Source organism: Hirundo rustica, chromosome 1 (genome assembly GCF_015227805.2).
Source record: "Hirundo rustica isolate bHirRus1 chromosome 1, bHirRus1.pri.v3, whole genome shotgun sequence".
NCBI lineage: Eukaryota > Metazoa > Chordata > Aves > Passeriformes > Hirundinidae > Hirundo > Hirundo rustica.
The window spans coordinates 126,654,559-126,768,136 of NC_053450.1; the positions used below are offsets into that span (position 1 = coordinate 126,654,559).

Sequence of the window (113,578 nt, forward strand, 5' to 3'; positions counted from 1 at the left end):
CTGTAAAGCACAGTCAGTGTTCTCACCCTGCTTTATTAGTGTGGCTTAGCTGTGGTACAGTTAGCTTCTGTGCTCCTTTGGTGAGGTAAGAACTTTTCAGAAACAGGCAATTTGGTCAAGAGCACAACCTTGAAATCATTAACAATAAATGGCTCAAAATTCAGAAGTTAAATTTAAAGAACCTAATTTCTTTCCTAATATCAGATCTTAAACCGGTGTCATAACTAATTTAGACACCTGACATACATTTAGAAGCAGTTGGTTCAGTGATAATGCTCTATGCCTCTAGCCGGTCATCTTTCTTTAAAATATCTCCTTTAGAATAGCCTAGCTTCTTTTCTTGCAAACAGAAGACCTATAGCTGTGAGTTGCCAGTAATGTGAATTCAGCACTTCTGAGTGTGTGTGAGGAGCGTATAGAAAAAGCCATGGCTCTTTAGTTAGGAGAACAACCTGCTGCTGCCAGCCAGTTCTGCTGCATCACCATCATCCGTGCGCAAGCTGCGGACAAGCTGGGAAGCAATTTCATCATCTGGTCTTTTCCCTTGATGGCACTAAAAGCCTACCAGGTCCTCACATAAATATTTAAAGCAACAAGAGTGCTCAGGAGTATGTGCATCTATAAGAACGGCTCTTTATTTTCCAGTAGTTTTCTTGCAAGCAGATGATACTAACAGCAGAATGGGTATCTAGTAACATGGAAATAGAAGAGACAAACCTTGTTTGTTACTTTAGGTGTCAGATGGTAACCCAGAGTGCAACAGTGAAATGCTGAAGTCTCGTGCTTATTCTGAATTTGCTGCTTTGCTCTTGAGCTATATAAATCCAGCTTCAGTACCGTGGCAGACATATCACTATGAAAATCAGCCCATTTGTATTGGTGTAGAGTGCATTTCTGGCTTTATGTAAGCTAAGCAGTACATAGGCTTACACATTTAAACTTAGCTTCCTATTTTATCCTACAAGTTAGCTACTTATGGAGTCTACTGCCAGTGCTTTTTGCTATCAGTGCCCAAACATCTGCATTAGGGACATTACACAAGCTGACAGTCAGATACTGGTATCTGCAATAAGTAATTAATCCCTTAAGCGCACAGGATTTTTCTGTCAGTTGAATTGCCTTGGTACAGTTTCTCTAAAAGAAAGATAAAGCTGAAAGGTCATGGCTTATCTTTCACCAAAGTTTCTTCTCGGCGTCACAAGATTTGTCTCTTTTTACCATCTGGCTTCCCAGCCTGCAATCCCAGTTCAGGGTTTGCCTTTTTGAAACTGTGGGTTTCTGTTGGTGCTGATCAAGACAGTCATCAATTGAAAATGGTTTTATATTAATTGGCCAGGTATTTACTTTGGTTTGTTCTTTTTTTTATATGCAGTTGTTTTTTGCTATACAGTTCACACAGACAAAGAGAAGTGTTCTGCTCATGTGCTAATAGAGTTTCCATTTAATTGTGTACTTCATATAGGTCAAGAACCCTTCTGCGAGAGGGTAAGAGAAGCAAACAGGAATAGAGGAAGAATAAAGTGTGTTTTATACTGTTCTGTTGTTTGTTTGTTTTTAAGAAAGTAAGGGAAGGAACATAAAACTGAGTATTTGCAGTTACTGTGCTTTACAGAATGTACACTGAAATCTAAGCAAATCCAAAGGTAAATCTAAACTTAATTCTGCAATTTTAAATGGTGGTGGATTTTCATGTTTAACATAACTAGTTTACTTCCTAGTATCAGCTGGAAGGTGTTTGTGACACCATCTTGTGGGGTTTTTTCCCACCTTCTATGTATGAGTGAGAGATGGCAGCTTGGGAGGCTGCCAGCCTGTTGCCACGGGAGTGGCTTTTCTCCTAGAGGTGTATTGAAACTTTTTGGCACAGTTTCTCTAGAGCAGCCCAAGTCATGGCAGCTGACAGTATGCTCAGTGCTGCTTCCTTGTTGATGCCACCGAGACAGACACAGCAGCTGACAAAGCAAGAATTGGGATGCTGATGGAAAACAAGTCTGCTTCAGCTGTAGGAAGCCATTTTAAATATGAACCTTAAATTAATATGTACTCTGAATAAAGAGCTCTTGAAGGCTGCTTTTCCCCAGGAAATATTTCTTCCCATGATTTAGGGAGAGCAAGCAGTCCGTCATGTTAGCAGTGGAGAGATGTGGAGCACTGACACCTCTGGGTGAACTGTGGTGCTGCCTTGCACCCGTTCAGTTGGATAGCTGGCATGAAGGATAAAAGATGGCTATCAGGTATTACAAGTGATGATAGAAGCAGGCTGACAAAAGTGGAACAGACTTTATGGCACTCTTCTCAGCAGGAGCGGGCCAGCGTTTGTTTCTAGTCTCAAATCTGGCTATGGGTGCAAAGAAGCTTTTCTTTGAGAAAGAAAGGAATGGACCTCAGGTCTCTTGCCTGCTTCTCATTGCTATACCTATGTTGGGGCTGAGACAGCGCCACTTCACCCTGCTAAGTCTCTGCTGTCAGAACTCATCCAGCATTTACAGGCATTTTAATGTCTTCCTTAAGTGTCATCTCCATTTCTGAGTCAAAGGACAGTAAGGTCACAGGTCTGACAGAAGATCTCTTAAAGGATTTACTCCAAATGCTGGGTAAATCCTTAACTGCTAAGACAGTCCTTCATTTCATTATTTTATTTGATGCTCTTGTATCAAAGGCATGTGCTCTTCACTAACTAAATGCTGCACTAACCAAGGCACCTTTGCATTTGGGGAGTAGAGACATTTGGTGTTTTTATTCAGCAGTCAGGTTTTTTTCACAGTGCTTTATCACTTTATCTGTTTACTATTATTTTCCTGAGCTGGATGATTTCTTGGGTTTTTTTGCCTCTGAAGAATATATTTCCGTCCATTACAGACTAGCACAGCAGTAAAAAGTGGTTGGTGAGAGGTGGCTCGGTAATATAATGACACCTTCTCCAAACACCTTCACCAAACAGGAAGGTATCTCTAGCTGTGATGAGAAAACCTTGTTTATCTTGGGGTGTTATCTGGATTCTTCCATTTTATGGGCTGGACTAAAACCCCTTGGGAGTTCAAAATATCTCTGGGTTCCTGATATTTTAAGTGACTTCTGGTGAGAAAAGTTAACATGAATTTCAGTATGGAAACAAAATTCCAGCTCAAATGTCATCTACAGCATGATTCAGACCTCCCGTTTTGAGGACTGGCAGGTTGTTACTCAGCTGTGTGTTATGTTTGTAGAAGGCCATGCTTTTGTACTTTTCCTCTAGTTTACATTTATGTTCCTATCTATACTATTAAAATTGTCCCTAGTGGATTCTTCCTTTGATATGGGAAGATGCTGTCCTTTTGCTTCCTCTCTGAGGATTAGCGTTCCCCAGAAGAACTACACTTTTCCTCTGTGTTTTTTTCATTTTAAAACTCCGGGGCTGCTTTGCAGCATCAGCACCACCGTATGTCTCTCTTCAGTCAGTTGCCCATAGAGCTTTCAGACCTCTCCCACACCCTGCTGAAGCCATTTGGAGTTTAGGGTCATGAGAACCAGTTGCTTTAGGACTTCTTTAGTAAATATATCCATGTCTCTGATTTATCCATGCTGATTCTTCTTGCCTACATCTGATTCTTGCATTTCATCAATCCTACTCAAGTTCAGTAATGCATAAATGTGAAGTTGCACACAGGCAGAGCATAAATAAGTTTTGTTTTTTAGTACTTGAAAGGAGGATAGTTTTATTCAGGTTCAATAAATCATCCAGGGGTGTGCCTTATCATCTGAGCTGCATTTTGCCTGAAGAATCCTTCCGTTTAAAGGATTACCATGAGCTGCTGTTTCAATAAAATTTCTTAAAAGATAAATCAGTTGCTGTAACAGCCACTAAATTATAGCATAAATATGACACAAATGCTACAAAATTCACTAAATTATAGCCAGTTATTGTAAAAATACTAAAATTCACTGCCACAAAACAAAAACAAGGGTAAAGAGAACTGTGGATGTGATTATGCACAAAATACTGTTAAAAGCTGAAATAGAAAAAAAATTAGAAATAAAGCTGTCTCTGCTCATCAGTAACAGGGATCTGATGTGACTGTAAGAGGGGCAACACATGGGAGGGGTGCATAAGTGCTGTTTGGTGCAAGAAGGGATGACCTGTGACCTTGAATGATGCAGGTGTTCTGAATTCTCTTTCTGTCCTGTTTTTTGTGTCCTATACTTCTCTTGGGACTGCTACTTCTCTCTCTGTCTTTGGAGTGTTTGCTGGCATTTCCCCTGAAAAGCTACTGGCCTATTTGGGATCTCCAGGGACTGCATCCCTACAAAACTGGCTGCTGTGATTATTTTAGTACTCGTCACACATTTCCCTGAGGAGCAGCGGAACAGTGCCAGATGTGGTTCATGCACTTCGCTTCCCCTGGGCCCGGCAGAGAGGCTGTGTGCCAGCTGGAGGGACACCAAGAGGGGGCTGGAGCAATGGCATTGGTGCCTGCCTCAGCCCCTGGGAAAGTGGGGAGCCCCTTTCCTTCCTCCAGGTGAGGGGCTGCAGGATGTGTCTCTGCCTAGGCTCTTCAGTAGCGTGGGAGAGCAGACAGCTCTGATTGCAGGTCCAGAAGTCTAGCTGAGAATGACAAAATGCTTTCCCAATCTCTTTGGAAACCTGGGCCAACCTGTGAGGTTGAGGAAGGTGAGAAACCACAGTAAGTGAGAGGTGATCTGTCTGGGAGCAGAAGACATTTCTGTGTTGGATTTATTGAATTATGTGTGGTTTGTGATGGAGAGAGAAATCAGGATTTTCTCAGATGGGTACAGGATGAGATACCCTTTGGTTAGAAATCAGCATTAATGGGTTCTTCTGGAACAGCTTTACAGGTTCAGTTTTCTGGATTCAGTAATTTCTTAAAGCAAAATGCAGAAGATACAAAGAAGATGGAAGAAAAAAAAAAAAAAAAAAAAGCTTGTTTCTATTAATCCTAGAGTACCATTTTCTTGATAAAATCACAGAAAACTGGGGTTTATTTTCAAAAAGGGTGAAAAGTATCATCTTCCAGGCCTTTCACTGCTTCCATTTCTTGACACTAGAAAAATTTCTGGTAATGGAAGTAGAGTGTCATCTCCAGCCTCTTTCCAAAGATGTCTTTGCTTGCTGTTATCCCAAGGGCCTGGATTGTAGGGACTGAAAAGAACAGAGTGATGTAGGGATGGGCAGCAAGTCTCATGATAAATTCACCTTCTCTATCTCTGTCATCAATAAAAGAGAGATTATTTGACAATTTTTTTTTTTTTCTTTCACTGACTGTCCTACTTATTCCACAAACTGTAAATTATCTGCCTTCTATTTTCCCTTTAGACTCTCCTTCAGTATCACAGATACCATCTATTTTCTCTCGGGTAGTCTTATTGGTACAAATCTAACTAAATTTTGGATCAGTTTTGCTCAGCTGGTTTTTATTTTTTCAAGGCTGCTGCTTCTATTTTGGACCTGGGGAAGAAAACGTAGTTGAAAGCTTATTGATTTTTTTCCCAGCTAGACTAGTGGGTTTAATAATTGTGGGTCTGGCCAAAAATCTTACTTTGATCATATCCTGGGATACATCAATAACACTGTTTTGTTATTTCTTCTAGCATAATTTATGGCTGACGGTGCTATGCAAATATCCCAGCAATAAGTAGTAATGATATGGAGAGTGTTATGTTAGCCCACTTCATCAGGAAAAAAAAATTAACAGAAAAATCTCAGGCAACTGATGCACTTTGAGAGACACCAACACAAATGTATCCTCTTGTTATGAAGCTGCCATGATACACTCTTTTGTTGTTATTGTTCACTGTGGATTGAATAATTTTTTTTTTTTTTTAATTTTTTATTTTTATTTTTTTATTCCTGTGTGTTTCTGAATCAGTGAAATTTGGTTCAGGGTGTGTTCCTCCCTGCTGGTGGCATTCCGGAGCAGTTTGCAGTTTCCCTGCAGGCCTGTGGGGTGCAGGGTGCTGAACAGCATGGAAGCAGACACTCGAATCTTCTAACAGCATCAGTAGGAGAGCTGTGGTGAGCGTAGGACACAGTAAGCGGCTGTTAACATTGAGCTATAGGAGACGCTTGGGCTGAGGCAATGGAGTTTCTGGCAGCCATGGGAGGGACAGATCCAAGTACCAAAATGTCGCCTGTCGGTCTGCAGCTGTGTCGTATTAGCAGCTCCAGCACTGGTCTCTTCCCTCGTGCTTGGCACGGTCCAGCAGTGCCTCTCCCGGGGGCGGGGGACACGTCCTGTATGTCTGCAAAACAGAGCCATGCGCGGGGTGCTGCTTGCTGACCGCTGAGACTGACAAGTGCATTTCTCTCCTGCATCCGTGTGGGAGGGGCGGTGGGAAAGCCAGCACGTACCCTTCACTCTCCTAATCCCATCTCCTCAGATGAGCACTAAGGACACTGCTCTCCCAGCACGGCCTCTGGGGCCTCAGGGCAGCAGGGAGCCGCGGTGAGGTGAGATTCCAGCCTGCACAGCTCCTATGGAACCTCCTGAGGTTCTGTAAGCTCAGCTCTTCTTTCTCATCAGGGAGTAATGTCGGTAAACTGGGAAGGAGCACCTGAACCCCCTGCTAGTGTGTGGCGTGATGTGAGCTACCAGGGCTCCATGGGAGGAAACTGAGGCTGTCACCGTGGTGTTAATCAGATTCCTGCCAGGAAAAAATAGCAAGTGAGCTATTTTAGTCAGCCAGGACACTGGTGCAGTGGCTCTGTAATAGAGGTTACATGCACGGCCCAGGAGTGCTCGCCTGCCTGAATCGTCCTCTGCAGGTGTTGGCATAATTTCCCCTCCTGGGATTTGTTTTCATTTACATGAAGCTATAAAGGCCCATGTGGCTGGTAAGGAGCAAGAATTAACTTTTGCTTAAAATACCATCGCAAAAACAAAACCAAAAGCTTGGTGGAAAAGTAGAAGTCGACCCTTGCTTTTTTTTTCCCCTTCAGAATCAAAAGATGTGGCTTTCTTTGGAAAATATAGGCTTATGTAATTTGTCCTAATTTTGTTCTTAATAACCAGCACAGCTCCGTGAGAGCTGAATGGTTGCTGCAATTAACTCGTGTAATGTTATTTGTGGCTCTTTTTGAGAAAGGACTGGTTTGTCTCAGCCCACAAGACTTATTTTAGATAATCACCATTTTTAAGTGCAAATGTGACTTTAAAGGTAGTTATTCTTGTCCAAGAATTTGACAGGAGCTTAAAAGCCTTTGAGAGGCCAGAAGGGACCTGTTAGAACCACCATGCAGTTTACCAGTGCCTCCGTTAAGGGCAGGCTTGGCAGCAACAGGTTTTATTCTCCAAATGCTGTTTAGAATAACCTGGCATGACTGATTCTCCATATGCCCCCCATCTGCAACCACTCTAGGCTGAACCCACTGGTTCTGGTAGGTCACATTTTGAGGAAGGGGTTCAAAGCAGAAATCGGAGTTGAGTAACCCTACACCCTTGCATTAGTGAACATAAGGACTGGGCCACCTTTTCTTGCCCCCTGCTTGCCTTGAAGTGCTGGCCTGTCATTGCTGAAGTGCACAAGCTGCCCTGAAATAAAGCTGTGCTGCTGAAATACAGACACGAAGGAGCTTGTTTCCAGCTCTAATGAAATACCAAAGCTGCTTGTCAGCGCCCTGAGCCGGGCAGCACGGCTGGAGGAGCTGTGCTGGGAGCAGGAGCCGCAGAGAGCTGCACCTGACACCTCAGCCCGAGTGGTACCCGGAGTTGGGGGGGAAGGGCCTCCGACACTCCCCGGTCCATCAGTCCCTCCGTGCTGCTCCCTCAGCGCTCAGGGTGTTTGCTCTGATCAGAGCTCTGCCTCTTAAACTGTGCATTATGGCAGCATTGAAGGAAAACACGACTCCCGAACCCACCCATTTATGAGGCATTGTTTTAACACTGCCTGGTCACTAAATGGAATGGGGAGGGGGAAGGCTTTCAAAGACGTGAGAAAATGGCTCTATATTGCTTGAAGAGCCACTTTTGTGGAAAAATCTTAATTGTGCACACACACAAGACCACCTACATCTCCCTCAGTCTCCCACGTGTGGTCATGAAGTGGACCCTGGGATCTTGCAGGGGATTTCACCTGGTAGATGTTGGTTTCTCTAGATGTTAAATGCCTTCCTTGCTCAGCCAGCCTGCAGCTGCCATAGGGATGAGGCTGAGTTTTCCATCGCTCCTTTTGGCACGGGTCTGGCTGCTGTGCTGGGGATGTGCTGACCAAGCAGAAAAGGGGGACGCTGGCACAGCAGGTCATCACCTTTCTGGGGGTAAATCTCTATCAGCCAAAGCACAGTAATGGTGAAGCAGGACTGCTGTTGAAAACAATGCAGGGAGCATCAGCTCGGTGATGGTTTGTGATCTGTGGGATTACTGACGGCAGTGGGCTGGAAGCCCCCTTTGCACAGGGCTTGACATAGTTAAACAAGCCTGCAAAACAATTAGGTAGTCGGAACAGCAATAGGAACTGTGTCAGCCCCTTTCAGATTCATAAGCAGCACTTTAACCAACCTCACCATAAAACCCCACTGTTGCATCTCAAGGATGATGTGGTCTCTCTCCTGGAGAGCACTCATATACCAGAGGAATGTTTTAAAGCAATACAATTGGCTTTCTTAGTTAAAACCTCAGCACAACTTCAGAAGGGAGAGGCCAGAACAGAAGAATCACCTTCAAATTCAGCAATCACCATTTTGAAGTGCACCCTATTGCAATTTATTGTAAAATAAAAGATGTACAGTTCTGACATTAAGGTTGCAGTTTCAAAATTGAACGCAATATATGTGAAGCACATTTTCTAAGCAGTATCTTTTTATTTTTACAAGGTAACTGATTCCATATTTAAACCATGTATTTGGTGCTGACTCTAGCTTTGATTTCTCTAGCAGAAGAACATTAATTTGAGCTGTGTTGAAGAAATGCCTTGGGTTGGGAACATTTTTAACTGAAATGCAGACTCTGAAGGCTTCAAGGGAAGGGCACTTTGCCTGAAGGGAGTCACATCAAAAGCTCAGCCCAGCTTCTAATCCACAGATTTCCTGATTTCCTTACCATTACACCTTATATCATTACTTTTGTAGTGACATACAGTCTGCTGCAAACCAGATCTATTTGTATTTGTGCCCCTACCTAGTTCAGTTACCAGCATATATGTGAAATCCTAGATGAAAAAAATACACATGTAAGTTCCCATCTAAACTGATCTCAGATTAAGTGGGAAAAAATCCTGAAAACTAGATTCAGAAACTGTTAGTGCCTAATAATTTTCCTAGGGGAGGGCAAACTGAGAGGGGCTCCCAGACATTAGGCATGATATGAACACAGAAGATGTAGGGCTGTGGGCATTGTGTGACTGAAAAGTGAACAACTCCTGTCAGCCCAGAGTGCAACTCCTCACCCTGCTCCAAATCACAAGTCTCAACTTGGCCAGCAGCCCTGTGCTAAAAACACCCATTTCTCTCCAACACAATGTCTATAAATGGAGCTAGGACAACTGTGTCAGCAATCACAGAATATCACAACTTGGCAGGGATGTGAAACGATCATTGGGTGCAACTCAGGTGCCTGGCTTGGAGGCACCTGAACTTCAGTGCAGTGGATCCACTCAGCTTTGCTTGTACCTGCAGTGTGCTGGGGGCACAGTTGCAGCAGGAACCCCAGGTTTGCTGCCTTTGTCCTCACAGTGCCTCTTGCAGCCGATGATTTCTGTCTCCAGCAGATGGCCCAGCCAGCCCACAGCAAGCCGTGCCTGGCTCTCCCTGGCAGTCTCACTGCAGGGAAATGGAATTATGATCTCTGCACGTTATTTGAGATTAGCACCTTCGAAATCAGCCTAAGTTTAAGATTATACAGAAAAGTGGGCTTGTGTACACTAAACTAAATAGCCATTAGTACCTCACAAAAGAGCAATTTTGAATTTAAGATGTTTTTAGCAATAGTGGCTGCATATCGATGACTCAATACTATCACGTAACAGGTGCAGAGGTTTGTGCATGTGTTCGCATGCCCAGCAAATTTATTTTATGTAATAAAAAGGACAAAAATGGAAAGTATGCAGCTAATGCATCAGTTCTGCTTTTTAATATGACTGGCTCTTGTCTTCTCAAACCTGCTGGAAACATCACCATAACATGTTTCCCCTTCCAAAGATCTATACCTGTTAGGAAAATAAATGCTGTACTAGATGGAAAGCTGGCACTCAACAGCACTTGACTTCCACTTGCTAACTTGCTGTCTACAGTAAAGCTAGATACATACTGAGACACGACACTTGCACTCATATGATCTGTGGTTTATATGAAGTGTTGATTTTCCCTTACAATTATCTGTACTATCTCTTAGCTTATTGGTTTCTAATTAAAAAATACACCACTTCATTAATTGATTATGCCCTGACATGCTTTTCCCCTGTAAGAATACGAACCTGGCTTTTCTAAATCTGATGTGAATAAATTTCAGATTGCTACATGTAATGACTTCTAGTCATGCATGTTTTGAAGCTAATTCTTCTAAAATGGGACAATTTCTCTTTCAAAATTCAGCAATCACCAATAACTGAGTGTAGTTTGAACTGAGCAGAGCGTATTATTCTATATACCATTTGCATAAACTGTACCTGCAAAATTGGGACTCCATAGATTTGTTCCTGTACATTTTCTTTGAATTAAGGAACAGAATGAATCAATATTTGCTATGAAATATGGTTAATCTGTCCAAAGTTGTATGTAAGGATAGGAATAAAGATTTGGCAGTGATCCCTACACCAGTTACCTACAGCTGCTGATTTTTGGGGGAAGAAGTATGAAAATGGTCTATTGGCATTTTTACTTGAAGAATCATAAAAACTTTGGCAAGCCAGAACTTTAAATGCACACTAATATCACAAAACTAAGATATAAAAGCCATTTATTCAAAAAAATGTGGTGGTGTCAAATCACATACACGAGCCAATATTGAGCTACAAACACAGACCAAACAGTTCTATAAACAGAAATTGGAGTGTTCATATACCATAGTACCTGAAAAAGACCGTTAATAAAAAGGAGTCCATAAGTATTTCACTTCACTTTTTCTATATGGCTCCTTGCTGAATGTCTTTGCCTAAGTTAGTGTACACTGAGCCAGAGGTAGAGTCCCAAGTAAAGCATCTAATGCCTCAGGGCTCCATTAAAAACCTTTATTCTTCTAAACAAAAGGAAAGTCTAGTCTATAGTTTTCTGTATGACACTGAAGTAAAGACTCTTTGCTTGAACAGTACGGCATTCCCAAGCGCATTTGGCAGTAACCTAGATTGAGACTGTGCTTTGTGGAACCACCTCAGTTCTCCTCCCCTTCAGACTCCGACTCTAGAAGAGAAGAGAGTAAAACACTTCATGTAGGTTGCACAAGGACACTGACGTGGGTAATTCTGTAAAAATAACAAGATATCCCTCCAAAATGAAAATGTTCACCACACCTAGTAGTTCCTAGGAAAGGGTGGCAGATCAAACAGAGCAAACAAGAGAGAAACACACAGCTTCAGGAGGAGAAGGTTTAATCTGCTGCCCTCCATGGTGGAGCTCTTCATTTACAGATCTGTCAGTAAAATTTTCACCATGTTGCTGTGAATGATTCTGGTCTTCATCTACAGAGCCACAAAATGTGTACCTGAGCTGTGTTTAATAAATGATCATTATTTACTCACTCTTCTAATCTCTATGAGTAGGCTGTACTGCTCTCATCCAGGAAGCATCCTTAAAACTATTTGCTTTGCAAGTATCAATCAGCATCACCTATCTAGAAAGGCTAAGTGGTGTTACCTTTACCCAAAGGAGGTATGAAACGTGTACAAACCAAATTTTTAAATGATTTTTATAGCATAAGATAAAGTTAATTTAGTAATAGAAGCAGAAGTAACCTAGAAGCAGAAGTACACATGCTGGTTTTGTAACCTAAAGCTACTTTGCATCACACTGTATTTCTATGTTCACCTGACAGGAAAGGGCTCACTGCCAACAAATATTACACCACAGATCAGATTTCTGAGAGCAAACATGGTCTGCGTGTTCTTACAGAAACATTTTGTCTCCGTTTGTACTGGACTTTGTAATTAAGGACATCTGGCGAAGGGGACATGCAGGAAAGGATAAAAATAAAGAGCAGCCGAGGCATACAAGCAGAAAATTAAAAAATTAGACCAAGCTTGCCCATCCAAAATCTCAAGTGTGAAAGCAGCTGCCATTTTTATACTGCTACCTGAACATGTGAATTGCTGCTAAGTTTTATCTGTTCCTTGTGACTAGTACATATTCACTCCAAGTTTATGAAATTAATTATATTAAACGGATGCAAATGAATGCTAATAATTCCTTCCCTATCTATTACACATGGATTTATCTTCCCAACTGATCGGGAATTCTTTTTCCATGCAAAAAAAAGAAGATAACTTACTCATTCAGTAGAAGTATTTTCCTATCAAGAACACGAGGAAAACCAAGTTAGGGACTAAAGAAACCAGTTCCCTTCTAAATAACCATTTTAAAGCAGCAAATACAGACCACAGAAAGTTAACCTGACTGTTCAGCTAAAGCCAGTTCAAAGGGCCAGGGCACAGGCAAGCTCATGCTATGTGCCATTAAACATGACAACAGCAAAAAAGGCACTGAGACAGAAAACTGTGTGGCTGCAGGTGTTAGCACCAAGGTACTTCATGCTGTCATCAGTGCAGAATTCCTCCCTGCAGAAGCTAGAAGAGTTTATCTATAGACAAGTGGTACTTAATGAATAAAGGACTTTACAGAAACACCATATTCATGAACAAAGCAGTAAGTGTTGTTAGGCTTGGGCATGCCTGGAAGCTATTGAGATGGTCATGCCTGCTGTTTTGTATTTTGAGTCCTGAACGTCATATCCTGGTACAATTAAAATGTGTAAAAAAAAAAAAATTGTTTTCCAAAGAGACTACCATAGTTCTTCAAATGAACCCATACCTTCTTCAGCGTTTTGCAGCCACTCCACAAATTTCTTCATCTGGTCAAGGAAAACACTTTTGCCTTTAGCAACATGTGCTTCTTTATACCACTTGAGGATAGCTTCTTCACTCAGAACATCAGCTGAAATACAGATCAGTGTTTGTAAAAAAAAAAAAAAAAAAAAAAAAAAAAAAAAAAAAAAAAAAAAGTATTTTTTAGAGATTAGCAGATTTCAAACACGAAAGGAGAAAGATTTTCTAAAGGCAGTATAAAGCTAATATGATTGCAATGGAACAAGCTTTGCATGATCTATATTAGGCTACAAATACAGAATATTTGATGCATATAATGGGCTCCAGATGCAATAAAATGTGTAATATATTAGGCCTAAAATAAAGTATCAAACATTATGCTTCTGTCAAGAAGAGTTCTTTATTCATCTGTTTTAAATATACCACATAAGATTGCTGGATAAAAGAAATAGAATAATCAACCTGCACATCTTGGGAGTTACCACAATAAGAAGTACTATTCTTTTTCTTGTTGTTGTATCACAGAATTGTGCATGGTTCGAGAAGACTGAAGTGACAGATACCTCCTGACTGAACACTTAAGAGACAGCCAGTAAGGATTTTTTGCAATCATTTTCCCCTAAAGGTTTTATATTGTTTTTAGCTACTAAGTTTTAAGGTCACTATTCAGACCACCCATTTAATTGGCTTGGATGGACAGCACAGCTGACATTTTTATGTCAAGCATCAGAAATAAAATAGCTGTCAGTTAGGACATGTGAGGCTGAATGCAATTCAGAATAGAGAAATACTAATAAATAAGCAAGAACAATTATTGTTACCAACATATGCAAATTTAGGTCTAGCAACAGACCTCTAGCTCCAGGACAAAGCTCCTGTGATCCAGCCAAGCCAAGTAGCTCAGTAATTGACGGCTGTGGAGGCAAAATCTGGGATCCACAATGGCATTTTGGCAGTTATGTAATACAAGAGGCAAGAACAAACAACAACATCAACAACAACAAAAAAACCCCAAACTGTATTTGTTCTATAAAAAGACTAAAGACATCTTTCTACACCTCATTAAAATTTCCATTCTTTTTGTCTTTGAACAAACTACCCTCCCTGCTCAAAATCAACACATTTATGTACTTCACTGCTTCCCTGAACTTCTTGGTGCTGTCCCACCCACTGAGTATTTGCTTGCCAAGGCACCGACCCTGAACATCACCTTCTGCTTCAGCTTAAAGTTAGAGCAGATGTGGCAGGGAAGAAGACATACTGAGATAAATGACACTAAAACCCCAAAGCATCTCATCAAATGAGACAGAGGAGACACATTTCACATATGCTGTTGAATAATAAACAGATGGAAGCAACCAGGGATACGTTTGAACTTAATCAAAATTATTCCAAGACATTCAACAGTAACTGAGTATGAAATCTCCCTGAAAATTAGGAATTTAGTAATTGCATGTGACTGGAAATTATCCTGTCTCTCAGGCACTTTTCCAAAATAAAACCTCTTCTGCAGTATACTGCAGCTGACAGTAATGCTGAGAAAATGCAGGGAAAACAGGAGTGAGCTGGCTCTAGGCTTTTTTTCCATAGATATAAATTGTGCTTAGTGAACCTACAAGAGGCACAAAAATCCACCATCTTCCTGAAATCACAACCTGTCACAATGAGCGTTTTCCCCACTGTTACAGAAACGCTGGAGACAAGAAAGAGCTTTTGAACATGTTGCATTAAATGCTTGCTCCTTAGCAGCAGCTCAAAGGTATTACAGTATTTAATGAATCTGGGTTTTAATTTAGCATACCCCAAAATATTTCACATGGACTCATGAACCTGCAGTTTAATGTAAAAGTGCATGTGAAAAGATTACATTTACCTCAGAGTCCTGAAGTTCACTCACCTGCAAAATTACTGAGGGGATGACACATAACAACAGGCAAAAAAAATCATGACAGATTTCAGGGCAGAAAAAAAACCCCCAAAAACCAAAAAAACCAAAAAAACACAACCACCAAAAAAACCCAGGTAGAGCAATCCTGTCCCCAGCTCAAGCTCTGAGGCCCTGTGGACATTCACAAGTATGAAGCTGCTGTATAGAGGCGCTGAAGCCCGTTGCTGCATGACAGGTCACATTACGATACTGTACAAGGAAGCACCTCCAGGTAGGCATATAGCTCAGTTCAAAAGTAATAGGACTTAAGTCTGTTCTTTTGATTTGAAGCCTGTAAGCTCAATGGTTTTGTTGCCAAAGGGGAAAGCGCAATTTCTCCCTCCCTTCCCAAAACCTCAGTCTAATAAAAGCAGCATGTAATCTCACTGTGTGCCTCAAAGATTAAAACATTTGCTAGTCTGGAAGATGAAAAATTTGCCTGTATTTAACTCCATGGCAATAAACCTCCTACCCTAACAGAGAAGAACAAAATGCCCTGAACTACAAAAAGGACAACTGCAATGCTCTTTTAATTTCTAGGAAATATTATGTGCAATACATTCATGCCTCCAGTGCTCATAAGGGATGGCATTCTCCTGCCAGCACAAAGATGCTCATTTCAACAATCATGCAGGACGGGGTGTAGTTAATCATACCTCTAAGTTGCTTTGAAGCAGTGGGAAGGGAAAATGGAAGGAGGATGAAGGGAATGACTCATTTTGTATATATATATATAGTCATTCCTCATTAAAGTTGATTATAGATATATTTTAATGGCTGAAGCTGAGCACTGCGGTTTGTGGGCGTGTGCACATCATTTTCACTGCAGTCCCAGGTGATGTCAGCCCCAGAGAGCTGCTTTTCCTGCAGGTGCAGCCAACTGCCAACTCCAACCACCCACGGCCAGAGCCTCCAGGGACGTCCCTCATGAAGGGGAGAAGCTGCAGAGCAGAGAGACTGAACAGCCCAGTCTCTTTTCTTCAGGGTTAACTGGAAAGTTACTTGAAGTTCAGGTCTCAGCTTTGCACTCAGTCACCTGGTTCAAATGAATTTCTGCTTTTAACTCAAACCACATAGCCAAGGGCAGTAAAGGGAAAAGCACAGCCTGGCAGCTGCCAACACAGTCAATCAATCTGCAAAATTCAACTCTATTGCAGCTAACTCAGCTGGGAGAACAGAGCCTTCTTGAAAGGGTTCTTTCAATGCAAGGAATGTCCCCCACAGTACAGTTAAGACCTTTCTGGTTTGTTTTGGGTTTTTCCCAGGAAAATTTTGCATGAGTACCACAAAAAGTACTTGAATAATGAAGATATTTAAAGATAATTGTGATTCATCAAAAAACAAAACCCCTGTATGAAGTGGAACTTGAAGATTCCATTCTTCTAAGTGTTTCCTGTCAGTCTACATCATTTGGTTGCTGTATCTCTGTACTGCAAAAGAATATCTCTGAGGCCAATTATGCCTCAAGCCAGAGCCCTACTTCATGTGTACTTACAATCAGCTATTTCTTCTTGTATTTTGTAAATGTTGTCTTGAATTATAATGAAAAAAGTACACAGAGGCTTTGTGTTTGCAGTTCAAAGGGTGAAATTCTCATTAAAGGAATGATCATTAATTTCAAGTGTCAAGACTTCATACTTGACATTTCAAGGACAAACACAAACTGAAAGAAAGGGGATCAACAGGTGAATATGATATATAGCATGTATTCCAATAACAGCAGAGCTTATTTTACCAACAGTTAAGGGACACACTGCAACACAGAAAGAAGTAATAAACAACATATATCTTACAATGCTAGCAAGGAAACCAGCAAACTTTCTGGGTGCCACTCAGAATTCAGTAATTCTTATTCTGCAACTGGCTTTTAGATCTTGGTCAAAATGCAGCTGTCAGATTAACAATTGTACTAGCTTTAAGTGAAAACCAGAGAAGCAACATCACAGCCAGGGATCAGTATAGAACTGGACAGCTTATTTTTCACTATACTGTCTCAGGAACACAAGGGTAGAGTAGTCATAGTAATAATAATAATAATGATGATGATGATGTCAACAAGCTTTAACCAACTAGAGAACTGCATTTGCAAATTATACCTACAAGCCAGAAAGTAGCTGCTGCTACTTAAGGGAAAATAGGGCTTGTGTTTACATTGAGGAAAAAATGGATGCTCCTTCTTGTTTAGAGACAGAATAATAAATTAAAAAAAAGCAGCACCACAGACTTTCAAGATCTTTTAGGTGCTAATGAGCCCCAGCTATTATCATGTTTAGGTATTTCCAGGTAATTCACAGGAAAGTAATCCAAGGGCTATTTTACGATGGAAATATGGAAAGCATTGAGATGCAAGATGTTGGACATGCTGATGAGAGTAGTCATAGAACTAAATCAGTTAAAGCGTGACTGGCATTAGGTGCCTATCATCACTGCTGACTATTTTTATGCCCAGGAAGCACTCCCTCATAATGATTAACAAGCAACAAACTGTCCACATTCATGCTGGTACAAAGCTGCATTTTTATCAGCTCATTCACACATATTCAGATACCTTTGTCACTAGATGAAGTTCATTAGGGACCCTGAAACCGCTCCAGATCTTGTGCATATTACACTTAAAAACAACAGAAAGGGGAACAAGGGTGTCTGCTGCTCCCTCACCACTGACACAGCCAGTAACAGCTTTAGGGGGCTTTTTTCCTTGGCTATTAGGAAACAGAAGATATGCTGTCATTGGGAAGCTATCTAAATGAAGTGTATGTCACTAGAAAGACTTGATGGCTTGTTTTTAGTGGATATATATGAACTGGGGAGAAGGAGAGGGTGAAATCTACCAGCACAGAAACAAAGAAAAGGCAGGCAGCATGGCATTGCACAAGCCACACCATAAGCCATTAAAGCTCAATACAGTCATGCAGAAGAAGAAGGAATTGAAGGACTACTCCTCCCAGAATCTTCCCTGATTGACAAAGTAGCACATCCTGACCTAATGAACACTGTTTAACTCCAAAGCTGCCAAACCCAGATGGAGCTGACGCTCCCTGCATGCAGCATCCAGAAGGGCCATATGGCAGTGGCTGTAAGGTCAGGCAAGCAGTTGGCAGCAGGCAGCAGGTCTGTCAAACAGGGCAGATCCTGCTTCAGCCTAAACGGGGCCAGGAAGGGCTGGCAGCTGTGCTGCCGCATGACTGCATCAGATGGCAGAGGCAGGTGCTGCAGCACGCCCACCCCAGATATTCCGAGCAGGAATGCAGGCGCAGCACATACTGGATAAACCAGAGGGAGCTCCAAACACTCCACTAGACATCGTGTGAATCCTAAACAGTATTGTGGCACTGTAGTGCTGAGGCTGAAGTCTTCTCAGCCCTCCAAACAAGCTTTCCCAAGTCATCTCCAGAGTCAGAACAAGAGCATGTGGGGTGAGCAGAGTAGATGGGAACTAGGTTCTTCAAGCATGTTAAATTTAATGTACAATTCGGTGATTTATTTTAATTTTTAAATGCTTTGGAATCTCAGGGTAGCTCTTGCAGGCCGACACAGTAATGAATCTACAAAAATTCAGAAGGCAATCCTACACAAGACTATTTCTGGATTGACCATCAGTTATGCTCTGAATGCACAGCAATTACACCATGTCGGAAGCAAAAGTTCTTTTCCAAAGAAAACTGAATCAAGGGATTGCTGCAGTTTGCAGCTTCAAGCTGTACTACAGTCATTAATAGTATTTACAAATTGTAGAATTTGAGGGCAGAAGGACAAGGTGCATTGCTTTTTCATTTATCATTGAGGCCATGCTATATTGAAAGGATAGAAATAAATCCCCATGACTCACTTCCTTCTGCAACCATGAAATTATTTTAACAGTTGGAACTCATTTGCCTTGAACATGTACCTGGACTCAACAGGGTGAACAAAGATCAACATTAGGTTTCTACCCCTGCTGATTTTTCTCCTCCAACTATTTATAGCAAGAACGTCAGAACAAACTGTTTGGCACCCACCCATCACACACGGTGCAAGACCATTAGTCTCTATGACAACCTGATCAGAATAAACTTGTGAAGAAGTCAATTTCACAATAAAAATGAAATCCATCAAAACTATAGCACCTGCAAAAATTTGGCAGGAAAAGAACTCCCTGGTAGGGAGTGAGTCAGAAAAAACCTCCAACTCCAAACCCCTGAAAAATCTTCCTGCTAAGAGGGTTTGCACTTTCAAGGTTTCTTAAAACCAAGCTCTGATCTACTTTGGAAATCTGACAGAAATTTATAGAAATGCCTTCCTAGAAGTGGTTTTTTACAAGGACTAAACTGCACTTGAAGTGACTGGACAGTGCTTAATCCTGCTCATGCTTCTTGAATATGAGGTGAAAGCAACAGAGGGAGAGAGGAGCTTGTTTTGGCTTTTCTTGCTGCCACACGCTCCTTTGAACTATCAAAGCACAAAGTATTTCAGAGTTCAACACCAACATAGCCTTCTCATATGCACTACCTGGTGAAACATCATAGGAGAGTGGTTGACACTGAGAATCCAAGCAGAGAATACAACAGTGGATTATACACTTTTACCTTTATAAAAGAGTACCACAATCTTCTGAAAGGCTTTCATGAAGTGGATGTTGTCATAACAGTACTCCTGCACCTTCTGGAGTAGGATCAACTCTGACTGGCCTTGAGTGCTGAACACAGCAAGCAGGGGGGCATATTGCTGAAAGGGAGACAGGGTAAAAATCAAAATGCATGTCAGTATGCGTAAAAATAAATTAATTTTTTTAGAATAAACATCATGAATTTCATCCTTGAAAATGTTTCACTGAAACCATAGATTTACTTGCACACTGCATTTTCTAAAACACATACAGTGCATATACACAAATATCCATGATTTTTTGTAGCATGTCCTACATGCTGTAAACTAAAATTCAGTACCACTTAGTTACTGAATTCTGTAAAATCAATTTATAAAGGCCACAGTCTGGCATTACTTCTGTCATACATTTCACAATGCAGCATTCTGTTCATTCAGGAGTGATGCTTTACAGATGTTCACAATGTAAGACATCCCAGGATGAAATACATGAAAAAAAGTCTTTAGTTTCACAGGGGTTTTAGAAGTCCCAGGAAACTGAAATAAAGAAAACGATTCCAAGTTAACTGTGATCAACTGTCCTTATTTTTTTTTTTCTCATTACCACAATCAAGAATATCATGACACCCTTTGGTAAATGGCAACATTTTCCAAACACAGTATTAACTGCTAATGTTACTCTGACAAGACAGTAGTGGCACATTTCATTGTCTTTTCCTGGAGTTTATTAATATAATAAAAAATAAAGCAAAAACTTATTTGTTATGCAATTTTCCAGTCTTATTTCAGATATTAAAACTAAAAATTACACTGAAGGACCATATCTTTCCTTAAAAGCTAGTGTTTATATCCATCTCTCTCTGATTTCCTGTCATCTTAGCCTGCGATGAGTCCAGCTAAGACTGCAATCTTGAATTTAAGGTAATATTAAGAATATTTTTCAGAGATGAAGTTAAATTACCTTTGATCTTCAGAGACCCTAGCCAAATATACATTGCATATTACTATTTCATCTGTTCTTGCACTAATCAGCTCAGCCTTTCTTCCAAGTCTTCAGCATTTTTCAGCTGGATTTGCAATGGCCTGATATCACAGAGTTCTGTTCTGAGTGACCAGGGCTGCTGCTGATCTTACTCAGGTGACAAACCATCAATCACCCACAGCACTGCTGGACATGTTTAAAAGTACACTTCAGAACCTCTCTGCAAGGGGCTGAATCCTGAGGGTATTACCCAATGTGGTCCATGGAAATAATTACTAAAACGCACAAACATCAACTGAAATCTGAAAGGTTGTTCCAAAGTGTGTTTTGCAATAATTATCAGCTATTTAAGAGAGCATGAAAATCACAATAGGAATGAGCCGTTCAATGGGCTGATGGTATTTAGTACTTTTGGAAGAAACTCCGTTAAAATGGCTAGATATAGCTAACACCAGAGGCCAAGTTTTTCCACTCCTGGCAGGTATAGCCATACCTTTAGAAACAACACTAGTGCTTTGGTAAGAGCACTGAAAATCTTGTGCAGGCTGTGACTAGATCTTTTTTCCTTTTGAGCTTTTGTAGGATCTAGCTGGTATCTAGGCAAATTGCAGGGAGGCAGGGCAATATACAGTGCAGTTGGTTTATTTAATACCCTCAGCAGAACTCACCCCCATCCACATTTGTGAAGTGCTGCCATCTATAAACATTAATAACATCTAATAAAAATCCTATGTTTTCAGTTTGGAAGTAAATTGCCTTAATTTTGCTACATCTGACTTTATCCCCTTCACATTCCTCCCTCACTTCTCAACTGCTACAGGCTCATAGTTATGAGTTTCACAAATGTCTAACTGACTTAGGAACCTTCTTCTCATTGCTGGCTGAGCAAGTGGCATTCTTCTCTATTTGCACCATGTTAGGGACCAGGGGGTCAGCATCCACAATGCTCTGAAGCTCACCAGAGCCTTGCCTCCAGTGAGAACAGTCTGGAAGATTCTCCTCACCCACGGAGAACATCTCTTCTCTGCACTGGAGGCGGCCTAGGCACTAAGCCCCAGTGTCACAGTGAGGTTACTGGGACAATGAGGAGCTTATTCTGTGAGAGGCAGGGTTGAACAGCTTGCCCTGTCTCCTCCTGAGGTCAGCTCCTGCTGGTCCTGCCATATGGATGGCACACATGACTGTTACTGCACTGCCTGAGTATGCTGGTTCATGGCTGCCCGCCTCAACCCTGCCCTTAGGTAGCCACCCACCCAGCAAGGATTTTTAAGATCTAAGCCTAGGTCAATACTCTGTGTTCTGACACATCTTTTCAGGGGTGACTTGTGTACAACTTACTGAAAGAATCTGGTAAGTTAGAGACTGGTACCCAGATGTCAAAGCTCTGGCAACATGCTTTGTGAAAGTTACCGACATGTCAACTAGAGCCATACAAGAATAAATCCCACCATCTGACACACATCACACATCAAGTATGTATTTATACACATCCCAATCACAGCACCAGGTCAAAGCATCTCCCTGACTGTTACCTGGGACATTGACACACAGTAGGGCACAGAACTGAGTTCTGTATCATCCTAACACTGTTAATCCACTTTCTGGAGTTGGCTCATACGTTGAGGTAGCTAAGAGCCCTAAGAGAAGGGCTCCCAAGATCTGTCTCCACCTGTCCTAAGAGGAAGGATGTGGAAAACAGTTTCATTTTTGAAGACCCAACTGTAAAGAAGCAGCTATCCAAGTCTAAATTGCTATTTCTATTGTTTCTATTAAAATCTTACCCCTGAGTGCAAATAGTAAGTACCCCACACAAATTTCCTCACTTTTTAGAAAGGGGATGTACCTAGAAAGATGCTTATCTTACACAGGCAAGATGCCTTACCTAATTCATTGGGAATACATACATAGCTGATGGATTGGGTCAGTGAGATGCACAGAACTAAACATCCAGTCAGCAGGATTTGCACAAAACCAGCTACGTTTCTCTTTTCCCAGAGTTCAAACATTCCAGAAAGTGTTTGTTAATTTGCCCTGCAGTACTAAACAATAAATCTCAGTGGATACTTTGTTACAACTCAAAGAGAGATAATCAAATTTTACATCAAAAGAACAAGAAAAACAATGTCTCTCCTCCTTCTGGAAACTATCTTGTCTTTCTCCTGCTATTTGAGCCACTTGAGAAAACTTGAAGGCATTCAGTCTTACCATCAAAGACTACACAATATCCCAAGTGACTGCATTTCCAGGATTACTGACTGGGAAACCAAATTCAGACAAAAGGACAGCAGCAGTAGGAGCTAAACCAACACGGGAACACCCAAGTATGAAGAGACATCCAGTACGAAGACAGATCTACTTTACCATAAAGAATAAAGCCCAGATTGCTTCTGTTCCAAGGCAAACCTTTGAAGCCCTGGCCATGAGGGAGTATCCTCCTGGTCATAGATTACCTGCCTAAAAGGACTAAGTCTGCTGAAAAGCCTCAGCTCTCAGATCCAGCGTCTTGCACTGCACTATTACTTCAGACTTAGATGAGGAACACCAATGACGGCAGTGATTAATGCCTCTGCACTGGTTTCATGCTTCTTTTCTATCCCAAGGTCTTCAGAGTTTTGTACCAACATGCAACGGTGGTACTGCAATATTGCAGCCTGTCTTTCTATGTATTCAGTTCCCTCATCCCCAAGAGCAGTAGCTGGATCAGAGTAACCACACTGTATGTACACATAGTCCCAAGCCAGCTCCTGGCTTATCACTTGACAAGTCACTGAGTATCCAGCTACCACAGCCAACAAAACAACCAATTCACAGGTTCTGGCCTCAGCATTCCTGCCTGGATCTATCCAGCCCTCTGCACAGGTGCTGCCTCACCATGTTCCCAAAATGTCTTTGCTTCTGACAAAGACATTGCAAAGGCAGTTCCTGCAGGCTTATTAGTCAGGTTTACTAGTCAGGTCTGAGCAGGCTGAGTCCCAGCAGTTGCTTAACCCTGCCCCAGTGCCAGGAGCCTCTCAGGAACCTGACACCCTGGGAAAGCAGAAGGAAGAGCTGCTCAGGCTGTGACCACCTTGGCTTGCCCAGGCACTGTGGGACTCAGGGCACTCAATGATCTGAACTACCTCAGTTTTGCATCCATTTGACTGAAGTCAGACTTTACACAATGCTTGGTATGCTCAGCATCAACCTTCAAAAATCTAAATCTCCTGGATTTAAACAGGTAAAAACTTAACAGCCAAAGAATGTATTCTGTGAATTCACAGCTTTCTTCTCATCTTCACCCATGCATGCACCTTCAGATGTTTGAGGGCCTGTTCTGCAACCAGCTCTTCTTTCTTGTTCCATTCCACAGCATTCATGACACAGGTCCAAAGGAGACCAATCACTGCTGGCTCTGGCAGCTCATTTCTTTTCATTTCCTCTTTTACATAAAGTACTACCTGGAGAAGGAAATAAGGCACATTTCCAATGAATCAGAAATTATGGTGACTTTCCAAATACTTGCAGTCATTTACAAAGCAATGATGTACAAGTATTAAGAAACAAAATTATAACAAGATTTTGTCCCTCCACTCTAACCTAATGGTTAATGCAGTTAGAGAAAATACATTTTCAAGGATAAACAGGGGAAAACACCCCCATCCCACAGACAAGTACACTTGGAAATCCAGGGGATATTTGGTTGCTTTACTCTTAAGCACAGAGTGAACTGATGAATAAATTAAAATAGTTTAAAGAAAAGCAGAGGAAATCTGTTCCTCTCCACCTAATGTTGATTTAAGTCTTTGATTACGATTAGATAAATAGAAAGTTGTAAAAAGCCACTTTTACCTCCTTAATTGGGCATTCCTGAGAGAGACGTTCTTGTAGTTCTTTTTGAAGTTCTTTACGAGTCCCCAGAGACTGCTGAACTCTAAGGAAATCTGAGAGTTCTTTTAGACCTGCTTCAGTAAAATACTTGGCAAAATGGTCCACATTCTGCCGGTTGGCTGGAAATAGTTCCTAAAAAGACAGGAATGGTCTCTATTAAATAACCAACTATGACACTTGACAGAATGGAAAGAACATTTTTTAAGAATGAACAGTGGGAATAACCTGTTACTTCATTTAAAACACTGCTTGTATCCACACTGGAAAAGTCAACACTTCATTCATATTGCAGTGTTTCACTGCAGTGGAGGGAAAAAATGATGTCCAGTTATGCAAACAAGCTAACACCCACTCCATGTGAAGTGCACATACTTATGAATAGCCATGAGCCAAGCACATTGCTAAAAACAGTCCTAAGAGGAACCACACTTTTTCCAGGTTCCAACAGTCTTGTAGGGAAAGTACAAAGGAATAGATGGCAAAGCCATTATAGGCAAAGCACACCTATCACACCCTCCCAGCGTACCCCCATATTTTAAGAAAAATACATTCAGCAATACATAAGTGGCCCAGGCACCCTGGCCTACCACTAATGCATCATTTAACAAAAATCACAAAATCCACTATGTACTGTTAACATTAACTCCTGTAGGCATTTCTAATTAAAAGACACTGTCAATTCATGAAAGTACAGCTACTTAGAAAAACTAAAATTATTTGTAAAAATCACTATAGCAAATGGCCCATCTTGGAAAGCATTCAATGGCATTTGCTTACCATCCATTCTGGGTGTCTTAACAATGATATGTGGGATGGATAGCACTTCTTTTTGACAAAGAAGCTAGAGATTGTCCATCTATTTACTTACTGACTAATGAAATTAAGAAGAAACTTTCATGAAGGCATCTATGCTAGGCAATATCATCTGATACTTTACAGTTGTTTAATAGAGCAGAGTAATGAGAGCCAACAGCTGAAAATTTAAGTCAGTCAAGCTTGAAATAGAAATAAGATGCAGTTTTCTTCCCTGCACCCACCACAATAAAGAGTATAGTTAGCCCATTTCCCAGCTTAAAGGCAAATTATTTATGACCTGGATACTTAAAATCAAGTACAAATTGAAGAGATGGAGGAACATGGGAGGCTCCTTACTTTTGGAAGATACTTGCTTAATTATATATTATTGAGGTAGAAACTGGAAATACTGCTGAGTCTCCAGGCAGTGCTACACAGGATGTGTATTTGACTGCATTATCACAGCAGCAATCTTTCTGAGGATTAAAAAACCCCAAATGATCTTCAGAAAGACACTAGGAGAAAAAGGCACATGAAATTGCTACGTATTCATATATTCCCTGAACACCTTGCTAGAAACCCAGGTTTTGAGTCCTAAGGCTGAAAGCATCCTGCACTGTACCAACTAGATCTGCTGTCACCACTGCAGGCCCGTTTATGCTACCTAGATGGCTGCTGCTGCAGAAAATTACCTTTACTATTCATTTACTATACTATTTAAACACTGCTGCTTCAGAAACTTACATTCAAACCATAATTCCTTAAACTTTATATACCATTTACAAAAGGAAAACATATTTAAAAGAAATAGAGCTTCTAATGCCCATTTGCTGGTATGTTTTGTTAGCAGTGGTTAGAAAGAAAAAGAAAAACGTTTATTTAATTTTCAAGCCCCACATATACAGTCTCTCAGAAGTCATCTGACTACAGGAAAAATAGAGACAGAATGTAAAAACATGTGATACTTAATATTCCTGAACCTGTATCAATGCTACAGCCATAACAATATTGCTGTGTTTCAAAACATTTTAGAAATGCTAACAGAGTCTGAGGGGGAGTTAACATGCTTACAGCAAACTACCATCTGCATTTCATTTCCTTCTTTTTCCCTGGGAGAGATAAAGATTATTGAAAATATATTGTACTTACTAGCAATCTCTTATCAAGGTTGGCTTTTCTTAAAGCAGAGGTAACAGAATTGGCATCTTTTTCTGCCATCCACGCTTTAAAAAGCTTTACAGCGAAAGAGGCTGCAATCCCTATCAGAGAAAAGCACAAAACGTGTTTCAGCAATTTTCAACATAAATTAGAGTTGACGATATGAAGTTCAAGGTTACATGAAAGTTACAAGACTGTGGAACAAAAATACATTTGTGACAACAGAAGCAAATACATGGAGCTGAAACGCCTATTTTTTTTTTCTTTAATGCAAAATTAGTTTTCTGAGTTGTGCTAGATTGTTTGAAAATCTTTTCATTTGGTATTGCCCATCTCCATTCAGTTGTTCAAAGATTTTCTTTGCAATTATTTTTCCTACATTCCCAATTCACAGACTGAGTACAATGTGAAAGGAAAAATTACGCATTAAATGGATAGGAAACAAAGGCACAAAACAATAAAGGATAATCAGGAACAAGAACTAAGTAAACATATCTTCAAATGCTTTTTTAGCAAATTCTGGAATGGGGTTAAATAAGTTCGCAACTTCAAGGTGACTGATTGTACTGTGTCCTCCTAGGAGGCATTTAGTAGCCAGTTGTACCAGGCACAAACACTACTTTAAGTGAAAAAATTCCCTCCTCGACGCACAACTTAGTATTTTGTGTATTAAATCAAACTACCTCCAGTAGCTGTGGATTTCCCAGGGGAGTTAATAAACCATTAAGCTCACACCTCTTACTTCCTAGAGCTGCACCACCACCACAACTGCTACAGATTCTCCACTGCAAGTGCAGGGAGCTGAAGGAAGCTGAAAGGTCTCGGAGATGGAGCTCATCGTTGAGGAAGGTCACCTGTAGGTCAGTTATGATTCTCCATACTACACTCATACCAACATTAGGGCTGCTGAAGGCAGGGATAATGGCCATGCATAATGAAAAGCACAATCCCAGGCTACAGCTGGCCACTGTAGTTTTCTGTCTCACCTCCAGGTAGTCCAGAAGCTCTTAGAGCTACATGGGACCTACTGCTGAGAAGGAGCTTCATCACTCTTAGCCACTTTATAGATAGATATCCATTATTTTTATTTCTAGGATACTTTAACTAAATGAGCCACCAAACAAGAACAGAACAGACTATTCCCAGACCGCTGTAAAATTCACTGACAGTCTTTGCACACCTTGACTGTTACGGCAGTTTTGGCAAGCTTGTTTCAGGAGCTCAGTCCTAAGACGTGATCCTTCGAGAAGCACTGTATGGAACCAGGGATGAGCAATGCCATGCCAAGAGAGGCCTGCAAATACTTCTTTGGGCTTGTTTTACATATTGGACATGATGCAGCAATCCGAAGTGCTGCAAGTGGACTAAGCAGGATTTACAAAGCCTGGTCAAACAGTACGTGACTTAGGCATAACTTCCACCTGCAAACACACTTCAGCCTCTGTTCCTATGTGTTCAATACCAAAATTGAATATAATGGTCTCAGTCACCGAGTGTTGTCCCAATACACATAACCTAGACTCTTTTTTAGTTTTAGCTTTAAACAAAGTAAGTTCTATGCCAGTATTAGTATTAGAGAGTGTGCTGTTTTCAGCTGGGGTAGAGTGAATTTTTTTCACAGTGGCTATATAGGGCTGTATTTTGGATTCATGCTGAACACAGGGTTGATAATACAGATATGTTTCTGTTATTGCTGAGCAGGGCTTGCACAGAGCCAAGGCCTTTTCTGCTTTTCCAACTGCCACGCTGGCAAGGAATTTGGGAGGAGACACAGCCAAGGCAGGTGACCCCATCTGACCACAGGGATATTCCAGACCATATGACATTGTGCTCAGTATATGAAGCAAGGAGAAGAAGCAAGAAGGGAGTAATATTTTAAGTGACAGCTTTTGTCTTCCTAAATACCCATTATGTGTGATGGGGCCCTGCTCTCCTGGAGGTGGCTGAACACCTGTCCATGGGAAGCAGTGAACTAATTCCTTGTTTTGCTTTCTCCATTAAACTGTCTTTATCTCAACCCATGAGTTCTCCAGCTTTTACTCTTCCCATCCTGCTGGTGTGGGAGTTAGCTGTGTGGGGCTTGACTGCAGGCTGGGATTACACCATGCAGAGGTGGGTTGTTCTAGGACTTCACTGCCCACATATTTTCAAACTTACTTCTCATTTACGGCCCAAATTTATCACTGGGCTGTTCCTATACTCTATGCACGTGCTGCCACTCTTTTCCTTTAAATAGCTCTTCTCTTTTTGTTTGCTTTGGTTTTTTTCCCCCCTTATTTGTAGAAAGTAATTCCAGTCATTTATTTTATTGACTAACCCCATTAGCTACTTTTTGCATTTCCATCACTTTGCCAGCACAGGAGACAAGAAGGATACACTTAACCCTGGCAAGATTCCACCACCACCTAGACCTTTCTCTGTCTCTACTACAAGTATGTCAGCAAGCCATGAAAGAATATTTTGTTTTCCATTTATATATAACAGTGAAAATAATGACAACCCTGAAATAAGGTAATCTAAAAAAAAAAATAAAAAGGTTTTTGCAACTCAAACTTCATAGATCTCCTGTCCACACAATCTTAGCTCACTTTCAGCCATTTCTTAGCCAGTGTTACAAGTCCCCTGCTGATCAACAACTCCCTCAGCTCACCTAAGTTTCCTCATGCATTTTAACTTCACCTTGAGACATAAGCTTTAGAGAATTAAGGATTTTAGAGGGATTAAGATATTAGATAAACTTTGTTGAAATTAACTAAAGTAAATAGGTAGGTTTTGCTGAAATTAAAAGTTTGTCATTAACTAAGAGAAACTGGGTTTGGGATCACTCTTCCATATTAGAATAACTGATTATTTGTCAACTTTATGTTTGGTTAGCTGTGTTTATAATGAAGAATACAGAAACTGATAAATAGCTTTTAGGAACATAAGACAATTGTAGGCCTCCCCTGCCCAGAAACCCATTGAACGGTTACGAAGACAGGAAATAGGAGTCCCACCAAGGGTTCATTTATCACATTTACATTGAAAAGGTAGAAAGGTCAGAATGAGGAAGACATCTTTACTTCCTCATGTTGGGGACCCCTCCCCATGAAAAGGACCACCGACCCATTTCAAAGAACAAACTGCGCATGCTTAATGGCTTTTTAGCTAATTACCATTCGGGGAATGGGATATACCAGGGTTATGAATATTCACTTGTGTTTTGGGTATTCAATGCTTTTGTAACTAAAAGGACTCTGTGATCACCTGTAAATTGCAGTGTGTATTTGGGAGCTATCCCTGCACGCCCAGTGTTGCAATAAACACACACTTTCTAACATTAAACTGTTTGAGAGTTCTTGTCCATCACAGTTGGGTATCGATACTAGATCAGTACCCATATTTCTTTAGTAAGTCAACCTGCCTGCAGCATTGGGATTTTTTTCTGTAAATCAAAGAAATTTTTGAGCTTATTCATGTATGATCTACTTCTTTTGCCTTGCTTTGTTCTCAATTTTTAAACTATTTTTGCATCTTCAATTATTCTTGCATAAAACATCTACCCCAGCATCCTGACTGAACAATCTTTCCTTGAATGCTGTCACAGATGCATTTTTAGTATATATAAATCAAGAACTAAAAGTACATGTAAGCTCTGACAAAAGTTTAGGGCTCCTAGAAATGTAAGTTCATAATGCAAATAAGAACAGTATTCTTAAAATGCTAATTTAAAATGTAACAATTCCAATGATTTTTAAAAATTTGGGTTCTTGTCCTCCCACAACTAGGAAGACTTTAATTTAAGCACATTGCTGACAATCACCCTAAAACATGGATTAGTGCTTTTGTTTGAGATTTTTCCTAGTTTAATTCTGATTCCAAAAGCCATGAGTGATGACAGAGCAAAGCTGCAGCTGTGCCCTTTCTTTCTGCAGCATTTAGAAAACAAATGGAATGGTTAGCATGCTGCAAATGAGAACATGAAGTTAGAATAATTTTTAAATAAAAATTAGAGTACATTTTAGCTAATATACAACTAACAAAATCAAAAAAAGGTCATGAAAACTGCTCAAAACTGCCAGTATATTTGCAATCATGCCAGGTACTCAGAACTGTCAAAGAATTTGTTGAGCAACCAGTTGCAAAATCAGAACTCCAAGGCAGATGGTTACAAATACATAGCAAAAATCCTTCTAAAAAAGTAATCTCAAATAGCACCTTAAGACAAAGAATTTGCCTACCCATCATATAATAAACACAAAATCATGAGAATGCTTATCAGTCACTGATCACTACCAGTATGAAGGCAAAATGAGGGATTGATTTTTCTCCTGCAATATCCCACTGGCCTGCATGAAATCCCTGTCCCACCTCTCACTCACAAGGCATTTGCAACACTTGAAGAAATGCCAGCAGATCTATCTCAGGAATAGATATACTTCACACCTTTATAGTACCACAGTAATAAATCAATTCTACATTTTTGCACACACAAGTATGACTTCCAAAAAACCATAAATCCTTTGGGGTTTGTTTTTGTTTTGTGTCTTTTTTCTCTCTGATTGGCCTCCTACAAGTTTTCACAAAGTATGTTGGGCACTGCTGTCTGTATAGGCTTCTGCTTTACAATACTGATTTCTGTTGTACAGTCACAAGTTTCCAACTTCCATTTTATTGTAACATATATCATAAGTTGCAATAAAATATACTTCCTTTAAAAAAGCTAAGATAAGGAAAAAAGATATGGAAAATTACCTTCTTTGACTATATTGTCAGTGAAAAGGCTTGTCAAAATTGTAGCAGGAAGAGTCCCATTGGCTAACAGGATGCCAGAAAGCATTGCCAGTTTTGTCTGCTCTGTCTCAGTGAAGGCTTTAAGAAACAACAGGAGCTGTTGGCCAAACAAGGGAAAAAAAAAGTATTTATTTGAGGCATAGGTAGACAATTAATATTACAGTTTTATTTCTTACTTCTTGAGAAGTCTCAATGCAAATTATAGCAATCACATCAAAAGCTATCCAGAAGCATGACAGTGTCATTTCACTGATGCCTTGTAGTTTCACTTACTCTAAGAACATAAGACAGTACCTGAAGGGAACCTACAAACAAGATGTAGAGAAATTATTTACAAGAACAGCTACTGACAGGAAAAGGGGGTTTGACTTCAAACTGAAAGAAAGCTTGTTTAGATTAGATACTACAAAGAAATCTTTACTGTGAGGGTGGCAAGGCTTTGGGACAGGTTGCCCAGAGAAGGTGTGGATATCCCACCTTTGGCAGCGTTCAAGACCAGGTTAGATGGAGCTCTGAGCAACCTGGTCTAGTAAAAGACCCCATGGCAGGGGAGTTGGAGTTAGATGGTCTTTAAGGTCCCTTCCAACCCAAACCATTCTATGATTCTCTGGGGATAAGGCCTTAGTCAGGTATAAAACACCTGTAGTCAGATATAAAACACCTGTCTTCTCCAAATCTACATATATACATTTATATATATATAAATATGCAAAGGTAAAAGTACTTGCCACAGGCTTGAGACACACAAATTATAGTATCACAGACAGGAGTCTGCCTATTCACATCTTCAGACTTCCAGCTAAGCCACACAGAATTGCAGTTTGTTTTCTAGCTTTTGAAAACTACTGCTCATGCAAACAATAAAAGGATGGGAAAATTTCCTGGTTTTCTTTTAGGGAAGGGAACACAGCACAGTTACAACAGATTTTTTTTACTGGCAAAAATAAGAAATATATTTCAAGTTCAGACATTCTTGATAAAGCTGACAAAGGATAGACAGGAACACAGGCTGATTTAAGACCTTGCCATTCCCAGTACTAATTACAAAAGAAAACAAACAGCTTGAGAAAAATACCACAAATTTCATCATCTTGGGAGGTCTGAACTACATATACACTTTTTACTTCTAAAACTGGCAATTAAGTCTATTTTTAAAATTTTAATTTCATATGTTAAAATTACTGACTTGAGAGCATATTGATGAAGTACATTATGCCCTTTTATCCTTTACATCAGAAAAAAAGGTCATGCAGAATCAGATTTTGTCAACGGCATTACTGTTAACAATAATGTTTTCTGAATGTGTTGTTAGTGATCACAATATGGGTGATGGGAAAAAAGAGGTGAGACAATCAAGGACAGCTTCATTCAATGCAAAAGCTGCTGATTCCATCAGATGCTATTTACAAATTTACCATCACCAGAGATGAAGGGAAAAAAAAAAAAGGCACAACTTTCTGTAGTTAAAAAGAATACTCATTTTTTTCTTCATAAGGAAGAACAAATGGCACCCCTCCAAAAGGATGTCCTGACCTTCTGCTGTCAGGACACCCTTTTTTCTTTTCAACATGAGCAACAAATGCAATTAAAGCAAAGGCATAAAAATAGAAAATTCTCACCAGTTTTCCACATTACGGGTACTTCTCAATTATCAGATTCTACCCATACAAAGGGACAGAATATTACATATGTCCCTGTCCTTGTTTGTTACCATGGACAGTGAGAGATCTTCTCCAAGGTATCTAAGAAGCTTGCCAACAACTGTAAAGCTCTCCAAATGCAGTGTTGTTCTAAAAATCCAGGTAACTAATTAAGTTATTAAATCTCATGCAGTGTTTTATGAATAGTTCTGCTCTGCATCAGTGAACAGAACTGAAAAAAACCTCATTCATACGGTAGCACTTACATAATAACAGCAGCTTTAAATTACCGCTTACACAGGACTGAATGACTCAGCCACAGACAAATCACTCAGAATTTTTTTCAGTGGGCTTCAGCCAAATGACTGCAACATACACTTTCAGCTTAAAAGAGCAATTATGAAACTACCAAATCTCAAGGTGCAATTTTATTTCAGCAAACTGTGACTCAACCACAAAATGCGTGAAAATTTGGGATGCAGAAGTATAGTTATTATTTCTAAATATATGAATGAGAAACAAATGGTGTGCTGTATTTCCAAATGCAGCAACTAATTGGTGTGTATAATGATGTAGGCCAAGGAACTCCAGGGCTACATTTAATGCAAAACAGAATATTTTTATGGAATTTCAATATAAGCCTATGTAAACTGGAAGCCTGTGGATTTAAAGCTTTCTTTATACAAGCTTTATCAATAATACTGTACTAAAAATAAGATCTGCACAAGAAAAAAAAATCAGATTTAGACCTCTTCACTGGAAGTACTGAGACTGTTAATAAAGAGGAAACAGCTTCAGATTTCTGTGTATCCCCCCTTAAATCTTTTTTTTTTGCTTTTATATAAGCAATAGATGAGAATTTTGATTAGAAAATGGTCACACTGACCACTTTAATGTTACAGGCTAGGTTTTTATATACTTCTGAGCTCTATCCCCCATCCTTTTATTAGTAACATTATCTCATGTCAAATTTGAGACAGGAAAGCAAGAACCCAGCTGCAAAGCCAAAGTTATAGCTGCAGTCAAAGATGAAGATTCCAAGATTCCATGAGAGGGTCACCCAAAAATTCATCAGCTCTAATTCTGAGAAATCTGTTACTTGTTCAAATGTTTTGGAAGGTCTGAAACCACATGTCTATGGAGTTTGCAGCCTCATCTTCCCCTTCCTCTAAAACACACTCCTTGCAAGTCTCTCAGCATTAATTTGGTTTCTGGTGTTCTTGAACTGCCTCCCACTGCAGTATGTTTTAAACAGTACCCTCATCTTCTACACATCCTTCGCTACTTCAAGTACTGTTGGCACTACTAGCCCAATTTTTGTTTTACTAGTATTTTTCAAAAGAAGCTCAAATGTAGACTTGTCCTTTTCTGCTGTTTAAGGATACTATTCTGTACTTTCCAGCAATTGTGAAACATAGTTTAGGGGGAGATGGAGTATTAGGAAAACACAAAACCTTTCATGAATCATTTTAAAAACCATAAAACAGAACCCAAATTTCAGTTCCAAGTTGTTACTTCAGATTTTTATTGCTGATTAATTTAAGCACTCTTCTTTTACCATCACAACTACAAACTTCAGTAGGGAAGTCACAAAATGTCCAAGACACTTCAGAATAGTTCCCAACCACCCCCAGAACATTCTCCAAGCTTCCCTGCTGCCAGCCAAGCACAGACTTTTCTGCTTTTGCTAGATACAAACTGCTTCCAGGCATAAAAAGGGCAGCTCTGGCTCACAATTTTGTATTTCTATGATATCTGTAAGAACTCCCAACTATTTAAGCAGAAATTCAGAATACCTAATGAGGACAAGACCAGACCTAATGTGATGTTCCATGCTGTTTTTGTCATTAAAGAAAAAGTCTTTTAAGTACAATTTCTGGGCATAGAAAATGCACACAAGTAAACACCTGCATGCAACATTAAAAAGCACCCAAGAGAAACAAGGCTAGTCACCTCTTGTGATCCAGAAATCTTAAATAGTGAAAATTAAAGACTTCTACCCACACAGGGACCGTGGTGTCTTCTCATATCTTCATTATCTGAACTGGTCTGTTGCTGACAGTTTGTCACATCTGCAAACAGCACTGAACTGTCAGCAATGGAGAAGGCAGCTAATATGGCAACAGATACCTGATGACTGAGTCTTGCCTTTCATTTAGCTGACTTAAAGCGTTTCTGCTTACTCCCTATTCAATCTCAGAATGTTATTCTCCTCTTATTTCCTAATTCCTAGCTTAATTTATGGATCTTTCATTAGGAAAATAGGAACACAAATAGCAGACATCACAGCATCTCCCAGCAATTCAGATGTCCTCTTATGACTCAGTAATATTTACCACTGTTAAGACAAAAAATAAGTTTATCTGTACTTTATCCCAATTTTGATACTAAAAAGTTTATATAGAAAACTACCTAAACATGTAAAAACACTAAACAGACATAATAACTGCATTCTTCATCCATGGAAATACATATGTAGAGAGAGACAAACACAAGTTTGGAACTTAGAATTTCACTGAAATTATTGCAAAATGTCAAGGGCCTATGTCAGTACATTGGGCCATGCTCATATGAACTTAAGCTGCCTACATCCAAACACAGCAACTGAGCAACATCTAAACATCTTTGTCTTCTGTTGAAATTGCTTGAACAAAATAATTTAGATGCAAAACTTTAGATATATGGTTTGCTTATGCCATTAGAAAAATGAGTAACTGGCAATTTTGAGGAGAGTTAAGAAATAAAACAACTGAAAGCTAGAAGCAGACAAAAAGGGGAAAGATGGTAGAAAATAATGTCCTAATGACAAAGTTGTGATTTAGAAGACATAACGCAAATACTTACGCAAATACTGCTATCTAAGATAATCTCTCTTGAAAGAAAAGTTCCACTGACACCATCTGCTTCTTTAGCGTGAAGCTGCTGGTATTGCCTTGGTTTTTTTGGCATGCCTTTTTCTGTGAGAAGACCTAATTTTCCTCCAAGTGCTCCATCTACCTAATAAGTCCGCCAGAAACATCACTTTCATTGCTGGGACAATGACCCACAAAAAAACATCAGTGAGTCACTCTCACATATCTAACCACTGACTAACTGCAGCAGTCTTTGGTCTAGCAGAAACACCTTCTGGAAATACAAATGTATCTGTTTTCTGGCCCTCAGTGGGCAGCTACTCCTGTACAAATTACAGCATGCAGGGATTAAAGGATTAAGTGGTAAAAAACCCTGCAGCCTCGTAAACGAGAAAACAGCCACTTTACGGGTTTACACAAGCAGGGCGAGGGAGAAGGTAAGCAAAAAGCACCTTCAAGTAATCCTCAAGGGTTTTAAAGGCAGTGGCAGTGGAGGTGCAATACACAGGCACAAAATCCCTCACAACCACCATCCTAGCTTCTAAGTCTCTAAAAACTGGGTTAACTGAGGAAGAGGATATACCCCGCATCCCTAGGAGCCGCACCAGGATTCACACCAGCACCGTGGGTGGTGATGGAAGGACAGATGGAAAGATTTCCCACAGCCTAGGACCACCGTGCAAAGCTCATCTCATGATTTGTCACACAAGATGTAGTCTGAAAACTATCCAAAAAGCCTGTACATAAAATTGAAGTTTGCAGTCTGCAAGATGAACCAGCCTGCTCTGCTCCCACACTAGCATGACTGGGATGTTTCCAACGGCTTTCAATGAGTAGCTTGGCCCTAGTCACACTGCACCTCAAATGACTGGTTTCTCTCAAGCTGGATGTGGCTAAACTTCACATCAGAGGCACTTGTTCCTTTACTAAGAGTTAAATGATTATGTATTAACCATAGCCTCATCTTGTCACTAAGAGTGCAAAGTGAATTTCTGGAATCTTAAGAGGATGCAAAGCCAAGCAAGTTACAGAAATGAGCAGAGGCGGCTTGAATTGACATGGCATTTGATTAATATGCTGAGCACTCTCTGAAACTTAAATGCTGTGAGTCAGCGCTTCTCATGTCAGTGATTACAGTAATTAACAGCAGGAACATTAGATTTGTGTGGGGATAGAGGTAAATTTAGGTCTTTAGAATGATGTACTGAGTAATCAGCATCAGTTGATAGGCATGCTGGCCACAAGTGTAAAAATAATTTCCTGTATGAGGAAGAATGTAAAAATCGGAGCCAAATTAATTCAGGCACAAGAAGTGTTGGTGAGGTATCAAGCTCTAAATGTGCCCTCATTTGACCCGTGCAGCAACCTTTCTAATGTTTAAATAATATGGAAGCACATTTTTACATTTAACAAACAAGATACTTTACTCATGGGACAGTTTTGTCACTACCAGCATGCCTGTTAACATGACAGTACAGTGTTTATTACTTATTTAGGCTGTTAGAAAACGGTATTTACATCTGTTACCAGGAACTCAGAATAGACAAAATCAATCTGTATTTTGTTTTTCAAATATTTTTACCCTGGCTTTTCCTGTCTCCTTAGAATTCAGTATCACAAAGCAAAACAGTGTCCACAAGTAGCCACTACAGTCTTAACAGGCAAATCCTGAGCACTCTGCCACTGGTGAGGACTTTCTCTAACACATGTCTGTGGCCTCAAATACAAAAAACTTGTGGTCAGGATTCATTCGACAGTGCAGGAGTGGTTTAATACTCATACATCAAGAGACATTCTTCATAGTAGATTTGCATTTCTTTTTTAGGAAGAAAAGATATGTTCTATTTGCAGGACAGTAATACCACTTCTCACTAAAAGGTATATCTCAAAGTGTATCAAACTTCTGCACAAAAAAGTCTGGAATAAGAAGAGGAGTTTGATCAGAGCAACCAAGGGAATCATTAATTCAGAAATACTCTACATCAAGCGTTTCCTGCAATATTCCCACAGAGCTGAATTTGCAGAGTAAAGCTGCCTCCTGTAGATTCCATCCTCTTCCAGTAGAGCTAAGTAAAACACCTAACAGCACTACATTTGTACATGTACACTTATATTAGAAATATAGTAAAAATATTAGCATTCCAGTGAAAAATAATGACATCAACATTACCTTTTTGATTTCATCTTCAAATGCTTTCTCCAGGTATTTGTATCTCCTGATAAGTTTATTGAAGACCTGAAGATAAACACAGATTAACTTAAAAACAATTACAGCCATCTTTCGTTCAAAAAAAAAAAAAAAAAAAAGGCAGAATGGTATTTCTCTAGTGTTGTCTGCCACATGGAGAGCACGAAACATCCTTCTTTCAATTTTGTGACTCTTGCTTCATAGAGCAATGCTTGAATCAGAGAATTTACTGCAGCTTGCATATTTTCGTATTTCTCAAATTTTTTTTCCTTCTCTATTTTCACCCTATCCATAGATAAAAGCAAGGGAGAGGAGGAGAAGAAGGTTAACTGCACCCTTCCCCCAGTAATGCAGCGCTGGGGAAGCTCTCAGCTGTAGGCTGATGCAGTGAAGAAGTCAGGATGCTGGGCATCTTCAATAGATGCAATTATTTTGGCAAATCAACCAACATAAATGTTTACAACAAAACATACTACTGTCAGAGAAAGAGGAAGAACTTCTACGACAATTACGTTATTGGAACCACTTGTTCTCCAGTTTTGACCATTTGTTTCCCATCATGCGACCACAGGTTATGAAACCAGAAGCAGCACAGGTGCAGAGTCCATTCAAGGTGAAGAAGGAAGAGATAAGAAATTAAATAAACAAATCATCGCTCGCACTGCTGTACAAAGGCACAAAGCACATGACTCACTGTCACAGGTAAAAAGGTTTATGCAGGGAACAAATGACATTACTGCCATACTGAATGGGGGAGGAAGGAGAATTAGGTTTAAAAAGCTTCAATTCAACTTTCCAGAATATAAAATACATCCAAACATCCTAAGTAGTAGTATGTTGGCTCAGAAAAAGTGGAAAATCAAGTGCAGCCATGCTGAGAAGTAGACACGCACAGAATCCTAATAAAATAAGATAAAAGATGAAAATTAAAATTCTTGTTAATATTTCCAAACTGAATTCTGCACATTTCTTTTAAGTCTCTGTAAATGACAGAAGCATGACTTCATATGCAAATAATCTTCTAAAATAAAAATACTAACTTCAGTCTTTTGATTTGAAGACTTTTAATTGTTTCCATAACTAAATCCCCCCAAAACGAGCCACACTACATATGGAAGACAGAGTAAGAAATAACCTTCTAGGTATCTTCTAGATAAAAAAGATTTAAATACTATTTTAGACCAACTCCACATTTTCATAATACAGTAAGAGCTCCATTTTTCATTATGCATGAAAAAATGGCAAACTCAATAAAAAGATACATCTCTCTCTTCAGGCATTAATTACAAAATGTTGATTTATTTTGGTGGCTTTTAATTTGAAGTGCAGAGAACCCACTAAAAAGCCCACTACTTCAAACCGTGAAATGAAGCCTCCCTTTCCATTTTTCAGTATGCAATCTTTTACTTTAAATTTCTCCTTGGAGGACTGACACTGCCAATTTTTCTTCAAAATATCATTAAAATATTAGAATTCAAGAAGACTGAATCAATGCCTTTACTGATAACAGACACTTTCCTGAAGCAGAATACCCTGTTTTTAAGAGACGATAAAGCTGATGTGCAAGAAATATTGACTCCCTTTCCAAAAATAAGACAGATTATTAAATACGTTTTTTAAAGGAGCTTTCTGCTATTAAGCAAACATTTTTTACCAATGCAGATTTTGTTCCCAGCACTCTTTAAATCAACTATGTACCTTTCCAAGGGAACTTAGCACCCTAGACACCTTAGCAAGGAAAGCAACTTTTATGCTTTTAGTCGCTGTCTCCAGCATTCCAATAATACCTAGCAATTAAAAAAGATAAATACATACTTAATTAACAAGAGAGCTTTGACATATGGGAGTTGCAAGGGTATTGCATTTTCACACAATCCTACGGGTATCCAGAATTGCATGGTGGCTTTGAACTTTCCATAGAATTCTTACTGTGCTTTCTCATATAATTATTAGCTTCCATTAAGGAGGCATGCAAAGTTAGCTTCTTTTCAAGAATGTTTTAGAATTCACTGGTTTTTTGGGGGATTTTTTGTATTAATTTCACATAGACCTATTTATGTAAGCCTTATTCCTGCAGGAAGAAATTATACATCCCATATGTAGGAGAGATGAAAGCTTTTGGAATATATATACCCAACTCCTAACTAGTTATGCAACTAAAGGTTGGAGGCATGAGCTTTATATTTTTTGTCATTCAGGTACTTCATAGAATCGTTTAGGTTGGAAAATACCTTTGAGACCACAGAGTCCAACTGCTAACCCAGCAGTGCCAAATGCCACCAAATCATGTCTACAGGCTACCAAGTCAACAGATCTCTTAAATGAGTTCTCTCTCTAGGACTGGTGACTCCACCATTTCCCTAGGCAGTCTACTACAATGTTTGACAACTCTTTCAGTGAATAAATTTTTCCTAATATCCATCTAAACTTCACCTGGCACAAGTTGAGGCCATGACCTCTCATCTTGTCACCTGTTACGTGGGAGAAGAGACCAACCCCCACCTGGCTACAGCCTCCTTTCAGGGAATTGCAGAGAGCGATGAGGTCTCCCCTGAGCCTCCTTTCCTCCAGGCTGAACACCCCCAGCTCCCTCAGCTGCTCCTCACAGGGTATGTCCTTCCAGACCTTCTCCAGTTCCACTGCCCTTCTCTGGACACTCTCCAGCACCTCAGTCTTTCTTGTAGTGAGGGTCTCAAAACTGAACACAGGATTTGAGGTGTGGCCTCACCAGTGCTGAGTACAGGGAAATGTACACTGCCCTGGTTCTGCTGGCCACACCATTCCTTATAAAAGCTGAATTTCTGATACAGTTCATGTGTTTCTCAAAATATGGTCACATAAATATTTCAGTCTGCACACAGAAGAAGTCAACAAAGTTAATAAGGGTGGTGTCTAAAAACAGACTCAACCAATGGTAGATGGTGATAAGCAAGACTGCTTTTTGTAAAGAAAGCATTGCCAGCTGAGATCAGATTATTTTAGACATCCTATTTTCTTACCTAAAATGTGTATGTTAGGGCAGATTAATGATTAACTGGATTTTCAATTGGTCTCTAGCTAGCCTAGTGCAGCCTAGACAGCCTGCAGATGTTCCACTATAATCTCTTTTGACAAATAAATGTAAAAGAATAATCAGCTATGCCTTTACTGACCTGAGCATAATTTCGGATGGCATCATGATCTTCATCTGCAAAAAATACACAGTGGTTGGTCATCTTGGTCTTGTCATTGTCATCTATGCGTGTGCCTCCAGGAGCTATAAGAAAGGAGAAAAAAAAAAAAAAGGCAAGGAATTATTTCATACTTTAAAGAATCTAAGATTTAATAAGTTTAGTAAGTCTTATGTTAATATCGCTGAGGCAAAAGGCCACAGTAACAATTAGCAAGGGAGAAGGGGAAGCAAAGACAGACCAAGCTTCGCTAAGATGTGATGACACCTCATAGAAGGGACACCTGGCTGATATGCTGCACCATAGATGACAGAGTCCTCACAGGACTGAGTGATTTGGTTCACCCTAAGGAATCTCAGCTTGAGTGTCTTGAGAGCACTGAGTGATCAAATAAGTATGGGTTGGAGCACAACTCTTACACATTATTTTAACTCTTACTTTAAACACCATAATAATGTAAATCCTTCCCAAAGAGAAAAGTATTAGCACTGTGTTAGTAATCTGAGTACTTGGAACATCCTGCTAACCCCTCTAATACTTAGCAGACTCATGTAAACATTCAAAGCACTGGCTTATTTTTTCCCTAGGTTGTTTCCACTAGCTTTTGTTTCCTGCATTACCTCAAGCCTTACAAAAACATCTTTTCTGCTTACATACCAAAGAGCAGGAAGCAGGAGTCAAAGCAACATGACCAGTAAAAGGAGATAACTTACTCAAAATAGAGAAAGTGAAAAGTATGATTTTGCCAGAAGCCACCATTGATACCTGGTAGAAATGTCCCATGAATATCCACAGAGCACACCTCATTATCCTTCACTCCCCTGAGCTACCTTTTGTTGCAACACCTACAGAGCAAGACTTGCAGCAGCTCTTAACCTGGAGTGTACATTTTTACACTAATAAATCCTTCTGTTTCCCCTAGTTAGCATCTCTCTCATTCTCTTTGCTGCTGCAATTATATGCTGGTTTAGCTCAGACTGAAGGCTTCTCAGAGCAGTACCCAGAAAATACCGAGGTGTCACTGCACGACAAACAACAAACAGTGCTATGGTAGGAGATGCAAGCAGTGAGATTGTAACACAGGCTGTAATTTCCACTGTAGAGGAAGATACCATCTTAAAAGAAGCAAGCAAGGCTGATCATCAGAATTCTCTGTCAGATACTCTGCAAGTTACCTAACATGCTGCCAGCTACCAAAATATCAAAGAGTGTGTCAGCATAGCGGCGATAATCAAGTCGTGAGCCTGCTGCATCCAGAAACTTGGCTATAGCCTCCAAGTCATTCCCAGCTTCGTTAAGGCCTTGGACAATCGTATCCCTGAAGACTGTGGGTTCAAATTTCTCTTTTTCATCTGAAACAGAGAGAAAGGAGAAGGAGAGAGAGGGTTGGTTTTTAAACTTGTTAAAATCCTCTATCAGTCAGTAATTGAAAGGACCATGGCAGCTAATATATTCTTATTCTGGTAAATACACCAAAAGTGTGTTTGGCTTGTATCATTTCTGGAAATTCCACAGTGTTTACCCTTGCTTCCCCTCTGCTCTTCATCTCCCAACACCAAAACACACACAAACATACGGGAACAAATAAACAGAGGAAAAGCAACTACTGAAACTGTTTTCAAACTTCATGCTCTACTCTTGCTGAGGATATTATCCCATGTGTGCATTGCTCAATCTGAGAGCAGAAGAAAGGGAATGCCAAGCTATGAGTACGTATTCTCACTGTATGAACTGTATTTCACTTTTCATCTCTTGCTATTTTTCTTTTAGTAACTGTGGTCACATAAGTAAAATGTTTTCAAAAAGACAGTCTTCAGGAAAAAAAGGAGACCGAGTTATTAATAAAACTAGGTTTTGAATAAACATTTAAGGCAACACAACGTAACCAAGAATTTACCTTCTTTATTCACAGACCTAAGCAGCATTAGGAACACAGCACTCACATTGCATTTTCCACAGCTGCCCCTTGTTGAACTAAACTAAGGCACAGCCTGACCCCCAGACAATGTCCCTGTGTCAAGATCATTAGTCACAACAGAAACAACTGCAACCTCCAGATAACTCTTACATAGATTTACCCATACCTCCTGATGCCTTTTTATGTATGCAATCAACAGCTTACCATGGCCACTTCAAGCTTCCTAAGAAAACTTGCCCTGGCTTTATATAAGCGTACAAACAAAATGCCTGTTACTGTTAAAATAACTCTGAACTTCAGAAACAAAATTGCAAGCCAGGGTTGTTTCCACCTGCTGACACAAGCACTGAAACAAATTCTTGAAAAACTGGGAAATATTACATCCAGAGGATAAATCCAGAGATTTTTACTTACTAAGATAAATAAGGATTGGTTAAATTTCTGTCTAAGCATGTACTAATGCAGTCTGAAACATGCCAGCTGCAACTCTTGCAGGCATTTTGTGACAGGAGGTTCTGGCCTTTATGTATCCTCTGGCTGCAGGCTTCTGTTCCCTGCTACTCATAGCGCAGCTTTTCATCCCAGGCCTTAAACAAGAGACCTTGCTTTTTAACAGCCTCTCTTTCCTCATCTCTTCCCTCCTGCCACAGTACTTTCATGGCAATTACAAGTTACAATTAAGTAACTATTTTACAGACAATTCCTACTTTTGATAGCTTTTGTGTTTCTCGTACAGAAAAGTTCTCTCTCTGCTGCATGTACCAGGAGCACGCTCATTCTGGCTCCTTCAGTACATCACTTGCACATTTTCCTCCACTTCCCATGCATCCCCTTCTTCCACAGCAATTGTACCTGGAAGGCATAAAGCAGTCCCTTCCACTCAGTGTCCCAGGCCTCTGGGAAGCTCAGGGGACTAGCCCATGGTCCTTCCAAGGCACCTGGCAGCACACAGCCAGCTGCAGTTCAAGGGCTGTCTCTCAAGTGCTAAGCACCGGAAAACTGTAGCACCCCCTTATTTTCCAGAAATCCCCTGTTAGGCCTAGCTTCTCATGACTTATTGAGTCTACTACTCATCTGCACATTGACTGCTTCCCCATCCCCCAAATCTGTTCTCCTCAGACCAAAACTGATACACTTCATGGACATCCATATATATGCTCACGCAACCAACCATCTGTTCCCAACTCTGGCTTATCCTGAAGTGATACACACAAACACAGGGCCAACCTAGATCCTCCACCACCACACTCTCACCACCCAATACACTACTCAACATGCCACTTCTCTGGACTGCAAATGACTTCTTATCAGGCTTTTACCTCACACCAGACCTTGGAGATGTTCAGGCTCTCAGTCATGTTACCTTGACTTTGGCTGTGATAGAAACCTGGAGTCTGTCTTCTGAGAAACCGCCTCTCCTAGCTGCAGGGCACGGCCATCACGGACAAACCAGAAGGTTGAGAGGGGAACTGAAGTATGTGCCTTTGCTCCAGGGAAATGCCCAGAGAGAAGCATACTACTGGAATCCCATCCGAGCCACCAGACCTGCTACCAAACACTAAGCTGCAGCTCTCCTCCAACTTGAAGTACAAAAACTAACGCAAAACAAAGAACAAACCATTCAACCAACCCACAAACAAAGCAGTTTTTACTGAAGTAAGTACTTCAGTATGTGTACTTCAGGCAGTTTTACTTGTGCACAAGAAACACAGTTCCACCCATGAACAAACATCTGAATACAATTATTCTCTTTGGATTGCCAAATGAGTATGTATTATTTGAAGAGTTAAAAAAAAAAAAAAAAAAAAAAAGTGCTTGATGACACATCAACCAGCAAGAAGAGAGACTTTTGTCTTAAGAGTTAAAAAAAAAAAAAATCCTGTTTTACTTCTTCAAATGTAGTTTGCCTAAAAATTTAAGATGTTCCCATCTAAACTGAAAGGTATTATATGCTTTGTATGATGAGTACACAGTGCTCAGTACAAACACAAATATCATGATTAATATTTCTTAGCTATTTAAAATAGATTCTTCCCCTAGTCCAGAAGTACTCCTCTCATCTGTAGTACCCTAATATTTTCTTGTCTATCACAATCTAAAAATTTACACAGGAACAGAAGGTGAATTCATTGCATAAAAAACGATTTATAATTTTATTGAAACATTTTCCTACCAAGCTAATGTAGTGAAGAGGATTATGCTGATGTAGTACAAGAGGGTGAGTGAGAAGCCATCACCAACAAGGGGTGACAATCTGTTGAGCTGTCAAGTGCACAATTACTGAACAAGCACAGCACCAATCATGGGCTAGCAGAGGCAGGTGTAGCTTGCAGATGTGATGCACACAATATCCACTGCAGCAGTGCTATACACAGCTTTTCATTTTCAGCATGTTCCCAAATCCTTACTTCCTATCATTTGCTTCCAAGAAAATCACAAAGCACATTCATAACCCTGTCCTTAATTAATTTTATCATTTCAACAGAAGGCCCACAGCTGTAATTCTGTGGAATAAAAAAGATAACATGAACTAAGAAGAGAGGCCAAACAAGGTAACATAATACTGGCTAGACACCAACTACTGCTGAACCTCACTGAAAAAGGAATATTCAACAGGCACAGAGATTATACCAAGATCTAACCAAACTATTTTATTTGCCTAGATCGATAGGAACTGTGAGATGTCTCCTCCCCTTGGAAGGCTCTTCCCTTAACTGCATCATTTTTCTTCCTTCAAACCTTTTTTAAGTGATTTGAATGTCTGCCACTACATATGCTGCATGCAAGGTGCATTTCTTTCATTTGGTTAATCAATATAACCAGAAAGAGTGAGATTTACAAGCTCTTCCTCCATGGTTCTCTCTAAAAGGTAGTTTATACACTAAGCATACTTTCAAACTTTAAAATGAAAAACGCTAATTTTTTTTTTGCTCTCTGAAAGCTCAAAAGTTGTTCACAACCTGAGATTAGTTGCAGCTAGCTGACAAGCAGTAAGAGTTCACATACGCAATTAATTTTATTAGATGCCTGACTGCAATGTCACACCTTGCTGAGATGGCAGCGCTCCAAGAATCTGCAGAAGCAAAAAAGGAGTATTATGGTACACAAACAGGTAAAAACAAGCAGCTCACTGTCCCCAGCATGTGCATGTTTCAGAACCCCTACCTGTTACACAGTACAGTACAATCTCCAAAAACTGCAATGTCATGGTCAAACCACAGCTACTGAACTCTGTCCTACCTGGGTGGCATTTCAGGACTCCCCAATATACCAAAACTCAGCATTAAAAAAAACCCAAATAGTATAATTTAATCTCAAGTCAAAGACGTAACAACCCATGACACTGCTGTGATACAAAAGTATACAAAAGAAACCTAAGGGAATAAACATACTTGGAAGCCATTTCTCTTCCTCAGACACTGCCCCTAGAAAGGGCAAACTATCTACAAATTTTTAAGCAGGAAAATGAAATATTAAGGCAACCAGGATGGCACCACTTTTGAAGGAGAGATTTTATGCTTTGAGTACAAAAAGTGTTTGCATGTTAAAATTTCTATATTAAAGCACTTAATATCCACAATCCCATTTAAGTAACCTTTCTCAAAAGAAAAACCCTAACTAATCTTTCAGACCACCCCCAAGTCTTTCCTTTCTTCCATGTAATCAGGGAGTCACCTAGGGCCACTTCCAATCACTGTAAACAGAAATCCAAGGAATAGGCACAGAATTGCAAATCAATTGTCTTTATTTATTCTAATTATTGCTTGCGTTAAATAGGAGTAAAAGACCAAATCTGTATTAGGATAGATTATGCCAAACTCAGTGCAAAATTTAAGGTGAAAGTCTCTATGAGAGAGAGAGAGAGAGAATATTTTCTAAGTTTATCAAATAACATCTTTACCACAACTGACTGACCTCGACTGAAAAATGCATGGGGATCAATCCAGCAGTGTGCATATCTGAGTACTTTTACTGGCTGATTTCTTTAGGGATTGTTAATTCCACTTCTCTGGCTGCATCGATGTGGTTGTGAGTTAATGCAGTATATAGCTCCCACTGCATAATGCTCTCCACCATGAGAGCATTACTGGAGTGCCAGGATATTTAATTACAAACAATACTGGTTCCTTTTTTAATTAGTTATCCTTACAAACATTTGTATGTGCACCATAGGAAAGACATATTGCATTTAAGAGACTGTACTAGTGAAACAAATTGAAGAAATGCTGGATGCAAGAGAGGAAAGACAAGAGAAAGCTGGCACTGCTTTTTAACTCTAGATCTCTAGACACTCATCATTCAGCTCTTCAGACTTCTGATAGAATTTGAAATTTCCTGAGAAGGATTATCAAATCTTTTTGTTTCTCTCATCCACACTAACAAAATGCTAATATTTACATTTTCTGTCACAAGACATTTAGATAAGGTGCTAGCTTTTGATCAGAAACAGGAAAGTCAAGATGGAAAAAGTCTGTTTCATGACAGATAGGAGCCCCACCTGTGTCTGCTGTAATAAATCTATTATACCACCAAAAAATGTGATCCTTCTTTTCACAAACCATACTTTTGGTTTTGTTCTTTTCACAAACCAGACTTTTGGGGTTTTTTGGTGGGGGAGCAGGAAGGGAATAAAATAATTTATTGCATATATTTTGTCTCTCTGCTTCAAACTGTTGGGCATTCATCCCAGCCACCTAAACTGCAACAAATGAATTCGGAAGCATGTTAGGGTAGCACCTGGTGTGCCAGAATACCTGGATGGTCAGCACAATCACTTTCTTTAAAAATCGATGCTCTACTGTGCTTAATGAAACAAAATGTTGGCCATGTTTACAGAAAATCGGTATCACAATGACTAAATTGGAACTCACAATTGTTTTACTTTAACAATTTTAAAAAAAGCTACACTAACAAAGGAGAAATAAATATTTGTGAAAAACAAAGTTTCTGACCTCCTTCAGACCTGAAAGCAGGGCCAGTGAGATAATCTGACCATCTCATGGAGAAGGAAGGTGAGAAATTCCTTTTTAGATATGAAAGGTTCACATGGCCTTAATTTGAGTCAAAGAATTAAAAATTAAAACCAAACCAAAAAAGCCCAGATAATTTTCTTTACACAATCTTTAAATAAAAACTCATATTTTGCTTTCTTAGTTGAAAAAGACATTTTAAGAAACACCCAAAACAAACAACTAACAAGTTTTCTTTATCACATGTAAATATGCTATAAATTCATTTAGCATCTAATCTCTAACTGAAGCCTCAACAGGACTTTATAGCTAGTAAACTCAAATTTTTAGTAAAATCCTACTGTCTATTGTGCAAATAATAGAATTCATAGAGCTTAGTTAAAAGTAACATCTTCAATCTTAACACAGCTGAAAAGAAGGGGAGAAAAATATTTTAGCCCAACTTTTAACTGTTCTGCCTGCTCTGTTTCTAGTCATTTCAACAAAGAAGAAAATAAAGCAAAAAATGTAATGCAACCTACCCCTCTTCCTAGTTTTGAACCGCTGGCCCGTTAGCACCGGCTTCTGATTCTTATTCATAAAATTTCTGCAGAAAGAAAAAAAAGGGGAAAATATTTACACTCTAGCACTTACAGTAGCAGTTTAATCTACAAGGAAAATAAAGACTCAGTGTAGCAAAATCACAACATATGAAAGGTAAAGAAAGTTCTTAATACATATTCCAAGAGAGATTCACATTATCTTTAAGATGAAGAGCACTACAATCCCAGGGTAACTTCAGAGAGATGCGTTTCTCTTAAAACCTGGCTGTTGGCATCTCCGTAAAAAACCGTGAAGATTCCAAATTGAACAGGAAGGGGATGGAGTCACTGCCCTTACTCCTGGGGCAGGGCTACAGCACCACTGCCCATGCAGCTCATGGGCATGCTGGGGGCACAGAAGCACTAAGAGGACTGGGAACCATCCTGGTGAGGCTCAGCATGGCACAGATCTCACCCACTGGCACGCTCACCAGGCAGACGGATGGATGCCCGGGGTTATGCACTGTCCAGCTCAAGACAAGACTTTGTGGTCTAACCATACAGACAGTGCTTTAACCATCAAATTCTAATCAAACATTTCTTACAAGCATCACTGTATCTTAGCAACTTTTAGTTCTGAAAAGCATGTGGGTGTTATAAAAATAATAGAAGGTAAACAAATCCCTCGCCCCATCACTTTTGAGCATAAATACAGAGTTAAGGACCTACATGGCACATCATACGACAGTAAAAAATACTGGACTTGTATTGCTTCAGACTTTTACAGCAAACCTCAACACAATGTCAAAAAAAATGGGAAGTGATAATATATTAATGTTATTTTATCTGAAGAAAACAAACTATTTTAAAGCTTTGGATATAATCAGTTTCATTGCACAAAACACAGCTGATGCAAAGAGCAGCTAAACCAAGGGCTGAATGCAAACAGCAGCAATTAAAAGGAAGTTTTGCAGCACGTAGGAATCACCACAGGTCATCACCCTGTCCTACCCACAGCATAATCCAGCCCTGAGACTTAGAGGCCACCTACCTCACACCCTGCAAACCATTATATATGAGTTACTAGTCCAAAATTAAGCCTTCTCAGGCAAAACTTTGAGCATGTTCTTCTAATAGCTTTAGTTTTACAGAAATCTGTATTATTTGTATTTCTTCATTGTGGACTCTGCAGGTCTAGTTTAGAAGTACACAGATTTGCCAACATGCTTGCTATCATCAATGAAAAGAAACTCAAGCTCCATGGCTGAGAAAGAAGCCATCAATCACGTTACTATCCAAGTAGTGTTTTCTCTATCCCTGAAAGTTCATTTAACTCTCTTAACAATACTCCAGCTGTACAATATATTCCCATTCACTAGACTTCTAGTGGCAGCATACCTAGCTGGCCAATTTTGAAGTATTTCAAACGTTTTACTTGGCAAACCACTTCCTTCTAGTCTCGGTTTACCACTTATCCACAGTCAAAAACTCTGCATGAACTGGAAATAGCCGGTAAAGTTCAGAGTCGAGACTGGGTTTGCTTCCTGTCAGTCACAAAAACACAGATACACAATGAGCAGTTCAATTGAGATTCACACTCATCACTGAGATTAAAGCTGCAGTCGTAACAGACCAAGGAGCATTTTGAAACAACTGCAACACTCACCAGCATTCTGAAAAAAACCGTTCTGCTCATCTGCAAAGAGAGTTAAAGATAGCAAACCAAGATACCATGGGATCCTTCAAAGTGCTGTAGGATCCAAGAATGCCTTCACAGCAGAGCTCAAAAGGCTCTTTCCCCTGATGAGACAGCTCGGCGTTAGAGGAACAGGAGGCGCTTTACAAGTTCATTAGGCAGATAATCTAGTCTACAGGGATAAGCAACAGCCCAGCCTGTAGCCAGTGACTGACTACATTTGACATACTTATCTGCTTTGTCTTTCTGACCTTCAGTTATTTGTACAGAGAATGATCTGTAACATTCACCTAGGTATTTTTGACTCGTTTTTATGTTTTGCCTGGACACCTACAGCTTATTCTAAAAATGTTCATTTCAAGAGATGGCAAGAGAAGCCCAAGAATTTTGCAAAGAAAATGTCAAGCAAGCCACACAGCAGGTAAGAACTGTAAGAATTCACTTTTCACAGCTCTTCCAAAGTACAAACATACTGTCAGGCTGGGGTCAGCAAGTAAGAAACACATAAAAGCCTTCAACCCAGCGTACTGGTACAGTTTCCCAGTGTCTATAAAAGACAGAAATGCACACACTAAATTTCAAATAACAGACTTCTTTCCTTGGATGCAGTGTATTTTTAAGCTGCAAAAAAACTTGCATGCACCGGAAGCTTGACTATGGATTTCAACTGTTGCCTGTGAACATAAAATATGTCCTTTAAGACAGCTGGGGAAAAGACTTTTAAAAAAAGCAGTTAAAGCAGGACTCACACAACTTGTGGCAGATTTAATAACTAGAGGTTCAGTGTAACAGAACAGACTCTTGAATAGTCAATTACTAGGCACACAGGATATGCTTTCTTCTATATTTAGCTTTAAATGTACTGTGCTTTAATCTGCTCAAGTGAGGGTCTGGCTTTATAAGGCACTGCCTCAAGCACTGGCCCAGGATCCTTCATTAAGAAACAGCATCTTGAGACTGAGCAAAACCAACCCAGCGATCTATTCAGCAATCCAGAATGGCATCAGTTCCTGAAAATGAGATTTTAAAGTGCTGTTGTTACCACAACAGATGTCTGGATAATAGTTTAAAATTTACAAAAGTGAATGCAATGCAAAAACTTTTTTTTAACAAAGAAGAAACCAGCAACAGCACAAAAGTGGTGGCTGGAGGCTGTAAATTCAGGGTGGCAGCATATAAACTTGCACAGCACATTTGATTGCATCAGACTGCAGCCTACCTCCCAGGTGTCAGATAGCTGTAAAACCTTGAAATCACCTAAGACCTTGAACTATTACATATATTCTCCATTTTGAAATGTACGGCACCTGGGTGGCTCCAAGTCCATGGCCAATTTTGAAATGGCGGCTAGAGAAGTCATAATGGTTTAAGTGCAGCAAGGATGTTAAGGATAGATATGGGTAGGAAGGGAACAGCCTCTAAAAGAAAACCCAAACCACTAGTGAAACTTGTATCTTGCAGCCCAACATTCTCCAGGATTCATATGAATTGTCAGCAGGAAAGCAAGCAAAAGATATGGAAACGACAGCTCACTGCTTTCACTGACTCCACTCCACCACAAGATGGGAGAGGCTCAGCAACAGAAGCTTTACTCTCAATTTACTGCTCAGTACTCAAGAAGTACTGATGAGCAATACAGAACCTGGCACTATGCTCCACAACGGGTTCATTTTCCATACGAACCACAAAATGTCTAAGCCCGTTAATTACTAACTTGCAAGCTACAAAATTCATTGGGGGGAAAAAAAAAAGGCATGACTAAGTTGACCAAATTCCACTCCCACTCTTGTAACAGGCTTGTATCAAACAGATTCCTGCTTTAAAAATCCATAAATTGGTGAGTTGGCACATCCTCCTGAGACTGCTTGAAGTCCAGGAGCTAAGCTTTCTCTACAGTTGCTCCTCATTTTCATGCTAAAGACCCAAAACAGTTAAAATAAAATTGAGGGACATCTACAGTTGTACATATCCAGACCTATGTTATACAGCAGTTACTCCAATCAACCAATCCTCCTCACACAATTAATAAAAACTGTAACAGTTTTAATTAATAAATACAGCATTAATTATTAAAATTAATTTATAAGTATACGCAACAGATGAAGTAAAAGTTTCTTCACCACTTCAGCAAGTATGAACTTGCTTCATTAGTTAGAAAAATGCAGTCTTTTATCCACACCACAGGGAAATTCTTATGATGATTAACTCCTGAATTATTTAAAGCCTTGGTAAGGCTGAAGTTTGTTCTTGGAAACATTTTGCTTAAATTGAAAAAAAAAACCAAAAAACCTGAAAACCTTTATTCAAAGCAACACTATTTTTCTACGCATCATTTTACACTTCTTTTGACCAAAATATCAGAATCATCTGAGATTCTTCAAACATTAACATGAATCTGGGAAGAGTTGCTCCACAGCAACGAGACTTCACTGCCCTAGTTACAGAGAGAAGGGAATCAATGCCAGACAACGTAAGAAAAAGACCAACGTTTTAATAAAAACTACCAGGATTTTATGGCTCTATGTGTGCAGGGCACAAAACAGAGCGCCCAGGACAGGCAGTGACCCTCTGGGCAGCCCAGTGGATTGGGGGTGGGTGTCAAGCAGCACCGCTCCACAGGATGCTGCTGCTGCTGTGGGGACTGGTGCCGACAGTGTTTGACTTGACAGGGCAATGGAGAGAGCTGCCAGAACTCCACCAACACAGCACCACCAGCTTTCACAGGAACAGATGCTTGGCAGGAATTATTACCATCTCCTTCTCTTGCTGAGATATCACATAAGACAGCAGCATGCATCACAAAGGCAAATAAAATAGAAGCAGAAATGGGTACAGTTGCTATGAAGGAAACATCCCAACCCGCATATCAAGGGCAATCTTTTCTTTCCCCCCCAAAGAATATCCAGGACATTAAAAGGCTTTACTGGGTCTTTTTTATCCAGCAATGTTATTGGGTGTTTTCATTCTCTGACAGTTCTAGTTCCAGACTTGGGGTAAAGAGTTTTCCACCCCTTTCAGCAGCAAGCCAAGAACTTACATGAAATGCAAATTACTGAACTTGCACAGCGTAGAGGAAGAGCTGCCCTTGCACTTTTGCCAGAGAGGAAACATGTCAGCATGCAGCCAGCAGCTGTCTCTGCTCTTTGAAAAGCAGCAGACAGCTAGAATATGAGCTAACAAAATCTGTAGGTGGAAAAGTTATAAATCATTACCAGTAGAGAGGAACAAAGCAATGTAAGGGGACAAGACAGAGCAGATGAAATACAGACATAGGTTCTCAACAAATCCTCATCAGGCTTCCCGCTTTCCACTGGGACACTGTGCCCTTTGTTCCTAAAAGATAGGGATTTTTTTAAGAAGTGACTAATAAGCTGGAGGTCTGTAAATTCAACCATGGCACAAATCACCAGAAAGTGCAGCACTGGCAACCAGGTTTATCTTGCAGACCTGCCACAGAGGCACCAGCACAGCTGCCATGTTTATGAAACCTTTAACCCAAAGGTGCTGTTCATTAGGAGCAAAAAAGCCAGAGCCAGGCCCTTGCCACATTAAAATCCCTCCCCTGATTTTATAGCCTCAACGGCAACATGCAGGGACAAAACCATAACATAAGAATCTGCAGGGTAAATACAATCAACATGGGATTTTAATGTTTACATGAAATACGAATATTGCTGAACCACATGCCCTGTCTTTCCCTAAAGAGCCTTCCAGAAACTCTCAAGGCACTTAAATTTTTAAAAAATGCTTATTTTTTAATCACAGAACAGTATTGGTCCACAGTAAAAAGTTTATCTACTTCAATAAAAGTATTTGTCCCTTATTAGCATGCCTAGTGGGAGAGAGAAAACAAAGAGATGAAACAAAAGGAATTGATCTATTTCTGCAGCAAGTAGAAACAAATACCTGAAGAGAATGAAACTTACCATGCATTAAATAATAAATAAAAACCTCCATTCATGCAAGATTCTCCGGGAATGAATTGAGTATGCAGCTTGTGAAGAGTTATCCTGGAGAAGGAGGAGGGGGAAGGGAAGACCTTACTGCTCTTTGCAGCCACCTGAAAGAAGGGTGGAACCAGATGGGGCTGGTCTCCTCCAAGTAACGAGCAGCAAGACAAGAGGAAATAGCTTCATGTTGCATCAGGAGAGATTTAAACTGGGCAGCAGGAAAATTTTCTTCACTGAAGGCATTGTGAAGCATTGCAATAGGCTGCCCAGGGAAGTGGTAGAGTCAGCCACTGGAGGTATTTAAAACACATGTAGATGGACTTGGTAGACATGCAGATGGCATGTGAGGACATGATAAACCCAGAAAAAATGACAAGACACTCACTGAAGTCTGCACCATAAATCACATCACCTAACAGCTAAACTGGGATGCACAGGTAGATGTTTCTTGAAAAACAGTCACAAAACCCCAGTTCCCACTGCCACCAATGAATATACAATCACACACTGCGTTAGAAATCCACCTTACTGCACTTATTTCAGGAGAGTGGGTATTTCTTAGGTCACTAACCAGGAATTTCTACAGAAGTGGCTCAGATGAGTTAACACTACTGAAGCACTTTCTATGCGCACTTCACAGTGTCAAGAGAACTGTAAACTGAGCACTGAGACAATGGACTTCTCTGTCGTGTCATCAGGAACCATATAAAAACTGAATGAGTCATGGCACAGTCAGTGAATGGAAAAAAAAAGTAAGAAATTCCTAATAATTGACAGGTAGAAATACAAGTTAAGAAAATTAAATCACACACTCAGGTTGACACACAAAAAATGCCGACTTTCAGTAACAAGATTTCTTCCAGTAACTAAAGAAAACGAATTAGATGTAATTCTTTAAGAACAAGGTATTAAGAGGAGCTTTTCTCACTGTTGAGAGCTCTCGTAGGTGCTGTACTCATAACTGGAATAGGCTGCAATAATTGAGATGGTATATTGCTACAGATCAATTCATATCCAATTAACATTCATGTTAAGGTAAAATGCCAACTCCAAGCTTGCATACCTTGCCAACAGGAAAAAAGAAGGGGATAAAAAGGATCAGACAGAGATTGAGGTCAGATGGAACTGAGAAAAGAGATGGAAGAAAGACAGAACTCTTCCAAAGCTAACAAAGCTTTTTCCTCACACAAAACACCATTTTCAATGGACGGTGTAAATGGTAAAACAGGTTCTTGAATTTGGAGGCATTGGATGTCCTGATCACCCTGAAAAATACCAATGTCTTAGCAATTGCCACGGAGATGACTGTGTTATAGGAAAAATGCTGTAGCTGAAATTCTGCAAAAACATGTGAAGTACTGCAGCGATTTAGCTCAATCCTTCATCAGTGTTTGAGAGAGAACTGTAGTAGCCACTGTCCAGAGTACATTTGCACAAAATCATTAATGGAGTTATGTTACAGGGTTCCCTTGAACCAGGTCTCTACTAAACCAATAAATACAGGTATTTGGAAGAAAACGTGTTAAAAAGAATGCCAGAGAGACTTCATTCCCAGGAACAAAGCTTCTAAGACAACACAAGAACAGTTCAGCAATGAAGGCAGGAGGATCAGCTTTCTTATGTAGAGTACCACTCCTCTGTTTAAGTCCATCCCGCTTCTGTTTTTCTTTAATGTATCAGCCCACTAGAAGTTTTTAATATGTTGACCCTACTGACACAATTTCAGTATCAACAATAAAATCAGAAGATGTGCTTCTTCCATTCTTCTTGCTACCTCAATGCTCTGAGAAGCAGCAAAAGCGCTGGACATCACTAGTGCCTCCAGGACACAGCACTGCAGCACTTGAAAACCAATAAACTAAGGGGTTAAGGTTAGAAATAAAAATAAATAAATTTCATCTGTGCATTCTCCAGAAAGCAATGCCCCCCAGATGCCAGCAGTTCATTATTTCACGAACTAAACACAGTAATGGAAGGAGGGATATATTAATAGCCAGCACCTCCTACACACCTGCAACTGGTGAAGGCCTTGATCTTAACAAAACAACTGCTTCAAGCATTAAAGCAAGTTTCAATTCAGAACTCCCTAATTACTTCTTCAAAGCATGTGTAAGAAGTTCACCAAGATAATGCAATTTTTTTACGTGAGGGAAAGTGAATCAGCTTCAATATCTGAATTCTGATCTTTCTGGCGCAAAGGGTAAGCAATGAAAACATACAACACTTTACACCATATCTAGTATTCCAAACATACCAGCTAACATCGATTATGCTGTTAGCAGCATTCACTTGGACGAAAAAAGGAGTCTGTAACTGACTTGTGTCAGTCTGCATCCCAAGCAGTCCCATATTCCCTGGAGCTATTTCTTCATCTTCAAAGCAAGTTAACATTTTGACAGAATACACTAGTTTTGGTTTAAAAAAAAAAAAAAAAAAAAAATCCTGGAGCAGGGAAAGAAGCAGTCTAGGCTTGAATTGCTTCAGCCTGCAGTTATTTTCTAGTCAATGGTTGGTACAACTTCTCTCAGATCAACTAAAATAATCCCATGGCAATAGATACTGATTCACATCCAAGATGTGTGTTGGAGAAAAAAAAGAAATGAAGGCCTCCCATGGGGTGTCTACACAATCAACTGTTATGCTAGGTGAGTCAGAAAAATAGCTATTACAGACTGAGCAGACACTTGCTATTCTACCTGGCAGCTCCCATACCAGCACTCTCAGCCATACTTCAGAACGGCATTTCTTCACCTCTGTGTGGAAACCTGAAAGCTCTTAGATTAATTCATGGAAGAAGAGTCTATCTTGGGCTATTAAACACATGAATGATACAATCTTCTAAGCTTGAATATTGCTGTGAGTTTGACAGGACATAAAAGAGAAATGTAATACTCCCTTCTATCCATATTGTTGGTGGTTCTTTGTTTGTTTGGGGTGGGTTTTTCTTTCCCTCTGTTTTTCTTTTCTTACCTACCAACACTACAGGCCACTTCCAGAGATGAGACTATAGACCCAAGGCAAATTTCCCCCAATAAGCCAAGCTTTTGTATGAGACAGCTGTCTCTTAAATCCACAAACACACAAGACAAGCATTATTTACCCATGACAGCATACTTTACCCGAGAGTATTACAACAATGGCACTTGTGCCACTTGTTGAGAGCTGGGAGGCACCTGAGTAAGATCAGGTTAGGAGGAAAAGTAAACAAAAATCCCAAGAAGATTATCCTGAGTCAGCTTGTTGTATTACTAATTTTGCAGAAGGACTTTAGTTGCTGTTTGTAAAATAGGGGAAAACATTCAAACCAGTTTTCTTCAGAGAGAAAAAAAAATCTTTGAGAGATATTGTGATTCAAACCACGTATTTCTTCCCAAAAACTGGCGGTGGCCAGAGAGAATATTGTCAAGACTGGTAATGGGAATCACATTGGTATTGAGATTGAATTGTCTATCTCAACTGCTTTACTTTGTTACGTGTCATTTACAACTGTATGACATTCTCAGTATAATCTGTATTACTCTGCTAAATTAGAAATCCCACATAATATCCATTATCTTCAGGGAAATTAGTTATTAAACATAATACCTTCCACATGTGGAATATCTAAAAGATCATAGAGTACTGGACTCTGACACTATTCACATATCAGAACTGGGAAACCAGTTTTGGTTTGGTAACCCAAAGCTCAAATGCCAAGCAATCATATGTGGCAAAGTTTCCCTTAGTTTGGAATATCATACACAGATACAACCCTGAAAATGTTCTAAGCACTGAATCTTCTCTCAATTTTGACAGTTTAACTTTGCTTTTCTTAATCTTCTCCCATCTTGTATCTAAACATAAATGACATTAAAAGCAAGATTTATCTGAAAATATAAATTCATAAAACCAGGAATATGTCTTTGATGGTAAACTATATTCAAGAGACTTTGAATACATCAAACCGAACCCAAAGAATTCACAGTCTATCTATAAACACAGCACTGCAAGCAATGGCTGTTATGAATGCTTCTTAAGTTTTGCTTCTCAAAAAGTGGTAATTATATGCAATTTTGATCATAATTGCAATCAGATGAAAACTTGGTTCTCAAAGATGCATTTATATATACAGATGGCCAAAATCTCAGAACTAAGAAACACTGCCACAAAAGGAAGTCAAATAAAGCAACGACAGAAATCAAGGTAGAAAAAAACATAGCAACTAGCCTGTTGTGTCACTGATTTGTATCTATTTTCCAGCATTAGCATGATCTCCTAACAGCTTATTCACATTACAAGAAGCTAGTAGAAGTTATTGAGACATCTGTTTCACCCAGATGTAGATCAGAGCAGGTATATAATATTTTACCCCACTCCACCACAGAGGCAGCAGGCAATGCTGAAGACACTGCAGTGCTCTGTGCCCACGCACTGGTAATGGGAGCACAGAGACTTGTCAGTCAGCTCAGTTCAGTGCAAAGCCCAGCAATTTAATTGATACTGCTGGCTGGAAGCACCACTCCCTGTTTCACTGTCCATCATTCTAGAAGGCAATCAGCTAAGCCAAAATCCCTATTGAGTTTTCTTGACAAAACAGCCAACTGTCAGAACCCAGATATGGGGTGTATTTGACATGCCTTTAAAAATTAATGATGACACCTAGTTTGACCCTGCAATTCTTGTCTATTTTCACCATAAGGAGAAACACAAACATTTCCAGAAAATAGCTTATCTAAAACATTCTGCTTGCCTGTCTTAGAGTGAGATGGGTGAACAGCTTTACAGCCTCAGATTTAAGGCACTTCTTATGTATCTGAATCAGATCAAACTTCACACCTGCAGATTGGCCATCTGTGTGAAAGTCTATAGCTCAGTGATACCTATGAACATCTCAGTCTGGAATTTAGTTACTCACCCAAAATTACAATAAGGCAATTACTATTTGTATACTATTCAGTTCTATAGTTAATGCAGTAGATCTGTTTATCTTTCTGAAATAATTCACAGAACTTTCATTGTTGGCTGAAAAGTTTCAAAATCCAGCGTACCACAAATATCTTCAGAGCATAGTCTCAGCATCAGACCACAGCCATCCACCCACTCCCAACCCAGTTTCTGAAGCCAAGCATTACTGCAGGAGTTAGGATTTCTAACCAGAATATGTTTAGTACCTTTTTGAAAGGGCATAAAGCATCACTGTGCCAGACAGCCTTGCTTCCTTCAGAGAAAGCATGCATCCACTTTGTGGTTGTTTGGCCTATGTCAATGTCAGCTCGGCACAATGATATTTGACACTATTAATAGGGAAATCTATTTTCTTGTTTACAACATCACTGTTCATGGACAGGAAAGACCAATATCAGCAACCTACTTCTGCAGATAATCTAGTAAGGGCTCCATGGAATGTATACCTGTAGGTGTATGTATACACACATATGTACAAGAGAGCAAAAACACCAGTAAAAGGTACATTAGGTTTCTACAACTCACTTCCTATGAGGATGCAAACTATGAAGAATTTAAAAGGGTTTACTAATGAGGCAGCTAAAGGATTTTTTTTTTTTCTGGACTGAGAAACCACGATGAAAGGTTTGGCTGGTCCCTCTGAGGCTGCAGAAAGATGTGTCAGTTAACCCAGCTAAATCCTAGAATGCAGAGCTGTTCACTCATTGGATACAGCCAAACTCTCCAAGTCAGTGAACTGACTGCTGAAGGCCGTGCAAACCAACACATTTGTATCCCACCTCAAATGTTGCTCTGCATGGTTTGATACATGCTGCAGAGCCGAATGACTACTAAAGTTAGCGTATGTTCTTTGCTAAGGGAAGATAAAAAGGTAGAAGCGACAACCTAAATTATATTTTTTTTTTCAATTCTAAACCAGAAAAGATATTCAACATGACTATCAAGTGGGGGCTTTGTAATAACTGGTATTTTTTCGTTATTCTTGACAGTGCTTCAAAAACAAAGTTGTTATTTCAGAAAAAAATATGTTTACTACCCAAGTGTTAGGAACATGAATTAAGGTATTTTACTCAGTAATTTAGTAATCTAAAACATAATTTTTTTCAACGTAAGTAATTTATCCTGGGATTACAAAACAAAATACAAAGAAAAACAAACAAACAAAAACAAACAAAAACAAATAAAAACCCAAACAAAACCACAAACAAACAAACAAAACCCCCCCAAAAAAACAAAAAAAAACCAAACAAACAAACAAACAAAAAAACACCAAAAAAAAAAACAACCCCAAACCAAAACAACAGAAAAAACAAGTATGCTGAAAACAATAAATGGGGAACATGACCTACAGTTCTTGTCCCCATCACCAATATCTTGCTCTCCCTCAACTCCAAAAGACTTTATGTTGTCTCCTCATACCATAACACTGCTTTTGCAGCGCTGGTACCCACTAAAAAGGTCAACCATTGTTTAAACTGACAGGACAAAGGAAAATGGGGAAGGAATGAGGCCTTCCTAGAGCTCACCAAAATACAGCTTAGGGAGGGCACTAAGATACTAAACTAATCCTAGCATCAAACAGGCTACCCATGAAATGCTTTGCCTTGACATATCTGGCCTCAGTGAGCTGGGAACCACCACTCACAGATAAAAGTTCAAGAACCACACAGCTTCCTCACAGGAGAGACCTGGGAATCTGATTGACAATTTCGCAGTGTGACTCACCAAGGAACCAGTCCACTGTCCTCATAAAGAATCTTGTCATAAATAAACCACAACACAATGCAAATTGACATATTGATGGCAGAGTACCTTGGGAAAAAGGCGCTTCTCAGCATACACCAATAAACAATTTAACAGGAATAAAACTACTGACAAAATAAAGCCCAACCCTTGGCTCTTCTAAAGAATTATGCGCATCCTTTCCTTCTAATTCAGGCCCCACAAAACAAGAGAACCAAAGTCAAAACCTGGCAAAAGACCTCAGGCATACACTTGAGCCTAGAAGTAGGTGTTTCCTCACACTGGGAAGGGACCTGAGATGCATGGGCAGGATGATAAATTTGAAGGGCAGAGCCAAGGATGCACATGGCCCTGGGGGCATGCTGACTGGGGCTTCTTTTCATACAAAATGTAGAGGAAAAACCCAAAAACATCTTGGCAGAATATGGTATTCAACAGCACAACACTGGTTTTCCATGGCACTGGCTGATGATTTTGGGATCCTCAGGTCACAGTCACAAGAAACCATACATTAAGAAAATATAGTCAAAGCAGACCTAAGACAAAAGAGAACTTAACACAGGCTTTAAGAAAGGTGCAGACACATGGGAAAAACCAGCAACCAGACTCAAACCAAACTCACATCAATACTGGTGCATACAAAGAAGGTTGTAGATGGAAAAGAAACTTGCCCTGTTCTAAAGGGCTGACTTCCCCTCAAGCATTTAAAAGAAATAATATACTTTGTTTTTCTAATTTTCTGTTGCTCAAGGCATGAAAATAATAGTGAAAATAAATGACAGGCCCTGTACCGAAAGCTTGGTAGTATCTTCCCAAGATTTCACCCCTGTGTCTTATCAGAAGAAAATGCCTAATGTCTAACTTGAATGCACTGAATATATCTTCCCTCTTAAAAATATTTTTAGAGAACTAGAGGATTTAATTTGTGGAAACAAAACCTAAAACAAAAGGATCACTTTAGCTTGCAAATTACAAACCGTTGAACTGCTTAGACTTCTTTTCTGCATGAAAACACAACTAAGGAAAATACATGAGACAGTAGTTATTACAAGTAAGTACAACCCCAAAGCCTTATTTAATTGTTCTGCCTGCAGTAATTGAAGGACTCGCAGAAGGGTGTGACTCGTTGAGATTAAAGACATCACAAAAGATGCTTCCTTCCAATGTCCCTGGCCAACCTCTGTCCCAGACTGTGTCTAGCATTCCCTTTGCCTGACCTGTCTATCCTCAGTCCTAATTCTCACTAGAGGTAATCCATCGTCTTACAGGCTGAATAAAAGCAGTAATCTTTGTCTGCCACTATGAGTCTGCAAAAACTGTAAGTGATCTCTGCACAAAGCTTCTCCAACATAAGAACAGCTCAGATTTTGAAAAGCAAATCCTTACACAGAATACAAAAACATATGTACATATGAAGGACTCAGTGAATTTTAAAATTCACTCTATAGTTTCTGTAGTAGAAAAATACCACATGTCTAATTTCAAAAGCTCTTAGACACATAGCAACTAAAGTTCTCACAAAGTAGGAATTACTACTGCTTTACTTCCGGGAAGTATTTTCCTGACTTGCTGTGATTTAAAAACCAAAACAAGTAACTCAACATTGATTATTTGTTTTATATGGCACATGTAAGGAGGACTTTTTACTTTATGAAAACCAGCTTAGCCAACAAAAATGTATCTAAAGACGGAGTGAGAACAGTCCTGCAATCTGATCTACATGAGCTGCCACACTTGGACTTAACCATCACCAGTGATCCTAGTCAGAAGTTCTACCAGCAAATTGTTACAAACATCTGGGTTCCCCATATTGTGCTTGCACTATACTTTGCAGAAGTAAACCACACTTTACAGAAGACCAAAGCTGTTAAACCCTGAAACTCAAGAGTTTAATTCTGCTCAGCCGTACAGCATGCAAGAATGCTAAAGAGCACTACAGCACTGCAGTAAAATGGCCACCAGACCACTGCACGTGGGTACTGCACTCTGGCTTTTTATTTTGACTTGTGCAGTCTTTTACAAGACTTACAGCTACATTTAAGAACTATGGTATTGCAAGTTCAAAAGGGTTTCAGGCATGGCAGAGTATTATTGCACTCCACAGACTTCTCTTTAGGGAGAATAGATTTTTTTTCCATTTGTCAATTTTCCTCTCACACACCAGCATTACCTAAGAGTGACCCTTGAGTATTTTATTTATCTTTGAATAGATAGTATTTTAACATGTAAGTACTCTTGCAGTTAAGGGGAAGGCATTTTTAATCAACACTGGATCTCACAGAAAAAGAAACCGCTTCAGAAATCAAATCTACAGTTTAATGGGTAACCATGGCAGCCCACAGGTGATTTATTGCTCATAAAATATCTAAATGGAATTACTTCACCTGTAAGCTCAGGCAGAGAGACACTTGTGGGTGACAGTCTATTGCCTCATGAGCAACACAAAAGTAGGAATTCTTGAATTTGCACAAGAGGAATGAAGACAGAAAATAAGATGAGGAATAAAAGATGATGTCTCTTAAAGCAGTCTGAATTTAACAGCACACATCCCTTCAATGCATGATCTAATTCCTCTGTCCTAAACAATAACCTTAAGCCTACAAAGAAGTACATATATCTGCACATGACTGCACGCCAAGTTTAAATAATCCTGTCTGGAGGTTAAAAAAATTACTCACTAATTAAATCTAATTAAATGTTTAACCCAAGTGCCTCCACCATTCTACACTAAAAAAAGTTTGATTGTCACTGACTAAATGCTGCTCACACTGTTTTTCCCAGTACTGCACTCATGAATCCCCAAAACCAGAACAAATTCTATGTGTGCTGTAGTTTTTCAATCTCCTTCTACACACAGATATATTTCTCCTGCAGCTTTATGCAATTTTTATTTGATTTATATATCTGAAATTTTGAATTTATTTAAGGAACAGTCATCTGAAAAGCCATAGCAAAACAACTCTTACAGAAGCTGTGCTAATGCATTACTGGGTTATTGCTACCACCTGCAAAGCTTAAGTGGGAAAGAACTTAGACTTGCAAAGGTGCTCAGGTATGCTCTGACTCATATTGCTCTGCTGTCGCTAAACACATCTCAGTCTTTAACAGCAAAAAGCTGCTTGCATGCCATCTCTTCCAAACAATGCAAGTATCTACCTTATGGAATTCATAGGCATGAAACAATATCTTTAAAGTTTAGATTTTTTTTAAATTTCAATAAAACTGCAGTGAGTTAGAGCTACACATGAAAAGCACAAAAGATGTATTTTCTGAGCAAGCCGCTCATACTAGAACCACCTAGAACAAACAATTAAGAGAACATGAACTCAACCTGCAAAAAGGCAATTTATTTTTTTTCCTATGCTGGGTATATAAAAGAAGAAAGAGGTAGACACATCTCATTTCATTGAAAAAGTAATGCTGACTTTTTCCAAGGAAGCTTTTAACCAGGTAGCACAAATGCACATTCACCTAAGGCACTTACATTACCCATGATCACCGTCGCAATACCTGAGCACCTCGAAAATTTCTTCTTTGCTCTGTTAATCCTCACTCCCTGTGGGAAGATTCTGATTGCCCTGGCATGATTAACAGTTAAAGACCCAGAAATAAAAGCATATGCTCAAAAATGCACTTCGCAACACATACTAACAAACCTGTGAACAGTTTTCTTGGAAGAAAATTCTATAGGTGACTGCTATTCTGGATATATTTTAGGTGCAAAACCACCAAAGCTGGCTCCGCTCAATCAGGTCAAGTCTTGGAGGAAACCAACTGTCGGGGGCTCCTTTTCCCTGGAGTTTAACTTCCCCAGCATTCAGGTGGTTTTAGAGTTCTGGCCCTCTGCAAAGCTCTGTGCCAAACGCAGGAAAAGACGGAGTCTTCAAGGTTACATGCTTCGGTTATTAGTTCTTATCTTACAATTTTCTCAGTGTCCAAAAGATGTTTGCCGCGGCTCGGACATCTGGTGACTCCCCGTCTCTGGGCTGTCCTTATCTTTTATACTAATTGCTACGTATTCTTTATTTACTATTTCTTACCAATGACTATCACTATTACTAAAAAGGTCATCTTTACTCTGACCCAATCCTCACTAACTACTTTGTGCCAACGTCACTGCAGAAATGGAGTGAGGGAACAAGAAGGAAGAAGAAGGAGACAACGCCCTAAATTCTCCATCTTGCCCCATTCACTTCAATGCCAAGAATCCCAAACCCAGTTTTTTCACCCTGTGATGTACTAAACTACTATTTTTCACACTCTTGTGGCCTGCAATGCTTCCTGCAGTGCAAGAAGCCTCTCCCATGGACTGAAATCGAATCCAGTGTCTCTCTGAGCTCTGGGCTGGGGTCCCAGACCCCCCTGCCCAGGTCCCTGACCCTCCAGGGCAACCAAAGGAATGCCCTGGACTCCAACAACCAACAGCCTAGTTAAGCCAGACTAAGCCCAGACAGGAATTCCTTACCATTATACAGACATTCAAGCCCCAAACTGGTACTTTCACACTGCTCTGACCTGTATTTCCTGCCAGAGAACACTACTCAACCGTGCTCATCCTATAGCCTGGGTCGGACAATCTTTTGGAAAATTGGTGTCCTGTCCCATATATGTGAGAATTCTTCAAGCCAGGATTCAAGAAAAGATGAAGGAAACATAAGCCTCATCTTGCCAGACTTTGGATACAGCTAGAGTCAAGTCCTGGGATTTACTCCTAAAGTGCAAAGTGTTGAGAAAGCCTAACTTTGGGCAAGGCCTCACAAGGAACTGGTAGCAGGTGGAGATCTCTGTCGAGGTCTCAGATTAGCATTTCAGCTACAGGAATACCTTGTGTGTAGCTATTGTGGATACATCAGTCGTGTTCAAAAACATGTATCAGTGCTCATCAGTTTCAGTTATTTTTCTGTGGTTTTATAATCAACCCTCTGGTACAAAACAGGCCTTAGAAACGTTGACAGATCATAACAAAGAACAAGTGGCTGCCCTGAGATCCAGAAACAGATGAAAGTTGAAAAAACCTCTCTTACAATAAAACAAAAGCACTTAAAGAAGTCAAAGAGTTATACAATGCAAATCAACTGGGTATGGGGGGGTGGGGTACAGGGGGGAAGTAATTTACCCACAGATTACTATTCGTGAGATCTGACAGGAAAAAAAAAAAACAGAGGATGTTTCAAGCAATAAAAACCCCTTGAACTTGCATGAACTTGAATTGATCTAAATGAATAATCCTATTAGTCCCTCTCAACTTTGGCCAGGATATAATTACAAGGATTGGAGACAGCAGGACCAAAACCCAGCGGGGGTCTGTCAGCAAGACTCAGCTCCACTTGACAGATATTTCCTATTGCCCAGGGCATGCAGGAAGACAGAGCTAGTTTACAAAAACATACCTGGCAACAATATGAAATGGATTTTACATAGGAACAACTCAATATACCTAAAACTTCAGTTTGGCAAAAAGACAATGGCAGGGGACACCACAGATCTGTCAAGGCATGATTGCTGAACAGGAACCAGTTCCTCATCTGCTCCAAAACAGGAACTGGGGGTTGGGGATTCAACAAAATAGTGAAGCAGCAGATTCAAAAACAGGAAAGAAACGGTCTTCTTTCAAGCAGTCATGAAAGTTATAATCATGGGGTGCTGCATACACACAATTTACCTAAATTTAAAAAGCCTACCCACCTACTTTAGGCTGCCAAATATAAATATAAACACAAAGATACCACTTCTTACTGAGGAAATTCCTAGCTGAACCAGTGAGACTGGAGCTAGGAAATAAGTCAGAGAATTATCTGTACTTGTTTGACCTATTATTTTATTTTCCCCGAGACAAAATGTAGTGGGTCAAACAGGTTTCTGACCCTGCCAGGCCCAGACACTGAAAGAGGCTATGAGATCTTTGACTTCTTCAGAGTATACGCCCAGAATTCAGGCAACCTTGCAAGACAGAAGTGAAGGTAGGTTATTTGAGAGAAAACAGTGAAATCAGTTCAGCATTTCCTTTCCCTCTCTTCCATGTCCAAAGACTGAGAGGTTTCCTGGTGCACTCTCCAAGGCATAAAGCAGTCTCCTCTCCCCAAACTGACCCAAGAAAAAGGTTATTGCTCTGTATATTCTCCCAAAATGAATGTTAATTAAAGAAATGATCTTGCATGAATCTTACTCCTGACAATTGCACACGGGCACTTAGGATCACCTACACCTTGGTAACAATAGCTATCACAAATCCCCATGAGCACACCTCCATGCAGTAAAACCAGCAAACCGCTGGGGAAAAATGTCACCACTGGTTCCTGCTTCACAAATCACAAGTACCAGATGCATCACCTGATGAGGAACAGGGAATTTTTAATAGGTAAACATATAATTTAAAATGTAAAAAATATTCTGAATCACAGTGAGGTTAACATTTCTTTCTCCCTCTGTAATACCCCAAACATAAATTATTAATTATCAAGCAGTAATACACACATCTTAAATATGTGAAACAAACAGATGCAGCAGATAAAAGAAAATGCATTAAGGGGCAAGACACCATGACACAGAACCTACATTTTCATGTTCCAGTTCCCTGCCCTGACTCTGACTCCCTACATTGCTTTGGAAAAAAAATCATTTGTTGCCTTCATGATTCAAATTATGTTCATAAAATGGAGGCAATGCCACTTCATCACGATCTCACAAGGATAAACTGAAGATTGTGAAACGTCTGCATATTACAGGATTAAAGGTCATACAGAAGCCAGGTTAAGAGTGAGAAACATGTTTTAACTAGCACTCAAAGTACTTTATCACCCTTACAGATGGAGCACTTCTGTAGCCTTAGTCACCAAGTGAGATCCAATGAGGCTGCCAAGGAAAAACTGTGTGTGCTTGTTCACTTTGTGAACAAGGGTGGGATGGCAAAAATGACATCCTCATATTAAAGAAAAGGAATGTAATATTCATACTTTTGTGTGCTGAATGCCCAACAGGTTTAGGGCGGGGTTTTTTTTTTCAAATGCAAAAGGAAGCTTGAAGGCTCTTGTTATTTAATAGTGCCACAGAGCTTATCAAGGCACTTTGTGGTATCACAAAATTTGCTCACAGCAGGTAAAATTCACACCCTGCAGAGAACCAACAAAGGACCACTTAAACCCTAATTTGAGCTTTCATGGTTGAGCCAGTGACATACTTCTGTTAGCACTACATGGGGATCATTTTCTGAATCAGAATATTAAAAGCACTTGTGCTTCAACATTTTCTTAAGACATTTTTGGTTTCCCACAAAAAAAAGTCAAAGGAATATCTTATAATCTGAAGTCCAAACCAATCTCTTTTATTTACACTTGTTAATGAAAGTAAAACTAGATGGTAGTACACCCCATATTTCCATGATTTTTAAAATCATGGAAATGTACACAATTTGGCTGTTTAGTTGAAACAAAATTGTATCACATTTTGGGTTTTTTTTACCAAATAGTTATGAAGATACACTATATTCAGAGAGGATTCTCTTCTATGAGAGAGACTTCACCATTTCTGAAAGTCAGTCAACACAGTCATCAACAGGTATCAAAACAGAGAACAAGATTAGTATTAGAAAGAGAAATTTCAGTATGTAAGTAAACATTAGATGACCTGCAAGTACTAAGGAAAGGAAAAATTCGGCTTGCTGATAAAACCATGCATTCAAAAATCAGTTACATGAAAAAAATTGATTCCTTAATAGGAAAGACACAAAAACCATACATTGAAGAGTAGGGCAAAGGACGGTAAAAGTCAGCACCAAGTACCAGGGTCCTGCTCTTTTCTCTGGTATAAACACAGGCAAAAATCAAGGATGTTAAACCTCAGTCTCTCTCCCTTGAAGGGAATCTGCAGGATCGTCCCTCTGCCTACCGAGCTTCCCCTGGAATAGTGGAAAGTTGGATCTGTAACAAAGATTATTTTTCCACCAACAGTTTAATTTTAGAAAGGCGGCAACAAAAGGCACCGCTCTGAACACTCCGAGCGCGTTCCTTCCCTTCCCGATCCATCAGCGCCCGCTTCCTCCTGAAGACACGATGCCGTGCAACCACCACGGCTCCATTCGGCCGCTTTAGCCAAACAAAACGCTCTTCCTGCCTGGAAAAAATAAAACAAAAAAAAAAAGCCCAACCACCCAACCAACCGATGCCATAAAAAGGCAGGAAAGCAGGAGCACAGAAGGAAGGGCCGGCGTGCACAAGAGCCCGCACCGTCGCCCTCCCGCAGCGGACCCATAGCCGCCGGCGCTCCGCAAACTCGCGAACGGCGGCATTTCCGAACCCGGGGTCCAGCACCCACACCGGGGCTGTGACGCCGCCCGCCCTGCCCCGCCATGGCCGCCGCGCCCGTCCGCCCGCCCGGAGCTGCCCCGCAGCAGCCGCGGTCGCCCGGGCAGCGCGGCCGCGGGGCTCCCGCGGGGCTCCGGCACGGCTCCCGCCCGGCGCTCTCCCCGTTCCGGCCGCACCTGTCGGGTGGTTGCGCGGTCCGGGGCGGGGAGGGCGAGCGAGGGCGAAGGCAGCAGCAACGGCGGGAGACAATGGAGGAGTGAAGGACGGACACATTGACACACGGGCGCCTCCGCCCGCCCGCACCACTCCCGGCACCTCCCCGGGGGGGAGGATCGAAGGAGCCGCGGAGAAGCCAAAAAGGGGAGACAAAAGGAAAGCGGAACGCATTTCTCAACTTGAAAACTAGGGAGAAGAGCGGACAGGCTCCTACACTCCGGCAGCACCGGGGTGGGGAAGCTGGCGAAGGGCGAGAAGCTGGCACGCAGTGACCCCCACGCCTGGGCAGGAATGGTTGGCCCCGCAGCCGGCCCCGGCAGGGCGGGGCTGCGGGCGGAAGACTCCGTGAGGAGCGCTGCGGGGGCGGTGCCGCGGGAGGGGGAGCTGCGGGCGCCGTCCCGGGCTGATCCCGCCTTACCGAGCGCGGGGCCTGCGATGGCTCCCCCCAGGAAAGGCGACCTGAGCGCGGAGGAGAACGACTTGCTGACAGTGATCGCCACAGGTGAGCCCTCCCAGCCCTCGCCGCTCGCGGCCCCGGGCCGCAGCTCCCACGGGCCTCGCTGGCCGTGCCCCGGGAGCGATTTTGTGTCCCCGCACGTTGGGCGGCGGGTGAGGCGCCGTTACCGGCCGCTCGCCGTGGGCTCCCCGCTGCCGCGCTCCTCAGGTCACGGCGCCGAGGGCTGCCGGCCTTCCCGCCCCGCCTTGGGGCCGTGACCCTTCTCCCTGCCGGGGAGAGTGCCTGTTCTCATGGTTTACTTCCCTCTCGGGCAGGCCCGCGTCACCCAGCCAGGGCAGCGGGGGACGCGTTGCGGTGCAGTCGAGCTGGGGAAGCTCAGCTGGGCGGGTCTAACTCTGCCAAGGAAAACTTGCATCTTATTGGCGATGTCTGTTGACGTTTTCCTGATTATTGGTGTTAATGTCCACTATCAAAAAAAAAAAGAAAAGAAGTTTTCTTGAGGGTAATCCAGTCTTCGAGCGTGCTGTAAGGTTTTCCCCACGTGCTGTTGCCAGACCAGGGCGTCTTTGCAGACACGTTTTTCTCATATTGCCAGAACTTGAGCTTGTTTGGGGTGCTGTGCACCTCTTATCCCTTATAATGTTCTATTTTACCGTCCCTTATACAACCTTATGCTGTCCTCTTAGAGAGGGGAGAGGGGATCAATGTCAATCTGAAGGAAGGGTGTCAAGAGGATGGAGCCAGGCTCTTCCTGGTGGTGCCAAGCAATAGGACACGAGGCAACGGGCAGAAACTGATACACAGAAAATTTCACCTGAATAAGGCGAAGAACTTCTTTACTGTGCAGTTGACTGCGCACTGGAACAGATTAACCAGAGAAGTTGTGGAGTCTCCCTCACTGGAGATATTTAAGAACTGTCTGGATGCAATTCTCTGCCATGTGCTCTAGGTGAGCCTGCTTGAGCAGGGAGGTTGGACCAAATAACCAGAGTACCATGGTCCCTTCTAACCTGACCCATTCTGTGATTTTGCATTTCACATGAGTGTTGCAGCTTCATCACAGTTCCAATGCTTCCTTGTTGCCAAGGAAGGCATCTGTCTCTTGGGTTTCCTGGTCCAGCAATGTGAATTTCATAACCCCAACTAAACAGTTACCCTCCAACTGTTACTTTGAAAATCATGAGCAGCATTCATTCGTTGGAGGCAAACTGAAACTACTTTCTGTTCTATGCATTTCTATATGTAGTTTCCAGGCAATTTGAACCCATGAAGGTTTTGCTACAGTTTTGGTGCTTCACTCTGTTGTATTAAAATGTTCTTCTGTGTCAGATACACAAGCATAGGACAGTCTACAGCAAATTTATTGTAGACCAGAATGAGTTTGATTGACTGACTTTATTAAGAGTTCCAGACCTTGGTCTTGCAGACACTTCTGTCTAATTTACCTGATGCTTCTGATTAGGGTCATGGGATAATTGAGGAAGAGGCCTCAGGAGATCTCTAGGCCTCCTGCTCAGGGCTTTATCCATCAGGTCTTCAAAACTTCCAAGGAGGAAGCCTGCACCGTGTCTCTGGGCAACCTCTTTGCCCTACTGGGTTAATAGTGAAAGTGGTTTTCCTTGTATCCAGTCTGAAGTTTCCTTTTATTTCAGCTTCTGCCTGTTACCTCTTGGCTTCCTACCGTGCCATCACTATGGGGAGCCTGGCTCCAACTTTTAGCTCTGGCCAATTCTAGAAGTCTGACTTCCATCAGTTTAGTGTCTTGTTTGAAAATCCTTCAGTGTTTTGTCGTACAAAACTCTGAGTTTGTAAATGCAACTTTGCTTTGGTTGTATTAAAATTTACTTGAGGATCACCTCTTGAAGACTTTCTCTTACTGATGTTTGTTCTTTGGCTGGGATATTCTTCTGAACACTGATCCAGTTCTTAAGAAGCTTCTAACAATGTTTAGAATATATGTATGTCTGGGGGAGTAAGTTAGTTGATGGTTCCCTGACTGCCAGTCACGGGTCTTTATCAGATGTGTGAGGTGACTCAGGTGATTGTCGTTTTTTCCTTAAATTAATGAATTAAAAGAAAAATGGTAAAAGCCCCTGCAGTGTAGTTAAACAACACCAAAAAGCCTTATGAAAAGAAATTATTTATAGTATTTTAATGGGCTTTTCAGCCAAAACTGAAGTTGCGAAAGCTGTTTTGCTGAAAAATTGCTGGATGACTGCCTCCTTCTGAAAGAGTGAAGATAAACATAAAAATCATTAAAATAAGGGATGCAATGCTTATTTTTATTAAGCACATCACTGCTGAAAGAGCTTTGCTTATGATTGAATCAGTAATTAAAAGTTTCTGTTAATTTGCCATAAATCTTCTTCAAACTCAGACTCTTGGAATGTTCTTTTATTTCTGTTTGTGCCTGTAGAAGCTGCATTAGCAATATCTGAATAGTCCTCCAAATGGGCTTTAAATCAGGTTCTTAGACCTGTGGCTTAGCCAAAAGGATTTTGGTAAGAATTTAAAAAATAGTAGGAGGGTAGAATTGAAAAAGCTGTTTTTCCTGGTGCATGTGTTTTTTCAGACTTCAGTCTACTTATGCATTTGGCAATTTTTAGAAATGCCAATGATCAAGCTACCTGTGTCCTCATCCTTTCTATCTCTATTACCAAAGGCAGATTCATTCCACTCCTGTGAATGTGATACGTTTTAAATTTCAAATTGAAACAGGAAAATTGATGTGAGTAAATGATAAAGTTTGTTTCATTCAAGCCAAAAAGTCTTTGAAGTGAGGCAGTTTCCTTTTTTGAGAATGTAGACAGCTCTTTTAGACAAAAGATGCTCCAAAAGAGATGAAAATACAAAAGGTATTAAAATGCTCAGTATCATTATACTCATCCAGACCTGTTCATGTGCTGTTTATGATGAGATGTGAGCATCCTGTTCTTGTGTGTGTAGGCCAGTTACATCACAAAAAATGGATGCTTTCTTGTAGTTCATGCTTTCCAACTGCTCTTAGATGTTGTGAGTTCTTGGTTTTTAGCTTCTAGAACATAATACTGTTCATTCCTAAGCTTCTTCACTAAGTGCAATTAATTTATTGGTGGTTAATCTACATCCCAAGCAGTTAACCCCAAAGATTTTGATTCTAATGACAAATGGAAATGCCCATTTTCCTCCAGATTCTCAGTTTATTCTATTTCTAAACCCCTTTTCTCTCTGTGTCTTTTTATTTTTAATCAAAGGAAACACCGAGGAGGCTGGAAGGCTACTGGGGAGCAAGAATGTCCGTGTCAATTGCCTGGATGAGGTACTGCAAAACTGTGCAAGCAATATGCTGAGTTTAATAAGGAAAATGCTAGGTCTGAAGGCCTTCATGTTGTTAAATAACATTTCTCTAACAGCAGTTGTTATAGCCCTGAAAATCAGTTACTCTTAAGATATTTCTAGCCTGCAGCTGGATAATGAACCTTTGAGGAGTTTTTACTGTTTTTCTAAGAAAGTTTAAAGATTAATGCTACTTAAAGTACTGCAGTGTATTTTGTCTCAAGTTCCCGCATGAGCTTTGTCTGCAAGGTAAGATAAGCACTGTAGCAAAACACGTGGGGGTCTCGCTCCCTGACTTCTTGTCACCTTCAGGAGCAGTAGTCCCTCTGCTTAGTCCCTCTGTGGCGGACTCAGCACCTGTCCCCATCCCATGCTTGGGTCTCATTGCCCAAAGCCCTGTCTTTGCCAAACCATAAAGATGCTTGAAGGGTGAGTAGCTCAATGAGAAATGGAACCACAGCCTTTTATACAGGTGCATGTGGTAAACATGTAGAAGATTAAATCCTCAAGTGCTGCCTGAAGATGGGAGAAAGGAACCTTCTGTGATGTTCATGTTTTCCTCTTTTTCTTTTTACAATGTTTTCCTAAAGCATACAACATTAATATGAAATGAAGTGTGCAAGCAAAATGAATTCCCCATCATGCATGTTAAATCCTTGTGTGATTTATCAATTTAAATGTTAATTTGTGGTTTATTCGCAGCTTTATAATTTCATAGGAATCACTGGGAAATTCTGGGAATGTATCTAGTTCAAGCTCTGGTTTAAAGCAGCTTCAGCTCCAGGGTCAGATGAAATTGCTCTGAGTTTTGACCTGTCTGGCCTTGTAAATCTCTAAGGATGAAGCCTGCACAATATTTCTGGGCAACTTGTTCTACTCTCTTACTGTGATTTCATTGAAAAAGTGTTTCACTTATGTCTGAACCTCAGCTTAGGCTCAGTGTCTCTTGCCCTCCTACCACCATAAGTGAAGAGTTTGTTCTCAGTGATCTCCCTGTCAGCCCTGGCAGGCTGCTGTTGGGTCCCACCAAAATCATTTCTTCTCTAGGCAGAGCAAGCCCAGCTCCTGCAGCCTCTCCTCACTGCACAAGTGCTCAGGTTCCTACTGTGTAGTGGTGGTACTCCATTGATTTTATTGCAGTTTATCCATGTCTTTGTTGCACTGGAAGGCTCAAAAGGGGACTTGGTATATTGTAGATGTGGTCTCATGGATGCTGAATGGAGAAAAATTGGCACTTCTTCTACTAGATATCTTCATGGAATATTGTCAGCCTTTTTGTCCACCAACAGATCCATCTTCTGATTGTTCCTAAGTTAAATACTAAACCTGAATTTCTATTGTATGAATTTCAACAAATTTCTGTAAACCTAGTCAAACTAAGCTTTACAGTGAACTTTAGGAACCCAAGACACAATATAAGTAGGCTTGCAAGTGTGCATTATTGTGTGGACATCAAAAGGTTTTCCTTAAGTGTAATTGCAGGAGTCGTGCTGCATGATGGCAGCCATGCTGCAGTATTAGTGCAACATCCAGCATTAGTGTTCAGAGGATATGGCTTATTCAAAGAAACCATATCTGAGTTAGGCCTCGGGCTATTGTTGTAGAAGAAATAGTATTAACAGTATTTGCCTAAGGCTCACATCTAAATACACATAAGGCTCATAAAACTTTAAAAGTTCATGCAATGGTCTTCTTGCAGACTCCTTTTTATTCCCAAGAAGGGTGTGTAATCATGCATATTAAACAGGAGAGAGTTCAGGTTTGTGTAGATTTCTTAAATTCATCAGCCATGTCAGCTTTACAATTTTTGTTTTATAACCCATTTTCGCTCCAATGTGTTGTTCTAATATCTATACATAAGTAAGTTTGAAATCCCAGGTAAACACCAGCTTCATCTGTTATTCACTGTTTCCACAGATGGAGACTGCTCTCAGTGTATTAGGTCTTTTTTTTTTTTTTTTTTTTTTTTTTTTTTTTTTTTTTCCTCTGTTGCCTTAGTTGCTTATCCTGAAATTCACATTTATATTACTACTGTTACTTACTTTATTAATATTAAGAAGTAAGGAGGCCCTGAAGATGGAATGCTTCAGTATTGAAGTGTGAGCTCAATTCAGTTAGGAACTCATTTCCATCCTTAAAGACTTTTTTTACATGAGAGAATCCACAGGTTTAATCCTGAGCACAGGTTTAATATAATTCTGTCTTCTAGCTGTGGTACAGCAAGCTTGCAATCACAGTTTAATAATTTGAGGGTGAAAAACTCCCAGCATCCAAAAGCAGGCTGTTATATATTGCACTTCCTAATTAAAAAAAAAAAAAAAACAAAAAAAACCCCACAGGTAATCTGTTCCTTTCATTTCACAGGTAATCTGTTCCTTTCATTTTTGGTTTGACCATGTATTCTAACTGCTTGGGTCCACCTTGTAGATAAAAACTACTAACTATCAGCCGTCTTTCCTCTATGTATCTATAGACAAGGACCAAGTTACATTTTAACATCTTCCAGATACAGTGGCCTTTTAAGTATCTTGCCTAAAGTTATGTTTCTGGAGCAAGTCATCTGTAACTGTGGCTCCTTTTCAAATCCTTTCCAGTTGTTTCAGCTTCTTACTTTAAAAACATACATATGAGCTGGATGCAGTATTTCAGCATTGCTTCTGCTGTTGATACATGTATTTAAAAATAAAAAATTACTCCTCTAAGTCTGCTTGCTTTTCCTGCTCTTGTACCAAGACCCTTCACCTCCTGCTGTCGGCCAAGCTTTGCTGGGAGTGTCAGCACAGAGTAAGATCCCTTCACTCAGATGAGTTTCCCAGATGCCCATCTTCTAGAAGGTCGGAATTATTCAGTAGATAAAGTCCTGTTTTTTTCTCAGCACCCTTCCTGTCCAAATAAATTGTTTTGTTTTGTCTTTGTGGATTTAGGTAGATGAAGAAAGGAAAGATATTTAGGCTTAATTGCTGTCTTTATGAAAACAACAAAATTCAATGGCTTTTCTGCAAAACTGGTCTTTAACAGTTTGGCAACTTTGAAACTTCAGGCACATATAAGTTCAGGTGTCCTCAAACATTAGGACAAATAGATGGGCTGTAGAAATGGATGTAAAATAAACAAATATATTTAACTTAAATGCACACTGCTTAGTAATTTTTTGTCCCATTTTAAATGGAATAGTTGCTAATTTGGAAATTTAGTCTGGGAGAAAGTGTTCAGGACTTTTCTTTCCCATAAGAGTGCAGGGCTTGTAAATATTGTGACTTTTTGTTGGCACTTCGCTGACTTGAACTCCATCTGCAGCATGTGGCTAAAATATTTCAGATTGTTATAGAAAGGCAGGCTCAAGGAAGCACGTGGGCTTTCCAACTGTGGAAGTTTCCCCTGGTTGTGTTAATTGTTAAGGTTGCAAAGGAGCACTGTAGTACTATATCCCCTATGTTCTGCAGATCAAGCCAACAGACTTGATCTGAAAAGTACATAATTTTTCTCTATTTAGAATAACTGTAAGGTTGCTCATAATCTTCTTACATACAGAGCTATCATCGGGCATTAGTGGCATTACATTTTTCTTCTAGTTTGGTAATTCAGCTGTTCAGTTTGGTAATACATCATTTAGAAATAGTCCCCTTCTCTATGCCTCAGAACCAAACACTTCCTGGGAATTACAGCAGCAGCCTGCTTATTCGTGACTGAGATGTGTGTAGCTCCCCTCATACTGAGCATGTTCAATGGAGGCTTCTTCAGGTACTCTATCCTGCTATTCTAGTGTGAACATCCTATGGCAGCAGACAATGCCCCCTGATCCATGGCCTTTGTTGAGGAGGATGTGTTTGGTCTTTTGATGTTTTTTACACAGTGCTTCAAAATACACAAACCAAAGAAAATTCCACTGCTGGTAAGAATTATCTGATTTCAATTCAGGTTGCTGATTGATGTAGGCTTTAACTTTTCATCACTGCAGATGAACTGAAAGATCATCAGAGGCATCTAATGTGTTACATATGTGAAACCAACAGCTGAGCAGGATGACTGTAAATGGAAACTATAGCTGTGATTGACACTTGCTGAACAGTATTTCATATTCTAATTACTCCATACTTAGCTACAGCTAAAATTATTTGTGCATGTAACTGTTGACCTCCTTCCAAATCCTGCTTTTAGAAAATTTGAGATGTGTAAGGGCAGTCTTATTCAAAAGTTGAAGGATGAAATTTCTAAAGGCTTTGAACCAGTGAAGAGTCAAGTATTTCTAAACTATCAGCATTCAGTACCAGAGAGTCGATTTTGAAGATACACATCAACAAGTATTTCTGCCTTGTAGCACCTGCTCTTTTTACATCGTTTTTAGTAATGTCCCAAATACTGTCTCAAGTAAAAGCCGAACCTAGAGTTGTGTGTTTTGTTTAAAATTTTCTGAATTGAACTGTTGCCTGAATATAAAGGGTAAAATAAATTGGTCTTTCTTTGTTAATGTGTGTCTGGGTTCCTCATTGGAAAATGAGCTGGAAAAGGGAGAGCTGAATGATTTAATATTGCTGGCATACAAGTGTCTACAGCAGTTTTTCAGCTAGGGCTTTGACAGCCCTTTCCCTTTCTTTTTTTTTTTTTTTTTTTTTACTTTTCCCACTCTATTTAAATGGCTGGTACTCACAGGTGCAATATCCTGGTGTACCCCAGTACCTGCTGAGGGACTGCTCCAGTGAAATCCAGACTGTATGCCGCATCTTGAAAAGATGTCCCATGGTTGAAAAGAAGGGTGAAGTGAGCGTGGGAATGTTAGGAGCACTTGGACTGTGCTTTTCAATTGAGTAACCCAGGTTTATGTGGCTGTTTCAGTGATGAATTGTCATCATGTTATCCACAAAACAATACACACATGATGTCTGTGTTCCTACACAGTCAGCATGAGTGTTTAAATGTTCACAGAGTAGAGAGGTTTTGTGCTAAATATGCACGTGTCACTGGAGTGGGAGATAGTTTGTGTATTTTTTGTTTGTTTGTTTGTCCCGCTTCTTATTCCCTAGCTGTTCTGTGTTTCCCTGTTCCTCTGGTTGATGAAGGTTGAGCAGGAGTTTTGTTGGAAACTTCCTTTGTAGTTCCTAGGAAGCAGACGGTTGCTTTTCCAGTTTATTATCTTTATAAATTTGTTTTTATTCATCCCGTTCAAGCACACCTCAGCTGGATGCTGAAGAGAGATTGACCTGTTTTCTTCTTCTGTTTCTGGTGGTGGAGTCCAGCCCCTCCCTGGTTCTGGTACTCATCTGCCTGCCCCTCCACTGACCCCAAAGTTTGTTGTTTAGGTTTTTTTCATCAATGGACTTCCCCACTATGGCAGCAGTTCTTGGAATCCCGTTCCTCAGTCTGCTTTTGGATTATTTTCAACATGAGGAGCTGGGAAGGATGGACTGTAATGACCGGGCTGGCTGTGCCAAGAGCCCTATTGTGCCAGGGAGGCCTTGTTGGTTGGTGAGCTGGAGAATCCAGTCAAGAGAAGTGCCAGGTAATTTTTTGAGGCACTGCAAACTCTGTGAATACATACAGCCCTGCAAAAGAGATGTTACCATGTAACATACTGCAAAAAAAAGGAAACTGGAAGGATTCATTTTTGTCCTAGGGAATAAGATTTTTTTTTTTTTTTTTTTTTTTTTTTTTTTTTTTTTTTTTTTTTTTTTTGTCAGAAGAGCATTGCATGGTAACGGCTAGAAAAAGCATCCTTCGTCGGATGTTTTGTAGTGGAACAAAAATTTGTTTCATCTGTATGCTTAATAAACCATCTACAAGTTTTGTCTTTTAAGGACATTGTATTGACAATCCAAATGTCATCTGTGAGAAAACAGCCTGTTGCTGGACCTTTGATATTCAGGCTGAGAAAAATATTTGCAGTCAAGCCAGTTTCAGTGTAGGGACATAATGCAGGATACCAAGCATTTCCAGATAAACTTGTGTCTAGCCTGACCCCCTTTTGTTTGCTGTGAATGTGAAAAGCTGATAATAATGTGACTTTAAATCCAATTTTATAGCGACTGTCCACATTTTTTTTTCCCTGATATGTTTTTTTGATCCACACCTGACACTTCCAAAATTTAATCAATTGAGATTTCAAAAACAGTTTTCTGTGAGGAGAGGATAAAACAAACCCAGTTCTTTACTTTGTCATATAATCTTCAGATCTTCATTGAAATAACTGGCTTTCAAGATATAACCAGACTTAAAAGTCATTGTTTTCTAAGAAATTCTTTTTCCCATCAAAAAACATACTGTGTTTATGTTACCTTACTGCAGTACCTTTCTCTGCTGCTAAAGGAGACAGTTCCCTACTGTGACTCCAGACTGGGATTGGCCTGTAAAATTGCTTTTGATGTAACATTATGAAATATAATATCATAAAATGTGTTTTATGTAGTAGCGCAGAAAGTCTTTATTCAACATTTGTGACACCCCAAATGAAATCTAGCAAAAGCAGTCTGTTTCATATTCATGAAGTGATCTCTTTAGGTATTTTGTTTCTTCAATGGCAGCTTATATTGCAGTTTACCAAAATATGTGGATATGATATGATATAATATGATATGATATAATATGATGCATCAAATAAGCACTTTTTATTATTTTCAGTTAGGATGGAGAATAATGAAACTGTAATACCTTAAAATTATTATCCTTTTAACTTTTCCAATTTCCCTCATCTTTAGAAATTTTTTGAAAATTATGCTGGTAAATTAAACTTACTTGGGTTTCACTCAGTAATAAATTAAAACAAGAAATATGTTAAGGCCCAAACTGACAATTACATTATTTCAGAGTTTCACATCACCAGGCATTTACAGAGATGCAGTAATGGTGTACATGAATGTAGTCAAGCACACAGCCTTGACAGGCAAAGAAAGGAGCAGAATGCCATTTTGATTTTCTTCAGGAACAAACTAAAGCACTATCCCAGCATGCAGTGTTGGATGGTGTTTTTGGCAAAGTGTTTTGTCACTGATAATATGAATCCTGATGTTAAGTGAAAATATAAAGCATATTGGAAAAAGCATACTATATTCTTAAAATGGAGTGTCATGCAATTTTCTTTAACAGCAGCATGCTTCTCCCTGACCTTGAAGAGGGAGAGAGTCTGCACTAACAGTTCACCCTAGTTCTGAAAGTTTCTTCTGGGGCTTGCCCAGCTTTACATTTATAATCACATCTCAGTCTTCCCACGCTGTAGTGAATTGATTTTGTGCTGGGGCAGTTGATCAAAGCAGCCAAGTTTGTTAAAGTCTGACAAGAGTTGTGTGTCTTTGTGAGGGCTTGCAGAGCTCTGGGTGATCATGGACACAGTGCCAAAAGGGTGGAGAAGCAGGAGAGAGGCTTTGGTAGTTATACTGAATATGTATGGCCAAGTAAAAATGATCAGTGGTATGAAGATCAAGAGATGTAACATTCTTTTTGTATGCTACTTGCTTCTCCTTTCTTTTGCCAGCATGGCATGACCCCTCTGATGTACGCAGCGTACAAAGGCAAGGTGGACATGTGCAGGTTGCTCTTGAGACACGGAGCTGATGTAAACTGCAATGAGCATGAGCATGGATACACTGCCTTGATGTTTGCTGGACTTTCAGGTAACTTCTTACTAAACTCAGATCACTGATTTTTATGACTTCAGTGGGTAAAATTTGCCATAAGTTAATGATTTAAAAGTTAAGTGTCAACATGCTTTTATTATTCTGATTTGCTGTTATTTGTGTGAACCATACAACTCTGTCATGACCAGTAGAATCCTGTGGGCAGTGGAACAGGAGAGCATCTGTTCGGGCTCATATAAAAATTGATTTTGTTAAGGATTTTGAGGCATACACTCTACTTGTCCTGTACCTACTTAGTCCTGTTTGTTAGAGATCTCAACATTCACTTTCCCCTGACAGTTTTCTTGTGCAGTGGGATACATTGTTTACTTAGACCATGTTACACTGAAAATGATTCTGCATCAGTAGCTTTCGGTAATATTTGAGACTTCTCAATCCATTGATTTACAAATTTTATCTTTCTTCTGCATTATTTTTCCAACTATTGTGTGAGCTTTTAAAAATGTATTTAGTAAGTTTTAAAAACATGTTTTTCCACAATAATGTTCACTTTCCTCTTACTTTTTTTTTTTTCCTCCATGAGAGTGCATATAGCTGTATATATCTTTTCCAGTCTCAAATGGTGGTTTGCAGCTTTCCTCTTGCTGTTCTTTGTCCCTGATGGCAGGAGCAGTAATTTCCTCTAGTGAGAAAAAGACACTATGTTAAAACCTTTTTCCTTCTGGGGAAAAAATTCGATTTGGGAATATTAGGTTATTTTTAGTATTTCTTTACTAGACCACTTATGTCTTCCCAAAAATGAGGTTCTAGGGAGTCAGGTTCCTTAGCAGGTAGAGTTTAAACTGCCTTTTTTCATTGTAAGTATATTAAGAAAAAGGCTTATGTGTGTATGTGAACCTTAACTAGGTCATCAGATTGTTTTTCAGCTACAACTTTGGTAAAAAGATTTGGGAAATTCCAGTGTTCTATGGTATTGAGCAATATCACAGCTGCAGCTGATAGATGAGAACAAACTCTTAGAGGCTGTTAAATGACTGCAGCTTTATGGAAAATGCTGGATTTTTACCATTTTCTTCACAGCTGAGCTTTTAACCTGTCATCCTGGGTGTGAAAGCTTCTGAATGTTGACTTTAGGGTCTGTTATCTGTGAGCACAAAAGGTACATGAGCACTACTGACGCAGTGACTTTGTTTTTAAACATTGATTTTCATCCACCGTCCCCTTTTTGTATTCACTTTTCTGCACTTAGCATCTGCACAAAAACTGATAAAGTAAGAATACCTTTGAAAGCAGAACCAGCAGGAGTGGTGACAAATGTCCTTTTTTAGTTTCTGAAGGGCAGCAATTAAGTCATCTAATCTTCCCATCAAATTTTAGCTTCATTTTACTTGGTATTTAGCCCAGTCTGAACACCCAGTTCGCACTGTAGAGAAAGGAACAGTCTGTTCTGTTCACTGTGTTCCTGCTACATCATAGTACTGAATGTGTTTTTCTTCTTAGAATAGCAAATGTAGTTGAACTGTTAAACTAGATTAGTAGAACTTCACTCTATACTGCTTCCCAGAGGGACCAAGCTCTAGTGTAGCCACATGAGTATGACTCCCAGAAGCTCCATGGGAAGCTGAATGTGCATTGCAGAGAGTAGAGGTACACCTGTTGGAACTCTAAATAAGCACATGCCTTTCTCTTAACCCATGCTTAAAATAATGAACTTAAGAACATTCATTTTCCTTAGTGTTGTTCCTAGTCTTTGAGAAATTCAGTACATATTTTTCTGAAGCATGGAGAATTACAAGTTCTGATTTGTCCTTGCTCATTCCCCATATCTTTCCTGCAAATTCAGGAAATAAAGAAATCACCTGGATGATGTTAGAGGCTGGAGCAGAAACTGATGTTGTCAACTCTGTGGGAAGGACAGCAGCTCAGATGGCTGCTTTTGTGGGTAAGATGAAAATTATTATCATTTCCTAAACTCCTAAAGAAGTAAAGTGTTAGATTCTGATGCTTTTTGTTGGAGAAACATTTTTTAATGACTTGTTCTGAACTAACATGTTGTCGAGCTTTGTTTTCCACATCTCATCATGTAAGAGTCAACTTGTGTTCTATTCCAATGTTTGATTTCCTAAAAACACAGGTGATCTTACCTGTGAAAACAGGTGCTGCTCTTCAGGTGTGTGAGCTTCTGCAATGTCACCACTTTGGAAACAGTAAGAGGAAGCTGGTTACATTGGAGGGCTCTGAAATGCAGCACCAAGTGCTAATTGGAGCTTCCCTTGTGGAAAGGACAATGGTAGTGCCAAGGAGTCAGGAACTCAGCTGAGCTTTGCAGCTGTGTGCTGGCAGCAAGCCACCCCCTGCCCTTCTCCCCAGCTTCTGGGAGAGGAAGAAGTCTTGGAAACTCTTCTGAGGTAGTCACTACTTACTGACCTGAACTTCACCAGAAAAAGATAAAGATGTCATTCCAGAATGTGGGATTATCCCTGGCAAAACATGCAACAGGTTTTTTTGCTGTCGTAGTGTTTCTCTTCTTTTTGTGTGGTTTGTTTGTTTTTATAAGCCATTTTTATTTTTTTTTTACCCTCCTTGCAATACTAGGTTCCTGGATTAATGTTCCGCTTTTTCTGTAGCAAGGAGAATTGATAAAATATTATGAGCTTAAGTGGAGTCATTTTCAATGGCACATCTACTGCTTCCCAAAAACCAAAAATGAGGACCCATATCTTCTTTCAAACACAACTCTCCCATGGTGTTTAAATGCCTGAGAATTCCCATTCAAGTCCTTTTGGTGCTCTGAATTCAAGCCTACTTTGCCATTTAGATTTACTTCCTAGAATAGTGGTTTAGTGCTAAGTTTCAGTTTCTATTTTATCTCATTCTGCTCTTTTAGAAAAGGTTGACATTGCTTACTCGAGGTTTGAGCAGTAAAACCTTAACTATTCACTTAATGTATCAGAGAAGTCTACTCTTATTAATTATCCTTTGGATTTGGAGTGTCTTTTCCAATGTGATGCTGTATGGAATGAATGGGGAATGTTATTTCTAACATAATTTTTGAGAATTCTTGTTTAAAATCTGATCACATCACCAAGGTAGCATAAATATTTTCAGGCATACTGACATACACTACTCTGTAAAAGTCTGCACGTTGGAACCTATTCCTGTTCCTTTTTTATACTTTGTCCAATCAACATTAATTCATTTGCCTGTGTGTGGGAAGTGAGGGTACTTCTTCCCCTGTCATTTGTCTTACACTGTGCTCTATTAGCTCAGAACTGTCTCTTCTAAAACAGTGGAGGATTATAAATGCTGGAATTTGGTTGGCTGTGTCTTCTACTGATTATAGGATTAGTGCCAAGACAAATCAATCAATTTAAAGAATGCAGTCCTGAACTAGAAAAGATAAGTTTTACTTTCCCTTTAGTCAAGCAATCCATTGTATTGTCAGATGTAGAAAACAAGAAGAGGGCGTAACTTTTCTCATCTTGTTACTTTCATTACAGTCCTTTTATATCTGGTGAACTTAAAGCATGTTCTTATAACTTCTTCCACCTTAGGTTAATACAGTAATAGCTGCTTCAGGTCTGAAAACTTAAGAGTCTCAATGCAGATGTCATTAATTTTAAAAGTACAAAGTGGAAAAACCTTATCTTGAAAAATTGTAGCACCAGTATGAGACTACTAGCATAGTACAATTTGGGGAAGAAATAACTATTCTCTTGGTTGTGGCTTACCAGGGAAGGAGGATGCAGGGAAGGGGCAGGATATTCAAAATGAACTTGCATGAGGTCATTCCCTGCTGGGAGTCAGTAAGTTAATAACAGTTACTGAAGAGTAAAGCTACGCACAAGAGAATGACAGGAGCCACCTCTTTGCAGTGCAAATAGATCATGCAAAGCTCCTTTGCATGGGGGTAATTCTCACTTGTATTGCTTATATTAGATTTAGTTGGGGGGGGGGGTGGGGGTGTTTTTGTTTGTTTGTTTGGTGGTTTTTTTGTGTGGGGTTGTGGTTTTGGTTTTTTTGTTTGTTTGTGGGGTTTTTTTGTTTGGTTGGTGGGTGGGGATTTTTTTGTTTGTTTTTGTTGGTTTTTTTTTTTTAATTATTTCACTGGTGATTTTTTTCTTGTGTGCCTTTAGGTCAACATGACTGTGTGACTATCATCAACAACTTCTTTTCACGTGAAAGGCTGGACTACTATACTAAACCACAAGGCTTAGACAAAGAACCAAAACTGCCAGTAAAATTAGCTGGGCCTCTGCATAAAATTATTACTACTACCAACATGCATCCTGTTAAGGTGGAGTAATACGTAAATTGTGTGTGTTTGTTGGTGTGGGAGCTGTTTCTTTGTGTCAGAAATCATTCAGCTCTTCTGCAAGTTCAACTGAGATCAAAAGCATTATCTGGTAATTCAGCTACTTCTGAAAATGAGGAAGAATCAGGCTCAACGTTTAGATGTGATTAAAAAACTATTTCATTGTTTATGTTCGCCAGAATCTGGAACTAACACCTTTAAGTGGAGAGATTCTTACTTCTTACATCAATAACCAAAAATAGTTGTCTTTTTTTTGGCTTTATTTCTCAGCTCCACTTGAAGTGGAAACAGAACAGTTTCCTATCTTAACAAAATCTCATTGTTCTCTCAATGCTTTTCTCAGCATGTATCTTCCTACCTTCATCACTGGATTGCCACAGTAATATCTACCACTGCTGCTGTTTCTGAAAGTATGTGCAAGGGCATGTTTATTTTACTTCCCAGGATATTGCTGACAATAATGTCAATATGGTTTGCTCTTCCAGTATAGTTCAGAGAAATGAATACACCTAAATTCAAATACAAATTCCTTTGGCTTGCCAATCAAAGTCCAAAATTTGTTAACAGTTTTCAGACAGGTATCTGCAGTACAGAGACAGTAGTGCAGTGGCAGCTAATTGAGTGAGTAGAGCATAGAGTTTCTTCTTAGAACATTTTATTAGTTCTTTACTAGGCTACAGGAAGTATTCCACGATTATGTGGAGGTTGATGTGTTCTGTGAAACTGCTTAAATCATACAAGTCCAGTTCATTTTAGTGTTCAAAAGGAAAGAGATTTTTAGGATAGGTAGTTTCTATAACTTGCTTTAGAAGTAGTTTTGATTCTTCAGGGTCTTATTCTAAAAAAAAAAAAAAAAACCACCAAACTGTCTTGCTATTTTTAATACCAGTCTTAGTTTTAAATGTTTTCTTGTATGGGAACTGTAAGTTACAGCGTACTGAAAAATAATGCTAAATAATGACTGGAAAAAGAAAGGGAAGACTACGTAAGGAGGAAGTAGAAGAATATTAGAAACTCCTGAAATTTAGCTACAAAGCTACAATGAGCTGTATAAGCTTTAATGCCAATGCACAAGTCTTGACCGGATTACATTTTCTTTGATCTTTCTCCTAGATCGTGTTGCTAGTGAAAGAGAACCCTCTGTTGGCTGAAGTAGAAGCACTGCAGAAATGTTACAGGGTTCTGGATCTCATTTGTGAGAAATGCATGAAGCAGAAAGACATGAATGAAGTTCTTGCTATGAAAATGCACTACATTAGTTGCATCTTCCAGAAATGTATTACATTTTTAAAAGAGCGAGAGGATAAACTAGATGGGTTTATCAAAACGTGAGTATTTCTACTGAAAGCACAAGTTTGCCCTGGCGTTACAGATACCAGGAAAAAGACAACTTAAGGGATGGGCTGGATTGGCTTGGATAAAGGCTCTGACAAATAACTTGTTAAATAATCCTAGCTGCATTTACTTCAGTGTGGCACTGACTCCCTTTTTTCTGTGTCTGAAGTGACACTGTCCCTTCCTGGGTACAAAGGAAACATTCCTAGAATTTCAGCTCTGCTGGAACTGGTTAGAACTTGGCATTTACAGATACACCAGGAAGCAGCAGACAGCAATGTGTGATGGAAAAAAGGGGAGTGGTAGGCTTGAAAAAAGCATTTCTCAGTGTCCAATATGTTTCGTCTGGGAACATTTCTTCTGACGTATTGCTCTCCAGCAGTCATGCAGGTTGAGATTTTTTTTGCAAAAACACTTAAGTAAGTGAGAACTCCAAATACCACAGACTCTCCATGAGACTTAGACTCTTAAATCACTTAGACAAGTCTTCAAAATCTACTGAGTTACAAACAGCTGCCTGATCTTACATATCAAAGTAAGCGACCTGGCTTTTAGAAGGATCACGTTCCTTGTTCACCTGTGTGGATTTTTACTGAAAACCTCTGTGAGACTGAAAATAAATTATGAAGTCAGCTTTCACATAATGAAATCAAATAGTTCATCAGTGATCCATATTAAAAAATAGTAGCCGAAGAGGTGTAAGGACCATAGCATGCTATTAAACATAATAAAGTGGAATTAGTGTTTTAAGATATTGTTCATTTATCAGTGTTTATTGTTACAATGATCATTTTTAAACAGCAAAACCCATTTTTATTATTTTAGTCAGATGTAGATAGTAGATAGTTTACCTACAGATTATTGTTTTTCTCTGTGGCTGAATTACTATGTCCTGGTTTCAGAGCATACATTTCTATACTGTGTATCTCACAATGATTGTGCATTAGAATAAAAACACTTTCATTTGCATTTTAACATATGAACTTAACATATGAAGTTGTCAAATTATTATGAATTCTTCTCTAAAATCTGAAAGGGGACAGAGTGTAGCATGCTGTATGTGTTTGTTCTGAATATTTACTATGTGATTTCTTATTTTGCATGCATTTTAAAAAATTTAGCCTCTTGAAAGGGAGAGATAAAGATGGATTCCCTGTGTATCAAGAGAAGCTAATTCGAGAAAGTATCCGGAAGTTTCCTTACTGTGAAGCTACGTTGCTCCAGCAGCTTGTGAGAAGTATTGCTCCTGTTGAAATAGTAAGTTTTTCCTGTCAAGAAAATCCTTTCTCAGTAACTTGCATAGTAAATCCAGATTGAGACATCTTTCTGTCCTCAGCTTCTGCAACATACTACATTAAGCAAAGGGTTTTGATGTCCCTAAACTCTCTAGAGCTGGATTTTACATATTGCAGGAAAGTGCTCTAAAATACTTCAACTAGTATTTTTTTCATGTGCCCATAACGAATGCTTAAACACCTCGGCTTTTAAAGAAAACTGATACAATTTTTTTCTTGCCTCTTGAGTTTTCTTTTCCTTCTATGGGATGTCTGTTCAGTTTTTCGATGCCAGTTCACCTATTGAAATGGTAGATGCAGACAAAACTGAAGCTTAATTTGCACTCTGTTTTCACAATATCTAAATTCAGTTTAAGATTGAATGATTTCCTAGATTTAATGGATTCATTTGTTCTGTTGTGCACAAGAAGTTGGTAATGTATGATGGTAGAAAAAGGAGAAATGTTCTGTGAGGTTCCTTTTATCACAGAGAGGGAGAGGCAAGATAATGCAATGGGTAGCAAAATTTTTATCTAAATTAGGAAATCAAAATGACAAAAATCTAACCTCAGTTGTCCTCTTACGTCTTTGCTAACGGAGTCTTCATTTTAGGACTATTTATTGCTTCATAATAAATTTTACACAAGAGTGGCTGTTCTTTTTTAAGCATGTTCTCTCTGGTCTCTGAGAGTGAGATCTTGAACGCACAAACACTGGGGAATTGGAACAATCTTGTGACGTGTTTGGCCTATTCAGAGCCAATTAAAAATAGCCTCCATCTTAAGTGGCTCCAGGTCTGTTAAAATGTCCTGAGGCTTAGTGCAATCTCTACTGTTTGTCTAAGCCAGAAAGATAAACACAGTGTGAAAACATAAGCCATTGTGATGCATTACAACTTGCTTTAGAGTAAACATTTTCCTTCCTGTTGCTTTTTTCTTGGGAGAGCCTGCAGTCGTTTCTGCCTTAATAGCAATGAGGGTTTATTCCATTGGATTTCGGTCCATTATGCAGAACTGGAAAGGAGGAGATGCTATAATTTTTATTTATGTGGAAGCCTTTGACCTTTGTCATTGCACAATTACTTGAATTCAGTTTGGGTATCTCAGTGTTGTCGTAGTTATGATTGTACGTATTCCATGGTAGTCTAACAGTTTAAGGAATCACTTACAGCCAGAACAACTTGGCATTTTTTCTTCATCATTGCCCAGAAGAGTAGTTTTAATGTATGGTTTACCTAAACCTTACTGCTTGCATTGCATGTGAAGGATATTACAAATAACATCGAAATAGTAATATGCAAATAATTGAAAATTTCAAGTTGTGACCATTTGGTCTACAGCACTTGCATGCACTGAGCACAACAGTGACAAATGAAACATTTTTTGTGTGCCAGCACAGAGACTGAGCTGCAAAAATCTGCACAAGATCTACAGATGTAAAGAACGTGAAGTTTATTAATAGCTTAGAGAGGATATACTACAGAAGCTCAGGGCTTAAGTTAACTTCATATACAAAAGTTTATCTAAAGAGAAATCTTAAGTTGTGCATGTTAGTTAAAGTTCTGTGATTTGATCTTATGTTTTTACTGCTGCAGCAGCTTCAGTGAGACCGACACTTGGCATTAATAATTTCTGGTCTTCCGTTGCACGTCCCTTTCTGCAACAGTGCTGGGTTTTAATCTCATTACTACCTCTTGTCTTTCAGGGCTCTGACCCCACAGCTTTTTCTGTGCTTACACAAGCGATTACCGGCCAAGTGGGTTTTGTGGATGCTGAATTCTGTACAACTTGTGGGGGAAAGGGAGCAGACAAAAGATGCTCAGTATGTAAAATGGTAAGAATCAAAAAAACAGTTCCACTGAGGTGCTGAGGGTTTTGTGCTTCCCTGTTTACTCTGTAGACTTAGGAGAAATGGCATGCATGCCTGCACTGAAGACATTCAAGCCCTTTAGTTCTGGGAAAGATGCCTGAAATGCACAAGTAGGAAGGAGTACTTGGATATCCAAGTGTGTATGCTTAAGAATGAAGAAAGAGTAAAATTTCTGTATGTTTAGAGTTAATAAAAAAACTACTCTTTATAGATTCTTATATAGGTTAGAATTACTCCATATGACCTTAAAAATTTCTTAAAAATACCATTAAGTGCTGTACATAGACATTTAGCTTGCTGCAGTAAGAAATTCAAGGAAATTGTCTGTTCTTTTAGTACATGCAAATGGATTGATAACGCTGATACCTTTCAGGTGATGTACTGTGACCAGAACTGCCAGAAAATACACTGGTTTACCCACAAAAAAGTCTGCAAGATCCTGAAGGAAATTCATGAGAAACAAGAACTAGAAGCTGCCAAAGAGAAAAAGAAACAAGAAAAGAAGCAAAAGAAAGGTTAGGATCTGTTGTTCCCTTGCTGAAACTAATGCTGTGATAATTGCATCACAAAGAGCAGTTTAACAGGTCTTAAAACTGTAACAGCTGAGGTTGGGAGAAAAATCTTTGAAATCTAACAGCAAAGCTGAGTTTATTGGGATTCTGGCCTTTCGATTTACAAATGCTGTATACTTTCCAAATGTGGTTTTTAATGATGCAGTTACATGGATTTCTACAATGAAAGCATTCTCATTTACACTGCACTGCACTGTTTCAAAATCCAGATCTTGAATCAAGCTGATGCAGAACTTTAATGCTGCTCTACGTTTTGTTGGAGGTGTTGGATAATAAGCAAGCAGCCTGCTCCTTCCAGTTGCAAAGGTTAATGTAGGTGTTAAATCTCCCATAATACTTCTCTTCATAATCACAGTATCAAGTTAATTGTGTTGTGTGTTTCGAATGTGAGGAAAGCAAGCGGAGTCTTCAAACTGTTCGTGGATTCTCCCTTCAAGAAACAAGTAATTAAAACATAATAACTGAATAGACACTGTATTGCCCCTTCCTATGTTTCTCCAAGTGAAATAATAGGAAAGTAGGGGATGAAATCATCTTTTCTCTTTTACAACTTACTGGTTTCCCTTCCTTTGTATTAAGGATTGTAGAATTGCACTGCACAACTCATGGTTGCCTTACAGTGATAATGTTCACTTCAGCGGTACTCAAAATACCAGGCTATAAATCACTAATAAATCAGTAATAATTGAAGTTTTCAACAGTTTCTTCTGTTGATCCTGTTACAAGAGCTGCTGTTGCATGGGATCAGGATGACTGTGGAAGTTGGAGGCAAGGATATCAGAAATCCTTGGATATATTTCCTATCAGTACAACAAAACATAATGATCTGTGGGCAGTGATGCCTTGCACTGGTGCCAAACACACACCCTTGCAGGTTCATATTTACTGAAGGAATCAGTGGCCAGGTGCTGTTCTTTTCAGAGGGAGAGGCAGGAGCTTGGTGGGTGGCTCTTCTCCCTCCCTGCCTAAAAATGGGAAGCTACCATTTTCTGTTATGTTTCTACTCCACTATCTACATGTTAGTCTTCATTAACTGATCCAGGTACATGACTGACACGGCCAGACCGTATCAGATTATGCACTGTTAGCAAGACACTGAAGTCATCTGAGCTTCAGGGCACCTTGTGAATGGTGCTGTATCAGAGCATTCCATATCAACAGCAGTTTTACTTCATAAAGTTAGTAATACCCCCAACAAATCCTGAGCATCAGGAAAGTAACAATTAAAATAAAATGCAACAGCTGCAATTACAAGCAAACCCCCAAGAGTTTAAGTGTTTCCACTGTAGAGGGGTGTGTCGAGGAAATCCACACTTCAGCCCGTGCTGAAGGCTGTGAGCTCACGCCAAGTAAGACATTGGCAGGGCTTTGGCAGGGTTGTGGCTAGCTGGCCGTGACTGGTGTTGGCTGGCTGTCAATCACAACAGAGAACAAGAAACCAAGCTTTAACTACTGCTCCCAGTTAGGCTTTTCCCTCCTTATTTTTAGAATTCCTAGCATGCAAGCCCTACTTAGGAGAATAAGGGGAAAAAAGTTATTGAACAACTTTTTTTCTCAGAAAACATTCTTGAAGAGTAAAGGTGTAATAGCTGATTCTATTCCATGCAGTCAAGTAACAAATTTTAGGATGACTCACTTCAACCAAAGTTCATTGTTTTTAAGCACATAATTTCTTCAGTCTGTTTTATGCAGAAATGCTTCCTATTTAGTCATGTCCATACCTTTTTGGTTTAAAACAAACCCCACCTGTACTCGGTGTTTAACTGGCTTGCAGGCATTCTTTGAAAAGCTGGTGATAAGAATAGTGTCAATAAAGCATATCTGAATTGAAAATTAAAATAACTGTAGAGGCCTACTGCTGCTCCTCTCTATACTAAAAAAAAAAAAAAAAAAAAAGTCTGGCAAAATGGAAGATAAATTATTGAGAGCTTTGTTTAGGGTTAGTTCCAGAACAATCTTATACCAACGTCAGCAAAGCTTTAGTGTTTTGGGTTTTTTCAATTAAGATTTTCTAAATTAATCACTTCTGTAATTGATGCAAAGTATCCTAGTGTTATTGTTCTTCAACAATAAAAATGTTTGTTTGCAAAGGAGTTCGGTGTTTATTAATTGTGTGATTTCTCCTTTGTTTAGATGAAATGCAACTAGTAGAGGGTAGTTCTACAAGTGAACAACAGCCAGATCCTGGTCCAGATCCTACAAAAGAAGTGGATCCAAACCATCCTACTGATGGAACAGAAGAACCTGAACTTACCAAAGAGATGGAGGCACTAGCCCTGCAGCCTGAAAGTCCACTGGAAAGTGAAGCTGCCTTAGATGACATTGATCTTCAAAAAATTCAAGATTCTGAGGAGTAAAAAGAGGGTAGGAAGGGACTGAGAGTTCTCAAGGGTACTAAAGAATTTTTTATGCTGACCATGTCTGAGTTCTGAGTCTGAGCATGACTTATGCAAGACTCCCTTTAAAAGACGGAATGTCTCTGTTCATCAAGAGATAGAATACTGGCTACTTTGTCTATAAATACTCCAGATTTTGTTGTAAATTGTCAAGATAGGTATTTATTATCTGCTAAAAATTAGTGGCATAGATCCATCTCTATGTATACAAATAATAAGCTGGTGAAACTCTGGAGTTTCTCTGGTTCCTGAATCACTAAGTGAAAAATGAACAGCATTTGATTTGGATTATTCATGTTTTCCAAACTTAAAACATATTTTAATATTTTTTTTTTTTCTGCAAGTACCTAGACCTGTTATTAAAAGCACTGGAAGGCCAAATGTTAAATTGCTTTTTTTTTTCCCTCAGCACTTTATGAAGCTTTATCTGAAGGAATTCAGTAGCAATTAAGTTTCTGAAGATACTCAACTGAACTCTCAACTTTACATGACATTACTGTAAATATTGACTAGAGAGAGCACAACAATAATGTCTATTTTGTGGCAATTGTAGTAAATGAAACTGCTGTTTCAGGTATCTCAAGCTGATGGTGAAATTTGTATTTCATTATTGGTTTGGTCAGAAATATTCCAAAATCTAATGAAGGGAAGACCAGAATGACTCAAAATATTTTGACTGACAAGAATAATGCATTCTAAATAATTTGTCACTTAAAGATGCCTTAGAGCACAGTGGGATGATGCTTATGAATTATTTCATAAACAAAAAAATGCTTAATATTTTTCATGCTGAACTGGTCACAGTGAATTGGATGAGAAAGTTCATGTGTGCATTGATACAACTGGGATTTCACTTTGGCTTTCAGCTAAGTACCAGATCTAGAAAATAGCTTCCCTCAACTTTGTTTTTCACTCAGATTTATTTCTGTGTCTCATGAAGTCAGTGGGAATGCCACAACTGAAAATATCTGCATAAAGATGGCAAAATTGGAGACTGTCTCATTGTCAGCTGAGTCACTGGTGTTTTAAACATGGCAGTAGTCATCTAATTAGAGGAGTAAGGACCATCCTCAAAACAGAGGGAAAGCACTAGTAATTTTTTTACTATTTAATATGTTGAAAGTTTCTGTTTAATAGTCTGAAAACTGTAAGAGTGAGGATACATAAGTGCACCTGTGCAGGGAATGTACCTGTGTTTTAATTTCAAGGATTAGCAGATTGAGAATAAAGGGAAATTTTTTAAAAGAAAGGGCTGTGTGGCAATTCTGTTTCCTGCATCTGTAACAGGGTGATCCTCTCATGTAACACTTGGATAACAAAATAATGCTAAGAATTGCATTTCAAGCAACTTTTATTACAACATTGCTACTATTTATCATTTGTTATCTTAATTTCTTCACTCTGCTACATATGATAAAAGAAATGTTACACTAACAACTTTTTCTGGAAATTCACTTAATTAGATGCGTGTTGTTGTGTACTTGTTTTATTGAGCTGTTAACCTACTTGTGGGCTTAACATTAGAGGGAGAATTTGGTTTTTTCTCATCTAAACTGGACTGTCAGCTTCTCAAGGGGCTCTTCTACTTTGTTCTTAAGCCGTCTTTCTTGACAGGTGCCTACTTTTCTCCAGTCCACAGAGGAAAATTCCATTAGAGATCTTGTCGTTGCCCGTACTAAAACCGCATCTTCAGGGTCCTCAAATGGTACTCTGCAAAAAGAACAAAGCAAGTCCATTACCTGAACATTTCCAAACACTTCAGAACTAATTTACAACACACACTCCCTGGAAAGTCAAAGTAGCAGTCACGATGAGGCTAAGGGGGAGGATTTAAAATTTTTAAATTTTCAGAAGGTTTTCTTCTAGCAAATTTAAGAAAGCAAAACAAAATGAGCAAAGGTCAGAGTCATGGGATTCTATTTGAAAAAATCATGTTATAAGTTATTTTAAAAAACATTCATAGTTTTAAAAATGTTTCTTTGTTTTCAGTTTTTTGCCCCCACAGAAGTTGTAATTGTATACTTTTAATGCTCTGATTCAATGGACATGATTCAATTTGGTACCCATTAATGGAAATGCACATTTAGTTCACTGTGGATCTCTTAACTAGCCCAATGGCAAATAGCCATTCTAAAAGCTCTGAATGCAGATCACTATGAGCTCGTTTTCATGTATCCTGCCACAGCTGCAGTCTGGGAGAGAAAAGCAGCAGATTCACAACATCAAAGCAGCACTGACAAGGAACAAAACCCTTTCAACTCACATACAATATTAAAACTTTATCTTGTAAGAACTTATTTCTTAAAGATGTCCATGTAATAACACACCTCAAATAAGCCACAGGACTGTCTCCACTGAGGATAATGCACTTTGTCACCAAAAGGCACCTTACAAAGCCTCAGCATTTCCATAAATAAAACTTGAGGCAGCTGTTCATCCATTCTATCAATGAGGACAGCTAACTGCACTGAAGGCAGGTAAGAATTAATTTTTCAAAAGAAATTACCTTGATTTTTAAGGAGCTCTGCTCAGAGTACTGTTAAAGGATATTATATGTAGGCCCTTATTATTTCCTTTCATGCATTTTCCAAATCTTTTCATGTGTAAAGCTAGAAAGTAAAGCCAAGCCTGATACCTAAAGTTTGTAAATCTGCTCTTACAAAGTTTGCATCTAAAATGTCATCACATTAAAATGCAACCTTTCTCCTTTCTCAATCCAGACACAGAGATAAAAGTTTTACATTTATTTCCATGATTTTGAAACTGAACAGAATAAAAATAACATCATGTACACACTAAAAAAGTTTCATTCTACAAGTCATAATATTTTCCAGAGGGTGTATTTTTGAACAGCCAGTCAGGGAAACATTTTCTGGGATATAATACAGAACAGCTATTCTGATGCTCTAATACTTTGAGCATGCTTTTTCTAGTGATCAGTGTTTGATCTTACAAATAAATGGCATTTTTATGTACCCATTTCCAAATGTGGAATACCTTTCAATACTAAATTTTAGACAACAAATCTAGTGTAGAGTTGCAGCTATATTGAATACAGAGACCTGAAACTGTTTCCAAAGTTCATTTTTACTAGATATTTTCTCCAGTTAGGGTATTTTTAGGCATGGGAAGGGAACTTAAATGCTTCAGAGATGCAAAAGGAAGAAGACACTGAAAACATTACTTACTTATTTGTGTTATTTCCAAATTCATGACCTATAACAGAAAGTTTAAATTATGACATTAATGGCTGTACAGCAATTTGAGTAGCTGAGAATTGATTGCTATCCTGCTCCTAAATTGCTTGCTCAAATTAATTGAAAACTAGCACTAATGATTTGAAATGTTTAAGACAACATTTCATTAAATTACTACAGAAGCAAGTATTTGCTGGGTTTTAAGAGTATAGTTTTAAGTTTCTTGTATTTTATTTCATATAGACATATACATCCAGGCTTTTTTTTCTTTCAAAGAAAATTATGCCACTGTATATGTGTATGATTGCAGGGTAAGACAGCTGTCTGCCTGCTTTGATAATCATCAGCAAAACAAATTATTAAAAATACTTAAACTATCCTCTTTTTCCCAACATCTTCAAAGTCATTGTTAAACACGGTGCTTTCAGTTTTACTATTGTGATATATACATTAAAAAAACTTGCAGGTATTTGATTGCTTTCCAAACTTCCATCTACAATATTTAAAATGCTACAATTTCAGTTATCTATGCACAATGGTGGGTTTTTTATCTTTAAAACATAAAAAAAAAGCTGACAAGATCGTGTAGGATTTCAAAGTTGATTCTGGATTGTGATACAAGTCTCATGGTTCCAGGTGGTATTCACCTGCTTTCTTGTGCCAGGATCATGCTGTCTTCCAAATCTGAATGTTTTTAAAACTCTAAAAATTGCTTTATATGCTATTATAAGACATCATTAAAATATTCTCAGCTTGGAAAGCATAAAGAGGAATCTGCTTACAAAACCAGGAAAGATATGTAAAATTTAGAACACTAGAAGAAAATATTTTCTTCAAAAGATTATCCTGTAAAAGCACTAGAGGGCATCAAAACTCTATGATGCTGAGCACTGAGTCAGAAGTGTATTGAGATGTTTTAAATACAAGTAAAACTAAACACAAGACTCATACTGACAAAAAAAGTTTCAGTTATCTTTAAAGACAATTCTGTAACTACAGGGTGTGACTAGAATTTATCTGCCACAATCCTATCAATAGAAGGATGCATTTGTTGCCTGCTGCTACAACTACTTACTTTATGAAGCAAACCAGCTGAGCTCTTGAAGCATTTATACTTTATTACTAAAACCAACAATGTTTTATTAGATGAATGAAGAACATTTCTAATTCAAATGACCTAGAAACACCTTCCTTCGAGTATAAAAAACACTATAAAAAATACCTGAGGGCATTATTGGCCTTCTGGCTGGTTGAGTGCATCTACTAGATCCCACCGTAGTCCCCAGGTCTGTATCTTCTCTCTTCCCAAATGCTATTGACTGCATGACCCAAGCCCTTTTGGGGTTATAGAGACGAAGCGCTGACTCCCTTTCTCTTTGTGTAACTACTGTTAAAAGGGATATGGAAAAATTAATTGTATTTCTATAAAAGGGATATGGAAAAATTAATTATATTTCTATCAGTTCAAAAGGCAGCATACAAAAGGTGATTCATATATTTTCTGTGCAGTTTTTAAACAATAACGATGTTAATGATACAATTTCACGGCAATCCAAAAAGGGAACATGGAGTGATACTTTCTAAGGCTTTAGGGTAAAGCCCAGTACAATAAAGTATTTTCTTCTGAGTGCAGTAGGATCAGAAGTTTTAAATGAAGATGCTAGAAAGCAAGACTTTTTGTGCTGCTTAAATGAGATCTCATGCACAAGTTAGTAAAGATTTGGAAGTGTCTTTATGAATAGCAAAAACAAGTCCTGGTTTAAGGCCAGTTCAATTCCCATTGGTCAATTACAGAGAAAACCCCAGGAGTGCAATCAAAAGAAAAGTTTAAATGTTCCTGGTTTGCACTTTAAGAGAAATAACTTTCATTTTTAAACAAATAGTTTGAGGCTGTTAAATCAAATTGGGGATACTGACTTCAATTTCATGAACCTTATACTAATCCAGTACTTCACCTATGGAACAGAAGTCAGATAAAATTTTAGAACAAGTAACTGGCAGAAGCATTTTCAGTTCAGGGAAGTTTTGGAGTCATGGTGTCTAGGGGACCCATTAAGAAGGAACTGCAGTAGTAATGCCTGAAGGTAATAGAACATGAGCACATGTCTTGTGTGCAGGAGACAGCCAGGACTATGCTGGTAATGCTCTACAGATGGTGAAGAAGCTTTGTAATGTTTTAGAGAAACAGTTCACTAAACAGAAAGTCCAGGATACAGCTTGATACAAAGTCAAGCCTCAAGTCTTAATTCAGGACTGACTACAGTAGAACTGTATTTAGGAGATGAAGTCCAGGAAGTTTTATGGAAGTGTTTCTAGACATGTAAATGCAACACTTATTTTTCAGCACATTGAGCTTCAGTCGTCACTCCCCAGTCAAAAAGTGATATTTAGTAACAGCCTGACAGATGTGTTAAGCACAAGTGTAGCACAAGAGCTCAGGAGAGTGGAGGTACCTGCGCAAAACGACTGTGTGAGCAAATAGGCACCTGGTCAGATCCAGCAACTCCTCATCAAGTCCTGGCACCTGCTGGGGCCCATCCAGCAGCTTTCCTTCATGACAGCTGTAAAGCCTCCCAGCACCTGCAGATGTCCTCCATCTGCCTTGCTCAGTCCCCTTTCAAGAAGGTGCTGGCTTTTCCTTGCTACTTTCTTACAGAACTGAGGTAGGAATCAGCTACTTTTTCAGCTCTCTCCAGTAATTTTCAGTCACACAGTTCTCCGAACACCAGAGACAAAAATCACCAAAGGTGATTTTCTGAGTACATTGTGGCATGTTTATGGATTCACTGATTTAAAATCTGGGTACCCTTAAGAGAATTTTTTTTTTTTTTCCCGTAGAATTTACAGTAGAAAATCTGTAAAAAAGTCTCTTGAAAACTTGTGACTATTTGTTACATTTGAAAGCTTGGTCTGCATTTACTTTATCAAGAAATGTGCATATAGATACTTAAACTGTACAGAAACATGCACATAGCTCAGGTTATTTCCCAAATCTAAGTAAGCACACTCACCCATATGAATGTACCAGTCTGAATGCACAGATGTAGGTACATGTTTCTAAGCACAAGCTTGTATATTTACCCAAATAGACAAATATATAAAGAAAACCAACACAATTTAAAAAGAACAAATCAAAAAAAAAAAAAAAATTGACAAAGCATTTATGCCACGCAAACTCTTTTTGCTTAACAAATCTTACAAAAAACAGGTACCTTGTTCATCAGTTCTCTATCAACAAATGCATGTAAAAGGATAGGATAATTTCACCTATTTTTCCAAACTGGTTAGAATCAAATGCAACTATCAATGTTTTATGAGAGAGGAAAACAATCCTTACACTTCCTGTCAAGGAGCTGAACTGAAGGAAGGAAGTATATCACATAAAGCCGGTAGTCTGGATCATATGCCAGAGGATTTTGGAATAGGTCTGCAAAATGTACACAGAAAAAAACCCAACATTAAGAAAAACCAAACTCAGCAAATCAACAACTGTGCAAGGCAGGAAAATTAAAGGTCATTAGGAGCCAAAGATTTTGTAAAAATAACAAATTCAAAATTTTCTTAGGCTGGGTAAACAAAGTAGTCTCTACACATGTGAAATTAAACATGGACTGTAGGACTGTAGGAACTGAGAGTTCTTACTGCAGAGTATGCAAAATACCACAGGCAAGAACTGGGTAAAGGTGTCATTATGCACTCCAAATCTTTAAAGTTCTTTTCGATTTTTTAAGATCTACAGAAAAAAGCACTGAAGTGTTTGCCTTTGATTTTCTTATGTATTGTTAGGTAATGCCTATTTTAATTAGCAGTGGTCTTTTAGGTGTGACAGCTTAAGATGCAAAATTTGTAGGAGGATGGAGTTATTAATATCAGATGAGTTTTAGGACACCTAAGACTTTATCAGAGCTGATAAAAGGCTGTATCCCACAGATGCAATATAAAATGCAAATACAGCCTAATATTTTGATAGATGATGGGTTTGCAAACTCAGAAACATAAAAGAAAACATTTCAGAGGGCCTAAACTCCTGAGAACTTGGGTCCCAGTTGCTTTCTCTGAGACTGGAGATACCAAAAGCCCATTAGCAACTTGGCTAAAATGTTTATGTTCAGCTTCACACTACCTGTATAACCAACCCTTTTCAAAACAGTGACAGGTATCAAGCCTGTGCTGCTGCTTTGCCAGGTGTGGAACATTAGCCTAGCTCACATGCCAAATCAGTTTGTTTAGTGACAGTGATATCTGAGGCCGACTAAAATAGAAATTGGCTCATTCACAGATGAGCTAATAAACAAGCAAGTGTTGGGGGGTGGCATAATGCTTTTTAACTACTTACAGAAATGCTGTTCTTCTAACACAGTAAAAATAATCAGGAGGCTGTTACCTTGAAACCACAGCAGGGGAAAAAAATCTTAAATCAATAATTTTTACAACTACTGGTACTGTCTATAGTCATCTGTTTTTCTCTTTCTGATGAGAGGCTGTGGCTAATACTTGCTCTAGGGTAAAAAATTATGTCATTTTAGCAGTCAGGGAGAGGAGGATGGTACTACAGAAGCAAGTAAGAGGTAGCAGAAGAAAAAAAGTCTGAAAATATTCCACACAGATTTGTAAACTACAAGATGCAATTTCATGTTCTTCATGGCAAATATGACTGCTGAGAGGGCTCCGTGCTTGATGGGGTTTAGCAGGTATTTGAAGACACAACAAGACTGGAATAAGCATTTGTCCTCTCCTACATAAAAAACACCTGTTCATGTATTCAGACGAGAACTTTTAATTCTTTAACTTTTTTTTTTTTTTTTTTTTTTTTTTTTTTTTTTTTTTTTTTTTTTTAATTGCTGGACTTAAAATTAGTAGACACCCACAAGGTGGCAGCAAAAGAAAAGTTCTATTTTAACGGAACTATTTTTTTTTTTCCTAGAAAGTGTTAATGAGAAAGGATATTATGTGCGCATCTGATAAGTTTGTTCTTGAGTCAAGGAAATATACCATAGTATTCCAAAGAGAAAAATGTTTCAGAAATATCTCTAAAAGCAGGTATGTTTGGTAGTGGAATAGAATAAAGATTCAAGAGAGATTTTTCCAAGGCACAAACCAGGTCTGATGTTAAACACTTGTGAATCTGGTTGCTGCTTGGACTATGTCCCTGCTCAACAACACTGATTTGTAGATTTGTTTAAGAGAATGTGCATTTTTCTACTACTCATTTTTACAATAAATTCAACCATTGAACAGATCAAGATGGTTTTGTTTTACAAAACATCTGGGATCCATTCCTGGCTGAGCTATCTACTTTCTTGTCAAGGTCATGTAATTTTAGTTCTACAAATTAGGATAATGCTTTCTTCCTCCAGAGTTCTGTCTGTTTTCTCTATTTGGAGTGTAGGAAAACAGTGTGCCTCTGCCACATGGGGCAGAAACACGGTGAACAAGAGAGTTTTCTGAGGTTTAACAGCAGGATGTTATCAGCTGTGGACAATAAATCAGTTGAAGCAATTTACAAAGCACACAACAAAAATCTTGGATTCCAAAAGGGAGATGTGAGCACAAGGTGAGCCCATAAAGAAACACTCTGAATCTCCCAAAGGCTGCCATTGTAAAGCAGCATGTGCAGTAAATCTTCTGAAGCCGAGTGTCTTCCCTAGACACCTGATGAAGGATGGTTGTTATGCTACACATCCAGTGCAGGGCAGTGGCTAAAATCATGAGGGAGCTTTCAGGAAGAGAAATGCAACATTTTAGCAGCTGGATGCTACTCCTGAAGTGAATAATAATAGTGTGTTTTAATAGTTCTATTGTCCCCAAGAGCTACAAAATAATAAAATGTTGTTAGGCATCCAGGAGCTCCATTGAAGGCTAGCAAGTGATTTTTTTATTTTAAATCAGTTTGACAATAAAAGAGATCTACCTCATAACTGTGTGAAGTTTCACTGGGTTTGTTTCATAAAAGTGAGTTATGGGCACAGCCCTTTTCAAAGCTATATAATGCAAATTCTGCACCCATTTAATATTTATTAATATTGCAAAAAGGCAGATAAATTATATAGTAATATGATATATAGGATATTACTTTAAAATTGATTTTGTTCATTTACTGATTTGATTTGACAGGGCATTTTATTAAACCAATAGAGACATGTTAATTCGAGAGTTCATTATTATGAAATCCCCTTGAAACAAACACATTGACCATTTTTTTCATGACTGCAAAGGTCAAGAAGGAAAGACTTTAAAGTTATGGTTATTAAGGTTCTTAAGTTTCTTCCACCGATTATTATTTACTCTTGTACAAATCTTTGAACGAAACAACTTTTTTTTTTTTTTTTTTTTTTTTAAATTAGGGTAGATCAGTATATTATATATTGTTTGATTGTTCTTTCTAATACTTCCTTTTCTATGGTGCTGGCCAGTCCAATTTGCATCCAATTTTCACTGTGTCTTTGTAACTGCCATTTGTAATAACTCAGCAGCACTTTAACTATCTGCTATGTACTTCCCACAGATGGTTGCAACAAGAACAACAAACTTCCTGTGCTTGTTGAAGCTCCTTATTAATTTGTAGAGCCAACACTGAATTCAAGTGACTGCACCATTCATACATAGGATGTCTGTCCAGACGCTGCCTAATCATTTCAAACAACTGCATTCTTAAATGACTAATTTTTCTATCTTGCATATAATGAAAAGAATTTCAATAGTTTGGCTGGCATGCTGTCTTCCTAAACACTTGATTTGTTTTTATCAGTTTTGGTCCAGGGTCAAGTTCAATTAAAAGTTTAATTTTTCATTCATATTTTCCTTTCCCACAATCACACATTCAGTTTTCTGAATGCTTAAGGAGGTGTTATCGCCTGGTGACATTCTGATATTCACCTCCTTAACCATGTCCCCAAGGCACAAAACTGTCTTACCCAAGTGCTAAGCATCTGGCATGACCTATGTTGACATTCCTTTTGGAATCATGGAAAAAGACTGCTATATTTTCATTTTCAATATCTTAATAGCATATAATCCTACCTTTCCTGGAGGCTACTTCTTACATTGTAACTTAGTGGCACCAACACTGTCTTGTATTCATTGGAAATTTCAGAGATGGTGCTATTTTCATTTTCAGCCAGTATATCAGAAAGTATGCTCCTTAACAGACATGTTGTTATGAATAATACCTAAAGTACATTTATTCATAGACTCTAGAAATCCACAGTCTGCCAAAAAGATGCAGAAAGGAAGTTCTACAAGCAAGAGAATTAATGAGGCAGGAATTTGGGCTCTCTAACCTATCACTCACACTCTCAACAGCAATAACAACCTTTATTCAACTCCTTTCCCCTCTATGATAATCTCACCATACTCCAGTGTTCCATTGCAGAGGCAGCTGTAAACTGCTTAGACACCCTCCAAGCTATTAATCCAAGATACTGGCAGCCAGCAGCCAAAAAGTTAACTTCTGAACTCACTTAGCAGTTTTTCCTCAGCTGAGGTACTCTTTGTGGAATTTTCAGGTCTTAGAGATCTCTTTCTTCTGTCAAATTTAGCTGAAATTGCTAATTAGCTTCAAAAGCTATTGGCAAATGATGCAGAAATAGACAAGAAACATCCTGATAAGAAACTAAAAAGCTACTACTTGCTGTTCTGCAAAATAAAAACAAGGCATTACTTAGAGTCTGCAAGCTTATCATTCCTTTCAATTCCTTCACTGTTTTGCCAAGTTTTTTTAGCTCGTTGTTGTGAAGAAACAGAATCTGTAATGAACATAAGTGTTTCAGAGCACCTGAAATAAAATGAAAAATAATTAATCATTCTCATCATAGCTGCTTTTATTAGAACATAATTTTGCTATTCTGTACACTGATTTTGATATTTTGGTTATCTAATTATACTTATGTTTTGGTAACACATTGCATGAGATGTTAATTAAAACTATAAACTAAATATATTTCAATATCCTTATCACCTTTCTAGTCACATCCTTTAAGCACATGCCTATGTTTTTTTCATTCCAGTTTTTTTTCCATTTGTCCACATCACCCTTGCATCAACAAATCAGCCTCAACTGCAACCTCTCTTCTACCTCCCTTCATTCTTCCTCTATCCCTCTAATCTTTGGTTAATTCACTTCCTTTTACCTTGACCTAATATTACTTTTGCCTCACAAACAATAGTATAATTCTAATACTACCCTTGCATCACAAGTAATAAATAGTGAATTCTGTACAAAATAGTTCCATTTCAAGTAATTACTGATGTCTTAAAAAGCTATTACAAAATATTGTTGTGACTCAGACTGTGTTCACATCCTCACACCACATCAAGGTTAGACATCTCATTTTCCAAATTATATATAGCATTTTATCCACATTTCTCTACTAATGATACCCTTCTGTTTACCCATATTTTATCATCTGTATTGTCTCTTGTATCCACGTTTATGTATTTCAAAGATAAAGTTGGCTTGAAATCTCACAGAAACTAATCAATATCATTTCTCATCCCAGCATTTTATAAGGACAGAAAATACATTTAAAATGTCTAAAATATTTAGAAATTTATTATGCTTTGGCCTGTTCATTCACAAATTTACAAGTCTGATGAAGCCGTTTTAATCCACAAGGACAAGCAAAACTAAAATACAAGTATAAGACAGATACATTTTTAAAATAAACAAAGTTTGGCAGTAACTTTGCAAAATATTTCTGTTTATGAATTCACAATATTAAACATGATCATGTAAGATCAAAAATATTTCACAACTGCCTGACATAAAGTGAATGACATTTCATCCCTTAGACCAGAATAAGCACATCACCTTATTGACACTCAAGACTGCTGGAAAAATAAAATATCTAATAATTAACATATATTAATTATGCAGACATAGGGGTTTTCAACCAGTAAGTTACTTGCTGTCACCCAGTTTTATAAATTTGTATGCCAATACAGAAAAAAGAAAGTATAGGCCTCTGCTCAACTACTTATAAAGGGAAGATTAGTACCTGATATATCTGTCAGCTCATTATTGTTGAGATAGAGTTCAGTCAAGTAATAGTTTTTGATCAAGAAGGTTAAATCTTGGATCTGAAATTAGAGTTAGGCAAACTGTTATATGCCGCTATGAATGTAGTGTTGGAGAATTATAAATGTGGCCTCCTGAAAACTGTTTAACCACATGTAGTTTCTTGTATTTGTGATTAAGACTCTTGATTTAAGGATTCTCTTAACAGCTGAACCTTCGTTAGAAATACTAATTACAAATCAAATACACACAGTACAGCTTTAACTATTTTTTAAAACTACAAATCTAACATTTGTATTTGGTAACAGATTTCCTTGAATGACTGGTCTCCATAATTTTCTCTTCCTTCTATTTATATTTGAAATCATTTTTATTGTGAGAAGATCCTCGTAGAGCATAATAATTCTAAGGTGCTTTAAGAATATTTCTGAAATATACCATTGGAATAAACCCAGCACCTTGTTTTTAAATTCTTTTTTCACCAGCAGGTTCAAAGAGCACAAATTTGTTCTAATTTACCAGAAATGTTATCTGATCATATTTAGAGAATCAATTAGAGTTACAGAAAAAAAATCAGTATGTGCATGCGTGTATTCCAAATAAAGAGGTATCTTCAGTCCCTATGGAATCACACATGCTTTCTGGGGGAAGCTCAATTCCAATAGACTTTTGACTCCCAATGCAAAGTAAAGTATCTGCAGTGGGATAGCAAGCTGACCTTTGTAATCACTGGGAGAACTGGGAGTCCTAATGGTGCTGAAGATTTTATCCTACAGTTTAAATGCAAGAACAACAAACAGAATTTTATTGCTGACTCTTTGAATTCTGTGGTGAAAAGTAATTTGTTAGGAAAGGAATTATTTCAGGCCTTGAATTTTCCCACTGACTCCAAAATAAATATGCTTTGCTCTGTGCATTAATAGTATCTGAAAGCTGGAAAGAAGAGCAAAAGACAGAAATTTTTCTACTCCCTCGTACAGTGGCTTTCCCTATTTTTGTCAAGTTTTATTTTAAGAATCATCTGGAGTAAAAAATTATTGAGTATTGAAAAATACGCTCCTCCTATTGAGGCATTTAAGTGAGACTTTTCCTTTGAAAAGCCACTGAGTGACTTCTCCACACAAGTCACATAGAACAAAAGAAACTTTCTTTGTTACTGCTTATGCAGGAAAGTGAGAGTTGTGCAAAACTCCAACTTATTTATCTTTCTTGATCAGTAAGATCAGTTCTGCTTAGTCATCAGGCCATTTCTTCTTTTTCTTTAATGTCCTTTAGCTATACAAGGAAAAACCTTATTATACCTGTGATTTTAGTTCAACATTTTAATATATCTATGCATTTTCTTTTTTCAAAAGGAGTTAGTAAAAGTGGAGATCTTTTGATGAATTGGACATAAGATGCCATATAACTGATGCTAGCCTGGGGCAGCAGATATACATGTGCTCTGAAGTGACATGGAATGTAAATTTATTTTTTCTGCTGCTCACAGATCTACTTACTTACCCAAGCAAGCAATTCTGGAGATTTAAGTATTTGGACTCACTGTAAAAGTCATGTAAACTACTGTACAGTAAAATATTCATACCCCATCATCCCTAGAACTGCAGTGTTGCTTCCTGTGCACAGGGAGAAGCTCAGTTCACAGAGTTTTATGTAACTCTTGCATGCATGACATCTAAAAGGAGCCTCACCTCGACCAACAGCCTGCCAGGAAATAAACTATGCATGACTGCAAGAATATAAAAGAAGAGCTATGCATTTCCTGCAATCCACTCCTGTCCTACAGCCACATCACCTCTCAGTCTGTTCCAAGAACTGCCCGCTCCAGCTACACTGGGAACTCGGGAATTAGCACAAAACCTCAGCTTCTTAAATACACAAAATTTATAAATCTGATGTGAAACTGAAGGAAAATAGATTAGCTTATGCTCTGTTATGTTTAAAAAAAAAAAAAAAAAAAAAAAAAAAAAAAAAAAAAAAAAAAAAAAAAAAAAAAAAAGGTTTTCCTTAAATCTGTTATATTTGACAGTTAAATTAGCCTGGAAATGAAAAGTAATTTATTAGTTTGACAATTATATAATACTTTATGTTAGAAAAACCACAAAATAATAACCAGGGAGGATGTTGGAGTGCACCCCTCCTTGGGCTCTCCAGGGAGTGACGAAGATGTAGGGATTGAATTAAAGCCTTTAGAGAAATTAAAATATATTAAGCCACATAAACACAAAGTAGAAGTTTAGATTTTAGTTTTAAGTAAATATTCTCTAAGTGTCTTAAGAACCTGTCAGCCAGCACAGGGCTCAGAGCCCTAAGGCCTAGCAACTTAGCTTTAGACATAACAAAAACATAGTAGAACATTGCTTACAGTACTAGATAGAATAGGTCCAATTTTAATGTGAATGAGATAGAACCTTTTTACGTTAATAGATATGCTATATGCATAGGTTTTGATACTATTCTTGGTAGGTTTTGGTAGTTTTACATACTTTCAGATCAGGTTTAGATTAGTGTAGAAAGAATGTTTTAGAATTGTGTCCTTAGCTGACTGGGTAACCTATAGATAGGAATATGAATATGCATTTATGATTTATGGATAAAGAGCCCCTGTTTCTGGGGCAATGGCATTGGTTCATCCATTTTTCGATTGATCGATCCACCCTCTTACCATCTACGACAAACGAGAACGGGGCTTTGCCAGGGAGCCGCTGCCAGGGAGCTGCTGCCAGGACTTTGTCAGGTGATATCACTTGGGGGCTGCTGCTGCTGGGACTCGGGGCCAGGAATCTGCCTTACCCCCGTGGCTGGGGCTCCTTGTCAGTTTGCTTTGCCCCATGGCTGGGACTCTCTGTCAATTTGCTTTTATGCCCCACTGGATCTTAAGCCTTGTAACTTTTAGTAAGACTGCATATTGGAGCTCTTTGCCTTCGAGACTGATGCATTTATATAATAAACAACTTTGTAATAACCAGAAAATGCTCTTGGCTTTTTAAGACCCTAAACCCACGAATAGCTCGACGGGAGTATAGCTGTATTTGCTCTGCTCTTTAAAGGAATATTTTATTACCTTATTGTTGTTAATCCACAAATACCTTAATCTGCGAAACTGTGATAGACTTGGGATACTTCTTAGTCCTCTGGTGGATGAAAAAAAAGAAAAAAAGTAACAAATTTCTTAACATTAATAGTGCTTAATAATTTTATAAAAATTTAAATTTTCCATAAATAATATTATACAAGAACTATAAAGGCACACTTCATTAGAATTTATAGCAGAGAAAGACACAAAGAAAAGATGGCAGAGACAGTGTAAGCACTCTGCACACCTGCAAGCATAACAAAGCAGCAGGTGGTAAAGAAACAGGAACAAAATAAGTGATACATTAATTGCTTTACCATAACAGCATGAGTTATGAGTTTGAGTCACATGTACTTTGCAGTTTGTAAAAATCCTGCTCAGAACACAGGAGGAGACATTTGGCACCCTGGGGACATAAAGCTAAAAAGGAAACTGCTTTGAATGTGCAGCGGGGATTGTCCAGCCACAGTGCCAGAGAAGCCAAGGGAAGACAGACATCAAGCACATCAATGTGCATTTTTTATTATTTTTCATATTAGTGTATATTGTGAAATATTTTGCCTTTTTTCCGCTCGTGTCCTATTGTCTTAGAAACTTAGTACATCCACTGAGGCAGAAATTGTCTTCCATGTGCTAGTAGGGTTTTAGGTTTAATTGTATATCTAGCACTTTCAGCTTGCTAGTTCACTAAAAATAAAAATTTACCAACTGACAAGAAAATATTAGTGAGCTGCCAAGTGATTTTAGCTAATTGCTCTTCTTTATTTTCATTGCTATAAATAAATATATTCTTAATTTCCACTAGAAAAATTACAGATGACTTTTACCTGAGAATTTGCTATAATAAAAATTTCCTTGTGTATTTTAATGTGTTGCAAGATGAAGGCCAGTGTTTCAGAAAGCAACAGGAATGATAAAAATTACCTCACATCATCAGGCTAAAGGTGTGTTTGTTTTCCAACTGTGAAGTCTGGTCTCTATCTTTCTATGTTGTCTTTTTTATTTCTTGGGTTGTTTTTTTTCCCAACACACCCTCCAGTTACAGACAAGGGGAGGGTGGATACCTTTTCTCATCTTGCTTTTGCAAATGAAAAGTCTTGTCAAGAGTAAACCCTACAAAGTGGGGGTTCTGTACTTTTAGTCCCTTGTATCTGAAAATCAGATTATCCTCGCATTTAAATTGTTACTTTAAACTGTTTATTTGGCTTCCTCAGATAAGCCATAAAAACTAACCCTGCAAATGCATACTTAATGTGTCTACTGTCACAAGTAACAGAAAAAGACATTACTGCAAGTAGAAAGGACAAGCAGATGGCTGTTGACATACAAAGAACATAAAGAGCTCCTACAGAGCTCCTATCTAATTCTGCTGTGCTTCTCTGAACTACATTTCAGGTAGCAAAGCCAAAATATCTTATATTCTTGGTCACTGCCACTCTATAACTAGTTTACATTTATTTGGCTTTACTCCCTGTCTAGCAACAGCCTCATCTTGACTCTCTCCAAGCTTCTATCTGTTGGGGTTTTGGTTTTTGGTTGTTTTTTTTTTTGTTGTTGTTGTTGTTCTTTGGGTTTTTTTTTTTCTCATATTAAGGGATTTCATTTGCCCCAGGGACAGCTTAATTCCTCTAACATTTTAAAAGAATCTGTCCTTTTCTAGATGCCTTCCAGACTTTGTATATCTCTCATAAAGTGATCTTTTTTGGCCTGCAGCATTCTTTTTTTTTACCTACTGCTAAGTTGATCAGTTTTCCTGGGATGACAGCTTTCAGAGTCCAAAATACAGTGTTTCGTATGCCTTTAATAGTAGTGGTTTAAAAATATAAACTCATTCCCTCTTATTTGATTGACTTTAATTTTTTTTTCCATTTTCTTATCTCAGCTAGCAGAAAAATATGTCAAACCAACAATAAAGGAAGCGTGATCTGATACTGAGCTTGGCTGGGGTTCAAGTTTATATAACTGATACAGAATAAAAGGAGTTCACTTCTATCCAATCATGAAAGAATCCATCTTGCATCATCTTTACCAAGATGGTTTAATGGGAAGACAGATCACTTCTGTATCTGCCATGTGAACATTTCTTTTTATTCTATACCAAAGAAAATACTTGAAAGCCAATGAGGGCACACATTTAAGCATTTAAAAATAAAAAATACACCAATTAAGACTGTATACACTGTCTTAATTCTTTACATGTGTGGTATAATAATCATATTGTTTAGAAAATATGTATATATGCACCTTGTAATTTTCTCATTATTTAAACTTCTCACTTGAATTTTACTTTTTTTCTCTTTCTAAAATGTACATTTAAAAAAATTTGACAGTAACTATATGATTTACCTCAGAAAGCATCAAACACTTTCTCATTGTAAATCAGGGGATGTATAAGGAATTTAAACATATTAGTGAGCACATTTAGGTTTTTCGAGACTGTATGCTTTCCACTAAAAACGAACTAGACAACACTGAAATCCCTTAATCCCTTAGCACCTTTTATTTTTCACTCATTGGACCAAGAGACTTTGAAAACCTTCTCCCTGAATTATTAAACTACTACTTAGTCCTTCTATATGCTATCAACCATGTGAGCAGTGGATACAATTGTGAGGCTGCAGACAGGTATGCAACACTTGGAATTGTGCCCTGGCCAGAAATTCAAAGCATGCTCTTCCAAAACTTTGAAGTATGTCCTGTCATGCATCCATCCCTCTATGGCAGCCTCTCAGCATGTTCACACTACGACATACACCTCTATCAACCTAGATCACCCACAGGTTCATGAAAGCTTTGCCTTCCTTCACTTAGCACGTCGTCTTCTCCTCATCTGCCCTACATCTCAAGCTGTTTCATAAAGCACTCAGAGATCAGCTCTCTCATCAGTACTGCCTGCCCAAAATAAGTGTTCTTGTGCTGTGTTCACTTAATGTTGCCCTGCCCTCCCTTCATTTCTTAGCAGTACAGATGCAGGTAATTTTAAAGGTGGTACCACTGAGTTTTGTCATTGCAGTAACATGTTTCTTCAGGGAGGTCAGAAATTTGGCAGTTCTTAGACTGGGCAGGTCCCACGTTCTTTCATTTGCCTTCTTGATACTCCTTCCACCCAGGCTTACAAGCCTGTTAGAACAGGCAGAGATCAGCACATCTAGTCTCACTCCTCTGCTCCCCATGGCAGAAATTCATGTACAACTCTGTGAACTCGCAGACCCTCAAGCAACTCTGGGTTGCTGGAGACAGATTGTGTATCTGGGGATGAGGCTGTTAGCTGTGAGCACAGTGCTGCCTGCTGTGTGTCAGTGCACCATTTCCTCACCCTCAACATGTACGGACCACATAAGAGTATGATTTACTGGTATTTCACATATAAATGATGTTCAGAGAGCTCCTGACACAGAAAGCACAATGAAAGATTACCATTTACTGCATGCTCTACTTTTAGTAAAAGTCAAAACAAGAAACATTTTACTTACTGTCTAGCCAGATACAGTGCTATGACATCCACCTTGTTCTTGTAGCCACAGATCTTCATCTGGTTTTCTATTGCCTGACAGTACACAGTACCTCCGTCAGTATTATATGCAGCATCACTATGGATTCATTACATTGTAACATATGTGAACTCAGTGTTTAAAGTAACATGCAGACCAAAATTAATACATGTATCACAGCACCTTGCAAACTGTAACACAGTCTAAGAGAGATAAAGAGGTATTAAATTTGCAGTCTCTATTTTAAATTGATAAAAATACTCCAGTGATTAGGCTACAGTTACGCTAATATTCTTTTTCTATGGAGACTCATTGTTGGTAGACATGAAGTGAGAAATTATCATGTTTTAACTGGAGAACGGGCTTCTCATTTGAGTCAGCTAACGCAGCACTTGCGATGAACAAGGAAACTGCTTACTTTAAATTACAGTTGCAACTTTATTTTATGCAGCTTTGCTTTAAAACTGTATACATGATCTTTCAGAGCTATGCATCTAGAAAACTCTGCTTATACATTTAACATTGAAAAATGCAGACTTTTTTTTAATTATTATTTTCAGAGTATATTACTGATGTGTCATAACTTGCAAAAGCAACAACACCACTAACATAAGAATTGTGGATGTGTCCTACTAGTGGTTGATATAAACTAAAATGTGTATCAGAAAAAAACAGGCTTAATACATCAGCTATTGTGCCCAACATCATTATGATCACTATTGTTTAAAACACAAAAATGATACAGCTTTACCAGGCTTGGAAGCACTAATAAGCATGTCAAGAGTGGCCTGTACTGCCTGCACAACCTCTCCAGCGTGTTCTGGGTATACTAAACCTACATAAAATAACTCTCAAATGTGTGGGAGTGGCTGCACTCTCTGACCAGAGGCAGGCAGGCACTCGCAGGCCGCTTGTTCCTGTGTGGGACTCTGCCTTTGGCCCAGAACTCGGCACGGCCAGCTCTCAACTGCACGGGTAGGGGAAAGGTCTGGTATAAATGGCCATAGTTTTGTTTCTACACGTGCAAAATCTGCCCACGGAACTGCAAGTGATCCCTGGAGAAAAGGAGCTGTGAGACACCCCAAGTGTGCCGATCTCAGGCCCGGCATTGCGGGACCGGGACCGTCACCGATGGGGAGCGCCGACGTGACAACGGGGAAGGCACAACTACGGCAGAGAGCACCCGTCCCGGGCGTCGCGTTCCAGAGTCAGGAACGCTGTGCCCAAAGATTCGTATTTCGCACACTCCGTTATGAGAGATCTCATCCTCTCCCCGTCCCTGTCAGCCCCGGCCCTCCGCCGCAGCACCGCGCGGCCCCGGCGGGGCCCACAGGGCTCAGGCGTGCTCGGCCGCTGCCCGGGAAGGACAGGAAGGATTGCTCCAGCCCTCTCGGAGGATCCGAGCCGCTCGCTGCCGCCCCGGGGCCGGGTGGGGGAAAAGAGCACCTTCCGCCGCCGCGGGACGACGGATCGCGCCCGGCCTCGGGGTACGCTGGCGGCGCCGAGCCCAGCGAGAGCGACAGGCCAGGCTCCGGGGCGGCGCAGGTGCGACGGAGCGGGCCGGGGCGGCAGCCGTTCCGGGCGAGGAGCGGCGCGGCCGGGGCGGGCGGAGAGGAGAGGAGAGGAGGGGCCGCGCCCGCTCACCTGCCCGCCGGCCGTGGCGGCCGCCGCCATATTAGCGGCCTGCTGTGGGCGGCCGCAGGGAGGCACCGCGAGAGCCGGGCTGAGCTGGCCGGGCTTTCGGGGCCAAGACTCCCCGCGCGGCCCGAGAATCCCCGTGTCAGTTTAACAAAGTACCTCTGAGGTCGCGTACAGCCTACGACTGATCACCACCGCCTCGACTAGACTGTGCCACTGAGTGCCACATCCAGTGTTTCCTTAAACATCTCCAGGGACGGTGACTCCACCTGCTCCCCGGGCGGCCCATTCCAGTGTCTAATCACCTTTTTTTGTGAAGAAATTATTTCTTCCTCAGGCACAGCTTGATACTATGTCCTCTGGTCCTGTCACTGGTTGCCTGGAAGAAGAGACCGACGCCCACCTGGTACATCCTCCTTTCAGGCAGCTGTAGATAGCAATAAGGTCTCCCCTGAACCTCCTTTTCTCCAGGCTAAACATCCCCAGCTCCCTCAGCCACTCCGCGTAGGACTTGTGCTCCAGGCCCTTCACCTTCTCACTTGCCTTTCTCCAGACGTGCTTCAGCACTTCAATGTCCTCCCAGAACTGGACAGAGTAGAAATGGTGTAACACTGAAATGGGAGCCCCAGCCTGAGCGTAAATCAAGACAGAGCTTCGTGCTGGGGAAGGAGCTCGATGGTGAGGGATACCCACACTGGGAGCCCGGACTCAGGCAGGGGTCCTGGGTGGGCCAGCGAGAGACCCAGTTGGGCAATGGCTAAGGGAAGTGGGAGAGACCTCTGTAATCTCTGGGCTGTCTCCGGGACCATATTCACTCACAACCCAGAAAAAGTGTGTTTGCTTTTTTTCTTCTTTTAAATTATGTTCCTATGGTTTCTTTATTTCTAAGCACAGATCCCATGTCC

At 39.4% G+C, this 113,578-nt stretch overlaps 3 protein-coding genes across 8 annotated transcripts; 1 reads left to right on the forward strand and 2 right to left on the reverse strand.

The window, feature by feature from the left end:
• Positions 1 to 10,869: 10,869 nt before the first annotated feature.
• Positions 10,870 to 69,403, reverse strand: BZW2 (basic leucine zipper and W2 domains 2). 2 transcript variants are annotated; one of them, XM_040064321.2, is made up of 12 exons: positions 69,118 to 69,403; positions 48,309 to 48,373; positions 42,075 to 42,251; positions 40,882 to 40,985; positions 37,712 to 37,777; positions 31,011 to 31,146; positions 26,268 to 26,377; positions 24,285 to 24,455; positions 23,747 to 23,893; positions 19,456 to 19,594; positions 12,950 to 13,072; positions 10,870 to 11,326 (listed from the first exon to the last, which is right to left on the reverse strand). In XM_040064321.2, exons 2-12 carry the CDS (start codon positions 48,364 to 48,366, stop codon positions 11,298 to 11,300), a joined length of 1,260 nt encoding a protein of 419 aa, XP_039920255.1. In that variant the 5' UTR covers positions 48,367 to 48,373; positions 69,118 to 69,403; the 3' UTR covers positions 10,870 to 11,297. The 2 variants fall into 2 exon arrangements, with proteins under 2 accessions (XP_039920255.1, XP_039920244.1); XM_040064310.2 differs by lacking the exon at positions 69,118 to 69,403 and adding an exon at positions 64,298 to 64,316.
• A 30-nt stretch (positions 69,404 to 69,433) lies between these two features.
• Positions 69,434 to 93,504, forward strand: ANKMY2 (ankyrin repeat and MYND domain containing 2). Of its 2 annotated transcripts, none has more exons than XM_040064286.2 (10): positions 69,434 to 69,659; positions 72,848 to 72,912; positions 80,392 to 80,530; positions 82,338 to 82,436; positions 84,631 to 84,791; positions 85,923 to 86,137; positions 87,266 to 87,401; positions 89,123 to 89,251; positions 89,661 to 89,802; positions 91,993 to 93,504. In XM_040064286.2, the coding sequence occupies exons 1-10, from the start codon at positions 69,449 to 69,451 to the stop codon at positions 92,214 to 92,216; spliced, it is 1,521 nt and encodes a 506-aa protein (XP_039920220.1). In that variant the 5' UTR covers positions 69,434 to 69,448; the 3' UTR covers positions 92,217 to 93,504. The 2 variants fall into 2 exon arrangements, with proteins under 2 accessions (XP_039920220.1, XP_039920230.1); XM_040064296.1 differs by lacking the exon at positions 91,993 to 93,504 and adding an exon at positions 90,069 to 90,325.
• Positions 93,505 to 93,588: 84 nt separating this feature from the next.
• On the reverse strand, positions 93,589 to 113,049 carry LRRC72 (leucine rich repeat containing 72). Of its 4 annotated transcripts, none has more exons than XM_040064345.2 (9): positions 112,979 to 113,049; positions 111,018 to 111,091; positions 107,533 to 107,602; positions 104,449 to 104,530; positions 103,113 to 103,226; positions 98,790 to 98,879; positions 96,675 to 96,839; positions 95,444 to 95,471; positions 93,589 to 93,965 (listed from the first exon to the last, which is right to left on the reverse strand). In XM_040064345.2, the coding sequence occupies exons 2-9, from the start codon at positions 111,074 to 111,076 to the stop codon at positions 93,800 to 93,802; spliced, it is 774 nt and encodes a 257-aa protein (XP_039920279.1). In that variant the 5' UTR covers positions 111,077 to 111,091; positions 112,979 to 113,049; the 3' UTR covers positions 93,589 to 93,799. The 4 variants fall into 4 exon arrangements, with proteins under 4 accessions (XP_039920279.1, XP_039920275.1, XP_039920270.1 ...); XM_040064341.2 differs by lacking the exon at positions 112,979 to 113,049 and adding an exon at positions 112,833 to 112,914; XM_040064336.1 differs by lacking the exon at positions 112,979 to 113,049 and adding an exon at positions 112,680 to 112,733.
• Positions 113,050 to 113,578: the final 529 nt, after the last annotated feature.

Coding starts and splice junctions, on each gene's coding strand:
- BZW2 (XM_040064321.2), bottom strand. CDS start 48,366: ATGAATAAGAATCAGAAGCCGGTGCTAACGGGCCAGCGGTTCAAAACT. Junction 26,378..31,010: donor TGACAATATAGTCAAAGAAG/GTAATTTTCCAT, acceptor TTTCTCTGATAG/GGATTGCAGCCTCTTTCGCT. Junction 24,456..26,267: donor ACCTTGATAAGAGATTGCTA/GTAAGTACAATA, acceptor CTGTCTTTTTAG/GAACTATTTCCAGCCAACCG.
- ANKMY2 (XM_040064286.2), top strand. CDS start 69,449: ATGGTTGGCCCCGCAGCCGGCCCCGGCAGGGCGGGGCTGCGGGCGGAA. Junction 80,531..82,337: donor GATGTTTGCTGGACTTTCAG/GTAACTTCTTAC, acceptor CTGCAAATTCAG/GAAATAAAGAAATCACCTGG. Junction 89,252..89,660: donor GATGCTCAGTATGTAAAATG/GTAAGAATCAAA, acceptor GATACCTTTCAG/GTGATGTACTGTGACCAGAA.
- LRRC72 (XM_040064336.1), bottom strand. CDS start 112,709: ATGGCGGCGGCCGCCACGGCCGGCGGGCAG. Junction 111,092..112,679: donor CCGCCACGGCCGGCGGGCAG/GTGAGCGGGCGC, acceptor GTGTACTGTCAG/GCAATAGAAAACCAGATGAA. Junction 98,880..103,112: donor GATAAGCTTGCAGACTCTAA/GTAATGCCTTGT, acceptor TACATTTTGCAG/ACCTATTCCAAAATCCTCTG.